Source organism: Rousettus aegyptiacus, unplaced genomic scaffold (assembly GCF_014176215.1).
Source record: "Rousettus aegyptiacus isolate mRouAeg1 unplaced genomic scaffold, mRouAeg1.p scaffold_m13_p_4, whole genome shotgun sequence".
In the NCBI taxonomy this organism is placed as follows: Eukaryota; Metazoa; Chordata; class Mammalia; order Chiroptera; family Pteropodidae; genus Rousettus; species Rousettus aegyptiacus.
Genome location: NW_023416307.1, coordinates 30,173,995 through 30,318,173, shown reverse-complemented (window position 1 = coordinate 30,318,173; position 144,179 = coordinate 30,173,995). Strand labels below are relative to the sequence as shown.

The following is a 144,179-nucleotide window of genomic DNA, read 5'->3' as shown; positions in this document are numbered from 1 at the left end:
CCTTTACATAGATCTAGACATAAATTCCCTAAAGAATATCAAGAGTTACTGAAAGATGTTTTCTAAGAAACTTAGCTGCCTCCTTTCTTTTCTTCCTGTAAAGGATCTTTAATGACAGCATTATCTTAAATAAACAAAGAAGTTCCTGACTGCTCCAACTTCTCTCAGATTCCAATGGAAATGCCCTGTGGATTTCACTCTCCAGCTTAACACCACTATGATGTCATAGGGTTTATCATAACACATGTTATGTGATTTATCATGCTCTCTGGGCAATGCAAAAATTTAGCTGCATTTTCATCAAAATGGCAAATTAATACTTTGTAACAGAAGTAGTTGGTCTGGTGGCTAGATTACATCATGTCCCCAGTCTGAATCTCTGTTTTAAAATATATTTATCTAAAGAACTTCTAGAAAACTATTCCGTATTTTTTGTTACTGTTGTTATTGTTTTGGTTTGCTTTTTTTTTTTTTTTTTTTTTTTTGAGCAGTGCCTTCATATGTTTAGGTTAGGTTATATGAACAGTAGTGGGCACTGAAAGTTAATGCTTCTGTTTAATTGTTTTTTTTCCTACACTTAAATACAGAGGAGATAAAATTAATACTTTAAAGCAAGAAGCCCCTTTATTTCAAAGTGTTGAAGAAATTAACAGCAAATTAAATTGAAATTTTAATGAAAAATTCTGGTAGGTTTCCCCAGCCTTCCTCATACTTGCTTTCCTAGCCTTTACTGAAGATGCTCTATATGACAATATACAAATAGCAATGAGTTTCACTGATACGGCTTCTTGGAACTAACTAATAAAATAACTTCGAGAAGAGGTCATTCTAAATAGGATTTGAAAAAGGAAGGAAAAAAGAAGCATGATGGTTATAGATCACTATGTAACTACCGAAGGACTTTGGGACCTGTGGTTCACAAGAATCTGCCATTGGCCCCTGGCTCCTGCATACTCACCCGGCAGAGATGGTTGAGGAACTGGAGGGTAAACCCCATTCTTTTCACCACAGGCTGCAAAAACCTGCTCTGAAGTCTTCTCTTTCCCACTGTCCCAGGCCTTTGCTTCCAGAGAAGAACCAAGAGCTGCCCAGGGCTTTCTATGCGTGAGCTCCAGCTCTCCACAGATGTTTGCAAGAGCCGTAGTTGGCTTTTCATTGGTTTCGCTTGACGGCTGGTTGTTGAGAGCTTCGGTTTCAGCGTCTTTTGCATACTCATCCTCTTCGTAGGGAATCGCATGAGTCTGACCTAGGGTTTGTTCTTCCGTTTGACTTTTGGAACTCTCAATATCACTATCTAGAACTTTCTGATTCCCTGCACCTCTCCTGAGACGACGACATTTCTGACCCCAACTCTCTAGAAAGTGCGGACTAGTTGCCGTTAGCATGGGGTTTCCCTGAATGGTTCTCAGGGAGCGTCTGTGCAAATGCATGTCACTGGCAGGGAGCATGCTCCGGCTGTGGCAGGTGGCTGGGCCAGCAGGGACATTGGGGCTGTAGAGGAACGGTAACCCAAGGCCTGCTAGCCCCTTGGGATTCATTTTTTCTAGTCTCCTTTGCTGATAAATGGCATGCATTTCCATTTCCATCCTAAAAAACAAAACAATACATTTTATACAATCCAAGAAAACCTTAGAAATATAATTTTAATGGCATTCTGCCTTCCCTAAGATAGCACCTGTGTTTCCTATGAGTCTTCACACTACTTACCTGAAGTTTTTTTGGGGGGAAACACAAATTCCCAATAAACCACCAGGAAGGAGAGTTCGGGATAAAATCTGAGGACGAAGGGCATGGTTGACTCTCCCAGGGGAAGTCGAGGCCAGTCTTTAGAGCCTTACCTCTGGCAAATTTAACAAGTTTGCCTGTTAAGTTTCTATACATTTTTATTACAAATTAACAATGCAGCACAGGGGAGTTTCTTGCCAGAGATTAATCATCAAAGAGATTAAAATTCTAGGAAGAGGTTTTTAAACCCTGCAGTACAATTTTAGTGGGACTCCAGAGCCACAATAAGTCAATGCAAATCTCGACCGTTACAAACTAAATTAAGTGGCAGGGGTAGGGTAGGAAGAAGAGGGAGGGCTTGTTTTTGCTTACTTTACTTTACTTTTCTTATTGGTCATCACCTGGACCCTTTAGGGTTCAGTAATAAGAGAATTGACTCTGATTCCTTCTCTCTCCCCACCCTGCCATTAATGCTGGCTTTCCTTTCTCCTGGTTGCTACAACTGAAGGATACTGTTGCATTGACATGGGGTTGTCTGGGCTCTGATGGCATTGTCCGAAGTGGGATTGGCAAGCTTGGCTCCTATTTTGGTCAAAACTGAAGTCATTTAAGACAGAAATGCCAATATGAATTTTGGAGGAATTACAGTGAGGCATTTAGTTGCCAGGCATTGACAAACTATTATGGCCTATAAATTTAGCTTAGCTATGTAATTTCTAATCTTGCTTTTATCCTTAATCAACCTGTACACATGTTTCTATATGTTTCTTTTGTAATATCCCTGAAATTTGTAATTAATCAGAGTACGTGCATATATATATACACACACACATATATGTGTATATACATATATATATATATACACCCTGAATATATATGTGTGTATATATATACACACACATGAATATAACAACATATACAAATATAATAAATGAATGAACATATATATAAAATATATATATATCTATATCTATTTACCTATCTTTCTAAAACAAATGAATAAACAAACAAGTGAATGAATAAGAAATAAATTTTAAAAATACTGTTGTGTTACCTGGCAGTATGCTGCCTTTGAATGATTTCATTCCTTCTGGTCATTGCCTTTATGGATTCAGGTGGTAAAATGCCCCAACCTTAAAAAAGAAAACTGCCATTCCATCCACAAACAAATTAACAACATCTACTTGAAAATAATAATAAAATATAATGATTTAAAAGAGTATCTTTTAAAAACCACCGTTTGAGCATAATGTTGGAAACAACATCAGATCATTGCTGTTTAGCAACTCAAGTGACTTTGGTGATGGCCTGATAACGCTGAATAATTTTTTCCTTAAGTATGGGTTTCATGATTGGTGAGATTTCCTGTCATATTTCAAAAGGAAAAAAATAGAGTGAACTGTGGATCTCTTGATCTCTTTCTTTTGAAGTAAAAGTTCGTAGCTTTTGTTGTTGTTACAAAGAATTTGTTGACCTTCAAGAAAAAAATATAACTAAATGCTTCCTGATGCACTAAAATCCCTGGAAATAAATGCTTGATTTAAGTGGATAAAATATAAAGTCCTCTGTGGGGACATTTTGGTGTGTCTGAGGTAAATGCTTCTTCTAAAACATTTCCAATGGAGTGTGAAGCAATTATATTCTTTGTTAATGTCGACCTTTTAAAACATTTTGAAATAATGGCTGCATCGTCAGAATTTGAGTCTCTATTCTTGCCTTGGTAACCTCGTACTATATTGATTTTTTATTTCTCTACACTCCCAATTCACTTAGGGTCTATACTGGTGCTTTTCAAACCATCTATGGTGAAGGAGCATTTTTTTCTTTCAAAATTTCTAACTCATCATGAACCAATACTCTTAAAAAATAATAAATTATTTTTTTAGAAAATTGAAATGAAAACAAGGACATATACAAGCATAATTTTAAGATATTGGATTGACAGACATAAAATAACCTTGTCAAATTACCATAAATTTTTCTAAGCCCTGATTCTCTATTTATGCATTTATTTGTACAAATATTTCCCAGACCACCACAAGTCCACAGAGCACACTCTAACCATAAGAGATGCACAAATTGTACTTATCATATGTAGTTTTGTTCAATGATAATTTTACAAGTTTATATCTGTTCCCCAACAAGAGTGTAAGTATTATGAAGTCTAGAACTGTTTCTTATACTTACTCTGTACTAAGCCTAGTAGAGCTCATTAAATTATTAAAAGCAACCTATCTTGAAATAAACCATAAGGTATCTTTTTTAAATGAGATTCTTTGTCATTTATAAAATTCAGAGGTTAGATGAGATGATGTCTAAAAATTCTCTTACTCCAAAGCTCTATATTTTTACAGTTCAGTGGCTTCAAGATATTCTCCTTAGATAGCCACCAGGAATGAAATTGCCACCTCATGGCATACTGCCCAAAGATGTAGAGAAAGTCCATATGAGCAGTCCAGTGTACACAGCACAATTCTAACCATTTGGATCTTAGGACCCTCTGAAATCTGGACTCATCAAAACTATTTCAAGTTTCTCTCTCTTTCTTAAATAGGTGACCTCAAACTTAGTGTTAGTCCAGCTGTAATAGTCGCTCCTTACTTAACATCCCAATTTGTGAAATGCACCCTTCTCTTAGTTTCTACTGTACTAACTTACTTAGAAACTTGGTTTCTATAGGAATGAGTCCTACCTTGCCTTTGCTTACTCTTCTGTACCTCAGCCTTGAGGAGGGAGGCTGACCTATATCCCCAGGACAGGTGATCAATCTGCCTGTTTGTATCCAAATATGGCAGCTTCTGGGTTCTTCACTATTAAGAAGGACACTCTGAGTCTCTTATGTTTTTATCTGTTGCCTGTCACCACATATAGATTTATTGGGATCTTGCTGCCAGATGGGGCTTCCATCCAGGATCAGCTGTGGCACCTGTCTTATTTGATCCCTGGGCCACTCCAGTGGGGGTGTCTAATTTCATATTTGGCCCTTGCTCGGATGCCTAATCTCATTGCAGTGGGTCCATACATTGTGATAGCTCAAATCCAGGCAGGCTTGTATCTTCACTGGCCCTGGAATCAATCCGATTTCTTTTTGGGTCAGGCTTTTCACTCACATAGTTCCTATCTATTGAGAGTTGTTGGAATTGGAAAGCAGAAACAAACAGAAACTCATAAATATAGTTTTGGAAGATAAGACGCATCAGTTCGATCTTCGGTATTGTGAGGAAATTCTTACCTGCTAGTCTCTCTGGAGCCCTCACCAGTCATGTTTTCACTGTTTCCACTCTACTGAAATGTCTCTTATCAAAATCACTAATGATCTCCACACAGCTAAATCTAATCGTGTATTCTCAGTCTTCACCTACTTAATCTATGAGTGGCATGCTTGACACAGTTGCTCAGTCTCTCCTTAAAACCCTTTCTTCTCTAGCCTTCTAGGCCTCCCTGCTCCCCTGGGTTTCTTCCCACTGCACTGGTTGCTCCTTTTATTTCTCCCTTGCTTTTTCCTCCTCATCTTCTTGACGCTGTTGATATGTCCCAGGAATCATTCTTTTAACTTCTATCCACACTCACTCTATAGATAATCTCATAAGTCTCATATATGTTGATAACTTCCAAAATTATGTCTCCAGACTGTCTCCAGAAGTCATCTCTGGACTTTAGCTGCCTTCCTGACATCTCTCATTGATCGTCTATTAGGTATCTCAATTGTAATATGAGCAAAACTGAGCCTACGATATCTCTCCTGCCCCGAGAACTGTGTTGCTCTCAATATTCCTCAACTCAGTAAATAGTAACTCCACCTTTCTGATTATTCAGACCAAAATTTTTGATGTCATCTTTAACACTCTACTTTCCTCACAGCTTAGATCTAAACTGTGAGGAAATCCTATTGTTTTTACCTTCAAAATCCAACCACTTCTTATTATTTCTACTGTCACCACCCAGGGCCAATCCATCATAATCATTTGACTATTCCAGTTGTCCATTAACTCCCATCAGTTTACCCCCAGAACTTTGGTCCTATTAAGATAGTTCCCAACACAGCAGCCAGAGTGATCTTGGTAAAATGTAAGTCAGACCATGTCACTTCTCTGTTCAAACTCCTCAAAAGCTTCCCCTTCTTACTCAGAAAAAAAAGATGAGTCCTCATTATGACATGTCAAGTCACATATAAACTTCCCCAAGCCCCTCTAACACTCAGATTTCATCTCCTCATGACCTCATCAGTTCCTTATACATAAGATAAGACAGATTTTCATGTTATTCATCAGTAAATTGGTGGTTGGAAAAGTTAATTTACACTTGGTCACAGTGGTGGAACCATGATTTAAATCTATATAGCAACTGCAGAAATTATAAGCATTAATACTATGCAGTTCTACCTCCAAAATTCAGCAATAAATTTGATGGCAAGCTTTTTGCAGTTGTTTAGTTCACAGTAGCTCCACAGACGAGAGCTATCTACCGCTCATACCTGAGTACACGTGATTTGACAACATGTTCGGCATATTTGCGTTTGGTAGAACAGAGGATCCAAATTGGGAAGGAACACAAAACTGTCTTGGGTCATTTGGAACTACAGTAGAAGGCAATAAATCTCTAGGGGAAAAAGATATAACATAGATAAAATGAGGATGGGATTGTACAAAATTTCCATTGCAAAGCAGTGAGTTTTCTTTATTGCCATATAGGATTCTATTATCTCTTCCTAAAATCAAGTATAGAAGTCCTGCAATGTCTATTGGTTTAAGTAGAAATATGCTAAGAAAAATTAGGAGGAAGGACTCTACTAAGGAAGAATTGACCCAGCTGACAACACAACAGAGAAAGCAGGAAAGTTTTGGTGATGTCTGGAAAAAAAGATCTAATCAAGTCTGTTACTGCTTTCTCGTTTTCCATGGCCAACATACTGTTCTGACCACAACATTATTTTCTTATTTAATAGAGATATTTGGCTTGGGTTTTGCCATCTGGGATCAATGCTTGGCTACCTGGTGGGTAATTGATTTATTTTGCCAAACTTCAGTGATCTCTAGAAGTCCAAGTTTATTGTTTACACTCCGTGAACAGGAATAAATAATGGATTTTACTTTTTCCTCAGAATGTCAAAATATTCTAAAGAGGGTACGATTGGAAATTGCCATAGTGTGCAACCTACATACTGAAAATATTACTTTTATTGAAAAGAAAGAATTGTTCTATTACAAGGAAATCCAGGGTGCCCAATTGTCATGAACTGAATTGTGTCCCCCAAATCCACATGTTGAAGCTTTAACCTATGATGTAACTGGATTTAGAGATAAGGCCTTTAAGGATAATTAAGGTTAAATGAGGTCATAAGGGTGAAGCCCCAATCCAACAAGACTGGTGTCCTTATAAGAAGAGGAAGAGATACTAGGAGTGCACATGCACAACGGAAAAGGCCATGTGAGGACATAGCATGAAGGCAGCTGTCTTCAAGCCAAGGAGAGAGGTCTCACTCCAAACCAACCCTGCTCACACCTTGATCTAGGACTTTCAGCCTCCAGAACTGTGAGAAATAAACTTCTGTTGTTTAAGCCACCTAGTCTGTGGCATTTTGTCATGGCAGCCCTCACAGACTGAACTAATGTCTGTACCTGTACAATACCTGTCACATAGTAAGTGCTCATTCGCTATTTCCTGAGTATGTAAAGCAGATCTCAAAGGAGAAGTAATGGGAAGTGTGTCGAAGGTATGGCCAATAGAGTATCTTGACTTGAATGACTGCACCATACACAGTTCATTGAAATAACAGTAGACAATAAAATAACACTGAGGTTAACATCATTTGAAAACCTAATGACTATCCATGTTCTCCTTTCACCAGAATATTATGTTGGAGGAAAATACCTATCCACAGTAGGAGGATCAAATGGTGAAGGAACCAGTGGGATCCTTCGCTGCCCTGATGCTGTCAGTAAAGGGTTCATGGCCATCGTTGGGTTTATCATCAATACCTCTCGCCACTGATGGAGTTCTAAAAAGAACCAGATAGAGCTATGTTAACAAATAACTACTTTTTGAGAACTATTTGAATTATTTTTAAACACAATGAACACCTATGATATTTTCCCAAAATTTGGAAAGACTAGCTATACCAAGCTTTCAATGCCAAAAACAAACAAACAAATAAAAAACCTCAATCGTAAGCACCCAAATACAATTATAGAGCTCATTTTTATCCATGTGCTCCTGTAATTTGTTGCAGAGTCCACAGGTAATACCATACCACACTATAAGCAATAATAAAATTAAACCAGCCCTGCAAGATTCCAGAAATACCAACTTCCTTTCTTACAACTTATTTTGATTTGTATGTTTCCAGAAGTACAAACGCAGATATTCTCCCATATATTTTTAATTGTTGGAAAAACACTCCTTAGTTGATTAGATTAAAACAACAAAGAAGGGGGAGACTTCTTAATGACTAAAAATTATCTAATTAGAAAGGATACAGGCTGAAAGCATGAGACTGTATTTAATTAGATCAGGTAACTGAATTATATTCAAACACAACTGAAGACTCAACTTTATCTTCAGAACTTAGCAAAAAAAGAGGCCATTGTGAAAGGGATAATATTTTCCTTTACTTTTTTTTTTTGTTAATCATTAATGTTCTTTGAATAATTTAAGTAATACACAAATACTAGTTAACCAGGCCATTTTAGCTTCATCTTTGTCACTTAAAAAAAAAAAAAGAGAGAGAGAGACCTATAACTATGTTTGGAAAAAAATAAAATTAGGAAGAAAACGTTCTGCTTTTCAAAGTGGTGATCTTCCTTTCATTCTTTCTTTCTTCCTTTCTTATGTGTATATTTGATTTAATTTTTAAATAGTTCATACATTTACATAATTCAAAAACTAAAACTACAATGGCATTTAAATAAGCAGTCACTTCTTTAGCTTCTTTTTCAGACCTAAACCTACTGATCAAATTGGAAATTCAAGTCCATGAGTCACCTAATATTTGTTTTTGCCATTCACATATGTGTGTGTGTGCGTGTGTGTGTTTAAAGTTATTTATGTTGATTTATTTTCACTGTATTTCTGTGAAGTTAGTTAATTTCCTCTCTATCAGAGGTCTCAGAGAGTCTAGTGACCCATCAGGATTAGAATAAAAGTATCTGCTAGATGCCTTCCAGCCATGGTGAGAATGCCAACAAGGAACACGGGCTGGGTATAGATCAGACATGGGCTTGCAGTTCCGGCAAAAACATTGCCCTGTGGCTTGAAATCTAGGTCCCTCACATGAGACTTGGTGCACAGCCACTTTCTTCCCCCTAGGCCATTATACACCAGAACGCTGTGGGGCACAACTTGGTGTTCCATTTTGAAACATTACCAAACTGTGATGATTTCTGTCACAAATTGATGGTCAGTGGAAGAAGTTTGAACTTACCTGTGAATGAGTTAAAATCTTTAAAATGATCAAATACAGCATTTGTCTTACATTTTATGTGATAGCTGAGGAGAATCAGAAGGAAGAAGAAGGAAAGGGGGCAAAGAAGAAAGGGAGAGGTGCGGAATCCCTCCAGAGCAAGGATCACCTAGACATTGAACGCCTCCTTCCTCACACATGCCAGCTCAGGGAAATGCCATGGAGACTCGTCACCGAAAGTGGATGAGTCTGTCTTATTTTGGGATCCCCTTAAGCAGGCCTTGAGACAGAGCTTGAGTGCAGGTAGTTTATTTGGGAGGTGATCCCAAGAAGCCCACATGAGGGAGTGGGGAAATGAAATCAGGAAAGGAAAAGCCAACAAGGGATGAGTTCATGTGTGGATTACCATGGTGGGCAACTAGAACTTATCCCTAGGGGGAACCTCTAAGAAACCTTGCAGCACGCTAGTCAGAGATTAGCTATTTACCCATCAATTTCTGTCAGCCTTTGGTGCAAGGCACAAATCTCTCTTGCAACTGGATTATGCCTGAGCTAGACCCAACTCCTGTGGTGCAGGAGATGCAAGCACTTGAGATGGGTAATGACCTCCACAGTTGCAGGTGAACTCAGAAGTGGGTCAAGGGGATATGGGGTGGGACAGTAACAGTGTCTAGTGCTGTTGAGGCAATGTAGTGGTTACCTTCCAGTGTCATTCCACTAGGTAATCGGCACAGATGCCTGTCTTCTGGATTGCCAGGTTCACCAGGAAGAGACATATTTCTATGAGACTCTGTAGGGTCCATTGTCTGCAACAACACAGCAAGATTTTTTTTCACTGCTAATTATGTGTTCAGTGAAATAAGTGCGGAACTCAAAGCTATTGGGCCAATAGAGATGAAGAAATGAAGCATCAGAGATCTCCTTGACCCTTCTACCACACGAAAGCAAAGAGAGAAAATGGCCATCTATGAACCAGGAAGAAGGTCCTCAGCAGACAATGAATCTGCTGGTGGCTTCATCTTGGACTTCCCTGCCTCCAGAATTGTGAGAAATTTCTGTGTTTATGAGTTACTCAGACTATTGTCATCTGTAACAGCAGCCTGAACTGATCAAGATGCCGTTTTTTTCATGTTATGCCTATTATCTCTTGTTTGTCCCAAGTAATATGTGTAGCTTTATATATTTTATACAGTTTATTTTTCAGAGTAGTTTCAGGTTCACAGCAAAACTGAGTAGACAGTACAAAGAGTTGCCATATACTTCTCCCCCACAAATGAATAGCCTTCTCCACTATCAATGTCCTTCACCAAAGTGGTACATTTGTTATAATCAACGAACCTACATTGATACGTCATTATCACCCAAAGTCCAGTTTACCTTAGGGTTCACGCTCAGTATTGTACATTCTATGGGTTTCGACAAATGTGTAATGACACGTATGCACCCTTGTAATATCATACATAACAGTTACACCGCCCTAAACCAAATTATATTTTAAAGCAAATACCATCAGGACACTTTCAAGGAAATATTCTGGGGTTGATTAAACCTTTCTCTTCATCAGCCAGGTAGATAATTGAAGTTCCAAATCTATGTTTCTACAAACACACCATTTTGGGAACATTGAGTCATAGGATCAACCCATGATCACATTTTCTGGGTATTTTCTTCTATTTAAAAAACATTTAGACAAATTGTGAGCCACGGTCACTTTGGTATGGCAGACGAAATGCTCTTGAGTCAAAGTGTAGACTGGGATATCTGTTTTAAACATGGAGCATGTCTGGTAATCTCCGATGCGGGAGTGCACTGATGCTTAGGTTTGCATTCGGGCTGGATTTCCCTGACCCAGGGCTCTAATCCTGGATGCCCAGCACTTTAGGAGGATGAGGACTCCTTAATCTCTGTCTTCAGAGTCTTACCCTCAACAAACCCCTTCAGGCAGCACACAGGCGACTTAGCTAGTGCTAATTCTGTCTCAACTGATTAGGGCAGTAGTAGTAAGACATGAACTTCGTGAACTAAAGCTCTTGCCAAGTCAGCAATATTTACTGAATGCTTGCCTTGTGCATAGTAGCCAGGTGCCAGTTCAATTCTTTTTCAGTCTCTCATTAGCTATACTGTGACCATTCTTTAAACTCAGTGCAATTTGAGTTTGGCCAACCCTGAATTTGAGCATTTATATATGAAATACTTGTTGCATGTATCATGCGTGAATTCTGGGATTATATTCATTAAAAAAATTAATTTTCAAATAACTGCTGTATTTGGTAACTTTTAACATTCAAAAAGTAGATCAGTAGAATTAAGTGTTTCTGCAATTTTGAGAAAAATATAAATTCTTCAATTAAAACTAGGAGATATCCTTAGTGGTTTTTTGTTTAAGGTACAAATCTATCCTCGGCATTTTTATATATTGACTATTCTAGGTGTCCTACATTATTGTGCATTTTGAAAAGCATATTAATGCTAAAGCATAATTCACACTTCCTTAAGCATACTTTAGTTTGCAAAATAATGAATGATAAATCTTTTTTAAAATTAAGAAGGCCAAAATAGCTGCCTCAAAGCATTTCATTATCAAATACTTGTAACAGAAAAATTAGCTATGAGAAAAGAGATCATGCTAGTTTCTCATAGCTATAATTAGAAGTGTGAAAAGTTTATTTTTATATCCAGTAAGACAAAAGATTTTAAAAATTACATGAAATGTTGTATAAAATACAAATTATATTGATATTCAAAATACATTTGTTAATTGAAATAAAGTTTAAGGCAAGACTAGATGAATAAATTGGCATTAAATATTTGACTGTTCTAATTGTAGATACACGTATTTCTTTAGGGGATACTAAAATTATCCAAGTGCTTATTTCAAGTAGAAGAAATAGTTGTATTTCAAATATCTCTAACCCAAATGTGCTTCACGGTCAGTCATAACAGGACAAATGATACTGCTATTTAAAATCTGAGTAGCTGATGTCACCTTCAGCCCCATCCCACATCTTCTGCAAGGCTGCTGCCTATTCCTGGGGATTTCGTCCTTGTAGCACTATGCCTCTGAGATTTTGCTTTTGTGGGGCTCCCACTCCACCCCATGGCTCTGAGTCACGATGCAGCCTGTTTTTCTCACTATCCACATAAAACCACGCATATATGGTGATGTGAGTGTAGCCGACTCTGCTGAGGTCTTGGCCAATTTGGGGGTGGGAGGGTGCTAAAAACAATTTAAAATTGAACATTAGGCTTCTCCATTGTGAAACATTCCTCGGGGCAGTTTTGGCAAGGCAGGCTCTGGCTTATTGTTCTTTTTCTTGACCTTCTTTCAGCTGGTACCCCCAACAACCCCAAACCAAATCTTTCCATTTTGTTTTGCAGTGGCTTGTCTGGACCCCCTCCCAGACTCCGCTCTGAGCCTCTTCTCAATGGGCCTTTGACTCCACGTCTCTCCATACTCCCTCCCATACCCATCTTTGCCAAAGACGGGGGAGAAGTTTAGAAAGTTCTTTTCTACTGGTTTGAATTATGCCACTAACATCCTACTTTAGAAAGTAGCTCAACCTAATTGTGGTTTTAAATAACAATAAGTACTTTTTCTGTTATTTTAGCAGCTTATAAACAAAATGAATTATCACTAGCACTGCCAACAAAGACAGTTAACACAGAAGCACTTGTCAGTGGCTGTAAAATATACTTCACTTTACTAAAGGTCTATGCTTTAGCACTTTTCTAAAAGCATCATTCACAGTGTATACACTAAAAAGTATTGTTGAAGACAGTTCCCTCACTTCTTATTTCTTTTCACTCTAGAAGCTCATTGTCATTAGATCCATCCATTCCTTCTTGAAATGTAAAGTTCTAGGTACATTTGACAATATTATAATACAAAAAGATAAGCCTTTGACACTATTAAGCAAGTAGAAATTATGTAATTTATTTTCTACTTAAATTCAACATCATTTATATACTACTACAATCTGTATACATCACGTTCATCTTCTTCAAAAGATTTGTGAAGGAAAACCTATTACATATAAATTTTTCATAGACTAAAGTAAAATTCTAGCAGTACTCATATTTGAACTGAATTTTAGGTATTTTAGGTAGTTTTAGAGAATGAGTTAAGAAATATTAATGTATTTTAATGATTATCATTGATTGTTGCTCCATTTTTTTTTCTGAAATTTTCTACTCTGACATTTCACAGTCTATACATCGTGGTGATTTTTCTGCAGTAATGGGAAGTCATTAAAATAATAATGTATAGTAAATGTATAGCAGTAATACACAGAGGTAGATATTTATTTGAAGACAATAAAACACTTAACAATAAATTTATATGCAATTTTGAACTCACTTTATCTTTAAAAACTTTCTTTAACTTTTACCTAAAAAAAAAAAAACAACTAAATCAAGGCAGTATTTATTTCTTCATTTGGAATGAGTAGTATATTATTTTTACTCTTTAGTAACTTCAGTCAAATAAGAATTTATTAGCTAACATACTGCTAGTAATGGAGCCAATATAAATTATAAATAAATCATAATCAAAATTTGTTTTTTCAAAGTATACTGTGTTTTATTTTTATATTGTACCCACCAGTGATTTGGGGAGGAATGCTGTTGATGGTATTGATACAAGATTAATTCCTTCTCCGTTTTTTATTAGACCTGTAGATCTCTATCCTTTTTAAGATAAAATTGTCCTTTTGTTTTATTTGTGCAAATGTTTTAATAAAAGTAACTAGCCTCAGTTTGGACTCATCACTATGTAGATTTGTGTACTTACATCTTCTGTGAAGGTGCCTCGGTTTTGGCATTGCTCGTGGAAAAACCATCCAAAGACTTTATGTCCTTCAGTTGTGGAAGCCCCTCTGGCTGCAGGTTGAAAAACACATCTGACAACTGTTTCAGAAACGATCTTAATTAACTTGCTTTGCCTTAAATATAGACTCAGCTAAGCGATTAGTCCTGTTTCATGACAGAAATGCTGCCTTCCAACATCCTCTCCAGATAGACAAAAAGATGTTAAGCCCCAGGAAAGTGCACTGCAGTGTACATAAACCTGTCTCGGAGTTTAGCCTTTAGTTTAATCCTTTCTTAGCCTCTAAGATGCTTTGTGGGCATTCACTTAATGCCGCTCTACAATTTGACACAGGGGAAATGCTATACAAGGAAGTAATAAGCTTTTCTTTGATAGAAATATAATCTATTTTGTATTTCCAACAAGTTTTGAGTGAAACGTTCCTTTTTATAGTAGGAAAAAAACTAAGTTATTTTCCATAGAGCTGCAAAATTAAACAAAAAATGGCAATCTAAGGAAGAAGCATCTGGAATGGACAACTGTACTTTAATTCTCGTAGACAGTGAGAAAACTCTTCATAGTCTATGTGAGAACGACAATCTATATAAAGGAGAAAACATGGAACTTTTAAAGTGTGACCCGTTTTATTTACTAAAGAAATAGAGAATTTTTCACCTTGAAAAAGAATATTGATTTTTTTCTTTGTACTAGTGGAAAGTACAAAATAAAATTCAATATAAAAATTTAAAGTTGCATTACAAGTAATTCTTTAGGCTTCTCATTTGAAGATAATTTTCTCCTTCCGTGACACACATTTTTATCATTGGTTATTGAGGTCATTATAAGAAATATCATATAGAACTTACTGATTTCACTCTAGGGTTATTATCCATAACACAGTGGTCAACAGCATGGGCTTAAATGACTAACAGAAGGAGTTAAGCAAGTCCCTAGCCCACCATTTATGAGCTGTATGATCTAGCTAAATTATTGAACTCCTCTGTGCCCCCATTTCCTCATGTCAGAAAAGCCTCATGGAGTTTTTGAGACGTGAAGGCAACAATGTAAACAAAGCACTGGGATAGTCTCCGCTTTAGCTATTATGTTAGGTAACTACGTTACTTGGGGTCCCGTGTTGCCGATCTGTAGCCTGCAGTACTAGGTAGAAATGAGGTTTCCAGAGAAATTAGGCCAAAACAAAATCTCCAGACTCATGTGACTAGTGAACTTCTTTCTTTGCATTGGCTTGTAGGAAGCTTGGCCCACCTTTAGGCAGGCATTTTAAAACTAGAAATTATCTATGGCTTCAACTTGTTTTTCTTAATATTATTTTTCCTCGATTTCTTTGCTAAACTGACTCTCTTATTGTAGCATATGTATATTTTCAAGATTCTGCTAATAATTATGCATATAGATTTTCATCACTCTGGTAGTCCCCAAATTAGATCAACTTGTGTCTAAAGACTTATATAGACATTGCTAAATGGGAACTTAGAAATATATTGTTTTCATACAAGCAACATCCTAAAGGGTAATTAGGTTCCTGTCCAGCTCATAAGAACCCACCTACCAGAATACAAGCAGTCTTCATTTCCATACAGAGCTACCGTTTATAATTCTTTTCTTCCCTGCTCCAGCGTTTCAGCCAAAATCCATTTGGACTGGTCTGTATTGGGGGTGACTGCCGCTGAATGAGAAAGAAAGGCCACAGCGCTGAGAAGAAGTGGGTTCTCTGAAAGCCATGATTGCCAAAGGAGAGGAACTGGAGGACTCACAGGGCCCTGACTATTTTGGGAATGGTTGAAAGAAGCTCCAAAGGAAGACAGAAATAGGTGAGGATGAGAGACCAGCAATGGTTTGGGGGTTATTTGTTATTCATTCCAGAGTGTCGTAAATTTGCACCCTACATTCAGTACAAAGAGAAGCCTCCTTAGTTTTTTGCACCTGATCTTGTCTCCTTCAAAGGCTCTGCTCTCTGGATAAGTGGTGAGAAACTATGTTTAATCCACTCTGGTAAATTCAACCCTATCCAATAATGTAAAGAATCAGTGTTTCTCAGGTAACAATCTATTCCAAGATTAAATGGTCTCCTTTGGATTTTTTCTTTATCTCCATTTCTACCTTGCAACGGCACGTGAGCTGAGGGGTGGGCAGCTTGCAGTGTCCTTATAGTAGAGGAGTTGGGGAGGGGACCTCGGGGCATTTTGAGAGACCATGTACTGTCCTTAGGCTCTCCTCATGCTGCTTCAGGCTGGGGCCTCTGCTGGCTTCTCATTCCAAAATCATCGCGTGGTCTGCTCACAGGAGGCCCTACCTGAGGCCTCAGCATCTCAGTCTCTGAGGTTTGTCAGTTCATTCCCTGGCTTAGGTGATACTCCATGTAGCCCTTGATCACAGAGTTATTTTTGCCCTGGTGTTGATGACCCACTCTAGCAAGCTTCCTAGACCGAGTCTCTGCTACTCTAATATCACCCAAGGGGATGTAGGCATTTCTTTGTCCTTCTTTCCACACTGCTTAGGGTCACTCAGGAAAGCTAGCTCAGGTTCTCTCTCTGCCTGGCCTTTTGGCAGTCCTAGGTTGTTCCAGGGCCCCTTGCTGAGAAGTCTTCTTCCAGGAAACCACATGAGACATGCATCAAGAGTCTTTCTGTGCTGAGCTTTCCTTCTACTCATCTAATATAGCACCCCTCTCCTGGACTCTAGAATACCCTGGAATCAAAGGATAGGCCACCTTCTTCTTGACTTTCTGGGTCTTTCCTGATGTACAACTGTGAGCAGGTCCTCCCGTCCTGGTCCTGGATATGCTAAGCCATGGGGATGATCTGGAATTAAGTTATTCCTCCTCTCTTCACAAAGTTTAGTTTTAAGGACAAAAGTCTCAACTAAGTAGGTGAAAAAGTGTGGGACTCAAAACCCGTCTACCCCAGCCTCTCTGATGATGAAAGTTCTCAACCCCTTCCTTCCTGTGGCAATAAACCCCATTGCCCCACCTCTGAGCCATCTGAAGAAGAGGCTGCTGCCTTTATATCCTTACAACTTTGTATCAACTCCATCTATTTACATAATATAGTTAGCTTTCGAATTTTGTTTATTACTAACATTCTTGCTGACTTAACATCAATGACTTCTCTGAGTGTGGTTAGGATACACTGAAAAATAAAGATTTCTTTAGAACTATTTTATATCATCATATGTTTTGATAATGACACATTCTAATCCACCATGCACTTGAAATTATTTTCTCCTGTAGTGCTGAGAGCTCTTTTTCTGGAAGATAATCATGTAAATGTAAAAACTGAGTATAATAGAATTTATTCCCAGTACACTTTTTCCATATAAATAAAAGACTTCCAAAGAAAAAATAGGAAATATGCCTTCTTCATCTGTCTTCCTTTTCTTTTCCCAGAATGTAGATGATGATTATTTCATGATCTAAGGAAATTTTAAAAAATTGGGATCTCTAGCTTAATGAAACTGTGACTCATTTCTTAAAAACATGGTAGCATTAAATATATTATTCTGAAATTGTTATGAGCTATTTTATAATGCGTTTAACAATTAACAGAAGACTGTATTTGGTACAAGCTTTGTATGAATTAAAGTATTTGCTTCTGCAAATAATTGAATTGGAAATGACAAACATACATACATTGATTTGCATATATTCATATCTATAAAGTATATTACTGTGTTGTTATAATGGCAATTTCATCTCTTGCTCATATATAATATAGAAGTGAACAATAATTTGTGAATAGTAAGATAAGATAATCAATAGAAGTTTTTGTTTTTTTAGATACTAGTTTTGTCATTTCCCTTATTTTCCTTAATTTAAAAAAGTCTCACTTTCCTTAACATCCACATTCAGAAATAAGATGATTATTTATTATTTTATCACTTAAAATCTTACTAAAATTTAGAAAGCCATGATTCCTAAAAAAAATAATAATACTCAAAAATTATTACCTGTATGGCAGAGTGCTTTTAAAGCACTTTTGATTTTTAGTGCCCATAAAATGCTGAGCGCCATGAGAACTACATGCTGAAGACATGGTTCTTGCTTTTAGTTTATAATTTATGCCTCCTTCTCCTCCTCTTCCTCCTCCTCTTCCCTTCTCCTTCTTTTCCTCCTCCTCCTCCTCCTTCTCCTTCTCCTTCCAAAACGACCCTTGTTTCTTCTATGATTCTCCTGTTCCTCCCTCTTCACTACTGATACTAGTATATGAACTAAGCGTGAAAAATAATTTACAAGGTACAGAAAAGAAAGGAGACTGGTCTAGGCCATGCCACCTTAAATGTGCCCCATCTCATCTGATCTCTGAAGCTAAGCAGAGTTGGGCCTTGTTAGTAGTTGGATGGGAGACCGCCTAGGAATATCAGGTGCTGTACATATTTTTTTAAAAAACGAAGAAAAAAAGTAGACTAGAAATAGGAAGACATGACATTTCATCTTCATTATTTTTATAAAGTATCATTAGAACATTAGAACGATTGCACTTGTCAATTGCTTGTTGATAGTGAAATTTTTTTTTTTTTTTTGGAACCAAAATCATAAGATAGAAACTCCTCCAGGGAATTTAAATCTAGACTACTTGGTCATACCACAAAAACTGCCAAAATTGAACATGTTTTTGTTATGTGGGTATTAAGTATAATAGAATTTTATTCCCCCAGATTATTTGCATTCCTACAAATAACAAAAATATTCCCAACAAAGGATGAACATAGAAAATTGAAACTACAGTTACCACGCACTTATTGCTCTGTAAAATGTTGAACTCTTTTGCTGAGTGTCATTATGATTCATGGGCAACATGTTTTTACTGCCATTAAAACACTTGCAAAATTAAGCTAGAATTACCTAAGCTGACTGCTATTAGTCAAAGCTCCAGCATCTAGTGCCAAAAATAAGTCCCTGTAATGATAGACTTTAACAGTTGTACAAAGCAGGCTTTTAAAGATTGGTTTCTAGAAACCAAATATTATGTGCTGTGACAAAGGGTCTAGCATTAATAGACATCTAGCCCAGACCAGTTAAATGTACAGATTTCCTTTCAACAATGTAACAATGTTTACAGAAGTCGCATAATAACGCTAATGGTAATATCTGTTCTTTATTTGAAGTCTTCTTTTTGGTAAAGATCTTCTGTACCTAAAATCTATACCTAAAATACCTACTTTTTAAAGAAGGCAGTAATAGCATCTGATCAAGTCCTCGAAAAGTGCAACAACTGCATTTCACACATGGTGGAGCATTGATGAAATCAGAAGCGGCCTCAGGTTCCCTCACCCCTTAGTGTATTACTGCTCTGACTGCTGGAGTGAGCAGTATTCTATTTCGAAGCAATCTTAAGTGTTAGTATTTTATACCTAAATAATGAATCACTTTTATGAGTACCACATGGCATAAAATATTTGTTTAAAATTATAGTAAAATACACATAACAAAAAATTTACCACTTCAACCATTTAAATGTATACAGTTCAACAGCAAGTTTATTCACACTGTTGTACAACAAATCTCCAAAACTTTTTTTCTCGCAAAACCGAAACTCCAGACCCATTAAACAAGTGTCCATTCCTCATTTCCAACTCCTGGCAACCGCCATTCTACTTTCTGGTTCCATGATTTCGACTGTTCTGGCACTTCGTGCAAGTGAGATCATAGAGCATTTATTCTTTTGCGAATGGCCTATTTCACTTAGCATAATGTCCTCAAGCTTCGTCCATGTTGTACCATGTCAGAATTTTGTTCCTTTTTAAGGCAGAATAAAATTCCACGGTATGTATAGACGACCTTTGTTTATTCATTCATTCATTCATTCATTGGTAGAGTGGAAAGTGATTGCCAGGGTTTGGGGGTGGGGGGAATAGGGAGAGATTGGTAAAAGGATACAAACTTTCACCTATAAGATGAATAAGGTCTGAAGATATAATATATAACATAGTGACTCTAGTTGATTACACTGTGTTGTATAATTGAAATTTGCTAAGAGAGTAGAACTGAAATATTTTCACCAGACAAACAAATAAACAAACAAAAAAATGAAGGCAAATGTGGGTGATGATGGATATATTAACTTGATGGGGGAACGCATTCATATTGTGTGTGTGTGTGTGTGTGTGTGTATAAAATCACTTCAAGCACTTTAAATACCTTATCATTTTGTTGATTATATCTCAATAAAGCTGAAAAAACATTGTAAATACTGGAAGAATATTTCCTCAACTTTTTGTGCTATTCTCTAAGTAACAGCTTAGAGATGTGACACACTTTCAAAGTTTTCATCGAGATTATCAGCATTTTCTCCATCACCTTCTTAAGTCTATAATCAACAACATCTGTCAAGCTCTAACTCATAGCATTTTCTGATTTCTGATTTTTGTGGTTTCCATACTTCCATCACAACTGATTTCAAGCCACCACCATTCCTGAAGAGACGCACAGCATCGCAGTGTTATACATAGTTTCCACCATTCAAGGGATGCAAATAACCTCAAAGCATAAAAAATAGTAAAATGTCATAAAATAATTAAAAAGTGATGAGTTTTGAGTATGTATTACCTTTATTTTTAATACAACAGATTCAATTATGTGTCTTTATAAGTTGATTTTTATAACGGCATTAACGACCAACTTGAAAAGTTCCAAAAAATGTAAAAATCAGCTCTTGCAAGTTGATACAAGTTGACTTTAGCACATCACTGCTTAGACACTTTTTCTGCCCTCAGTCATCCACACTCTTCCTTCCACAACCCCAACAATGTAAGCAATTTTCTTGGGTTTCTAAAACAGTGTATAACTTAGGCCTTTCTTTAAAACCTTTTGAATAAGTCTCAACTAATCAGTATTCAAAGTCCTTCTAAATCTGGCCCCTGTGCACCTAATCACAGTATTTTCACACCTCATTAACATGAAGCTCGCACTTCCAGTAGAGCTAGACTCCTCATCAGCCTCATCGCCTTCTCTTCACACACACATACATTCTTGACTCTAGGCCCTGCATCCTCTCAGCTTCTCTGGGAAGCCCTCCCCCTTTCTCATCCAAGTTCAGCCCTTCCCTCAGGGACCAGCTCCAATTCCACTCTACAAAACCTTCTCTTGGAACCTCAGTAATTTTCTCTTATCAATTTATTATACTTAACACTTCTACCATAAGATGTACCCCTTAATAAAATGTTATTTTGTACTGATCTTTTATTGTTGTCATATCTTGTTCTTAATTTCCTAATCAGAATTATTGGAAATGTATCTCATTTCCAATTAGAATGTAAGGAAAAGGACTCGTGTTTTATACTTCTTGAGTACCCTCCCTATGTGCATTCATACATTCAAAAATATTTATTGAGCATGTAGTATGTATCAGGGGCTGTGCTGGGCATTAGGGATAAATTTGTAAAAGTCTTTGTAAAGGAACGAGACAGTTTATCTTTGCCTACTTCAACAAGGCACACACTAATTTTAATCTAATTAAAAAATTAGATTTTTAATCTAATGAAAAGTAATTAATTAGATTAAGTTTGTGGGTGAAATACATAAATAGAACTACTGAATTTCAGAGCCAGCAGGGATTTTAGACTAGAGATTCTCGCTGGGGACAATAGTGTCTCTTCAAGGGGTTTTTGGAACGCCGTGAAGGTTTTTAGTTGTTTGCTTGGTTAGAAAATGCTACGGGATCCCTACATGGTTACAGGAATAGAAGACCTCTCAAAGTGTGTAGACAGTCCTGTTCCACAAAGAAGTAATTGCCACACACACAATTTTTAAGTATTTCACTGGGAATTCATAACATAATAAGCAGAACTTAGAATGGAACTTTACATGAAGCACAAAGCTTTCTCTTGTGTGGTTGTTGGCATACACTGCATTTTTTAAATATTCAACTATAAGTTGAGGGAAAATGTCTTTCTTCTGTTCCAAATTTTATTAAGAACAGTTCATTGTTACAGAAAAATCACATATGGACCACATTCATATTATTTGAGTCACAAAATCAACCCATTGTATCATTCTGCTGAAATTCACATTTATCTATACAAGATCTCACAGTATATATGATATACTAATTTAGTCCTGATTTCAAAATGCCAAATATTTTTAAAGTCAAAAATATTTCATTGACTATAAACAACCACACGTTATAAGACTAAATATAATTTAAATATTTTGTTATATAATAAATTAAATAAAGTAATATAAACACATAAAAATTAAATAAAATATTTTCAATGTAGTAAGTACAAGCAGCTGGCTTTTCATACTTCTCTCAGTATACTTGTGCTGGGTTGTTTGCATGTTAAAATACATATGACCTTGCTTTAGATTACTTTCCTTGCTTTTCTCCTTTGTATTACAGGTAGGGCATTAGAATGATTTCTTGGATGTGTGTAGGCAGGTTATATTACCTACGAATTGCCCTTCAGGATGTTAGGGGGTGTTTCAAAAAGTTTGTAATGACAAAGGCCTTTGGGTCTGTGAGGACAACCGCTCTGTGGGACCAAGGGGACCTCAAATCGCTGAGGGTTTTTATCTCTGCTGCAACCCTTGTTTTATTGCTGTGGGGGTTTCACTTGCCCTCCTGCTCTCCTTGAGAGCTTTTGTGCCCCTGGGGCAAGGTCCGCTTCTTTTGAATCTCTGAGCACTGGCACACTGAAGTCAGGTAGTAATGTGTGATGATAACATGGATGTTGGAACAATGGTGACAGCAAAGTGCAATAGAAATGTTGGGCAAATAAAGGGAGAGCTCGAGTTACTTGTCCTTACTATGTAATTTTAATTATACTCATAAGAATGGTATCTGGAAAGGATAAACATGACACAAGGAAATAATGTTTTGGTGTTAAGTATGGTTCTAAGAACTGGAGTTCAGACCCCAGAGGAATTAAGCTAAATTTTAATGACTCCTGTCTTTTACTCCTCATGTCAGTTATTTTTCCTACAGTGGAATGTAGGTTTTAAAATCATCACTCGAAGGAAGGTTCTAAATACCTTATAGTTTTGAGTCAAGGTTTAGAAGATGATGAGAGATGAAATGCTTGAAAACGTTTCTGGGACACGCTGAGAGAGAAACAGGCTGCACTTATCCTCCAGCAAACACACCTCGCCGCAGCCTCCGCGTGCCCTCCCCATCCCCCCCGCGACACGGACAAGCACTTAAACACGTTAGTCACCGTTTTGAGCAAGGACTATTTTGTTTTCATGTCTTTGTAGTCCCCTTCTTAGGCCCCTGATCAAAACTGTAGCTGAAATTCACAAAATATTAATAATCATATATCCCCATTATTAATTAATCCAGCAAAACCAAATCACTCTTGACATAAGAGGGACAAACCCTGGTCAGAGATATGGGCTTCGTGCCACACCCTGAGGCTGTAAACCCAGGTTCTCCAGATCAGAAGAGCAAACATGCTTCAGAGAGGAAATATGCTGCAGCTGGTCACCACACTGATTGGCCAAGGGGCACGACTTCCTCTGGTTCACCCGCATGGGGAGTGCCCGGAGGTAGTCTGGGGCAATCGAGGACCAGTGGAGTGAGCCCCAAACAGCCAGCCAAGAAGAGAAGTTAATTGCAACTACTGGTGTGCCAAATGATTTTTCTGATAGTAATGATGAACTATTTCAGTATAATAGAAAAATAAATACTTTTTCTCTTTTATCCCTAGGGTTAATTCATTACTTTTCTTCTCACTGTATTTGCTATTTTCTATTCACTTGCTGTTGCCCTTCTAAAGACACACTAAGAAAAACAAGGGTGAGATCTTATCTGCCCCATCTATTAGTGCAAAAATGGTATTTCTGTCTCTGCTCCTGCTTCAGAAACCATGGTGACAGCCTTTTGACCTGGGCAGCTGCAGCTAGAGTTTCATCCTTGTTACTCACTGAGGAAGAAGCTGCCCTGTGTCACCACCTCCAACCACAGCTCTGGATCCGAGTCCTTCCAGCAGTGCCTTTTGGGACACGAGTCCACTTCTGTGGATGTTTGTTTTATCGGGTGAACTTGACGAGCTAGACGCATTCTATTGACTTGCTGACGGTGTAAAGAGAAGGTGATTATAAAATGGAATTTTGGAAAATAAGCCTCCATTTTACAAAATGCCAAAGAAACTCAGCAGTTCTGTCCTGGCCTTTAGGAGAAACATGTCAGCATATTTTTTTTCATAGGATAACATTGACATGAAGGTACTAATTTAAGATTAGAGAGAGGGAATTCTTTGCCCATATATGTGTGGCTAAGGCCAAAGGAGTTATCTTTATTCCTTCAGTACAACAGAGCTGTAAGACAAAAGGGCACTTCGGACTTAATTCAATAACAATGATGACGGCTGACATTTATTAAGCACTTACTCTGTATTAAGCCCTATGTTCTGTACTTCTTACACAGTTATTCGTGTATTCATCACAACAGACCAGTGAGACAGTTACTATTATTACTTTCATTTTATAGATGAGGAGGCTAAGGCAAAGATACAATCAAGCTCGCATTGCTAGTTAGAAATGGAATTTGGGATTTGAATCCAAGTCTGCCTGGCTTCAAAAGCTTCTCTCCCACACACATAGCCTTAGGTTTCCACACTGCACTCCAGGTACATGCCACTGGAATTTCTTGGCCTTTTCTTGATTCTTCTGCTCCTGGTCCTATCACCTTAGGTTACTGACTTTCTCTTTCAGCTGAGGTCTCAGCATACAATTATTACTATTATCTGGTGACCTGGGATATAACTCTCCACTCTTAGAAACCACAGGTGACTATAAGTTTCTTAAAGTTCTGTGCTAATGATATTTGGCATTTTTTAACTAAGGAAACATGAGTCCATAACTGCCATCTTTCTGACTCTAATTTTGGAAGCACCACAATTAAGAATGCATCCAGTCTAGCTGAAGTGTACTTTATATATTTGAAAGGGTTAGGCTTTCCTTTGTTTGCTTGTTCTGGGCACAGACTCCACACAGCAGGTGAAGATGTTTCTCATATAGTAAGAGTTAGGATGACACTTCATTTGCACATTGGCCATGGGAAATCCTGAGTATCATAGCAGGCTACTAGAACTCCTATGTATGTGAGAGTCCCTCAGCATCTTGGAAAAACGGGATAGTGAATTTTGAGAAGTTACAAAGTCCTAGAACATCATGATGAAGAATCTTAAACAAAGGCATGATGGAAGCTGCCCTTAATTTAGGAGTTCTGGGGTACCCCTGGAGGAAAGTTAAAGGGCAATAGGAGAGAAATACTCTATCACCTGTCCACATTCTATAGATGAGGAAAATATATCCTAAGTTCCTCCAAAATGAGCAGGCTGCCATTTGAAGGCGTCTCAAAGAATAGCAGGATAAAGCCAGGCCACTGGAAGTTTGGCCCAAAAAGTTGTTTGCTGGCAGGGGAGAAATTTTCCTTTAGTTTTAAGGCTGATCGCAGTGAAAAAAGAGAGTGCTGAGAATTATATTCCAGTGATGGGGAAGTAACAGCCATAAAACCAGGCCACCAAGAGTCAGAACAGGCAACATGAAAAATATCTGTTGAGAAAGCTCCAGGAGCAAGACCAGGAGGGCTGCCTTGGAGCCAACAGGAACTGGAAGAGAACTCGGGGCCTTGTAGCAGTGAATTCCTTGGAAAATTCAGAATCCAAGCTACTGAAATCATCCCCAAGGACAGGGAGGCCTGGAGAAATAAGGATTACACAGTGTTATGGGTTAAATTGCATCCTTTCAGAATTTATATGTTGAGATCCTAATCCCCAGTACCTCAGAATGTGAACTTATATGAAGGTAGGGTCTTTATGGAAATATTCAGGTTAAAATAGGGCATATGAGTAGGTCCTAATCCAATGACTAGAGTCATTACAAAAAAGAAATTGTGGACACAGACATGAACACAGAGAAACATCATGTGAACATGAAGACATAGATATGAGTGATGCGTGCTCCTACAAGCCAAGGTATGATAAAGATTGTCAGCAAACCTCAACATGCTAGGGGAGAGCCATGGACCAGATCCTTCCTCACGGCCCTCTGAAGGAACCAACCCTGATGACACCTTATCTCCGACTTCTAGCCTCCAGAACTGTGAGAAAATAAAATTCTGTTGTTTAAGCCACCCAGTTTGTGATACTTTGTCATGGAAGTCCTTAGTAAACTAATATACATAGTAAAGCCTTCGGAGCACCACGTATTGGAACATTTCAGTTACAGTATCAGGAATTGAAGGGATGGCAACTTCCACTATCAGGATGAGGTTGTGCCCCTTACATTGTGTTCTCTGTCCAGGCCACGTTCTGGTGAATAACTAGAACGGCCCCTCCTAGTGTAAATCTTGTAAAACACTGTATGCACAAATATTTATTTAATGTACAATTGTAGGCAACTACTATATGCCCAGCAACCTTAAGATTTAAAACACTTGACAAATAAAATTGAATTAAACAGTCAGCTCCTTTAAAAAAGATTTTAATGAACAGAACATCTCCAGCGTTGCTGGCCAGGCTGGTCCTCTAGAAGTCAGGTGGGGTGGAGAGGAGAACTGACTTAGCACAGCGAGGTGTAAAACGAGGTTTCATTTGTGCCACCAACTGTTCATGGCTCCTGGATGGAATACTCAACTGAGAGCACTAATCCCTACGGGGTTTCCCTTTCTAGAGTGGAAACTCCGTGTGAAACAGTGATCGGGATAATCGTGGCCTCTTTCGTGGCTTTTTCTTCGAGTCGAGGTTAGAGCAGAGATTCATCAGTCCATTCAATCTAATTTTGTTGGATTCCACCGGAGCATTTGAAATTCTTGTTTTTAGAGAACTTTTTCTCTGATGAGTGGTTTAGGAATACAAAGGAGGACGGTGGTTGGACATAAGCCTTTACGAATCTCTTTATTGTGGGTAATTGCAAACATACACTACAGGAGACGCATTAGAACATTAAATCTGAACGTGCCACTTATGCAGCTGCAACAATTACAACCTCGTGCCTATTCTTGTTTCATCTTCACCTTCTGCTTCTCCTTCCTCACACTGGATTATACGGAAGCAAAGGCCAGCTGTGATACCATCTCGTCCACGAATATTTCAGTTTATATCTTTAAAAGAGAAAGATCTTTTAAAAAGTTACTATGAAACTGTGGCCATGCCTAAAACATTAACAATTCTAAATATCATGTATGGTCCAGTCAGTGTTCAAGTTTCCCTGACTGTATCATAATTTTTTAAAAAATTTGTTTGGAGAAGGAAAAGAAAGAAAGAAAGAAAGAGAGAGAGAGAGAGAGAGAGAGAGAGAGAGAGAGAGAGAGAGAGAAAGAAAGAAAGAAAGAAAGAAAGAAGAAAGAAAGAAAGAAAGAAAGAAAGAAGAAAGAAAGAAAGAAAGAAAGAAAGAATATGACTTCATGTAATATCATCAAAAGTAAATTAAAAATAAAAAGTTTGTTTTAGAATCCAAAACACATCCAAATATTACATTTGCTTTATGTGCCTTGAGTTTCTGTTAAGCTACAGGTTCTCCCCCTTCTTTTTCCTATATTTAATATTCCTATTAAATATTTATTTAATAACACGGGTTATCTTTCCTGTCTCATCTCCCACAGTCTGGTTTTGCTTATTGCATTCCCCTGGTGTTGTTAACATGTTCCACAGGCCTCCGCATTTTCTAAATACGAGACTTAGATGCTCGATCTGATTCAGGATTGATATTTTGGCAAGACCACTTTATATAAAGATGGGTGTTCGATCTTCGTCCAGAAGGCACATCATGTTCACTTCCCCTTCTTTTTGTGATGTGAGTGGTTATTGATAGTCATGACCTAGATCTTATTTCATTTGAGATTTGCCAAATAACGACATTTGAATTTATTATTCCTTGAGTGTGAAGGTACAGCTCACACAGAGAAGGCAAGTACATTGCTTAACTCATTTTAGAATATTTGGTTAATTGACATCCTCCAAGGGTGACTAATGAATTTATTTTTAAAATATCATTATGAACTCATGACTTTTACTTTATTTTATTTTTATTTTTCCCCCTCTTTAATTCCCCCGCCCCCACATACACTTCCACCCCTGACCTATGGATGTTGCAATTTCCCCTTCAGAACTGGATCTCGAAAGGTGGGGTGTCTCCTCCCACACGCTCCCTGGCTATGTGCACCTGGGGCCTGGCGCCCCCCGGGGTATTGTCCAAGGCTCCACCTGGGGCGTGAACCCAGGACCTTCTGGGTGCAAAGCAGATGTGCTAATCACTACACTATGGAGCCACACCCTGAACTCATGACTTTTAAATTTATTTATTTTATATGTCTTAATCCATTGCTTGTGTTAACGCTCAAATGGTCACATCATTGACTGTTTGGAGCTGTTTCAAGTTGATTCTCGAGGCTTAGACATAAGCTTTTTAACTGCTCTTGGGAAAAAGGTCATAAAGACCCTTCCAGAACTTTCATGCATAGAGCAGTGGTGTCAAAACTCTTTTGATTATAAATTCCCATTAGAAAATGTATTCCCTCATGACTCCCCTCAATGTGTTTACTTATAAATTATACACTATGTACATGATAAAACGTCTCCAAATAGAAATTTTAAATGATGAGATAAAGCTGAAATAAACAACGTTTTAAAAATGATAGCCACCTAGGAAGTCACTGGGTATAGCTCTCTTAACTAACAGCAGAGTGGAGAAGAATCCCAGCAGCAGCAGAGAGCTCCATGTTTGCCTGGGGAGAAGCCAGACATCTTAACAGAGACCAGGCCGTTGGCCTCTGGCACCGGGGCCTGCAGAGCTCAGCCGTGTTTCCTGCCAAGAGTTTGGTCAGGAGCACAGCCGAGATTCCTAAAGTGTCCTGGCACTCTGCCAGGCTCTTCAACAACCAAGTCTGGAGAGTAGGCCTGAGGTGGTAACGCTCAAAAGAGGAGAAGGGCAGGTGAGAGTAATACATGTGAAAACAACCATACCATTGTTCTTTTGAGAAGGAAAAATATAAAGTTAGAAAAGGTGACTTTCTTTAAAAAGGGAATCAGCTTTAATTTAAAAGAATTGATAAAGCAAGTTACTGTAAAAGTACTTTTTCATTGCTTTTCTATGCTGATAAATGAAGCCAAAGAATAAACAAATATTTATGACTGCAGCTGCTAAACGAATGACTTAAGTAAACTGGTTGAGACAAACTCTCGAGACTCAAGGAAAGATTTTGCTCCATCACCAGTGGCAGGTTTCCTCTGTTATATTTTTATGATAGTCAGTTTAAAATGTAAGGAACCTTGCTGCCAAATTGTTTTGCTCGCTATCTAAATTGCAAAGCTTCGTGTTTGTCAATAACTCTGAAACATGTTTAGAAAATTGTGAAACATCAGAAAGAAAGGCTGGTGTTGAAAGGAATGGTGGTTTATGCAAGAAATCTGTTGTTATCTCTTTAGTATGTCTGAACAGAAAATCAACTCTGACATTTCCACCAAAAAACCCACAATCTTTTATTCTCAAAAATAATTTAAAAAGTTAGAACAGCATTTGACTTTCAAAAAAGGGTGGTCACAATTCCCTGCTTCTTTTTTGTAAAATGTTTAAAACCAAATATGAATAAAATACAAATTTCTTTTCTGACAGTTTCTAAATTTAAGAGTGAAATTTTGATCATGGTTTGCAATTGTAGCAAAGAAAGTTAAGAGTTGCAAGGACCTGAGAGATTAAGATAATCTTCAAGGTGGACTAGAAATTTCTAAATTGTTTGTCATCTGAGATTTCAATCTGAGGTAGTCACTCCAGTGAGTTAAGGACTTCTGACCCTTGCAGAGTGCAAATATGCCTGGGAAATGAAACATCACTGCGTTGCTAACATTTTGTGTGAATGAGTTGTGTTTTCCTATTGATTAGAGGGACCCACGGAGAGATCCTTTGCAACTTGTGGGTGATAGCCTCTTCAAATTATGAAAAACTTTTTTCACCTGCTGATTTTTCTTCTACGCGAGTATGTAAGCCCTGTTTCATAACGCCACCTGTAATGACTGAAAAATTAAATTTCACCAATTTTAGGATCTAATTCTAGAGATTTATCCCAAAAGTTCAGTTCTCAAACCTGGAAATGAAAGGCTGGAGCTGAGATCTGAAGAGCCATTTTTATTACAATCATCTTCACCTGAAATGAGGGCTGGCTAGCTCTTCAATCACGTGTTATTAACCCACATAATATTGTACTGCTGCATTGATAAAATACCTTGGGATTTTAAATGATTTTTCTACAAATGTCGCCATCACCAGTCTATCCAAAAAAGACAAAAATAGATTGTATCACCATGGAAAAATCTCCCATTCCCTATGGTCTCCCAGCTGGGTTAAGTTCTTAGAGGCCCCTTGGGCCTTGAAAGGAGGACAGGGCTCTCACTGTTATGTAAACAAGTAAAAACAATTCCGAATTATAAAATACTTGTAGAGAATCCAGCAAAGATTTATATTTCCTATAATGCTACTTCACTTTTTTTTTCAAATACAATTTTTTTAAAAGAGGTTTTTTTGGTGCATCTTTCTTGTTGATCAGTTTGTGTCTGTCTGGTCTTCCCCTTTGCTCACCTAGTCCCCATATATTTTTGTCACAAAAGACAACTTGCTATTGAGAGTTGGCTCAGTGCCAGGATTTTAGTCCCCTGAGAACAGGCTCACCAGTTAATAAACAAGTTATTAGTAAGCATTTGCTAATGCCCGGCACTGTGCACAGAACTATGAGACTTATGAGTATGAAGAGGTATTTCATTCAAGTAGTTTATAATTTGGTAGAGAAAGATGAGTTACATAAAAAAAAAAAAAAAACAAAAAAAAAAAACGAGGCAGCAATTGAACATCAGTTGTTGGGCAACAAAGATCTGGAATTGATGATGTGAGAAGCACTTTGGGAAGAAATTACACTAAAAAGTTAAACTTTTGGGTTCCACTTTTATTACTTAATTTTACTTTATATTTTGAATAAATAATATATTCCCAAGGATCAAAATGCCAAAGATCTTCCTTTCTCCCCTTGCCTTCAACTCCAACTTCCCTCGACAATGTCAATCAATTGTGTATTTTGTGGCTGTTCGGTGTATTTTTTCAGAGGTATTTTATGCATGTATTAGTAAATGTGAACAGGTATTTCCTCCCCAGGAATGACCAGTGGTAGCTCCCCAGTGCCTTGACACATAGAGCTGTGATATGGCAGAGCTATTAAAAGCTGAGGCTCTGGAACCTGTGTTTTATCTTGGCTCTGTCACTTTATAACAGTGTGACCCTGGGCAAAAGACACCGAGGCAGTTTCCTGACCTCTAAAATGGAGAAAAATATAAGTACATGATCTTAAGGTTGTTGTGAGAATTAATAAGCTGAAATATATTAAATGCTTAGAACAGTGCCTGGTCTATAGGGTGTAATATAATACATGTTAGCTATTACTATTTTCACTTAATATATCTTAGAGATTTTCCATATCAGCTCAGAGGACTCATTTATTTATTTACAAATGCCAAATATTCCATTGAGAAATGTACGATATTGTGCTTTTCCTTGAATAATAAATAATAATATTTAGAAAATGTTAATGTGAGTTACTCTAGCAAATTATCAAACTTAAGAGTGGTCTTAGGACCCCTGAATCTGCACCTGGTGTCAAAAGCAAGAATTGTCTCTTGTGTGAACTGTTTCTTCTAACTTCTCGGTTGGCTAGACTCTCACAGGTATAAATGCACATCTGTATGTCCTGAAAAAATCCCTAACAGCTCAGCTTTACTGCCTGAAGTCCATCAATCCTGGCCTATCCTGATTAAGTGCAGCCTGGGATATTTCTCCCAACATTTGGTCAGGAGAAATCACGTCAAAATGAATATTAAGAGCAGTTTGGAGAAAGAAGATATATACACACATAAAAATGTACATTGAATTATTTGTCATTAGAATAAATAAAGAACTGATTATATAAATTATGATATTTCATGCACTGAATATTATTTTAAAACTCAGATAGACATATATGTGCTAATATAAAAAGATCTCCAAAACAGTTTATTAAATTATGAAGGTGTCAGACAGGACACAAAAACATCTGGTGTGGAATGGGATTCTGATATTAATCCAAGTGCTGAACTTCCTAGAAGACATAAAATGTCCGGAATCCCAGGTACGATTATGACCCGGGGAAGACTTGAAAGTCAGACTGAGATAACTAGACCGAGGGGAAGCCACCACTGGGCTAAGTTCCCAGCCTTCAACCTCTCCCCTCACCACTTTGGCAGCCTCCTCCCCAAACCCATTGATGCTCTCTCTCCTCCATCACTGTTGCTGATCTTGTTCCCCTCCTCCCTCCCTCAGATTCTCCCTAGAGAAGCCCAGGACTAGGAAGGAGATCCATACTCCACTTCCTGAGTCTTGCCATCCCCCAAGCATTGCCAACCCCCACATATTCCAAAGACAGTGCCTACGTGACCACTTATATGGAGCTTTCTTCCTCTGAAATTCTTTTATTGCCTAATCACTAATTCTGTATTTGAACATGCATCATGGCCATGAGTTTTGGTAATATTTGGGGGTTTACTCCTTGTTTTCTCAACTGAAAGATCATGTCCTTGAGGATAAGAGCCATGAATTGTACTTCTGTGCACCTATCAATACCTGCTAAAGGAATTGTAGGTAACGGACAGTGAATAAACATGTGGTTGATGGTTGACGCAGGAGGCCCCATTCCGCAAAGCTCCTAGGGCAGCTAATTTCAAGGCAAATGAACGAGAGCAACAGTATACCCATGGTCCTTGTGTAACAAAGGGACTAAATCTGCTTGTCCTCATTAAGGCAATGAATAGATGATGAGCCAGCTTCGGTAAGCAAATTCTGCTATTGACCTAAAGTTCATTTTCACAGGGCCATTTCTGGTAAAGCCCTGAGCTTAGGACTGCCAAGATAAGAATGCACATTAATCAGTAGAGAACATGACAATAAAAGTGAAATTGGAAAAATGTGCCGTAGAGCAAAGAATACAATGTACTTGCTTTAGGAAGTAAAACTCAAGTAACTTATAGAATAATCAATAATTTTCCCTAACCCAACGGTAATATTTGGGTCAGTTTCTTGGGTAGGAGGCTGCAGCAGACTGATGTTTGCAGTTCTCCTCTCATTCCTGGATCATCTTTTTGAATATAGGTGGCCTTGTGACTTGCTTTGGCCAACAAAATGTGGAAATTATGTGTATCACTCCTAAGCAGAAGAGTTTAAGAGCTGATGGCCAGTTCTCCGAGCTATCTTCCCTTGCTGTAACAATCACAGGAGCAGGTACTCAGATGGTGATGCAACAAAATTGGAACAGAAAGATGGAGTGCATCCACTCCAACTATATTCACTGGACACCAACCATGTGCAAAGCACTGCTAGACACTGGGAATATGCTAGTACACAAGGTAAAATCTTTGCTCTTGTGGACTTGTCTTGTCTGCAGGGCAGACATCTGTTTTTAAGTTATTTAAATCAGTAATGCTGGCTGTGACTCATATTATGAAGAGAGGTAGAACATGTCAAGGGACACATAACATGGACATCCTGAGGTCTGAGATTTGATGGGAGGGTTGATTTAAGAACAAGTAGGAGTTACCAGTTAAAGAATGTTCCAGGCTGGGGTTCTAGGGCAGAGAAGGGTGGAGTCACTGTGAAGAAGAAAAGCCAGCATGGATGGACAAGAGAAAGTGGGGGAACAGTCCATCAGGCCTGTGAAACATGCAGAAACCACATTGTATGGGCTTTGTGGACTTTGTTAAAGATTTGGATTCCTTATTCTAAAACTTATTTGTGTGTTCTTAAACAATTAATGGTCAAGTATCACCTGCCTATCATACTTTTCTTTACCCCAGTAGCCCTCGTGGACTGGTACTGGGCTCCTCCTTGTTGGGAGAGACTTAAGGCTGTTGAGAGATGGCACATACCCCCGTCATGAGTGGCGTCTCCCACTCCCCAAGTGCTACCACCACCTTCTGTCGTCCCAGGGTATCAAGAAGGGTTCTTCAGCAGAGCCCAGGATCTGCTCTAGTTAGATTGGTAGAAAGGGACTTGTTATAGGTATTTAATCACTTATGGAACTAGGAGAAATGATTCTAAGTTGTGTTTCCAGGAAGAACTCAAAGCCAGTACACTTAATTAGGCCGCCAAGAATGCTGCTGCCTTGTCACAATGAGGACTCTGCCTGTTGAAACTGGAAGCAACTGCCACAGCAGCTGGCTCAAAACCACACACAACAGGAAATTGGCTGTCACATGACCTGTCCCTTTCCCCATGTACTTCAGCTGCTAATTCAAGGCTCTCCAAATGCGAGAGATCAGCAGAACCTAAATCACATCCAGAACCCAGCTTCAAGGAAGGCTGGGAAAAGTCATTTTAACTTTGTGGTCTCTTGCAGTAGGGAAAACTCACTGGAAAAGGGTTGAAAAAGATTTTGAGAGTATAATTTACAGTGTTCATCACAGAGCATATAAGGAGAATCAAAGCTAAGTGAGATCCCTGTTTTTAAAAGTCTGTTCTCACTTCAGCTCTTTAGAACCCTATACTTATCCAGCGCCACTCTCCTTGTCTTCCTATTGTCTTTTCCTCTATCAAGAATAAAACCACTGTAAGCAAAATAAGTCTAGATTATCATTATGTATTTATACCCACAAAGAGGACAACTTGGCATGGATTTAATTATAATTTAGACATATCATGGCAGTCAATGTTTTATTTCATTATGCCTTTATTTATTGGCATGCCAACCTAACCACAGAAAACGTGAAGTCCCTGGCAGTCCTTCACTGATTTCTTGTATTGTTAGGAAAAATAAAAATTAGCTGCATAGGAAAAAAAAAAAAAGATCTACTTTCATAAGTAGCTTGCAGTGATGCAGTAAGAATAATGAAACAGAGAAGGAAAGGTATTTCTTCTTACGCATACAAGCTCTTAGAAGTTTCTCTGTCTTCTCAAAGGCTCTTCTCCCTGCTGCTAAGTTAGCTTTTTGGAATCACTACCCTTTTAGGCCTTTCACTTTGCAGCTAGAGTGAGTCTCTCTCCCTTTTCTACCTCTCGTGTGCCCTGTTCTTACTTAACTAATTATACTAGCAATGTGCTCAAATTATTAATTTAATAGTCCGTCTCTCCTACTGGTCAATGTGTTCTTCAGAGGGCAAAAGACTGCAAGAAATTGCCTCATTAATTATAGTGCATCCACACAAAGAAGTGCTATGCTGTAGTCAAAGAGAATAAGGAATCATCACGCATCAGAGGTGTGAAACTCAAAGACACAGTGAGAGACTACTTTACACCCAGAAGGTAAGTGTAGCCAAGAAGTCAGATAACAAATGTTGGCAAGAATATGGAGAAATCAAAACCCTCATACATTACTGGTGGAATTATAAAATGGTATGGCTACTGTGAACAACAATCTGGCAGTTCCTCAAAAAATTAAACATAAATGATCCAGCAATTCCACTCCTAGGTATATAGCCAAGAGGATTGAAAACATTTGTCCATTCAAAACTTGTACAAGAATGTTCGTAGCAGCACTATTTTTAATAGCTAGCTAAAAGGTGGTGATTGTATTGAATCCATAGATCAGTTTGAGGAATACTGCCCAATCTAAACATGTTAGGTCTTCTGGTCCAGGAATATGGGATGTCTTTCCATTTATTTAGATGTTCTGTATTGCTTTCGACAATGTTTTATAGTTTTCAAAGTATAAGTTTTATACTTCTTTTATTAAATTTATTCTGAAGTGTTTTATTCTTTTGATGCTACTATAAATGGAATTGTTCTCCTAATTTCATTTTTGGATTGTTCATTGTTAGTGTATAGAATTTCCATTGATTTTTGTATATTGATCCTACAAATTTGAAAAACTTGTTTAAGACTTCTAATGGTTTCTAATTATTGCTGCAGTTTAAAATTTGCTTTCTGATGTACTTATTATTAATTCATCCATAAATTCTGGCAGAGCTTCAAAACTCTCTCCAATATGGCCAAATAAATAAATTATTCCTCCCCTGTCTTCTTATTTTTTTCCACTGAAATATTCCTCTTAAAGTTCTCTTTTTTTTAACTCTAATGAACTGGTTGACCCTAGACCTGGTGTTTCACCGTCATTCTAGGATTTCCCTTTGTAATCTTCTTGGGATTCTTCTTCATTTCTGAATCCCATGTTTGTCTTTATCACAGCTAACTTCTTCATTTTCATGGAGTCCATCATCCATTGGCTTCCTGAGAAAGTGTACATGAGAGAGAAATTTTGGAGACTTAATTTGTTTAAAAAGATCTAACCCTTACAATACAATTTGCTTGGGAATATAGAATTCTAGATAGGAAATAACTCCTTGTAGAATTTTGAAGGCACTACCCTAGTCTTATAGCTTTTAAAGTTGATGTTGAGTCCAAAGCCATTTTGAGTCCTCATCTTTTTTATGTACCTACTTTTTTTTTCTCTGTAGCAGCTTTTAGAATCTTCTATTTGTCCTCAGTGTTTTGATATAGGTCTTTTTTTCTTCATTCTTTTGATGGCTACTCAGGAGGCTATTTCATTGTAAAAGCTCATGCCTTTCATTTCTAGGAAATTTTCTTATATAATCCTTTGACAACTTCTTTGCTTTTTTTTTTTTTCCTATTCTCTTTCTGGAGAATAGTCTATTATTGGTAGTTTTTGTTGTAACTATTTTTTGTTATTTCTGTAATATAGAGACTATACTATGTTATACTATCATTGCTATTTCTTTTTAATAGTTTCATTATTTAATAATTACATTATTATCATTATTTAATAATATCAGAGCACAAAACCATTAAATACTTGATCTCCCTTAAATATATTAGTTATTCCTAGTTCCACAGGTTAACATATATTCAGTGATCAACATCAGCCAGTCCTTATACTGATGTTTCTTCAATTACTTTGTCATCTGAAGATCATTCTTTAAATTAAAATTTCCCAAGAAGAGTTCATGATAACAATATTTCCTGAGTTCTTGAATGTTCATAATAGTTATGCCTGCATAGTTCAGTTTGGCTAACTATAGATTCCTTGGTTCATTTTTTTTTTTTGAGTATTTTAAATATGTTATTCCATAACCTGGAAAAAGTAATAAACTGTTGCTGAAAATTCAATGATGGTCTGATTACTTTCCCTTAAAAATGACTTGGTCTTTCTTTTCTATCTCTTTAAAGCTCATTAGTTTTACTAGAGTATGCCTTGGCGTTATCCATTCCAGACAGATTTTCCGAGGTATGCCATTTAAACATACCATGTGCCATTTAAATATGTAGGTTTAAATCTTCTTATTTATCAGAAATAGCTTCATAAATGAAAGGGTTTAGTATTTGCTTTGGTTTCTTCTTTAGGGAATTCCCTTAAACAAATGTTGGTTTGTCTTTTCCTGTCTTTTATTTGCAACTCTCATTTTCTCCCTAATCCCTTTTATGTCATAGGGCAATTTTTAAAGATCTACAAATTTTTTGATACTTTCTCTCAAAGGGTGGAACCTCATTTCCTTCGCCTTGAGTGTTGGCTGGACGTACTCACCTCTAATGAATAAAGTATGGTGGAATGGACAGTGTGTGACCAGGTCATCACAGCTTTCTCCTAGCTCTTGCTCAGGAATCATGTGCTCTGGCAAGTCAACAGCCACTTTATAAGAATATGTTAAGCGGCCCTATGAAGAGGCCCATGTGGGGTGCCTGAGGAAAGGAGGGTGGGCCAAGACCACTTTCCTACCGTGACAGCTTGTCTATTGTTATTATAGAAAGTTAAACGAAATTGCCTTGTGCTTTTTGAAACTACCTTTTCTGCTTGTTTTTCCACTTTATCTGGATCTGCTCTTGATAGTATCTCTGTGCTGCTCAATTTACATTCTACCACCAGCAGATTCTCCTCTGTGAGGAACTTCGTCCTGGAAAGGAGATCCAATTAGTCAGTTCTGAGATTTATAGAGCCTAGACTGTCTCACACGATACAAACTTTCTTTTATCTTCACCCTTAAAACCCCTTTCCAGCTCTGGCACTGTTCCCCCATAAAAAGCTTAGCTAGCTTTCTGTACTAAGTGGGGACATTTAGATTTTGGGTTAAGTACCTTTGGTAGTTTGACTATAAGTTTGCTGGCATTCAGTATCACCCGAAGACCCTTTACTTGGTTTCTGCTTTTTCCAGCCCACTTGCTAATGCCATGTGGATCTCGTTGCTGTCAGTTAATCAGCTCTTTGTATTTCAGAGTTCACAGGATACCTTATTATTTTTATAGTAGATAACTGTGATTTGTTGTGGAGATGATTACTGTTGGAGGGTTCAGTAGATTAAAAACTACACTATCGCCATTAAAATCTTGCACAGAAACTATCACATTTTTAATTTCTGGAAGTTCTTTTGTTTTCTAGATTTTCACTTTCTTACATCTTCTGGTTCTTGGTCTATGGAACCTTCATCATCTCTTAACTCTCTAAGTATAATAGTGATTTTAAGAATTCTTCTCCCTACATCGTCCTTATTTTCTTTGTTATTTTTATTTTTTATTTTTTAGGCAAGGCAACCCTTGGCTGACCTCACAGATTGCAAGGACCTTGTCAGCTTACGATCCCTTATTTTTTTATTTTTTACACCTATGGCACCTGGTTTTTCTAGGTGGTCTCCCATTCAAGTACTAACCAGGCCCTACCCTGCTTAGCAGATGAGGTCAGGCTTATTCCTGGTGAAATGGCTGTAGACTTATTTTCTTCGAATTCCCTTTTTTCTCCTTATTTTTGCATCTCATTTTCATGTCAGTGCCTTTCCTCAACTACCTTGAGGTCTTTGGCCCTCCAAGCATTTATAGAATTAGGCATTATATTGGGTGCTCTGTGTATGTACGTAAGACTTAACCAGTGGGCGGGCTTCTCTGCAATTGCTTGGGCAGAGACAGATTCATTTAGTTGATGGACTCTCAACATTCAATGTGATCTGTAGGTCTTTCCTCTTGGGCTGGTTAGTTTCCCCCGATAGGTGTCCTCCCAAATACCTTTGTTAGGTCAGGGAAGGGAGTGATTAAGCTTAGCGGCCATTGTGTTCTTAGAAAAACCTAAGGGGAAAAAAGGGAGGGGGTCTGATGGTTCAATATATAGACTTTACTTCACCTCCCTTTCCAAAAAGCTCTCAAAACATGACCAGTGTCTAAACACGACTAGATTCTTTATGTTTAAACCTGTCCTGAAAAGAAACTTTTATCTTTTGCCAGGGTGGGGAAGAGGCAGTCTCCTGGCTGCCATGGCATGAAAAATGGAATTTAATAGTTTAACTTCTTACAAATTTTTAACTAATCATCCTGTTTTCAGCTCCACCCATACCCACCTTCTCCTTCAGAGCTTCCTGGTACAATTACTGGTTTAATCACTGAGACTTTGGGGATTCTGAAGTTTGAAGAATTTGTTCCCCAACCATTGCAGGTACTTTACTGTAAAGTCAGTTAAACTCATCCTCATGCTCTCTAGATTCCAAAATTATGTTGCTATCTATCCAGTTCTTCTTATCTTTACAGACTTATGAAGTATTTTTTAAAATCCCTTAATTGTTGTTTAAGTAAGTTCAAAAGGAGTGGACATGTTTACTTCTGTTATTCTTTTAATAAATTCCTTTTTTGCTTAAATTACTGAGAATAACAGTATGAACTGAAATGCTAGAAATATATCTACAATAATGCATTTTTAAGACAAGAGTTCTGGACAGGACTGAATCAAGCCCATCACACACAGGGCTCAAGACATTCACACCACCAGAACGTGTTAGAATTGCGTGACTGAATTAAGTTTTTTTATTACCTAGGATTTTTATTTTATATTTATTAAAACTTATTTAAACAAATTTAGGCATGGATTTTTTTTTTAAGTCATACTTGTGTTTACGTAAGAAAGAAAATAAAAGCAGAAACTGATTAAGTATTCCCAAAACTTTTTTACATTTAGAGTCCCAGTCTTCTGAATCACTTATAAACATTTAATTGTGGTTTTAAAAGGCATATAAAATTTATCATTTTAACCATTTTTAAGTATACAGCTCAGTAGTGTTAAGTACATTCCCATTGTTTTGGAACTTTCTCATTAGGCAAAACTGAAACTGTGTCCCCATTAAATGACCACTCCCCCCACTTACCCCTCTCCACAACCCCAGCAGCTGCCATTCTACACTCTGTTTCTATTCATTTGATTTCTTTAGATACCTCGTATAAATGGAATCATATAGTATTTCTCTTTTTGTGACTGGCTTATTTCACTTAGTTTAATGTCCTCAGGGTTCATTTATGTAGCATGTGCCAGGACTTCCTTCCTTTTTAATGAAGTTTCGTGGAGGAAAGAAAAATGCATTTCCCTTTCACATGCAACACTGAAGATATGATTCACTCTGAAACATTGGATCAAAATTTTAAGGCCTTTGCAAGCATTTCTTAAAAATTTTAAGTATGTGCTATGCCCTAACCCAAGGATGGAAAAGAAAGGAAAGATATTCCTCACTTTGCAAAAACAGATAAATAAATGCTGCTTAAGTGCAAGAGAAATAACAGATCTAGTATGTATTATTATCCTTGGTATTTCATGACAAATAACCTTGCCTACCGATAATACATTAGATATCAAAAGTAACTACTCAATTAATGTCGATAAGCTGAATTGAAATGCTAGCCATTAGTTTTCCCAAAGGGCTCTTAAGTGATCCTAGGAAAAGAGACAAAACCTCAGTTTTTAGCTATTGTAGTCTGGTTGTTAGGTTGAGATGTGCAAATTCCCCCAAATTCAGTTTTTAGGGTTTATATTCACAAAGTTAAACCCAGTGCAGAGATGAGGGGAAAATAAAAGGTTCGCGTAGGCCAATCTTAAGGCTTGAATTGGTATGGCAAGCCTGAGTCCTTGTCGAAATTGGTATATAAAGAGGACTTTCCCAAACGCATTTTGAAAATAAATGTTTTTTTAAGTGTGAGCATGGTGACCTACTACTTAAACTACTGAACGTTAAGAAACACGCCAATGCTTTCGCCTCTTGCTCTCACATCTGCCTTCCTCACGCCTGCTCCTTTTCTGACTCCCTGTGAGCCTTTCAGCCGCTCTCTACTCTTGTGCTTCTCTCCTTTCTGCTTCCCCAGTTCACCCGCTGTTCTCTTGCTTCCTCTGTTCCCTTGAGTCCTGTGCAGTTTCTTGTCTTCCTGGCAGCCTGGCCTTCCCATTCTGCCATGCAGTGGACTCATCTGCACAGAGAACCCGGTGGTGCCTCACAAACTGGGTGGGGTTTCACTCGGGTAAATTACCACATCCTGGAGCACCATCCAGCAGTGTTTTCTTAAGACTTGGAAGCTGGAGTCAGGGCTTTCAGTAAGGGAAAAGTGAAACCATTTACTGGTATGGCTCTGTGTAAATCTCCAAAAGGTGAAAATGAGTGAAAATGACCATGGAGGTAAGTCTTGGGTAAGGGCAAAAAGAGAAGGGCCTGTGGGGTGATGGTAGAATCAGGATGCAGCAGCCAGGGCTGCAGGTTGTGGCCAGATTTATCTTTCTTTCTTTACCTCCTAACTCACGGAGGTTCTGGTCAGCTCTGAAGCTGTGGTCTGGGGAAACTATCCGTTTCTACTGCTGTCTCTTCCTGGGTCAACCTGGGCTGAACCCTGCTCTATTTGAAAAGAAAATTTTAAAGAAAAACGTGATGCCCATTTGTGACTTGTAAAATAGTATTCCAGGTGTATGGAACATTCATTCCATCCCCTCGGCACGAAGGTGGGTTCTGTGCGGTAGTTTTTAGGAGACTCTATGCAAAATGTTCCTTGAGCCATTTTGGAAAAAAATTATTACAGAAAGCCCTACTTTCTAGGATGGAAATCATGAACATTTTAATTTCAAGAACACCTCTCGGGCCCTGGCCCGAGGACAGGATCTAAATTCTATTAACCAAATCTGAAGTTCCATTTTCAGTCTTATTCCTTTAGTTTAAGTCTTTCACCTGCCCTTAAAATGCAAGCAGATCCCAGGAAGGAAAACAGAGTGACCCTCATGAATCTTTAGCCTTAAATCACACCAAGCCCTCCCCTAACCTCCATCCTGCTCTACGTCCCTTGCTCCAGGCAAACCAGAATTAATTCCTGGAGCTAACTAAGCTCTTCATGCCTGGAAACTTTTGAGCCCGCTGGCTGTTTCTCTCTCTCTCTCTCTCTCACTAACTCCCTGTTCTTCAAAACCCAAGCAATGTCTCTCACTGCTCAAAGTCTGTTCTCTGAGGCAGGCTTTGTCCAACTGTGGGTTCCCTGACGACTTGAGTCTCTCCTCCCTGATAGCTCTTATCCCTGTGTAATCATTGGTATACAGGTCCATCTTTCTACAGGTTAAGACATGAGCTGTATCTTGCTCTTCAATTAATCTCTTGCATCTAGAATAATATCTTGCCCATGGTAGGTTCTGTTTAGGGAACTAATGAATTCTTTACTGCTAATGCTTTTTTAGTGGGGCGGTGGTGCAGAGCTGGTATAGAGAAAGTTAAAATATCCAGAGAAAAGGAAGCAATATAGAAAGAGGAGGCTGGGGTCACTGAAGGCAGACTCCTCCAGGGGACAGTTTTGCAAAGATCCAGACAGCTGGAGGCACACTTTTTACTACCTCTCTTAGAAGGTAACTAACTCTAATTGACCACTGAAATTTAAAATGTATTGGCACATTTAATGCACTTGCCAAAGTAGTGTTTAATTACCTGTATCTCACATAGTATAATAGGGCAAAGTTAAAAACTCAAATTTACTTTGGATTTGCATCTGTTGCCACCTGTTGTTTCCCGGATCCTGGGTTACATCATTCTTATTTTTATGTTAAACATTATCAGCAATAAAAAAAAACAGAAGGAAAAAGGGAAGTTCTGATTTCACCCAGGCTTGACAGAGTCTTCTTTTCTTCTCAGAAATCCTAGAAAACAGAAAACAACAGGAAGATGTCCTATTGAGACAGACCCCCTTCAACCTGACCATGAGTCAAACGAGGAAGAAAAGTTCTTCGGATGGAGAAGAAACTAAACCCCAGACTTCATTCATCAACAAATTCCTCAGGGGCTCAAAACTCAGGTCATCCAAAGCTGAAAGCAAAAGCGAGAATAATGACCTAAAGACAAGTGATGTCCAACACAGTGATGAGACACGGAACACTGCCACCTCAGACACGGGTAAACTTCTGACTGCTATTATTTATTTTTTAGAATAATGTTTTCTCCTAAAGAGATCATTGGGTTAAACTAAACCGAATAGGAGTCTCTGTTCTAAACATTTACTATGTTACTTAAATACTTTAAATAATTTGCTAATTTTACTTTTAAAATATCAAAAGTACTATACGACTATAAAAAGATGCAGAGGAAAGACCTAATTTCTTTTTCATTCTAACACAAATGATCATTTCTTCAAGGTTTTCAGTCTTTTGTTCATATACATGCATTTATGTTCAGTCAGCCTCAACAACCATTGATCGAGTGACTTCTTATGTGCTTGCCACTGTATTTTGTAAGTGTTCCATGAAAAACAGGATTTTATGTAAACAAAGAATCAAATGCAAATACAATTTCAGTGTTGATAAGTGATATGAAGAAAAGGAAAGCAGAGTTACGTAGAGAATGATGGGATAGAGGTGCTATTTTAGATGGGATTAGAGGAAAGAAGCCTCTCATTTGGTGGCACTGGGGCAGAGATCTGAATAAAGTCAGCCATGTAGAATGAACGAATAAAGCCAGCCACATAGCTAGCTACTTGTGGGAACAGCTTTCCAGGCAAAGGGAACTGTAAATGCAAAGACCCAAAGTGAGACTGAGCCGGGAGTATTTGAGGGGAAGCCAAGAGGTCCGGGATGCTGAGGCAGGATGAGATGCGGAGAGGGAGACGAGTCGGAGAGGTGGCTGCGGGCCAGAACAGGCGTCTTTTGCACAGTTATAATAGCTTCCAAATCCCTCTTGCGTTCCCATGGAGCAGTGATCTTATTTCTGGAACATACCATTTTACTGCTCAATTCCCACATTCCTTCATGATGTCTCTATGCAAAATTTTAACAGTTGCACAACAATCCATTACATGCATGTGCCATAATTACTTAATTAGTTTCTTTTTTTTTATTTTTTTGCCCTTCAGTGAATATTTTTGGCTTTCCCACTCCCTTAATTCCCTGCTTCATGGAATTTCAGCTATTGTTTTAGTATAAATTCCCAGAACAAAGATTACAAGTTCAAGAGTTATGAAAATAAACATTGCCAAATCTCTCTCCAAAGTTATGTGTCACATACAATGCCATTAATTTATTATTAGTTGGATTAAATGTATTTTTAAGACATTTTAAACTTTTTACGCAAACAGACAAAAGTAAAGAGGATAGTATAAGGCATCTCCATGATCACATCTCTCTAACAATTATCAACCCATGGCCAATCTTGTTTCATTTATACCTACCCTCATTTCCACCAGATTATTTGCATTAAGTATCACAAATAATTTCATATTTCCTGAAAGTAGATTAAATGTATTTTAAATATATTTTTATAAATAGGAAGTTAAAGTATACCTTGAAAGGAATACAATCTCTATCAGAAAAGTTTCGATATTCGTTTTAAAGTATGATTTAGAGATTCAGGAATGTGGTTAATGACTTCTTGTAACCATGATTAAATTAATGGTGCAAGCCCAGGCAGCTGGTTACCCCTTTAGGGCAATGCTGGCCACTCCAGCCACTGGTGGCTTCTCTATTTCCATGTCCCCCAAAATACAATGTGGCCCTGGTGTCATGTTAGTTCTGCCTCTCCATGGCCCTCAGACCTGGTCTCTCCTCTCCGATGCTATTCTGATTCTCATTGTCAATTGCCTGGGCCACTGCGACAACTTCCTGACTGGTTTCTCTGCTTCCAGCCTTGATCTCTTGCCAGCCTGTCCTCCATACTGCCGCCAGATATTCTTTCTAAACCACAGGTATGATGGCACCTCTTACCTACTCGAAATTCTTTACTGAGTCCCTCTTGCTTTGAAGAGAAAGTCTACACTCCCAAGCATGGTCTTCAAGGTGTTCACGATCAGTTGGATATTTCTTCATGACCTTTGCCTTCCCCCAACCTCAAGTTTATCCTCTACTCCTAACATTCTGATTTACTTGTAGTTTCCTAAACTGGCTGTATTCCCTGAGTGGTTCCCTATGCCTAGAAAAACCTTTCCTTGTGCCGTATCCTTCCTCTGCACCCCTCCCCGGTTTATCCCTCCCTCACATCCTCGCACCAGGCTTGACTCCCACTCCTCCTTTAGGGTGCAGTTCGGGTACCACTTTCTCTTGGAAGCTTGCCAAGTCGTATCCACTGGACTGGAGGTACATATTGTCACTTCCATGTGCTACCATGCACCCTATGCACGCCTCCACCATTGCATTTCTCCTCCGTATTGGGACAGTGGCTTTCTTGTCGGTCTCCTCCACTAGACAGGTAGCTCCATGGAAACAGGAGCTCGTTATCTTTGGTCCCTGTACAGCGCCATCCATGTTAAAAACACCTAAGAATGTTTTATGAAAGCTTTGAGATTCTCAATCATAAGCAGCAGAAACCAACCCTTATAGATTTAAGTTGGAAAACAACTTAATGAGAAGATACCGTTTGGCTCACAGAATTGCCTGGACAAGCAAGGACTTTGTTCAGAGGTAATGCAGCTAGGAAAAGGCCCGAAGCTCTCCCTAAAACTGCTCATGTGTGATCTCGAAGCACCATCCCTTTCACCTCAGCCAACCTGTAGCAGCTCTGACTCACCGGTTTTATATATCGAGCTGTGACATAAGATATTCTTCAAAGAAAGGGCTTCACAGATTTAAAAAAATGAAATACATGGTCTGTGAAGAGATGTTCAGGGGTCTCACAAGTTGATACTCATGTTTATATATAGATATTTTGATAAAGATTTATCATGTGTATTTATTTTGATAATTGCAGAACCATAAAGCTAATGTTCATTCATTCACTCATTCATTCATTTATTTATTCAATTATTTGTTCATTCAACAAATATTTACCAAGTACGGCTTATATAAAAGGCACTGCAGAGTTCCATCTTCCTAGGAGGCCCCAGTAAATTTAAGTTGCTATAAAGGAACTGAACAAAAATTATAGTCTCCATTTTATAGATGTATAAACCAAGGCTCAGAGAGGTTAAGTGACTTGCTCACCAGATGGACCCATGATTTCAGCCAGATCTTCCAAAATGTACTGTCCTGGACTTGCCAGTCATATCACATATGACAGAGCATCCAAGTACGATGTGGTCCAAGAAGAGATTTCTGAATCTGTCAATTGATAAGTCATTGTTGATGACCTTTGAGAAACAATTCATTTGGATAGGTGATTGTGGCAACCAGAATACAGAGGGTTAATTGGTAAATGTGATGAAGAAGTGGAGGGAGCAAATACAAACCACCCTTCCCAAATATTTAACAGTAAAGAAAATGATTGATGAAGCAGTGGCTTGAGGAGAAAACAGAAAAAGGAGATTTGATGGGACTAGAACTTGAGCACGACTGTAGGCTGAGACTATAGAGATAAAAAAAAAAAATCTTGAAAACAAGAGAGAAAGCAATAAGATACTACGCAGAAAAATATTTTAAACACAAAAATTTAAAAACACACATAAGGGGCTTTGGAGCAAACCGTTCTGGGTTCAAATTCTGATTCTGCTACTTAGTAACTAACAGTCTCTCTGAGCCTCGCTTTCCAAATCTATGAACTAGTGTAATTGTGTCTCCCTTTATTAAGTTTACACAAAATGTTCTGTACTCGCTGGCATGTAAGAGGCAGTCCCTCCCCATCTCCCATCCACAACCCCCCTCTGCTCCACCCAAAACTAAAGTTGCCAGATAAAATGAGTGCAACAACATTTGAGATATACTTTTACTAAATGATTCCTTGCTTACCTTAAGTTTACATCTAATGAGACACATTGTTTTTGTTTTTTCTAAATCTGGCAACCCTACCCCAAATAAAATATCTTGTGTCCAACATACTGTGATAAAAACTGAAGGCCCCCGTGAAGATGTAAAATGGTGGATGGTGCTGCCTCCTGCTGGTGGAATGTGGCAATACGAACAATTCCCAGCAAAGATGTCCACTTTACAGGTGGTTTTCTTAAAAACAGCAAATCACGAGACACTCTGTGAAGGAGAGGTGGATCTTTCATTATATCGCTAATATTTTAGTTTAAATTTATTACTACTGTAATCATATATCTTTTAATTTTCACTGGTACCAATAAATATGTATATATATTTTTTTAGCCACGTAGTTTTATACTTAGGTTTTTGTCAGGGTTACTAAAATATTACTGCGCATTCATAACTTATGCTTTCCTATTGAATTCCAGCATATTCTTTGTATTTGTTTTAAACTGTACATCTTCACTTATAAAACTTCTTTAAAGTTACTGGCAGTACATCCATATTTATTTTTCCTTGCAAAAATATGTGTTTTATATGCATCTTAAAATGCTGGCACATACAGTAAGTGAAGCACTGGTACAAAATAGGTGCTCGATAAAATCATAGTTTTGTATTATTTTAGTGATATCATGTTAGTATAGTGTTTGTGATCACAGAGGAACTTGGTGATGGTGTCATATAAGTAGTCTGTAATAGTTAGAAGAACAAATGAAGCTTTCCGAATGTATTCTCCAGCAGGAGTTGAGAACATACAAAAGCAGGCCCAGCCACTGCTCTCTCAGGATTTGTGGATTGAATGAATGGTCAATGGAACGAGCAGCAAGCGTTTCACTCTCTCCCCCGTAGCTCATTGGTGGCGATTGCAACGTTCCCCCTTCTTCACTTGTTTGGTTGCGAGGCAAATGCCTGTACTTTTCCAGAGAAGTTGCATTCACTAGAGCTGTCTGTGCTAACAAGTTTACCTTTTCGTCAGGAACACAACTGGGTCCACAGGATGAGAAGACTGGGTCGTGCCATGAAAGAAAAGCCACCTTAGGCTTGTTTGTAAAGAAAGGACCAGACAGAGTGGTCAGTGTGGAGCACCTGGAGGCAGGATCAGAGGTTTCCGTCCTTGGTAAATGCTCCTCCATTTGTTGAGGTTTCACAAGGGACCCCCAGCTCAGGGTCATTGTCAGTCTTTTTACTTGTTTTATTGTGATCATTCTGCTGTCATTAACAGAAAATTCATCTTTATTCTTATAATCTAGCTAAGCCTCTTACTTCAGGAATGGAATTGGAATCTAGCTTGGAGAAAAATGAGACGTTTCTGCAGAAGCTGGGTGAAAAAGCTGTCGACAAGTGTCTAGACCTGAATAACTGCAGGTTATCAACAGCGGATGTGAGGGAAATGGGTCTGTATGCAGTTGACTTCGCACAGAAGAACATGGGGCCTTTAGATTGAGATGAGCAGGCAAATCACACTCATTACTCACGTGGTAACCCAAAGTGTGCAGGGTGGCTCCAGACAACCCCAAAACAGCAGCTGCATCGCTATTGTTTTTTAACGAGTTAATTCATCCTTTCTCCACCTTCGAAGATTTGAGCTGAGTTTAGGAGGAAGTTCCATTTGTTTGTTTTTCCTGAGCAATTTTACCTCCCCCCTGATTGTCTCTTGCTCCCTGAAAAACTTCTGCTCTTGCATGTGATATGAACTCATGAAACTCAGCCGTAAAACAGAAGCTTCTTGGGAATTTAAAGGGATATTTTGTTATTTAGTTATCTGTAGAATGAAAATATAACTACCAGCAATTATTACTTACACCTTTCGTCCACAAAAGTATCTACGCTTTTTACACGTAAGCAGGAGTTTGATTGTAAAGGACCCCTTGCCCACGCCACCACTGCTACCTTTGGTGCCCTCTTTTTCTCATATGCCTTAAATCAAGACTTTAATCAAATTAGATGTGTCTATCAAGAGAGAGGTATCAAAAGAACTGCATTTCGAATGAGGGGTCCTTGACTTTTAATTAAAATCCCCACCATTATATTTTAGACAGTTCTCAGAGTGATCTCTAACCATGCCTGCGCTTCTCAAATGCCTGCATCAGAATCACCTGCTGAGCCTGTGGGAATGCAGGCACTTGAGTCCAACACCCACTGAATCTGCAGCTCTGAGAATGGGCCCCAGGAACCCTGGCCTTCTCCCTGTCCACCCCCTTTCTTAATGAGGTCAATAGATTCATAATTTATAAAGTTAGGATCATGGTGAATGCAAGTGAAAAGAAAACAATTTTTGTCTCGTAAGCATGGCATCAGAATTTTGAAAGGACAGGAGTTGCTGTGCCTGTAACTATAGAAGCTCAGTGTGCTGTTTCTGACTGCTGCCAGCCTTTCAACATTCAAGACATATTTAAAAGCAAAGATGCTTTACTCCTATGTTGGCTTTTCTGCTCTTACATCTTGTTGCTTCAGGAGATAATGATGGCCTCTGAGGATCTTTTTTGCAGAGAGTAACTTCGCTTTTAATGAGTAATGGCAGACTCAGAGAGGGTTTCAGTCACACTTCGTGCCTGTCTAAATCTTCATATGTTAGTCCATTTAAGTATAATGCAGCTTTTTAAAGTGGTGATACCCAGGTAAGCAAGATAAAAAAGAAAAGGTAACAGGCACCTTCAATCTCAGCAATCCTGGCCCACAGAGCAATCCCTGGACCATCAGCCTGTGGATTCAATAGGTTGCAGGGTGACCGAAGTCAGAGGGTTTTGCAGAATAAAGACTAGCATACACATTGCAGTGACAGTGGCAGTAACACTAGAATTACCATTCACATTTCAATGACGGAAGCCCTATGAAATCTTATGGAGATAACCCTGTGTTTTCAGAATGCAGTTATTTGGCAGAAATAGAAAATGCCCCAAGAAACAGGAAATGTAAATGTCACAATCTCCCCAATTGCAAGGCTGAGAGATCCTGCTTTGCTGGAAGTCCACATGCCCACACCCGCTCTGTTCTCTTGCAGAGGAAAGCTATATCTTATGCAAAAAGCCAATTAATCTTATTTACCACGCATCACAAATTACATATGAAAATCTATATTTTCTTTTGTTCATGTCTAGTTGCTTTGCTGCCGTCTCTCCCAGACTTGGAAAAACTGGATATTTCCTGGAATGATTTCATAGGTGGAACTCTCCATTCAATCACCGAGCAAATGCATGTTGTCAGCAAGTTAAAAAGCCTGAGGCTGGGTAGTTGCAGACTTACTGCTGATGATGTTCGAGCACTGGGTATGATGAATGTATCTTATGTAAGACTCACTTAAAACACATTTGCAGCCCAACCCTCAAGTAAACTATCTGGGTCACCACCTCCTCCAGTGCTCGTGAATGAGAGTGCTGTACATGATGCAATGCAGTGTTGAGCACTGGTATAATTTCTAAAGAGCGGTGTAAGCTGTACCTAACATTGTACTAAGCCCTGGGGTAGAGAGGGAACAGGGCTGACCAGGTAACTGCTGTCATGGAGATTAAATGGAGGAGATTGGAAATTTTGCTCACTCTGTTACCTCATCTGTAAAAGAGAGGAGATGGGGTAGATACTAATTCTTTTCCAATTCCAAAATAATCTCTTCTATTTTTCTACTCCCATTTAAAAAAATTGATCAAAACAAGATTTTTCAACTAAAAGAAATGGTTTAAATATAAGTAGGACCTCATTTTAGTTAGTTTATATGCTGAACATAGAATAATATCTATAGGATAAAATCTGTAATGCTAACCCAAATGCTTTACTAAAATGCTCGCTAGTTTTAGATATCATTAGTACTTTTTTATTCTTCTTTTGGTCTAATGTTTCTTATTTTGATGATGTATTTTGATCATTTACATCTCTGCAGGGATTTCTGTAAAAACAACACAATTCATGCCAATTGTCTTCTTTGTGATCCCTCCATTGAAAATGGGGGCCTGCTGATGACCTCTGGCCCACCCTCCTGATAGCTGAGAAAAATAATTATATGTATTTCAAAACTGGCCAGATCCTGGTTCAAATCCTAGTCCCACTTCTAACTAGCTTTGTGACCATGGACAAATTATTTAAACTTTCTGAGCTTTGGTTTTCTTACCTCTGAAATAGGGGTAATATCTACCTCAAAAAATTGTCGTGAGGGTTAAATAATTTCTGTAACACATCTACTACATATCTGGCACATAATAGGTGCTCAGTAATTAAGAGTTCCTCCTTTCCCTCTTCCCTCAATCCAAAATTACCTTTATGTGGTTTTACATGAGCAATTTAGCTCCACCGATTGGAAGCTGGTTATTGTGTACAGGAGTCACAAATGTAACATACTGTTACTCAGGAGTGAAAACAAAATGTAGTTCCTTTATTTTTTTTTGATTCACCTAATCTTCATGATCTTCTATCCTTGAGAGAGCAGGAAATGGAATTTATGCCCTGAGACCCACTCCAAGCTTATCTGCTCTGATGTCATGTGACTTTTTGCCTCTTCCAGAGTCTTTTGCCTCTCTTCTCCCATCAGAAGAGGCTTTCCTTTTCCTTAACGGCAGATGGGGTATAGGAGGAATACTGGTATACTGATAAGAGGACATAAATCAGGAGGCATTTCCATGTTATTACACTCATTACATTTGCATAGTGCGAGATGGCAAATGCATAGTACTCCAGTACCATGAGCATTGAAAACATAGCTAATCAATCGTATGCTCATTCTTCCTGATCCTGGAAGATGCTTTAGGGCCATAGAAAGCCACCCCCAATTGACTGGCAATTACACACAAAATAACACCCGTGCTGGAAGAATGTGCATTTCAACATGGGGCTCCTGAGCAGCTAAACCCTTAATCCATACAATGAATAACCAATGGCAGAAGTCCAAGCCCAGGAGCAGACAGCAGAAGAAAAGCTTTGACTGTGCAGCTCTCTTGCTTGGTGTTAAGACTGCATGGTGAGAAAGCACATTTTCTGTGTGCGGCTCCCCATCCTGTTCTCCTCAAGGCAGAGAAAATCGCTCCTAAAGCTGATCTCCCACTTCACGTACCCCATTGTACCCCAGCCTCCACTCTATAGCCTGTGGTTGCTTCCGTGTGTGAGATGGTTTCAGAAATGTCAAGTTTCACCCCATTATCACTGCACCCTCCTCTACCTGCAAAGGCTTCAGGGCCATTATGAGCTGCTAGGGCCTGATGCTCTATTATTAATTCTTCTGTGTAGTGGTCAGTTGTATGTGGCATTTAGAAGTCAAAGAAGCTTTACCCCTATGGGGCCCAGGGCCTGGCTTTGCCTCACTTCTACCTCTAGCCAAGCTTCTCAGCAATGCTGCTACTGTAGAGGGTAGATGAGAGAAAGATGGACTAGTCAAACGTTTACCACCACAAAAACTCAGTAAAACCACTCTACTGTCAGGTGGAGTTTTTTACAAAAATTTTTGCCTATAAGCATGGCTCCAGACCTTTGGAGGGACCAGATATACTGTGCCTGTAAACATGAGAGTTTCTGGCAGGAAATGAATCCTTTTCTTCTCTCTGTTCCTTGGCACCTAACCAGCACCTGGCCAACCTTTGATACTCTGTAAGTAATGTTAGGACTGATTTTGAAACAAATTACCTGCTTTGCAGACTAGTGATCAATCTTTGGACCATTTTGTAACAGGAGAAGCACTTAAAGCATTGCCTGAGCTTGAAGAGCTGAATTTGTCCTGGAACAGTAAAGTGGGAGGAAACCTGCCTCTCATGCTCCAGAAGTTCCAAGAAGGGAGCAAGATACAAACGCTGGAGCTCGTGGATTGTGCTCTCACATCAGAAGATGGGGTGTTTATGGGTAAGCGTTTTGGAAGGGTCCTTTCCAGAAAAAAAAAAAAAAAATGAGACGCCCACGATTGGATAGCTTGGGAGTCAAAGCTGGCTGTGTTTTACCCTGAATTGAAAGAGGGGCTCATTCCATCCTGGGTCACATGACCGCCAGGCTGAGCTCTCTGCCTGCCTGCCCTGGCTTGCAGACCCTGCATTTGTACTGAGTTGCTCTTTTTGTTTGGATTCCCTTCCTTCTAGGTCAGTTGCTGCCAATGCTGCAAAATCTGGAAGTACTTGATCTTTCCATTAACAGAAATATTGGTGGCAGTCTAAACAGTATTGCTCAGGGATTAAAATGTACTTCAAATCTGAAAGTACTGAAGTTACATTCATGTGGATTATCACAAAAGAGTGTCAAAGGATTGGGTGAGTTAGCAATGGCTGAAGCTTATATACCTATACACATATGTATGTTTATACATAATTTCATTTTAAAATTATATATACAATTTTCTTTTATACTTAATATTTTAAACTGTTAGGAAATACAACACAATATAAACAGTAGTTTTGTTGGAGAGCAAGATTATGGGTAATTTATATCTTTACGTGTTATTTATTTTCTTTTACAATGAGCATATACTTTCATGATTACAAAAATAACCTTTTTAAATGGCTGAATCTGAAAAGGCCAGGATATTTTAAATTTGAGGTAGATACTAGGTAAAATGAAAGTTTCTGTGCTATTAAAAATCTCTGTTTTTTCTTACTTTTGAAAATGTCGGTATCATTTTTTGGTCAGTAGTGGGAAAGAACTGGTACTGATAAAAAGAATGGCTTCGTTGGCATCTGCAGTTAAAACTTATTTTTCTATATATAGAGCATGCACGGTAAAGTAGACTATGTAATGAAATTGTGTTTTTCCCTTCGACTTACAGAGCCTGTAATATCCTCCTCATTGGCAGTTTGAGTAAGTCTAGAATTCTATGAAACTGCCAAAGCTCAAATATAGCAAGAGAACCATTAGGGGCAGGATTCCGACCAAATCCATCATGTGTTTGAAGCCATGTCGGGTCCAAAGAAGGCTAGCTGGTGGGAAGTCTACGCTTATTCCTCCGCCCTGGCTTTTGTCACTATGGAGTGATCTCTTATTCTCCCTTCTGCACACCTACCCCCTCCCCTGCTCCACACTGTCCTACCATCTTGTGATATGTCAGAATGGGATTTTTACTTTCTTTGTAGGTGCCGCTTTTAGATCCTTGGGTGAGCTGAGGAAACTCGACCTTTCCTGCAACAAGGAGCTAGGTGGCGGTTTTGAAGACTCACTAGCTCAGCTGGCCACGCTGGGGCGTCTGGAGGTCCTCGATGTTCACCAGTGCTCGCTAACAACAGGCGACGTGTTATCACTGAGTAAGTGTGTGCTGTGGAGCCAAGGAGGACTTCTGGAGCCTTGGCACGTGTCTGGAACCTTGGCAACGTTGAGACGCACCCTTAAACTTACTGTGTATGAAATCGCTGGGAGGATCAAACCATAAAAATCCTGAGAGTGCCCCAATATGGTATTTGGCGTGTAGTAAGTGCCCAGTAAAAGTTGGTGAACCTAAATTCCTCCTACACACGTCTGTAAATGACAAATGTGGCCCCTGAAAGAGAAAATTTTAAACTTATGCTGGTGTTCAGAAACGCCTCTGTTAGTGTCACTGGTTATTACAAACAGGGAAGTAGAGAGGAAGCCAGCATAGTATAACAGCAGGATTAGCCTCCCTTATCTAGATTCACAGCCACCAACGTGGGTGAATGGCCCTGAAAAGCTAACGATTATTTAATAACTTATAGCAAATTGCCTTGTTCTCCTTCTGTGTAATTTTGAAAAAGTGGAAATGAAAATACATCCTGTTGATGCATTATGTAGTAAATACATAATACCTTATGTTATCAAATAATTAGATATTCTTTTATCTGCTCATTCTAGATAGCTCCAAAGAAATGGAATTATAGATCATTTGCCAGTAACTACTGATTAATCATCTAATTATACTAGGCACCAGGCCATGGGCTTAGGAAAATTCACCGCAAAGAAGCTTCACTTTGATATTTATTAAACCAATAAACATCCAAATTACATGGTGAAATACGAAGTGCTGAGAGGGTTAGAATAGGAAGAAACTGTTACATCTCTTGGGACCACAAGTGCCTGCCTTCCTTTCCTTCCCTCCACCTTTCCTTCTCTGGTCCTCTTTCCCACAAACCTTTGTACCTCAGATGTTCCAGGCTCCGATGCACACTCTGGGCCGAAGCAGTCCCTACGTACAGAGCTCACCTTCAGTGAGGGAGGACAGAAGACACACACATACACAAACAAAGACATCACACGGCGGGTGCTATGAGAAAAATAGGATAGGGCGATGTGGGAGTGATCAGAGCGTTACTGTGGCTTAGGTGGCCCTGGCAGGCTCGAAGCAGGTGAGCCGGCCCCACAGAGACCTCAGGGTATTGCATTTCCCACACTGGAGAGGGCGAGGGCAAAGGCCTGGAGGCAGGAAAAGCAGCCGAATGGCGATGAAGCAGGGGCGACTTCATGGCACAAGGGCCATCAGGACCTCACTCCAGTGCTGTCACCTACAGATGTCTGAGCGCTCGATTCACTGCTTTCCTGGTACTTACGTTCTGAGAAAAGAATTGTAATGTTGAACATGAACTGAGCAGTTCATGTGTGCCAGGCACTGTACCAAATACTTGACATTTACTAATGTATCTTCCTAATGACCCTGTGAAGTAGAATTGTTATTACTACTGAGAAAACTGAGGTTCAGAAAAGTAACTTATCCAAAATCACAGTTCTTTAGTAACAACGCCAGGAATAGAACCCAGTTCTGTCTCCAAAGTCTTTACTTATGACTTCTAGCCTGGAGAGAGGCTTAGCTGCATTCTGTAAAGAGTGGCTCGTTTGGGTGGTGTGTAAGGGTGTGTGTGTGAGGGCAGGCCGGCCTCAGACGACTGAGAGCTGGGCTTGCCAGTCAAGAAGACTGTTGGAAGCAAATGCCCAGAAGAATTTGTGAGATGTTGCCTAAAGCATGTCACTTGCTATTTTAACAGCCCAGGTTATCCCTTTACTCTCGAGTCTTCAGGAATTGGATTTGTCTGGCAACAAAAACGTGGGCAGCTCTTCGGAAAACCTACTCAGCAGACTTCGCTTTTTACCAGTGCTGAAGTCGTTACTAATCAACAGCTGTGCTTTGGAAAGGGAGACGCTCACCGCCCTTGGTAAGAGGGTCCCCGGAGGCCAGTACGGTCATACCTGGGAGGGCGGTGTCTCTCTTCCCCTACAAGTGACTTTGATTCCAAGCTCGCCCACAGGCAGAGAGAGGTGTAAAATACTGGTTTGTCTTCTTTTCAGGAAATATGTTTTCTTAAAAGTGACCTTCTGAAGGGCAACTCTGGTGGTCCATATCCATAGTAACATGTAATTTCAATGAGGCACCGATATGAATCCCTGTCTCATGGGAAAAGTCAGGCAATTACTAGTGTGCGAGCCTCGCCGACTGCCTGGCATCTACTTCCCAACAGGGTTTGCTGTCTTCTCAGAAATCTGGCCCTGCCTGAAGGTCATGGATACAGCCCAGCCTACATCAAGGGTCTACTGAATCTGACATTTCTGCCTATTTGGAGGCAAGAGCCTTGCCGGCAAGTAAAGAGGAAACATTTTGAGGCAAGGGATTTTGCCGTATTTCCCCAAATACACTACTACCCAGCACCAAGGCAACCAGCGCTTCGGGCACATGCTGCCTGGCAGGGGCCCCAGTGTCACGTTGCGATCCACTAGAAGGACTTGCAGACCTCAGCATTTGGTTGTACTCACTGCTGAGATTTATTACAATGAAAGGATATAAAGCTATAAAGCAAAATCAGCAAAGGGAAAGGTGCATGGGGTACTGTCAGGGGGAAACCTGGCATGAGTTTCCAAGAGTCCTTTCCCAGTAGAAGTACATGGGACACGCTCCATTCCTCCATCAAGCTGTGGTGACACACATGAAATATTGTCTACTGGGGAGGCTTGCCTGAACCTTCAAGACCAGGATCTTTATTGGGAGATGGTCACGCAGGCTCCCTTTGCATAGCACATACCAAAACTGCAGACTCCCAGAGGGAAAGCTGGCATTCAGCATAAACCACGTTATCTGTACAAAGATACCATGGGCACAGCAAACCACTCTTATCAGTCGAGGAGTGGTGGGAACACTTCCAAATTCCGATTTCCCAGATGTTGGCTAAGGGCCAACCTTGCAAGTAGGCCTTTCTAGGGAGAGCACAGTCTCACGCCTGGTAGGTTAACTCCTTTTTGCACACATGCACAAGACCAGAGTGGTTGGATTCTGATGCTCCCTGGATTACGATGAAAACAGTCCTCCTCTCTCTGACCTCCCAAGTGTTATGTCAGTTGATACTTCCTTAAAAATGAATTGTATTTGGACCAGACAAAGGCTATTATTAATAAAATTAATATCTTCTATAATAAGTAGCTATTAATACCTATTAGTAGAAATTAATATAATTTACCCCAAATTCTAAAAACTCTATATTTAGGGTATTGTGCCTATTTAGGGTATTCTTGTGCCCAGTTTTTTGTTCAGCCCACATAGACTTTGTCCCGACGATGCACTGCTCCCAGCTTTGCTCATCTCATTGCCCATGTGTCTGGATGAGAAAAAGGAGCAGGTATGTACCTTTCAGATCTGGAGTTCTTAACGGAGACCATGGATCGTCCCCAGGTCAGAGAGTCAGTCCATAGTCAGCCTTGGGGAACGGAGCTGTGAACTCCCTAGAATTGGCTGCAATTATTTTATTAGGAGACTGTGTGGTACATTTTCTGGCTCCAAAGCACCTGGAATCAGACTGCTTGAAATCAAATCCTGGCTCTAGTTCTTGTGACCTGTGGTACTGATCACCTCTGTGCTTTAGTTTTTTTAATTCATAAAATGTGAAATAAAATAATTGCATCCTTTCTCATAGGGTTGTAAGAATTAAATGGATTAATGCATGTAAAGTTCATTAAAGGTGCCTGGCACATAGTAGATACTCATAATAAATGTTAGTTAATATTATTATGGGGACAGAGTCTATAAATTCCATTTAAAAAATAAATTGGATCTTAGCACTACCTAATGGCTGCCTATAACACCTCTGGTTAAATCCAAATTCCTTCATGTTATCAAAAAGGCCCAGGTGACCTGGCCCCAGTACGTCTCAGCCACTCTATCCCTCGCTCCCTGAACCCAGCCTCAGTTGGCTTCTTTTAGTTTCTTCTTATCATCGAGCTGTCTCCGAACACTAGGCCTTCCTGTTTCCTGGATTTTCTACCTCCCATTCTTTCCTGGGGAGCTCTACTTCAGGTATCAGTGTAAACATCCCTTTCTAAAACATTAAAGGCCCCTGTATCTTCTTTATATTTTTTATCAACATTTATAATTATGTACTTATTTAGTGTGGTTTTTTATTTTCCCCAGATTATAACCATCTTGAGGGCAGAGATTGCATTTATTCTTAAGTACCCAAAGCACATTTTAGGTATTTCTATGTATTAAGTAAGTAAGTCGATAAATGGATAGATGGATAGATGATAGATAGGTAGATAGGTAGTTAGGTAGGTAGATAGGTAGGTAGATAGACATTAACTTCTAAAAGTGGTCTATAATCCTTAAAATGGTTAAGTAAATGCATACACACAACGCATTCCATTGATCAGACTAATGCTCAGTTAGAAAGATTCTGCAAAAAGTAAATTTGGGGACAACACAATGTTTCATAGATATGCTTCTAGTTGGAAAATGTTGAATAATTTTTTAGAAAATTTTGTTTTTAATTTTGTATCTTCTGTCATCAGAAGATACTGATCTTTCCAAGTACAATCAATGGATCATAATCAAGTAGATATTACACTAAATTACATCATCTAACATAAATCTATCATTTGATTTGAATTAAAAAGTAAATCAAGTAAATATATATTTATATCACTTTTATAAGGAAAAAAAATTCATTTCTTATTGACAAGTCTCTGTACCATATGACTTGGAGGGGTTTTCTTATTAGACATTTAAAATATATATATATTTTCCCTTTGAACATATTTTATTTTTTAGAAAAAGAGATTTTTTTAAAGTGTAATTAACTACTATATCTTGTTCTGGTTAATTTTAATGTTAGGGGAAACTGAGAATTAAGCAGAAAAATCTTTTATTTTCCTTTTAAAAATCTTTCCAAAATACATTATTTCTTTCCCTTGTCTCTGTAACTGCATTTAAGGAAACACAAATACATTTTGGTGTTTCCGAGTCAAGGGAGGCTTGGCCCTGTCTCTGGATTTCAGCAGTGACTGTACAGTGGAATCCGTAAAACTGGGATTCACCTCAGGACCACTTACTAGCTGTCCAAACTCTTTGCCTCTTTCCCCTTCTTAAATGTGAAGGAAAGAAACCCCACTTGATAGTTTAATTCCACTTAATCAAGTTTTATTTTCTAAGGTTTATAACATTTTTCCTGAATACAAACAGACAATATAAATATCAGGCAGGAGAGCTGGGTCTCTAAAACTTTCTGAATCTGTTATGTTAATATGTTACTCTAGCCTAGGTTCCCCAAGTTCAAGGCTTAGGACCCCTAAGGAACACTAAATGGTTGCTATTCTTGTTGCTGTCATTTTAGCTGAAGCTTCCATTCACCTCTCTGCTCTGGAAGTGTTCAGCCTTTCCTGGAATAAATGTGTTGGTGGCAACATGAAGCTGCTTCTGGAAACTCTGAAGCTTTCGACATCCCTTAAAGTGCTGAGGCTGAGCAGCTGTTCCCTAGTGACAGAAGACCTGGCTCTCCTGGGTTTGTATCTACGGGTTCCGCAGGAGTCCTGCCGCACAGAGTTCAGTGTGGCTGCCTGGCAAACTCAGAGGGAGGGAGGTGGAGAAGGCCTGGGGCTAAGCCCTCAGCTCAGCTTCCCTTCTCCTGACATCAGCTTAGAAGAGATCTGGTTAAAACTAAGAAGGGCAATGCTAAAGCCAAAAAGACAGTAGAGGGCATTTAAGAAAGAAGATAGACGGAGATGTGGTGGTGGGAGATTCTTGCAGGGTGCTCAGCTCCACACCCGCCCATACCTGAGGGTCTTCAGTGTTCTCATTAGCAAACTCAGGCATTTACATTCTACCTTTGCAAATTCTGCCCTATCCACATGGTACCTGCACTATTAACTTTTCCTTTACACTGACTCTAACTTAAATGCTTTTGTTTCAACAGGAAACTGATAATCACCATAACTGAAATACAGGTATCATTTCTCATAGACATTATTAGACTGTTGCCAGCTGAAGGCTTTGAGTAGAGGTTCATTCTCTCTTTATTAGAAAAATGAGATGAGAGAGATTAAAGGCATTCTATAGCACCAATCTGACACTTTCTCCATGTCAGTTTAGAAAAACGGAAAGAGAATTGAATAAACAATAACTTACTTAACACAAATGTCCCCTAAAAGCACCTCTATGTGTCCACTTCTTGTCTGAGTTCTCCATTCAGGATATCACAGGGCCGAAATTAAGGTGTCCACTGGGATGACTTCTCATCTGGAGGCTCTGGGCATGAATCTACTTTCAAGCTTATTCTTGGTAGTGAAATTCGGTTCCTTGCAGCTGTAGGACTGAGGTTCCCATTCTCTTGCTAGCTCCTGATTGGGAGCTGCTCTCAGCTACCAGAAGCTGCCCACATTCCTCTCTACCTGGCCCTGCGTGTTCAAGCAACAGAGTGTCAGTGCTTCTCATACTTCAAATCTTTCTGACTTTTTCTGTGACTACCTTCCCCTTCTGCTACCATCTGAAGAAATTTCTGTACTTTTAAAGGGCTTGTGTGATTATGCTAACCCTACTTGGCTAATCTGTGTTTCTTAAAATCAATTGCACTATGGAACGTAACCTAATCATGGGAGTAAAATCTATCATATTCACAGCCCTGGGGATCAGGGTGGGAATCTTGGGATCACGTTAGAATTCTCTCACAAGAGGTTTATCAAAGTTATCGATCTTCACAAAAGTTCAGCTTTTGGTTTTTTTTTTTTTTTTCCTGAATTGGACAACTTTAAACACATATGTTATTTCATTTAAAGTCTCTAATTAAAATTTGCTGCTTCGATTGTTTTTTTTTTTTTGTATGAATCAAATTTTATTAGGTATAGCTTCAGCCATTACATGTTTTCTCTTAATATTTACTACCAGGTTTTTTCCTCAGGTCAAATTTATACTTTTACATTTTTTTCAAGCGTATTTTTTTCCTTCCTTCCATTTTTAGTCAATAATAAGGATTACTATGTTTGGTTTTAACCACTGTCACTTTTGTATTACTTTGATTATTTCTAACAAACATTCTTAATTTGTTAATTATTCATAGCTTGTTTTATTATTTTATAAATAATAGCGTTAATTTTTTTCATATAGTAAACTACAAAAATAGTACTTCCAGGGCCTATGATTTGGTTACCCAGAGTTTTAAAAATATAATGAGTATAAAATAGTAAAATGTAACAAATAGATGATTGGAAAATTCAAACAATATAGCAAAAGTAAAACAGTGTCTGAGGTTTGCTTTAAAATATTTTTTTTAAAAATGGAGGGGAGGGGATTAGATGAGCCAAGATTGGCATAATGAAAATAAACTGTTGACGCTAATGATGGGGACGTGGGGTTCACTTTCCTAATCTGTCAACTTTTTGTATGTTTGAAAATTTCCATAACAGAAAATGTTCTAAAGCGAAAAAGTATGCACACTGTCTTTAACACTTAGTGAGGTCTTAAGAATGTGAGTAACATAGTGAGACAGAAAGATGGAAAGGAAGAAATGCAATCGACATGGACATCTAGACAATGAGTGCGGCTGCCGGGCACGTGTCCTGCTAAGCTCTCAAGTGCACTGTGGAATCAAACTTGTTGCAAGTGAAAGTGACGGAAGTGCAGCGTCCCGCTTGCTCTAGAAGCCATGATGTGTGAGAAATGACTGAAAGACCAAGGCCCATTTAATCCTAAAGGGGGGAAATTTGAGGGGACCCGTTGTCCAGCACTGCGGGGCTGGCACGAGGCCGGAGCTGAGGTGTCCAGCAGGCTTAGGCAGGCAATAGGAGAAAGTCACCAGCAGGCAGATCAGGGCCCAAAGGAAGGGCTTCCTCCTGCTGAAAGCTGATTCACTCTGTTGGGGTATTCTGAAAGGGCACTTCGGGCAGACTCAGGCTGGTCACCTTAGAGAAGCTATGAAAGTGATTCTTCTCTGATCATTGATCTGGATGGAGGTTGAATCAGGAGACCTTCGAGGTCCCTTGCAACTCTGAGATTTTACGCTAGTATCTCAGCTTTGTAATCCATTCCGATTTTTGACTGAAAAGGAAAGCAGGTGCTGTTCGCCTTGGCTGTCTCCCCTACTTCCTCTTACAGAAGTTATTGTCTCTTATCTTTATTGTTATTATTTATTAAGTCTCATCATAGGTAGGACTGTGTGATATGTGCTGTTCAAAAGGAAAATTGTTCTGTGTATTAGAGGACTCCCAGTTGAATTAGAAATTATCCAGGTATACTTTTCACATGGAAAGGACTCGATTAAATCATTGTTGACTGAAGAATGACAGAATGAATGAGCAATGAACAACTGAACAGCATTACATAGCAAGAAGATTATTAGTCCTCAGTTAAAGCCGAAGATCCTCACTCTTTACATTTAGTTAGGGGAGGTCTGCAGGAAGGGCTGGGACCCCAGTGAAGTAAAGAGCAGAAGCTTGACAAAAAAAAAGATGTCCTTTGGGCTGAGATCTGGAAAGGAAAAAAAAAATCTATTTGTAGCTGTACAGGGATGTGCAGAGAGGAAATTTGTTACTGGAGTAATTTCAGATGCCCTGAATAAAGCTGCTAGCTAATAACCAATCATTACTCATTATCAATATTGTCATTACTAAGCCTGGAGCTATTGTGTTATATCATTGGAAATGGGAAACAGCCGTGGCAGACAGTATTCTTATATTTTAGCACTTAGAGTGATTTTTTTTTTTCAGCATCGGTGATACAGACAGGTCATCTGACCAAGCTGCAGAAGCTTGACCTGAGCTATAATGACAGCATCTGTGATGAGGGATGGGCCATCTTCTGCCAAAATGTGTGTCTCCTCAAAGAGTTAACTGAGTTGGATATCAGCCTTCGGCCATCAACTTTTCGAGATTGCGGACAATGGTTCAGACACCTGTTATGTGCCATGACCAAACTCCCCAAGATCACTGAGATAGGAATGAAAAGATGGATCCTCTCAGCTTCACAGGAGAAAGAGCTAGAACACTTCGACCAACATCAAAGCAGCAGCATTCACTTTGATCATGGTGGTTTTCAGTAAGCTGATTTCCCAAGGTCACATATGTGATTCAATTTATATAACATTCTTGAAATAACAAAACTAGAGATGGACAATAGCTTAGGGATTAGGGGTTGGTGGTAGGTGTGACTAAAAGGAGTAGCATAGTGAAGACTCGCAGTGACAGAGCAATTCTGTATCTCGATTGTGGTGGAGGCCACATAGAACTACACGTGAGAAGACAAAACTGCACTGACCTACACACGCACACGCGAATGAGTGTATCTACGTACAGCTGATGGAATCTGAATGACTTCTGTTGATGGCGCTAATGTAGATGTTCTGGTTTTGTTTTTGCAGTTATGCAAGATGTCAACACTAAAGGAGGGTAAAGGGTGCATGAACCTCTCTGTACATTTCTTTGGAACTTCCTCCAAATATATAATTATTTCAAAATTAAAAGTTTTTAAAGCAGACAGGATAGTATAAAGGACCTCCATGTATTTAGCATATGTTTCTCTAATTATCAACTTATGGACAATCTTGTTTCAGTTGGATCCCCCACATTTACCTCTCCCTGGTATTATTCTAAAACCATTCGTAGGCATCATATCATTTTATCCATAAATATTTCCAGAAAATAATCTTTATTTTTATACTTAACCATAATTCTACAAATAATTTTTGTGTGGTAGGCATCTAATTTCTTTATATTTTGCCTTCTTAATCCATCAGGGTTCATTACCTCAAGCCATTAATTTGTAGAATTATTTCTTCTTTCCCTTTGCAGGCTTTTCTTTTACATCCTTCTTTCCTTTCTTATCTTTTGGAGAATTCTTTCCTTTCTTTCGTAATTTTAGCAGTTCCTCATATCTTCCAAGTCCTTTCCGTACCATTATTCCACGCCACCATGCCTGAATCTGAAAAGGAGACAAACCCAAGCAGTGTCACTACGGACTGGAATGGTCACGTCTCTTGGTTCTGGCATGCAGTTTTAAAGATGTGGAGAACAGAACGTGATTAGAACTCAACCTTATTTTCTCTCTTTCTCAATTGGCAAGTCATCCAGGCAAATTTTAAAGAAAATATTTAGTGCTTTTATGCACCAGGCACTGTTAATAGACCTTTGAGAAACAGCACTTAAATACCAATGTCACTGACTTTGTAGAGCTCACATTCCAGTGAGAGGAAGAAACAATAAACAGATGAATGTGTAACTTGACAGTTGTGTTAAGTGCCCTGGAGATGGCAATAAGGGGAATCGGGAGTGTCTCTACTCTGCCTTCTTGCTTTTTACTGGATTTTCTGTGCTCCTACCTACAGCCGACCCTCACTTTTTCGCTCACTTGATCCTGTTTCTTCCCACCTACTCAGGAACATCCCTCCTCTATTAGTAGGCTATCTGAACCTCTAGTTTCCAGAATTGTGAGAAAATTAATTTCTGTTGTTTAAGGCCCCAGGCTGTAGTATGCTGCTAGGGCAGCCTGAGCTAACTAAGGCAGTCCTTTTTCCAGCGAGGCCTGCCTTGACCATCTCATTTAAATTGACACCCCTACCACAAACACACACTTCCAGCAACTTTATTTCCTCTTAGTTGGAACTTTTTCCCAGTGCCAGTTATCGCTTTCTAACATAGTATAGAATTTGTTTTATAGTTTATGTTTTTATTCCCATCACACTAGAATTTAAGCAATACGAGGAGATACTTGTCTCTTGTTCACTGATCTCTTTGCAGTGCCTAGAAGAGTGCCTGGCACATAGTAGAAACTTAATAAGTATTTGTCGAATTAATGAATAAATGAGGTAGGTGGGGATATGCTGTTTTATATAATGTAGATCAAGGGCAAGTATGAAGATATTTGAGCAGAGACTGAACCAAGTGTGGGTGGAGTCTTGTTCATATCTGGGGGAAGTATCTCTGGGCAGAGGGAGGAGTGGGTTTTAGGACCTTAAAGCTGGAGCATGCTTGGGGAAAAACATCAAGGATCCTGTTTGTGACTCAAGTAAAGTGAAAATGGGAAATGTGCGATGTGATGTGAAAGCAGCAGACTGTAGGGTGATCATTTTCCAGGGGAACAACGTTGCCCTCTAGAGGTATTCTGGAAATTTACAGGGCTTTTTGTTGTCTTCAACCCAGTGGCATGCACCCTGGTCCACAAAGGCTTTCCAAAAGTATGCAGGCTTGGATAGTTTGGAGGCAATCCATTTCCATGTACAGCCCTTCCTAAAATGTATCTGCCTAGGAACACAGCTGCTGACTCCTCCGACACCTTCCCCTTCATAAATGCCCCTCTGGCACACCTCTTATCCAACTGACTGTGGCTAAACGTGTGCTGCCCTGGACTCCAAAAACCTGTGGAACACCAAAAAAGGGGACAATTCTAAATATTTTTGATGTTGACTCTGAGAACAAGGTAACTAGTCCTTTTGCCTTCTAAGTCTTTGTCTTTGAGAAAATTGAAAGAAGGCCAGTTGATTTGTCCTCTAAGAGCCTTCTAACTGATTGGGGAATGGGGGGGTTATAAATCTGAGAAAAATTTAAGAGTTGTGTCCCTCTCATTTGTATTTTCCCAAAATCCTATAGGTCAAATAATTAAATATCAAAATTTGTAATAGATTGTATGTTGTTTTGGTCGATTTTATAATACTAATAACTGTAATATAACTAATAAAATATAACAATCCAGAGCATTAAAAATGCTGTGGTCACAGAAAAAAAATTAATTTTAAAATCTAGCATATACAAATATTCTTGTCTAGAAGTATGAAAGCTGAACTATAAGTGACTTAAATTATACATATATGTATAAAATATTAAGATCAGTTCTGAGGGTAAAATGAAAATAGATGTTCAAGAAAAAGACAAAATTTCTGCCTATAAAATAAGAGCTTATTCAAATATTTTGTAAATTAATGTTGATTTAGACATCAAATCAGAGTGGTATTTAGATTCCATTGGATGAATTTAAAATATTGATCTCACAGCTCGATTTGAGGAAGTCAATATTTAAAATTCACTAGAAAGTAAATTCTTTGCAATGATTTAAACTTTGTGGTAAAAAAATTTTAAATGTCAATTTAAATATATGTAAGAGGGTACATGGTCTTTCAAAATACTTTTTGAAAGTATCCAAAAGGTATTTTCATTTTTACAGTGTAGTCATTCTTGAGTATATAGATATTAAAATAAATATTTCAATATAAATTACTTTTCTTTTTCCTTTATGTTGCAGCTCAGGCATTATTTTGATTTATTAAAAGTATGTGTTTGGGGTAGATTATATTATGAGTTTAATTTCAGAAGAACAAAGGAGGCATCACATCATATTTATCATAAAAGAGAGGGCATTGCGTCTGATACAGTCGAGGAGCATTGATAGTGGGTCTTGCAACAAAGACTACCTCTTAGTCCAGAGAAAATGGAGAATCATTGATTTCAGCAGAGAAATAACTGATCGACTTATGTTTTGATAGCACCAGTTTGACTGCTGAATAGAAGGTACATTGTATGGGAAGCAGGCGTGGATGTAGAGACACTGGTTAGAAGACTTAATGTAGTCATCTGGGTGTGAGATTATGGGGGCTTGAGCCAGTCAATTAAAGAAGAACGAATATTGATTGAAGTGGACACGTTCCAGGTCTGTTGAGGGTATCCTCGTTTCTCCACGGGCTGGCAGGCAAGGAGGAGAGGAACAGGGCTCTTAGGCTTTTGATACTAGTTAGTGGCAGAGCAGAAATCTGGTCTCTAGACCTCTACTCCATAAATGCTTTCATTTCTAATTTTCAGCTTTATCTTACTGACTTTGTTAATATCAGCTTTTTACTCCAGTGAATAGTCCAAGAATTTTGGATCATCTTAGGATTTGAAGTTTTGGTTCCTTTTGCCTATTTGTTGGCTTCTTATATAACAAAGAGATAAACATAAAAAACAAAAATGCTAGGATGATGTTCAAAAACTCTCTCACCTAGCCCTGAGGATATAAAAGTAAATAAGGGTCTCCCAAGGAGGACAAGGTATAGATGTGTAAAGTGAAACCCCACTGGGTAATCTGTAGTGTGTTTAACACTAACCTTTGTCCAAAGCAACTCTAAATACATCATCCAGAATTTCTGCTGATTTTACCTTTGTTGCCATGAATTTCATTTTTTTTTTCTCCTTCAGATATGCCAGTATAGCTTCTTTGCCTTCGATGCACACTTCTATTGTGGGTTCTTCCATGGGATTGTCCATCAGTGTCAGAACCTTTAAATTTACTAGATGATCTAAATTCTCTGGAAGATGGGTGAGCAAGTTGTCCTCAAGCAGTAATTCCTTCAAAACTGAAACAATTTTTTTTAGATGATAGATTTATCTTAAAAACAGGCACAATTAAAATGTGCGATCTTTAGCCCAATCACTTTGAAATGTTTGTTTCCTACAGTGCCATGTCACAAAAGACATCAGATTTAATGAGGCGAACCCAAGTTCTCTTCTTTACGACAACTCAAAATTCTTGGTGCTAGTGTAAATAAGTATTAGAGATGGGAAAATAGTAAACACTAAAAAATTTTTGAGAATGTTTCATTCCTCCAGGGACCAAGGGCGGGAGGCGCCCATCCCCAGTCTTCGAATATCTTGTGGGCAGGCAACAGCTTCCACTATATTCCTTCATCTCCCTTTCATTAAAGAAGAATAGTCATGGTTTGAAAATATATCTATAAACCTGAAGATTCACCATACTGTGGCAAAAAAAAAAAAAAAAAAAAAAATTCTGGTTCCAATAGGAGCTCAGAAAAAACTTAAGTGAATGGATGTATTGATGGATGTACAAATAAAAAAAATAATTTAGCCTAGTGGAAAATGTTCGAATGCTAAAATAGGAATCATGTGTGACTTCATGTCAATGACGAAAGCCTCCCCACTTGCTAATTTCACCACTCTGGTAGAAATATGTTTCCTTTTATTCAAGTGACTTAGTGACCTAATAAAAATTTACTGCAGGACCCCCAACTCCAAATTCTGGCATGTAGTAGATATTCAGTAAATTACTGGTGGTGGTGTATGCCTATATGGATGAATTAGTACTTGCTATTTATTCTTCAATTCCCAATAAATATAAGTGCCTTCGTGAGGCTCTTAGCTGTACTAGTCAGGTATCTGGCCTGACTAGTACATATCACTAGTGAGTCCTACAAGGAGATAATGGGGTAGGTCCAAGCTCTCTAAACACGAAAATTGGCCTTTGTAAAGCAGGGAAGTCTTTGTCATCGGAAATGCTGGATTCAAACTCTTCTAGGTTGCAGATCTACTAAGATTCCTCACCTTGTGCTTGGCAGATGGCATCTGGGAGTTGCTTAAGCAGATTGTGGCGGCAATCAAGAATCTCCAGGTTAGGCATTGATCCTAATGATACTGGCAGATATTCCAGATGGTTATTCTCTATATACAGCTCTTTAAGACTCTGACATAACACAAGAATATACCATAATAATTCTTACATTGCTAAATGAATTATAACAACTAAAATCACCTGTGAGTTCCCATGCTCTTTCAATGAGGGTTATTATGCATTAGAATAAAGGGAGAAAAAAAAACATTTAAAGGACATAATCAAAAATAAAATTATTTTCGAGTTAAACCGTTGTTATGTGATTCTCATTTATGTGAGGAAAAGAGAACATGGGAATCCAATGTTTGTTTCATGAGGACTTTATGGAAAAATAATTTGGATCATTTAACTACACATATCATTTGCTCCCCTTTGCATAGCTAACTGTTGCCATAGAAGCGCAGTTTCCTCAAATGTCAATCCAACATTGCCCAAGTAAAAGTAGCCAAAATGTACAGATAATGGGTTAACTCTTTTCAAATTTACTGGGCAAAAACTTGTTTACATTTCACCCTAAGATTAGAGTATGTCATGACGTGTACAAGGCACAAGATGAACAAGTTCTATTAACATAGGGCAAAGGAATGGAGAATTAGGAAGAGGAACCTTGTGTTACATGCAAGAAGTGTCTGTGCCGTACATACCACTGCTCAGTTCCATGACTAGGTGTTATGTAGTGGCTCATACCTACTTTATCCGTATTAAGAGTGCAGTATCAAGAACACGAAAAAAAAATAACAATTCTTTAAGGATGCATATAAATAAAAACACACTGGTATGGCTACTTTGAATGAAGTTATTTTGTTGCTTTGCTAGAATTTAAGACAGTGATGTGGACCCAACTTCAGTGAACCGGGTGCAACAGTGAAAAAAACCATGGTTTGCCTTCCAACCGTGCAGGGAGGGAGATCATATGTCCTATCAAAAATACAGGCTCCCGGTCATGTCACCTGTATGATAACTTAGACTTCAAAATAGTACAATTTTCAGAAGCTGCTTATAAAAAGTGGAAACTAAATGGAAAGCAGTATGGCTAGTTTCTGCAAATAAAACATGCCAAATGATGCAGGAGAAAGGAGTAGGGCTTGACATATCCGATAGCAATCACAATAAAGTGTTCTTTGGGTATAAATTTGGAGGTTGTTCAGGAGGACAGTAAAAGCCTCAAAATGTAACAATGACTGTTTGTTTGGAGCTGGAAATCTACTGTGCTTGATGCCACATGCAGCCTGTGGGGGACACTGCCAAGTTTTCCCAACATCAGTCAACTTATGGAATCAGTAGGCATGTACTTCTTTGCCTGCTTATTTGGGGAAGCTTACCTGTAGTTTCCCAATGTGTTCTGGCACATAAGTGAGCTTGGCTCCCTGATCTTGTCCAATGTATAATTTCTCTAAAGACTCTAAAGAAAGGATTTCTTCCGGAAATGAAAGGAACTGATTCCCAGTTAGTCCAAGCATCTTCAGTTTTGAAAGTGAGTCGAAGTCTGAAGGTAACTAGAAGAATTTCAAAAAGATGAGTTTCAGGTCAAGATTAGTTTTAACAGTTAAAAAAATAAACCGGCTTTTAGTTTTGAGGTAAATCGTTAAACAAAAAGTAGAGAAATTTAGCAGTTCCTACTGATGACAAGTTTGCATGTATGTCTGCATATATAATATTTATACTTGTAGATCTCAAAAGACTGGAGTTGCACTTTTCCCTTGAGACTCTCTGCTCTTCACTTTTATGCACTGCTTTAAATTAGGGCATTTTAGAAAACTTTTTAAAAACTAAGTTTATTGGGGTAACATTGGTTAATACAATTGTATAATTTTCAGGTGTACATTATCATTTGACATCTGTATATTCTTCTGTATGTTTACCACCAAAGTCCAGTTTCCTTCAGCTACCATATATTTGATCCCTTTTACTGCATCTATTTCCCCCCACTCCCCACACCCCTTATCCTCTGGTAACCACTAATCTATAGTCCATGTCCATGTCTTGTTCATTTGTTGCTTTTAGGTTTATATCCCACATATAAGTGATAGCATGTGATTTTCAACTTTTTCTGTCTGGCTTATTTCGCTTAGCATGATTATCTCAAGCTCCATTCATGTTGTCGCAAATGGCAGTATTTCATCTATTTTATAGCTGAGGAATATTTCATTGTATATATGTACCACAGCTTCTTTAGCCAATCATCTATCGTAGGACACTTCGGTTGCTTCCATGTCCTGGCCACTGCGAATAATGCTGCTATGAACATTAGTGTGTAAATATCTTTTCAGATATAGGTTTTCAAGTCTTTGGGAAAAATACCCAGTAGAAGGATTGCTGGATCATATGGAATATCAATTCTTAGTTTTTTGAGGACCCTCCATACTGTTTTCCATAGTGGCTGTACCAATTTGCAGTCCCACCAACAGTGTATGAGGGTTCCTTTTTCTCCACATCCTCTCCAACATTTGTTATTATTTGTCCTGTTGATTATAGCTATTCTAACAGATGTGAGATAGTATCTCATTGTGGTTTTGATTTACATTTCCCTAATAGCTAGCAAAGTTGAGCATCTTTTAAAATATTTGTTGGCCATTTGTATGTCCTCTAGGGAGAAGTGTCTGTTCAGGTCTTCTGCCCATTTTTTGATTGGATCATTTGTTTTTTTTTTGTTGTTATTGAGTTGTATGAGTTCTTTGTATTAAATTGGGGCATTTTTTTTTTACCTACTTTACTGCAAATTTTTGAACTATAGTGCAGCAAATGCTTGATGCTACTGAAAGAAAAAAGACTGAAGTTATTCGTGTAATGTTGCAATATAATATTCATAATTATTCAGTTATTAGAACTGATAAATTTAGTGACATGGCCTCTCACCTAAAAGGCTTTAACTCAGCAATTTTGAAACTTCAGTTGAAACCTCAGTTGGAAGCAAACAATGAAGACTATTATATCTTGTCCTATTTCACCTCCAGTGAAAGGCTCATTTTACAGACTCCCAGACTTTCGAGTTGGAGAGCCTCTATTCTAACCCTCTAATATGGTGGTAGAATATGTTCCATAGCTAGCTATCCAGCCCACAGTTAAACATTGTGTCCTAGAATGAAAAGCTCATTACCTTGGATGGAGATCTCTAATCATCACATTTCGTTCTTTTGTCAAGCCAAAATCTGTGTCACTATTATGTCCACCTATTGGTCTTTCTGGCTCTCTGGAACCACATGGAAAAATCTCATTCTTAAAATGTGTGACACAATCACCTATTGATTATGTTATAGAGATGCCTATTTTCTTGTAGAAAAAAAAAAAAAAGCCCAGCTATATAGCTCAACAGCTTAACCCACTTTGAACCACTGTTCCTTTATCTGGCTTTATTCCTGAGAAATTCTTTCTCACAGTTCCCTGCTTTAGCCCTTGGGCTTTCCTCCCACTCTTTCCCTAATCTGTTACTCTACTTTTCATTAGAATGGTCGTAGTTCATTTTAGCTAAGACCTCTCTATAGAAGTGTGAAATAAATAATTGGTGAATAGGTCAAAAGCAAGCTCACTGTAGGGATAACCTATCAGCAAAAGTCCCACACACCTGGACTCCTCCATAAGACATTTTTTCTTTTATTGTGCAGGGTGAGGGCTCATTTTCCTAAAAATGCTATAAAATGTTTACAGTTTTGTTTATTTATTTACTTTTTAAAAAAATCAGAACAAGTCAATCTCTAGAGAAACTAATGTTTTAAGTTTTCCTTGGCTTTTTCAAAATTCTTCAGCAGGCACGTAGATCCCTTTAACACAAAACATTTGTCTTCAGTGCAGTATAAAATAATGGAAAAAGATTTTTCAATCTAACCTCTTCAATAAAACCTAGTAATTGCACTCTTATTGCTGTTTACTTAGCTCAAAGGTTTAGCTTTTTTTTTTCCCCCCAAGGCATATGGAATATTTAAAGGTTCTCCCCCCAGGATATTCAAGATCCAGTAATTAATCCCATCATAGTCATATCGAAGTATAGTGGAAATAAATCTGTATGTACAGAAAACCTACAGAGCATCAAATGAGGACAATTATTGCTGACACTGTAACTAAACTAAAGCCATTTTAAGTTAGGTTTTTTCCCCTTAATAGAAGTGTACCGTAAAAATAAAATCCATTTACATACAGGCTGAAAGCTATTTTTGTATTTATCTACCCTAGGCAAGAAAAAGCTACTGGTCAGTCTTCAAAAGCCAGAAACCTATCAGGTAAATCTTTGAGGGGAGAGAGATAAGGAGCTAGTTTAAAGGCCATGTGTGTCATTAAGGAGAGAAAGGCACTGGGAGGTTACAGGAGAGATTAGCATAAGAGGAAATTGAGAAGGGAAGACAAAAAAAATACTAACCTAAGAACTGAAGAATAGGTAATGATACACAGAGATTTTCATATTCAGTATAATATTTAACATGTCCACATTTATTGCAATGCAGTTGACTCGTGATAAAACTTGGTATTGGATGAGGTTTATCTTTGTTAATGAGCCATCTGTGTGTGATTCCCTCCCTCTACCCTGATTTCTTAAAATGTTTTATAGGAAAGGATGAGGTATCATTCATGACTCAATAGGAATTAAGTCAATGTGTTATTCTTCCCTTTATACTTTGAGACTTTCACTCCAAATGTGGAAGGACGGACTTTGTCCACTGTAAAAGGAATTTCTTACGTCAGTGGTAGAATAGGTGGAATAGTTGAGGGGATGGGTGGAAAGCTTCTCATGGAATGTCTGAAATCCTCCAAGGCTGGTTGCTATCTAAGTAGAAAGTAAATCCTAGAATGTCTTCTTAAATCTTACAGCTACCATCAAAACATTTACTTCCTGGAAAGCAGTTTTAAAATTCTGTGGCAATTAAGAAAACAAAATATCCCATCCCAAGGTTCTAGAAATTGAAAATCAAGTAAAAGATTAAAAAATAATAAATATCTTCTGGCCTAGGATTTTTATAATGTATGGTGAACACATGAGACTGGTGTCCACAATCAGGAAAGACAGACCTATTTGGTTATAGGTGTTGATATCCAAATCTTTTTCCCTCCTTACAGTTTTCTCTTACTTAACAGAAATTTGTTCTTTTGAATTTCCAAATATTAAAATATAATAAATGTATGTGTACCCCATTGCCCAAATGTTTTGTTACTAAAATGAAATGCTGCAATTAAAGTTGAGTTTCTTTACAATGCCCTCCTTATTTTCTTGAGTACCACCCTCTTCCCAGAGGCAGCCATTATTAGGCATTTAATGATTTTTTTTCCAGTTCATATTTTTACGTTTATACCTAAATATCCATAAAACATGTGTTGTTGTATATATATATATTTTGTGAGTGATCAAAAATTTATAAATGGCACCATAGAGTTCTGCAATTTGGTGTTTTATTTTTTAATAAACAACACAATTTTGAGATTTATCCTTATTGGCCATATAGCTCCAAGTCACTTAAATTATTGTATAGTATTCCATTTTGCAACTATACCACAGTTTGCTCTCTCCTCTACCGACTGACGTTTAGACCGTCTCCCATACTTCATCATCACCAACAACGCTATGATGAACATTTCTGAACATGCCAGCCCACACACATGAGACAAAGTATCTAGGGATAAAGCTGTTATTTGCAGTTTCTCATGAATAGAACATTAAGGCCTAAGGTTTTATGTGTCAGAAAAATCTGCTGTTAGGAGGTGGTCTTTGTTAAGAGTATAACCCTGGAGCCCAGCAGCTCTGGGTAGGAGATCTTGGCTCCATCACTTAGAAGTATGTGGCCTACACAAGTTGGTTAAGTTCCCTGTGCCTAGTTTTCCTCATATGTCATTGAGGATTATTTTACCCACGTCAAAAAGTCGTGAGGATTAAATGAGATAATCCATGTAAAACACTTTGCCCAGCGACTGGAACATATATATTATAAACATTAGTTACTGTTTATGATTATGATTGTTACTTGGGGGGGGGGAGGGAGGGGAGGGGAATGACGTCAATGATCACCTTGTTGGATATATTTGTTAACCTGAATTTTCACCCATAAAGTCGGTTTGAATTTTCTGATGTTTGAACACAGAACCACAACAATTTAGGGGAGGAAGGGCCTGTGATCTGAGCACAGCGACAGCCAGGAAGGAAATCAGTACCTGCCATATTTTATTATCATCCAACGCCAGGATTTCCAGGTTCTTCAGCATACATATCTGCAAAGGACAGTTTTCCAGATGGTTCTGGCTGAGATCGAGGAAGCGCAGGTTGACCAGCCGCTTGAACGAGCGCCGCAGCACTCGCAGGCCGGTGTTGCGCAGGTAAAGCAGATGCAGCGAGGTCCACTTGCAGATCAGGCGCGGCACCTTCTCCAAAGGGTTCCCGCTTAGCCCAAGCTCTGTCATCTCCGAGAGCTCCTCCAGGGTGCGGGGGATAGAGTGGAGGCGGTTGTAGGACAAATCCAGCACCGACAGTTTGCTACACTGGCACAGCGATTCGGGTAGAAAGTATAGGCTGTTATGAGCCACATAGAGCTTCTGCAGCCTCGGCAGGGACCCAATCTCTTCTGGGATGACCGTTAATTTGTTCTCATCCAGGTCAATGATCTCCAGGTTGTAGAGAACACAGAGCTCAGGCGGGAAATTTTCAAGTTGGTTTTGCTTCAGGTAGATCTCCCTAAGTTTGGTCTGGTTCACAATTTCCTTGGGCAGAGATTTCAGGTGATTTCCGGCCAGCCCAAGCAGCTCGAGATGGTGAAGGAGTTTAAAGATTTCGACGGGGACCTCACTCAGGTTGACGTGGTAGAGGCGGAGCTCGCGCAGGGTGCGGATGCAACTGAGGACCCGAAGGGAAGAGGAGTGGAGGGGGTTGTCGCTCAGGTCCAGGCCCTCCAGGTTGCTCAGTTTCCCCATCTCGGGGCACAGCTCGCTCAGCTTGTTCTTATTCAGATAGAGGATTTTGACATTCTTTAAATGCTGAATATCCTGGGGTATTTCTTCGATCTGGTTATTTTCCAGATGTACTTCTTCTAATTCTTTTAATTCTAAGATCTCTAATGGAATGGTAGTCAAGTTCTGATTAGAAGCATCAATGAAAAATGTTCTATCAAAGATATGCTGTGGATCGCTTTTCTGATGTATTTTAAATGAATATTCTGATTTTATGGTGTCATTTGACATTCTTTTGATGGAAAATTCAAATATTCAAAATCTGAAATATCATGAAAGAAGACAAAAAATTAGTTTACCTACCACCAGACGCGATATCCTTAAAAGAGAGTAAATTAAAATTTAGTTGATTAACTTGAGTGCTTGACGTTATGACACAACATAAAATATGTTTTTATGTTTCATGCTAGAAGAATTAAAACATAGACTCCTTTTTCTCCTAATAGGTTGGCTAATATATGTAAAAAAGATTACCTAATTTCAGTTTTTAAAGATGCCTATCTTGATTCTACTTCTAAGTAGAATGTAGAAAGTCTCAAAAAAGATCATTGCTCTTACCATAAACACTGAGGAAGCACTAGGAAAAATAGTATTTTAAAATATTGTATTTTTCTTAAAGCCACCAGAGTTTTGAGTACAAAGAAGGACAAGAGAATTAAATTTGAGGCCAATGGGGAATTTCATGTCTAGTGGCATTTTTGAGTTTGGCAAGCCTTCCAAAGTCACAGGCAAAGGGCCTTCTGGAACAAGGAGAAATCAGCCAAACTTTTAACAGACGTGTATGAACTGGTATAGTGGATTAGAATTTGGAGGAGCTTCAAATTCAGAGTCAGTTCAACACCACTAGCAAGTTGTCTCCCTTAAGACTGGGGCGACTCAGTGGCTTTAGGGAAGGTTATAGACTGGACTAAAAAGCAGAGAGACACCCTGTCCTCTTCTGGTCTTAGATCCCTAAGCCTGGCTGGGGGTGGGGGGGTCCGGGGGACTTACAACCCTAAGCAAGACATTTGAAATTGCAAGGAATTGAAATGAACTAATGCTGCAATCCAGAAAGTTTTTTAAATTTTCATTTATTTATTTAAAATAATTTTTTATTTTTCAATTTTAGATGACCTACAATATTATATTAGTTTCAGGTATACAACATAGCAATTCGATATTTATATAACTTAAGAAGTGATCACTCTGGTAAATCTAGTACCCATCTGACACCATACATAGTTATTACAATATTATTGACTATGTCCCCTATGCTGTACTTTACACCCTCATGACTATTTTGTAACTACCAACTAATCCAGAAAGAATTTAAATGGAGAGATAAGTCATGTCCATGGATTAGAACACTCAACAATGTTAAGATATTAATACTCTCCAAATTAATCTATTGTTTCAATGCAATCCCATTCAAAATCTCAGCAAGCTTTTCTTAAATTCTTTTTTTGTAGAAGTTAACAAGCTGCTCCTAAAATTTACATGAAAATTCAAAAGGCCTAGAATTGCAAAAAACCATCTTGAATAATAACAAAATTGGCAAACACTGTTAGCACAATTTCTTGTTAGTGGATTGCTGGCCTGGACTTACCTCCTGGGGTAGCATGAGGGAGAGAGAATTCAGACATTTTGTTTTTACCTTTGAACTGTGTTCATAAACAACCTGGTTTCACACTGAGGGTCTCTGGCTGGCTCCGGAGTCCTCTCTACAGGGCTCTTGACATACTTCTCTTTGGTCTATAGCAACCCAAACAACGCTTCTTCCTACCTTCCTCGTCTTCTCTCTCCCATGTCTAAGTACCAAATCCTTATCACGTTACTCTATATAACTACCTCTGGGTTCTCTTCCCTTCTCATCCCCAAGTCCAGCCTTAGCTCAGGCCTTACTATCTCTCCTGGGTTACTGCAACTGCTTTCAGACCTCATCTGTCCTAGGTAGTGTCAAATTCACTCTCCATCAGCTGCTCCGGATCTGAGGGCTCCCAGTGCCCTACCTATAACAGCTGTGTTTCTCAGAGGTTGTACAGGACTCCACGTGGATCTGGCCCTGCCTGTCTGCCCCTCCCTCCCCCCCCCCCCGCCCCTCTCTGTACTCACCTGGGCAGCCCCAAGTACCTGTGTGTCTCCAGAACGCACCAAGTAATTCTGCCCTCTGGCAGGTTTACTCAGACAAGTTCAGGATGTTACCTCCTTAAAGAAGCCCGGTATGATGCCCCCAGCCCCTACACAAGACTGATCTCCATGAACTTTTATGCTCCTTTAGTTATCCATGTGGGGTGCTACCATCTACTTCTGCACGTGGCTCCCACAGGTGTGTGCGCACTTTTGGGGAGTGAATTGTGTCATAATCGTTTTTGAATTCCTGGGCCCCGCCCAGCAGCAGTGCCCCTAACCCTGGAAAAATACCTGCAAAAAATCCGGGCGCCCATCCTCAGTGTGTCTTTAACCTTGGACTAGGTGATCTGGAACCAGAGATGGTAACTAACGAACCTCCATAGCATACGCAGTTACCACCTGCCCAGTCAAGCCTCAGGGCCCGAGTCAGTAATGGCAAGGGATCCCGCAGCCAGCTGGATGCAGTCAGTGCTCAGCGTCCCGCGGTCCGTCTGCGCCCCAGCGCGGTACGCCCGAGACGCAACGTATGCGCGCGGTCGTCATGACAACGCCACCGCGCGGCCCGCGGGGTTTGAGAATCATGTGGGGCAGTCCCGAAGGTGCCATCCCGGCCAAGTCCGGGTACCCCGCTCCCGCCGCCACTCCGAGCCCCGCTTCGGCCTGGGCTCTGGCCGACAATAGCGGTAAGAGACAGAGTGTCCTTCGGCGCCGACCTGGCCTGAAAGAAACGCTGAAGGGGTGCTGGGGCCAGAGCTGTGGGGTTGCTATAGCTGATTCCTCCCAGCAGGCTGCAGGCCCAGCGAGGCGCGACTGGAGGGTGTCCTGGGAACCCCAGCTGCGGCCGGAACTATAGGGTTCCCCCAAACACGGGTTGGAGAGCCCCAAGGCCCCATAGAGTGTCTTTCTTTCGTTCCATAGGTTGTCCAGAAGGAAGGTGTATCTTTCGCTTTGCTCTTAACGATCTCCGGGAAGGTTGCCTGGGTGGTCTTCTCGGGCCCTTTTTGTGGAAATTCCAGAGAGCCGGGCCCAGGTGGGCAAGAGGGAGGGTCTTGAGATAGTTCTGACTGTGCATCTTAGGCCACATCCATTTTAAGTATTTGTAGCAAAGTAAGCACAGCCTGCACGCCCTTCTCGCTCCACCCTTTTCCATTTCGAATGGTTGTTTTAAAGCATGGGCTAGTAGATATGGAACTGTGCTACGAGCCTTCCGTCTGCCCACTGCACCGGTGAGATGGGCATTGTTATGCTCTGACTTTAACATAAAGAGGAAATTTAACCTCTGAAAATTTAAGTAACGTTTTCACAGTCACACAGCCTATGCTGGACACCCAAGCCTGACTCGCTCTTGACCGTTGGATTTCCCGGTCAATACTTGGCTGTTCCAGTGTAGGACGACATAGGAAACCACCTGCAAAATGAACCGGTACTCTAGAAATTATAAAACGTGCTGCTAGGTGAAAATTATTTGGAATTCAAGGCTTAGACGTGGGTGAAAAGTGAAATTTGGGTTAGATTCTTGACATGTTCCTACATATCTGTTTTTTTCCTAGTTTTTGCTTTACAGTTTGAAGACTGATTTATTATTTTTCTTCTACAGTAGAGGAAACAAATTATTGGTACCATAGAATCCCGAAACAATATATAGGTGAATTTTAGAAGAGCAAATAACGGAAATATGTAGCAGAGATTTTTAAATACTGTAAAGCCATGGCCAGGTAATTAAAGAAATATTCTTGTAATTTAAGATTCCTTCATTCACAAAAACATAAGTTGTAAGTCTGATACATTGCTTCATGGCCTGGGTGTGGTGCAGCCAGCTGAAGGCAGGCAGGCATTGAACCTCAGATCCTCAGGGCAATCCTCCGATTTTTAATATCAAGGAAGGTAGTAAGCCAGAAGGGAGCAAAGAAGCCTGGTGGGAGCCCAGCTCCAACAAGTAAATCTGTTTGCGGATCTATTTGCCTTGTTTCCTGTCCAGGAGGCTAAAGTAGCATTTTCTAGACTGCAGTCCATATGAACCATGGTTACATATGTCTGGGAAGTAGAGCATTATTATCTTCCCCTCTAGGCTCAACAATTTGAAGAGTCTTTGTGCACCCGAGAGTTTTAAATGTCCTAAGAAGTGTTGTAGGTAGGGGTCTGTTTAGCTTTGCTTAATTCATCACTTCTCAAACTTATCTGACAGTAAAACTCATTTTATTTAGAATATCTTTGATCACGTCATAGAAGATTGAGAAAAATTGTGCTAAAATATTGTTTAAATGCATGAAAATTTCCTAAAATAAGTGAAGGATTTTTTATGTACATCCATTTACAAGACAGATTATGCTGACATTAAAATGTTTTAGAGACCATAATGACTAGAGAAAACTGCTTACAGTATGTTAATTGAAAACAAAAAGGATATAGAACTCCGTTGAAATGTTCAAATTTTGTTTAAGAATACATATGAAAGAAAAACAATAGGAAGGAAGTATTCCCAGACCTCCACTGTGGTGGTTTTATGGCAGTGGGATTGCTGATGAATGTTTATTTTCTTTTTAATATTGAAACTTCCAAGTTCTCTGGAATAAGTGTGAGTTATTATTTTTAAAGCTTATTTTAACAAACTTTTCATTTTTAATATAAATATTCTTCATCTTAAGATCTTGTTTTGCAAAATTTGTTTAGCAAACGCTTTAGTTCATATAGTGCAGAATCCACTAGGAAAGAGGACATCTTTGAGATGTAGAGACAGAGAAGCTGGCTCCTGAAAACACCAGCCTGGATGAGTAGTGCGATCTCTGAGCACAGATTTTTAAAGAGACATACACAAAAAGTAGGGCAGAAAACAGACAGTAGTAGGTAGCTTTCATCCCTAGAAAGCCTGGGCCTTGAAAAAAAAAAAAAAAGATGCTTTTAAAGTAATATCCAAAACAGTAACAGTAAGACCATAAAGGAAAGCTGTATGTGTAACTTAGGAAGGAGCTCTCAACTCCTGCTTTGTGTCTCTCTTCTTTATGAACAGGGAAAAATCACCTTTAGAAGGAGAAACTAGAAGCGGGGTAGGTAAAGAGCTTCTATGAGCCAGGCCTCAGCTTAGTATTAAGAAGAACCAACAGAGCTATATTCAAAGATGCCATCACCTTGCATGGTGTAGAGGGTATGCCAGAAGCCTGAGGGACTTGGTGATTTTTCAGATCTCTTTTGTATTTAGATTCTTTGATAGAACTGTCTTTATTTGAAGCCATCATAAGAAATCTTGAGTCAGCTCAACCCAACATGACCGAATGGAAAGAAGCTTTGGAGTGATTTTGATTTTGTACTCTGCCCTTATTAACTGCATAAGTTTGGACAATATATTTTAATTTCTCTGACATGGTTTTCCTTAGCTAACAGTCCTGTTATGGAGGTCAGTTGCCCTCCAATCTATTAAAATATGTCACTTCCAAGTTAGTGTCTGCCTTCCCTCAGTGGGTGCTTCTATGGCCCTAATTCTCCAAACAGAATTTTTATTCTCTCCCATTCCTTACTTCTGTTTTCCTCTTTGTTCTTAATTTTGTCTCCTTTTCTTCTCTACCTTTGACTCTATACACATACATTCATACCTTTGAAAGAAGTGTAATTTTGGGAGGGGTGGGGGGAAGCACCTGGGATAATTTATATGTAATGAAGGGTAATGGTAATGTATTTATTTTTCAAAAGCTCCAGAACCTGTTGGCAGTCTCCAGAAACGTTATAAGAATCTATGTATGGAAAAGTCCCGGAAAATTAATCCTTTTATATTGCATATACTCCAAGGAGTAGATGAAGAAATTGAAAAGGGGTAAGGAAGGCAAATACTTGATTATATCAGTAATATTCACCGATATTCCATCTGTGTGAGAATCTTGGAATACTGAGTAATTTCAACACCGTTTGCAAATGCTTGGTAAAACAGACATACCTTTTGATTCAGAGAAGTAGATGATTGACACTGTTAGGAGGTCTTGGAGGTAGTGGTACTTTTAGTATATTGGGAAGAGCACTAGATCAGCAGCCTCCAAATCTGGACTCCAGATTTGTCCTTAACTCCTGTGAGCTGAGTTTATTTATACAAATCATTGATGTCTTCAGTATCATTATCTATCAGGTGGGGATACTTTTTGTATGTGAGAAATTAGATTATACAGCCTATATTAAAGTATTTTACAAAATCTGGAATATTCAGTAGTTTTAAGTTACTTGGTTTAAATGCATATTGTGGTACATCTTGGTTCTGGTAAATGCTATCCATGATGTTACTATTTACACATGAAGAAAAAATTACTTTTATTTCTTTACTGGGTTTCTTATTTATATTTTAATAGATTGGAAGGAATCACATTAAACATTGCTGGCAACAATCACTTAATACCAGTGGAAAGAGTAACAGGAGAAGATTTTTGGATTCTTTCCAAAGTTTTAGAGAAGAATCCATATATTAATGGTATGTATCCTTAAGAATCATTACTCCTGTTTTCATTTTCCTGATTTTCACTATTCATCATAAAGAATATCAGCTTCTATTTGTCTGTGTTCTTTAGGTTTGGATGTTAGATATAACTTCATAAGTGATGTTGGCGCATACTATGCTGCAAAACTGCTTCAGGTATTATTTTACTACAAAATGTTATAGGTTTTTTTTTCTCCCAGGAGCCAATTAAGAACCAGTCATTTCTTTGGACTGTGCAGGGTTTGAGCATGCCAAGCCCTTTTGGGGACACCTAGCTGAAATGCTGAATTATGGTTGCATTTTATTTAAAAAAAGACAATGTGGTCCACCTTATTTTGTGTACTTAAAAAAACCTCGTTTCATCCTCAGAAGATGGGCAAATATATGTTTGTATTTTCAGTTAAAATGTTTAAAGCGGCATATATCATTTTTAAAATTTCTCCCTTACACTGGCTATTTAATTTCCTACTTGTCCCAGTCTCATCTGCTAAAAGTGCCTCTAATTACCTTAAAATGATCTTAAAATTCTCATATTTATGAAATGGTGCACAATGTAAAGGCAGAATGAAGATTAAAAATGAAGTAACCATGTTATTCTCAGTAAGCAGAAATAAAAATGCTGCAGAAATCGTGATCAAAATGTTAGTTCTGTTGACAGTGAAACCACCTATTGTCATACACACAAACATTAGTTTTGCAAAAGGTCAAGGGTCCTGACTCTATGCCAAGTTTATAACACTTGAAATATACTGAAAACTCATTTGTGCATCTTGTCTCAGTAGAGCTGGTAACCAGAACTACTGAGTCATCATTTACAGACTTGTATACTGCCATTAAATACATAAAGCACATCCATACTTTGAGTCATTGGTCAAAACTGAAGATAGTCTTTTTCTTTAGTTTAGGTTGCAATTATATTTGTTTAATGAGAATAGCAATCTTTTTCTCTAGTGGTAATTTCTTTTGTGAGACTTTTAGATTTTCTGGTTTATAAAGGACTTTTTTTTTTTTTTTGGAAGTAAACATTTTAAAGCAGCTCATATATTAGTTGATTGATTTCTAATAATACATGTGTAATAGCTTCTTTTTTCTTGTTATAGAAACAATATAGTCTAATTTACTTAAACCTTATGTTTAATGATATTGGGCCTGAAGGAGGAGAATTGATTGCTAAAGTACTACATGTAAGTATTTATATATAATACCTTCAACTAATATTGTATTTTGGAATTTTAACTTCTGATAGCTTGGAATCAATAGAATCAAAGGTTAATGTGAGGTTATATTTTAATATTGTGGGAATGTATATTTTTATTATACTTCAGTTTATTAAAATATGGACATGACATGAGCATTTTTAAACATTTTTTAAAAAAAGTTTTATTAAGCTATAATTCAGTGTTGGTTCCATAGAGTAGTGATTAGCACGTCTGCTTTACACGCAGAAGGTCCTGGGTTTGAGCCCCAGCAGAGCCACAGCCCATGCCTGGGGTGTGTCCTATGAGCGTGTGGAAGGAGATGCCCCACCCTTTAGATTTAGAGGTCCATTTCTTAAAGGGAGATGGCAACAACCCTAGGTCAGGGGTGTAAGTGGCGGGGGGGAAGGGGAGATTAAAAAATTTTTTAAAAAGATATAATCCACATACATAAAATTTACCCTTTTAAAGTGCTCAATGTTTTTTTTTTTTTTAGTATAGTCGAAGAGTTATGCAACCATCACCACTATCACTGCTTTTAGAACATTTTCATCTTAAAACATCCTATACCTATTAGCAAACCCTCTCCATGCTTTTCTCCCCCACTACCCAGTCACTAATCTGCTTTCCATTTATAGAGTGCTCATTCTAGACATTTCATATAAATGGAATAATGATTGTATGGGTATATCACATTTCAGTCATCTGTTAATGGATATTTGGGTTTCTACTTTTTGTCTCTAATGAATAATGCTGCTATGAATATTTGCACACGTTTTTGTGTGTATGTTTTTAATTTTCTAGGGCATATACGTAGGAGTGGAATAGCTAGATCATTTGGTAACTCTTTTTAATAATTTAAGGAACTGCCAAAGTATTTTCCAAAGGGGCTGTATCTTTTTACATTTTAACCAATATGAGTGTTTCAGTTTCTCCCCATCTGTACCAGCATGTTGTTGTGTTTTTGACAGAGCAGCTGGGATTGTGAGAGGAATTGCTTTAAATTCTTAAATCAATTTACAAGTATTGCCATCTTAATGATATTGTTTTCTGATCCATAAACATGGATGCGTTTCCATGTATTTAGGTCTTCATTCTTTCAATGATGCTTTGTAGTTTTTGATATACAAGTATTGCCCTTTTTAAAAAATTATTTGTTTTATTCTTTTTGATGCTATTATAAATGAAATTTTCTTAATTTCATTTTTGGGTTCATTGCTAGTGTATAGAAATATAATTGATTTTTATATATTAATCTTGTGTCCTGTAGTTTTATTGACCTCATTTATTATTTTTAACAGCTTTTTTTTTTTTGGTAGATTCTTTAGGATTTGTCACATGAAAGATTGTGTCATATACAAACAGAGATAGTTTTACTTCTTTTCCAATCTGAATGCCATTTTTTTTTTGGTTTCTTTTTCTTGTCTAATTGCCCTGTCTAGAACCGGCAGTACAATGTTGAATAGAAGTGGTTAGTAGACATCCTTACCTTCTTTCCGCTCTTAGGGGAGTTTGAATTAGCTTTAAAGATAATTATTTGACTTTACATGTCCTTATATTTATTCATTAGGAAAATGAAATGTCTGTAATTTTGTGAAAGATTTATTCAAATAGTGGAATAAGAGAAGGAATTAAACTTTGAAAACATCTTAGAAATATCTCCTTAAAAGTAACATGGGAAATGTGAAATGACTGGTTAACGGGTACAGGGTCACCTTTGGGTGATGAAAATGTTCTAGAACTAAAGATGATGGCTGCACAACATTGTGACCATACTAAAAGTTAGTAAATTGCACACTTTAAAATGGTTAATTTTGTGTTATGTGAATTTCACCTCAATAAAAAAGAAATGGTATAATTTTCTTAGAAGGTAAATTTATAGATTTTCTAATTAAAGGAAAGTTTATTAAAAATCTGCTTCATTTACTGGTCATTGTTTGGGCATTTGTTTCCTGGGCATTCTTTCTACTAAACTATTAAACTAGATACTTATGGTAAATTGAATGTTGCCTTTAAGGAATATATCCTATTCTATCTCCATGAAAAATTGATGAGTCTGCAAATAGTTTAGTTGCCCAATTCACATAATCTAAAGATGTGGATTAAAAACATAACCAAATTTTGATTCTTTTCCTTTTCAGAAGAATACAACTCTGAAATACCTAAGAATGACTGGAAACAAGATTGAAAATAAGGGTGGGATGTTTTTTGCTACAATGCTACAAATTAATTCATCCTTAGAGAAGTTAGATCTGGGTGATTGTGATCTGGTGAGTAAATAGGTTATGAGACAATCACCCAGATGTTGCATCATTCTCCTTGGAAACCAGCACAGAGAATTGTTAGAGACCAGTTAAATGAAAGTCTTATGAATGATTACACTTGCCCCTCATGTCTAATGTCAGAGAAAAAAAAAAATTTAACCTTGGCATAACAGTGCATACAGTTAATAAAATCAGATTGTAGTAAATACTACTATAGAGTACCCAGCATAATAAAAATCTTCTATCATCTGTAACCCTTCTTAACCCATAAAGGATTAAAAAAAAAAAATTGTGTTCATTTTAATTAAATACTACTTCATTAGCATAATATAAATGTTTTACTTTCAAAAACATTTTGGAGTAAGTATAGCATAAAAAATTAAAATGATGATGCAAAAAGCTGCTCTGGGCTTTCATCTGGCCTGATAGTGAGAAATGTGTGTTTGTTTTTTTTGTTTTTGTTTTTTTTTTTTTGCATATCTTCAAATCCCAGGCTTCATTTTCTCTAACATACTTTTAAACCTTGAGGCCATTTGGGAACCTGTTGTACAGACGAATGCAAAACACTGGGACATGCAAACAATAAGATGAGCCAGGAGGCTTTTGGAGGGTAACAGGTTTTAAGGCTTCAAAAAGTAGTAGATCCAGCCAGAATAGTTCTGGAAATGTATATTGTCTACACATACCAGTCATAATTCTAGATTCTCCTTAGAATCTAGGAGTATGTCAAATATGGTCTCTGCCCTTATAAAGCTTGAATTTAGTTAGGAAAATTGTCAGTAAACAGAGAAAAGTGCTTTGAAGATGGCCAAGTACTCTGATAATGAGAAGGTAATTTGCATGATAAGATAGTTGCCTAAGACTTAGGGAAATAACATTTAGGAGCCATGGAGAGTCCACAGCAGAACATTCAAGGCAAGGGGTCCAGTTTACACAGACTCTAAGATAGTGCTTCTCCAAGTGTGGTATTGGTACCATTACTGATACAGATTGAAGTAATTTTTATACTAATGTATATATTTTGCAGATGCTAATCATTTCAAGGGATTATGATTTTCCATTTATGCCAGTGATATAAAGTTTTAAAATAAAGTGAAGAAGTGAGTTGATTAAATGGAAAAGTATTAGGTAAATAGTAAAATTGATATTCAGAAATGGCAAAAATCACGAGGGAGGTACATGAATAATGATATATCGAATCTGGTGGGTTTTAAGAATTGAAAAGCCAGAGTGGCTGGCAAGAGGGAATTAAGAGTGCCTCACAGTGAAGCAGAGAGGTCTGAAGAGGCAAGATCCAGCAGGGTTGTGTAGAGTGTGGGTGTGTGTCATGGGCCAAGGGAAGAGGGATTTTGTTACAAATGCGAATCACGGAGAGGCCTTAAGTTGAGGGGTGATATGATCTGATTGGCACTTTTAAAAGATCATTCTGATTTCTCTGTGGAGAATTAGAGAGTGGCAAAAGGAATCCCACTGACTTTTTAGGAAATTACTGCAGCAGTCTTCGTGGGTGATGAGGACAGGGTGGGGCGATGGGCATAGAAATGGACTAATTTGAGACATCTTTTGGAGGCAGAATCTGTAAGAATTACCGATCAACCGTATGGGAGGGAAAGAGGACTTGTGGAGTGAGAGAAGACACAGGTTTCCGGGATAACAGCTTGGGTATATGTGATGGTGCCCATCACTGAGGTGGGGGAGGATCGGACCCTTCCAATAGGTAGAGAGGGAATCCCATGGGAGCTGTGAGAAATGTGATTAGAAACCCTTTCCCACAATACACACTAAATGTAGAAGTATGAATATAAAGAAATGCTGGCACAAGGGCAAGTTTTCTCAGTAGAATAAAGTCCTAGTTGGGATCCACATGTGTGTCTATATCTGAGGTCTGCACCATATGGAACCTTGAGGGCCTAGGAGAAAACCTAGAGGCAAACGCCCTAGGAAATGGAAACTTTAAGAAACTCCCTATGCATGTTGTACACAGATATTAGGGCAAGTAGAAAAGCACACAATAACAATTCATTTCTGGATTTGATCAATTACAATTCAAATAGCAGGAAATGCTTAAACTTTTTAAAAACACAATTTTGATTTATTAGTTTCCAGATGACTGATTTTGAAATATTTATTTAGGAATGTTAATTTATATACTTTGTCAGTTTCCTGAATGAATTTATTTGTTTTTAGGGAATGCAAAGTGTGATCGCATTTGCTACAGTCCTGACTCAAAACCAAACAATTAAAGGCATAAACCTAAACCGACCTATACTGTACGGTAAAGAGGTATGTATTCAACAGTGATATTACCTCATGTGAATAACTGAAGGTATTACTTACTGAATGTCGAGGTTCATGAATGCATCATATTTTTAGAATTGTAAACTACTGTTTACATAGAAAAACTTTTAAAGGAAAATTATTCTCAATAAGTTTTATAACAATATGATTTTAGATGTTGCTTGCTTCTTAAGCAGTAAACTTTTTTTTTCCTCATGAATTCAAACTCTCATTGAGTAAACCCTGTGAGGGACAAAGTAGTTATAGTAAAAGCATAAATAATTAAAGTTTTGAAGGCTGGATTACAAACCTGATGTGAACTGTTTTGTTGTTTTTGTTATACTGATGTGACAACCATTATTACATCGTTGAAATGGTTTTTACTTTTAAGGATGCTTTTTACTCCTTAACATTCTTTCTGGTGGCTTTACTCTTCTAAGTTGTGAAAAGCTAGGGAATAAGAACTCATTTTGTTACTGATCTAAACAAAAATAACTACTAAAAAAAGGTTCAAAGTACTTTATATAGAGTCTTTAAATTATCTGACAGTTCCCCATTATGAGTAATTGAGAATTAACCATATTTTAAAAATTTTTCATATTCTTTATTTTTTGCATTCTTTGCTTACATAGATCTCTCCCTTCGAATTATCTCTGCACTTTTCTGTACCAAAATTTTTAGAAGTCTACATTATGTTAATTGCTTCATGTCCATAAACCTAATCTGTTCAAAACACCGAGAATCCTCAGATACAAGAACCCTAGTTTAAAGACCCGCAAAGTATCTGGCTCAAATAAGCATTCAGTGAATTGCTCATTCGTGATTTACTCACTTAATAAACACTTGAATGCAACCCTAAACCAGGCAATGCTGGGTGCTAGAGATAATTAAAAATAAAGCACATGGCCCTTGTCTTCAAGGAATTTTCAGCTCATATTAAGGGAGAACAAGTATGGAGGGTGACATGCTCAGGGTGTCTTGGGAGCATAAGGAAGGATACTGAAATCAATGCAGGGGACAAGAGGTGGCTGGAAAGGCTCTTAGAGTGAGGACAGAAGATTTGAAGGCTAACAAAAATTTTCTAGATTGAAGCGCTGAGGAAACAAGGATGTTAAACTACATGAAATCACATTAGCAGCACAATTTTTCTTTTAAATATGTTAAATGCTGTCATTATTCCTAGATCTATCTAAGAAGTTATTAAAAAGCCCAGGGTTCTTCTTTCTGAGGCCTAGGCCCTTGCTCTCAGCCCTCTGCTTCTGGGCTGTCAGCTAAATTCTAGCTTGCTTTCTCTTCCTCTCTAAGGCAGCTCCCTCCCTATTTCCTCTTAAATGGCTGTGGAGTAGAAAATCCTCTTTTTCATACTTCGCCATTTCCAAATGTGAACCTGCAAAATTATTCCCTTTCAGGGTTTTACTGTTCATTTCTAGGGAGCTTGGACAAGTATCGATGCTAAGTGCCACCCTAGGCAAATAAGGCACAAACTCTGAATGAAGCTTAAAAAAAAACACCATTTATTATTTCTGAAACTAGTTCTCTCCATTAATAAGGGTGGTCCCTCTTTCCTCTTGACCTAAAAATGTAATCAGTATAAAACACAAATATGTATTGAGAATGCCCTGTTACAGGCACCACGCAGAGCAACACCAGACTCCCTAAAGGATCAGTTTGCATTTGTTAAGATCGTAGATTACTTTCCCTTTCCCTTTCAGTCTATATTTTCATTGTCAAAGCAATAATTTAAATCAGATACAGGATTATAGGATATAGACTAATACATGCTTTGTAGTATTCCACGGGACACTTATTTTGTGCCAGGTACTTTTTGTTAATTGTGAGGGAAGTATTTCACCTATTTCACAGAAAAGGTATAACTGAGACTCAGATGAAATAATTTGCCCAAAGTCATACAGCTAGTAAAAGGCAAAGCTAGCATTTGGATAATTTTATTATAAAGCTTATGTACTACCTGCTATTGTTATGTGGTTTTACTAAACTTTTATTAAAATTTTTCTCAGAGTTCTTTATCGTAATTAAAGCGTATACAGTTATCCGTGTTTGTGATCAGCAATAGGACCAAAAAATACTTTGGCCCACTCATTAAGACACATTTTGATTTTGTTAAAAATTTAAAGTGCTTGGTGTTCAGATCCTCATTGAGATTATATACTTTTTGCTTGAAAGCAGCTAGATTTTGAATTAAAAAAAAAAAAAGGCTTCCAATGACCAGAAAACAAGAGTAAAACATATTTAGAAATTTGAGATTATAAAGGGAGGAATCGAATATATCACAAGGTTAAAATGAGTGTATTTTAAAAATATAATTGAGATTGGAAAATGTCTTTGTATTTTGTCTAAACAGAGCAAAGTCCAGGAACATGATGGGTGCAAAAGGGTTTAGAGACTCTTAAGAGGACAACAGTCAGGGAGTTTATATGCTCAATATATAATGGGACTGATTCCCCCCATCCCCTTCTGGAAGGATTTTTTTTTAATGATTAATATGATTTTTTAACTACCCTCTTTTCATCACCTAATCACTGCATTTTATAAGTGCCTGCTGCCTGTTTCTAACACAGTAAAGGTATCATTTGTGGTAAAGGTAAAATTTTTATGGCAAAAAATATTTTTTAAAAGCCAGGCCAAACAAATGCAAACTGTAGACTAACAGTTTTAGCTGATATAATCTTTTTTTAAAAGCTAATTTAAATAACTTAGCAAATGTTTCAAATGTACTGCTTCAAAATTTTATTTTAGAAAAGATTTTATCTATTCGTAGGAAGAGTCCACAGTTCATCTGGGCCACATGTTAAAAGAAAATCAATGCCTTGTTGAACTACACATGTGTAAGCATGATATAAGAAATGGTGGTTTAAAACACCTATGTGAGGCACTGTATCTGAACAAAAGCCTACGTTACCTTGATGTCAGCTGGTAAGTGATAATTTATGCATTAAATAATTCAGAAGTTAAGTCATAGGAATAATCTATGTAAATATTCACGGTACATACGGTATTTTGTTAGATACTAATTACAAAGATTAGAAAATGGAACCACTGTGGTCAACTTTTTATCCTAAGCCTTAGAATTTATTTAGTTCATGCTGATACTAATCTCCTAATAACTTGAGTGAGCAATTTAATTACGTAAACCAGAAATGGAAGCAGTTTTATGGCAAATTTTCATTAACTTTTTTGGAAATTGAGTAATTAAAATAAATCTTCACTAAAATAGAAATTACTGTTTATTATTGCTTAACAGTTTTTAAGCATGTTATCTGTGTGAATAAAATCATAAATTCATATTTTCAAATATAACTACATGTTTCCTTTCCCAGCAATAAAATAACTCGTGATGGAATGGTGTTTTTGGCTGATGTACTGAAAAGCAATACTACTCTGGAAGTAATAGATCTTTCTTTTAACAGAATAGAAAATACAGGAGCAAAGTATCTCAGTGAAACTCTTGCTTCACACAACAGGAGTCTTAAAGCGTTAGTATGGTTTTATATTTAATCAAAATAACTGAAAAATTTAAATCTTTAGAATACTAACCTCAAATCCCTTAACTCTTTTAAGATTTATGATGAAATATGAAAACTGTTTCTAAACTGACAGTGTTACGTTTACAGTAAATATTTCAGTTTCTTGTTTTTTTAAAAGTAATCTTTTAAAAATTGATTAATTCTTATTGATTGCTTAAGATTAAAGAGAAAATTGTTATTGCTTATATTCATCCTGAATTCTAACAAGAATCAATCATTCAGTATGGTCGACTTAAAAATAAGAATGAATCAAAGAAAATATTACTTGGATGACTTTACGTTGAAAGTATATCTGTAACCCACCCCCAAAAATTTACTGAATAACATAAAACAGACCATTGATTTCCAAAATGTAGGTAGCTCTACTAGGTACATCAAGCATACAATTAGAAAGCTAAGTTTCTTGGATATGACGATTAAACATTTAAGAATAACACTAATACTTAACATAATAAATGTTTGTAATAAATGAGGTTGCTCACTTAAGCGTTCTCTTTGTCAAAGTATTGGTTGTCAGGGTTATTACTTTTTGTTTTTCTATAGGTTGTCAGTAGTCAGCAACAACATAAAGGGAGAAGGACTTGTTGCACTTTCGCAATCCTTAAAAATAAATCCCACATTCTCTAATATATACATTTGGGGAAACAAATTTGATGAGGCTACATGTGTGGTAAGTTCTTTTTTTCACTGAAGGGAGTTTCTGGAGTCTTCTCTATAACATCAGACATTCTTTACAATTATTTATATTATTTACAAGTGCCTTAGGAAATGACTACAAAGTATAGTTAAACACTACAGTTTTGATAATTTTTAACATAAGTTCTAAAAATTAGCTGCTGGAAAGTTTTGTGGTTGAAATAGCAAAAGATGTCAAATACTACCAGTATAAAGATCACACACGAGAAGCTGAGTAAATTTAGAACTAATGATGACAAGCTAAAGCAGAAAGCAACTACTTTTAAATCTTTTACTGTCTAAATTTTTGCCTTTCTCTCTAATCGTATCCTTACTGACAAACCAGTTTAACTGTTTCTTTGACACTGTTAACACACATACCAAGGATCCATGAGATATAAATAAATTTCTACAATGAAGACAGTTAGGCAGCCAGCCAAGCTAGCATCAAATACTGTGGAGACTGTCTCTCTTAGCCTAACTCTGTAGGTTAGCTTCAGAGGGGTCAGGCACTCCATACAGTTGTATGCCAAAATCTGTGATTGTTTACTTTTCTGAGAAATGGGACCCTGGCTATCATCGGATTTTCAAGGGCGGCATATACAGTAGCTCTCCTACCTTATTTAAGAACTTCTTTGGGACTTGAAAATTTTGACCATGTAAACTTCTAACCACAAAATTGGTTAATATAGAGAATTGTTAACTTGGGAGGTCAAAAAAAAGTGAGAAATATATATTAGAAATAAGTTTTACAAGATTATAATTTCATGGTGTGAAATGAATAAAAACCTAACCATAAATTCATCAGTGTTTTTCAGAATTAAACTGTAAATTAGCACAGATAATTTGTTTTAGCACTGTGAAATGAATAAACTGCTTTCTTAATGATAATAGTTTTCCTTTTCTTAAAACTCTTAGGCATATTCAGATTTATTTCAAATGGGCCATCTAAAACCAGAAAATACAGATGTGGAGCCATTTGTGGTGGATGGACATGTGTATCTTGCAGAAGTCTCCAATGGCCTTAAAAAACACTATTACTGGACACCAACTTATGGAGCTTTCTACCACTCAGCTAATGCTGGTTTTAATCTTGTACAAGTAGGTCAACATCTATGAAAAAAAAATTCTAAAATAATTTTCATGTACTTCTTATATTCACAGAGATGAATATTTTATTGCCTATTACTTTACTTTCATAAGTTAGAACAAGTTATTTTTGTCAAATGTGTAAAGATTATATTAAACTGTATCACTGTCCATTATGAAAAACTGACCAGTGTATTTTTTAAAATAAATTTTACAAAATAGAGGCTAAAATTTTAATTTTGGAGAAAGAAATCAAGGAACTAAAGTAATTTTATTTTTATAAAGAAAATATAACCAAGTAGTAAAATAGCATACATGGAAAGGTCATTATCGGTATGCTAACTGAAAGTTGTCATGAAGTAGTAAAAAGGTTTCAGGTGCCAGATTCCTGGGGAATTTCAAAGGGTTTAGAGGTTGAAAAAGTATGTCATTTTTAGGTGTTACAAACGAGTGTTGATATACTCTCACAAATACAGGAAAAAATATATAAATATCTATATATACAAATACATATAAAAGTATACTTTTCAAACAAGTCAGTGCTGCCAGTGAACTTTTAAAGTTCTCTCTTGGAGGATGCCATTAATATTTTAATGATTTGATGACAAATAATAACTGTTACCTGTGGTCACTCTTGTTTTCAAATTAAGATTCCTATGAAGAGGCAATTTAAAAAACTATGATCCTTTTGATTATAGACCTATATTCAGAAATTTATGAATCCACACATTCCAAAAAAAGACTGCTTAATCTCAATTATTTATGACTGCTCAAGCCAGGCAAAGTGTGCAAAAAAAAAAAAAAGTGAACAGTTTTAAAGAGGTACTTTAAAAATTAAGCTAAGGTTCTGCAGTCTAAAATACCATCTATTTTTAAATAATGAGAAAAGTAAAGGTGGTGGTCAACTTTACAGTTGTTTAAGTACTGACTTTACTTAAAGCACTGTGAATTCCTCAAATCATCGTCGTATTTACAATTTAACATTAAGAAAAAATACCTGCCTGTGCCCATTCCTTTAGTAAACGATTAAGATAAATATTCCTTACTCAATACTTCATTATTTTTAAGTTTAACAGGTCTTTCCTTACATTCAGCACTTAATACCACTTTTCCATACTCCCTGGGGAAAAGGGAAGGGAAGGGGGACGAAGAAGGTATGGTGGTGGTTAATAAAATGGGATGAATATTTGAATAAATTGTATAAGGCATTATTTTCATTTAATGTTATAGTCACTGAGCCAGAAAAGACCTAAATGCCTTACCAAATCCATTCTCATGCTTTCAGATGACTGTGAATCATTAAGGACAGACAGATGGTTGTTATCGGGTTGAGTCTGTGCCATAAAACAAAATCTTAAAACATCTGGAATTGGTTGAAATAAACATAGTTCATACTAATAACAAAATGTGTGAAATGGATTTCAAGGTTTTTAAAAGATAAATATTGTTTATATGTTAAAATCACAATCTGGGAATGGAATTAGAATGACCTTCCACTGATGCAAAAAACTTACCGAAGATCTGCTGTCAACAAATGTTTACAATGGAATCAACAAAACTGTAGAGACCACAGAATTCTACAAGTGACTCTGTGTATCCTGTCACTAGCTATTGATTTTACTAGCTATTGATTTTACTCTTCATTATTAGGTTTTATCAAACCTTATGTGGACATGCTTTTCTCCACGTTTCAAATCTTATTTTCTTTTCATTTTAAGATCTCTCCTCCGAAGATATAAAACACTACTTGTTTTTTTTACAGTTCTTTTGCATTCCTATATGCTGACTATATCTAGAACTAAATACCTAAAAAGCTGTTATGTCCCAGAAAAGTGTCTCTGTAATACTAAAAATGCAATAGGAACTGAATTAAAATTTTTAATCAAATTTGAAAAACTGCAAAATTCAATGGATGGAATAAAACAATGCTATAGAAAAAAAATTTTTTAACTGTCATTTGGGAAACATTAAGCTGAGGAAATGCTACTCTTAGCAATTCAAGATCCAATAAACTCATGCTTGAATAATAGTATGACAAACTTCTTACACTTGAACTTTTGTCCAGAGTGAAGAGTTTTAACTACAGTTGCTAAATCAGCACTTATGTGTGGAGCATCAGAATCACCAGGGACCAATGTTAAAAATACAGATTCTTGAGCATCAGGTCTACTGAATCAAAAATTCATAGTCTGGGGAATCTGCATTTTTATAATCCGGGTCACCTTTAATCTCATTAAAGTTTAAGAACCAATCCTCTGGTTTTCTCAGTCTTTAAATTTTTAGTTCTATATATATATATATATATATAGAACTAAAAATATATATATATTTTAAACGCCTACAGCACCTGGTATTCCTAGGTGATCTCCCATCAAAGTACTAACCAGGCCTGACCCTGCTTAGCTTTCAAGATCAGACAAGATTGGGCACTTTCAGGGTGGCATGGCTGTAGACACATATACTTCTTTTAAATGGAAGTATAGCAATCATACAGGAAAGTATACAAATCTTAAGTGAACGGCTAGATGAATTATCACAAAGCTACCCACCTGTTAACCATGACCCCAACCGCAGTCAATGCCACACGCTTCCCAGAAGCTACTCCAACCCTCTTCCAATAGACAACTATCCTAACTTCTAGAACACCAGAGTAGTTTTGACGATTTTCATTTTATATAAATAGAATCATGTTTTACATGACTTTTTTTGCTCAAGGTTTTATTACTGATTCATGTATGCTGTTTTATGTAGCAAGTAGTTCATCTTTTATTGCTCTGAAATATTCCATAATATGCTGGGTAGTAGGAGTCTACAGCATTCTTGAAAGATAGCCTCTCAGGCTAGAACATGGTAATATCAAAGTAAACCTTAATAGTTCAGTTTGCTTTTCCAGGCTACTTTATGTTCCTGTGTGTATGGAAGGGACCCACAAGTTCCCACATTCTTGACCAAGAGAAGACTCAGAAGGTAGCTCTAATCAGGAAGCAAGTAGGTTTAACTCGAGCCTACAGTAGGTTGGCATGTACTAAACCTGCAACTTGACTTACATTGGACTGCTTGAGACAGATTTGCAAGCTCCGAGTTCTCTATATCTAAGAGAACCAAGCTGACGCCAGTTCAGCCAAGTACTAGGTCTGAGCAGGCTAGGAAAACCCTGATCACGTACTTTACAAGCTGTTGTCTAATGCATTAGAAGCCAATAGGATGCCCAGGGAATGGAAGAGGTAAAGACACTGACTTCCCTGCTGTCATTAGGTCATATAAGCCCCCTCTTCCATGTATCCGGACACCATTTTAGAGAGAAGACAAAGGGCAGAAATGACAGTAATATTCCAAGACTTCCCACTGGTGGTAGCTCAACAGGAAGAGTATGTAAGTTCTGTAGGAAAACTACTTCCTCTGCACTGTGAACTGTAATGAGTAAATCTGCAACCATGTTTCTTTCCATTTTCCTCTTAGCAGTCATTCTCTAAAATCCAGTGCAAAAATAGCCTTGTATTACAGTGCTGCAGATCATATGCTCATTTTTACGTTTCAAATTTGAAAGCAAAAAAGCAAGAAATAAAGGGATTTATACTGTTTAGATATTTGAGAAAATGTTTGTACCACAATGCTTTTCAAACTAGTGTTCATTATGTCTTATCTACTACTCAAACCATGTTCACCTGGTTTCTACTTTCAATTACCCAACTCAGTGTTGTCTTTGGTATCCTATTTCTCTGTAACCATGTTTCTTTTGCTAATTCTTTAAATGCATTTCCCCCAAGATTTTGTCTTTTTGTTCTTCTGTACCACCTCCCAGGGCTGCCTTAATCATTTCTATCACAATAATTACTAGCCTTATGCTGCAAGATCTGTATCTCTAGTTTTAACCTCTCCTGGGTTTCAGGCCTGTTTTCAATTGCTGCTAGATATTTTCACATGAATATCTACCAGTCAAATTCAGTACATCCGATATAAAGTTTTCCCTTCCATAAACCTCCTCATCTTCTCTCATCAGTTAATGGCATCACCATCTCAATCACTAGGGATCAAAACTTAGACGTCTAAGTTGGGGCTAACAGACTCAAGCCTATTTAAGAAAAACAGGATTTACTGGCAAGGTTTAACAGGCAAAACATCACTGGCATCCAGGGACAAGGAAATGAAGCATAGTTGTCCCACCTCAAGAATGGAATTGCAAAGCTAGAAACCCAGGCCATTTCTCTCTCACAGGGCCTCAGTTTGGTTCTGTAAACCTATTTCATCTTGCTTTGCCCTACAGATCAGCTTTCTCTGCTTATTCATAATTTCCTTTAGACTTTGGCTTACTTCACTGACTCTGGATCAGTTCTAATGATCTTTTCATTTATGTGTATACATAATCATCTCAGAATTTCATAGTTCAAATTCTTGAGAAAGTAACTAGCTCGATTTGGCCTAAGAATTTTTTCTCTCAGGTAAGGTTGGTTCAGTCTGCTGTAGTCCTGTGTATGGAATCACGTGTTACAAATGTGGCTAATCTCTGCCGTTCAGCAGTCAACTGTGATTGGCTGTGTGTAAGCGTGGGTTATAAATCTGCTATGTAATCTTATTCCTTCAGCACAGACTAAGGGTAGAGGGCTATTTCGAGTAAGATGGTATACAGAGCAGGACATGTCTTGGACTTCTATCCTGCCCCATTTCATATTTACTCTCCATTCTGCCTATTTAAGTCAGCTGTGTGCAAATTGCTCCTATCAGCCATCTCCCTGTTTACCTATCCAGGGAGGGGAAATGGCCCCTTCTCTGTCCATTCAACTGTTCAGAATTTCCTTTCCCACCTTCTTCCTATACAATGCTTGACATTCTGGCTTATTTTAGTGCTAGTTATGTTCAGATTTATATTTCCATTTGACTGTAAACTTAAGGGTGGAGTTTATTTTATTTATCTTTGTAGCTGTGTGTGCTCTGATTTCACTAACTTTATAGCATTTGAAATATGGGCCAGGTATTTTAATCCAAATCTCTGTTCACTTCCATGGTATTTATTTTAGTATAGCCTTCTTGAAATTGAATATCCTATTTCTGGGGGTAGGGGTAGATAATTACTATATTTGCATGATAATTATCTAATTTCTTAAATACACCAAGTTTCTCTTGAGTGAATGGGGGAAGAGGTTGCAGAGAACAGAATAGACCATATTACTGTTTTCAGTTATAAATGCTCCAATAACTAAATATCAATATTGTTCATAAATAATGAGTAAAAATGCAGAATTTACAGAAATTGCTTTAGAACATAATCTTTTTACTTGATGGTATTTCTACCTAAAGATGTAAAATCTCTGAGTAAAAGACATAAAGTTATATTGAGAGCTTCGTTTATAAATGCTTCCCAAAAGAAGAACATTAAGAAATGTTTAGGATAATAGTTCTCAATGTGTGGTACACATTAAAATCATCCATGGGGCTTTGACAGTATATACATGTCCCAGAGACTGTCTGATTCAGTAGGCCTAAGGTGGGGGTGAAGCTTGGATATCATTATTCTAGAAATATGTTTCTGATATGCATCAAATGTTAGAACTACTCTCCTTGGATATTTTTTAAAATGAGTACATGTATGTTGTCTTTATATGTTTCAACTACTCATTTGCACAATTTCTGTAGGACTGAAATATAAAAAAGTGATAAACTACTGTTGCAATAGAACTGATAGAACTTTTTCTTTTGAAAAAAATAAAACAATTTTCTAATATTTGTCTATCGAAATCATCCTATGAAATTAAAAATAAATACCATTTAAAAACAGCAAAAATTATTTATATATAATCTAATGTTTCTTTTTAAAAAGTCTAATCTCCACCAATACAGTAGGAAAAATCTAATACAAATATAAAACAAAATTTAGAAAATAATTTGTTTTTCAGTAAGATCTTCGGCATCCTAAAAACTTAAAAAAAAACTCAGTAATATAAATAAATAAGAATAAACCTTTCTCAAAACACTGCATTGTAACAAACACATTTAGGTTTAACTACAATGATAATTATCTGTCAGAATAATACCAGATACAACTAAAATATATGCATATTATGATAAAGAACAGGATGGCTTTATATGAAGAATCACAAGACAAGATATTCATTCTTTAATCTTTCTTTACCTGTCATTCTGGAAGAGCACCGAGCCATGCAAATTTAAAATAAAATTATTTTACTTAAGAAGCAGGTAATGTGGTGAAGAAAAGGACAATAAATCATCCTTAGGCACACCAATAATACTAAAAATAATAAATCTGAAGGCTAATCTATGCAAAGGGCAAGATGTTAGTTACTACCATATTAGAGAAAATTTGATAACTACTACCCTCAGAATTAAGACATTACTGTAGCGTTTTTAAAAAGAAATTTTGTTCATTAGATGCTTGGATTAATGAAGATGTGAATTAAATATAACCTCTCCATTTCATCAGACTTCTTATAGAGGCTGAGTCTTAATTTTCTTTAATTTCTTCATATTCCAATAAATTCCTATTGAATTTAAGCCAGAATAGATTAGTTGAACATTTTATAACTTCATAAACTGTATTTAACCCAGCATATTAATACACATGCATAATTAGATTTCTTAAACATTATAACTGATGGACATATATATTATAAGGCAATATTTCAAACTCTATTAAATTAAGTCAATTCCACTGGTGGCAATTTATTGTGAAAATGCTGAGTATGCTGTGAAATGGTGACGATTTCTACAATTTACAAAAATTAAGTAGTTTTATTATGTCCTCTAGTTGGTTCCTATGACTAGGACCCCAGAGAAAACACAATTAAAGAAATCAATACCAATAGAAAATACATTAATTTTATTACAGATATAGTTTAAAACTAAAAATAAGCCACAACTAATGCATGGCAGATATAAGATAATGTCACCATGGTATTTGATCAGCAGTATAGGAACTGACTTTGTGGAAATGATAATTTAATATCCAAAAATCAGGCAGTAAAATATATGTGGAAATAGTGGGATGGGAAATAATTGGTAAATATCAGAACAATACTGAATTTTTTATGTTCATAAGGAAAAGGACTATTGTGAAACTATGACAACCAAATGTGGTTTAATTAAAAAAAATTTTTAACTCACAACTTATAGAAAACACAAATATAAAGTGTTTAATAAACTGGCTTTCTGATAACTCAAATGTTAACTTGTAATTGAAGTTAATTTCTTAAATCTATGTAATATAATGTATCAAATTCAGAAGTCAAGTGATTTATGGTATGAATATTTAGAAAATTCTTTTTAGAATTTAATATTTAAAAAGTGCCTAACAGTTTGAGAGGCTTATCAAAATTTTTAGAAACTCAGTATATTTTCCTCCTCTTCAGTAAGCTATTTAATAGGTTCAGAAACCTATTAAAATATAACCTGAATCAAATTTTGAAAATGTCTTTTAACAAAATAAAACACCAACTATTTAAATTCATTTAAATAAATTTGTAGTCATGAAAATGTAGTCTCAGATAAATTGAATCAAAAGTACTGATCAATGGGTTTCTCCAGAATACTGAGTGAACAAAAATTTATAGTTATTTAGCTTTTAAGAGAAACACTTCTTTTTATTTTATAGAAAAGTTATCTCCAATGGAATACATTAATAGAGAAATAGCACAATTCTTATTCAGTACCTGAATTTTCTTGGGTGGATATATGAAATTTGATTTTTTCCCTCATAGTATTGGTCTATGGAACTTAGTAACAGCAACACTCTTGAGCTGATACCATCATGGATTTTGCTTAAATTTTGAGGGAAAGCAAAATTTTAAATCTCACCATGTCAAAACTGAATCATATAAACCGAAAGACTCCACTTCAATAAATGAAAGGCAATTCTAAAATGCAAAATAAAAATGGAATTAAGGCAGCTCTAAAAGAAAATGAAATTTAACCACCCAAAATAGTGCTAGTATCGTATAATCCATTCCATAAAAAGCTGTATCATCTATATAAAAGCCCAAAATCAAAACAGGCATTGCACAGTTATAATGCACCATCAAGTGCTTTTACTTCAGTGAACGAAAATAACAGTCACGACTCAAATGGTAATTTAAGATGAACATCTGCACCTTACCAGAGATGTTTATGTTTACTACCAGAGAAGTCTTAGCAATTCCATATTCCTCACAAAGTCAATATAATTGTTGTAAAAAAATCAACTGTGGTTCTGAATACCCATTTACAGTTGACCTCAACAATGTATCTGATGTAGGAGATTGATTATCTGTGACAGGCAGAAGCATGTGCTGGTCCTCAGTCCCAAGTGGAAGAGCTAGTGGTAAAGTCATATCAGAAGGCTTCACGTCCAAAGTTTCTGATAAAGGGCTTTTTTGTATGGAATCTTGTTCACTCAAGGGATGATCCTCTATACTAGAATCTAGAATTTTATCTGCCCCTGAAATAAAAGGGGAAAAAATGTATACTATCCTTAAAAACAAAACAAAAACGTTGAGGTAGAATCTTACTATTCCCAGAACTTGCATTCCAACCACCACACCTTTATCCACGCTGTTTCTCTTTTGATGATCTGCCCTTCATTATCTATACAAATCCAACATGGGCCTCAACACTAGGTTTCAGCACCAAATCCATTTAAAAAACAGACTTAATGATTCTAGACCAGACTGAGCTGTTTCTTATCTATTTTATCACTCATTTGTCAATCTCATATACTGCCTTGTGACATTTCTCTTATTGTTTTTTAACACTTAGGTATGCCTTGAATGCTCAACTAGACTGGAAATTCCTTGAGTAAATATCAAGTTATTCTTCTCTAATTTCTTCAAAGTACTTAATAGTGCTATGCACTTAATAAATTACCTATTTGTTCATTGACTGTATTAATGAGTTTTTCATACTATTCTGAAAGCTCGAGTTCAGAGGTATAGCCCCTTCAATTTTTAGAGGTAAGGAATTCTATTCTACTCAAGGGGATAATTACCATACATTTTGCCTTCAAATTTTCCACTAGCTTTACCATGTTCCTGACACTTCAAAGTAGTGAGATGATTTCACAATCTCACTATCCTCATTAGACCAAACCGCATATTTGCTTTAAAAAAAAATCTGGTCTTGCAGACTACTCTTCTGTTCAACCATCCAAGAATATAAGCTGTGCTTTCTAGTCCTAGTGACTCTCTTCAGCTATGTTCTTTCTGCCTGGAATGAACAGTTCCTTTCTCATCTCCACACTCTGAACTCTTCTCTGTCCTGCAAGTTCCCTGGGATTAAGCCTCTGTGTCTCTATTTAGCCCATGTTTTGTCTTATAATCATAGTTATTTATTTATATTTCTAGCCTCCCATACCAGATTGGAAATTCTTTGAGGATTAGGACAATGCTTTGCTCGACTTTATTACCCTACAGTATGTGTACTTTAGAGATATTAAATATTTGTTGAATTAATGATTTAATGCAGTTTTCGAATGTTACTAAATCCTTATGTTTGTTTACTATTAAGACTATCATCTCTACACACTGAAGAAGCCTAGTATTTTGTTTCTAATCATGACAGAAGAAAATGGTAAGCACAGGGAAACTTTTTCAAAGATTCATTTTAAGCAAAAGACTATTTCTATTTTTATATACTAAAACAACTTGGGGCCGCCCGCTTCCCCATTTCCTCTTATATATTTCTGGATTAGTGTTCATGATGCCCCTTTCTTCATATAACTACAGTTAAACTCTAGGCAACCTAGACTCTAGTATGGGGAATAATGATATATAATTTGCTTATATAATCCTTCCTTTTTGAAATTGTTCATAAATCAGATTTCTAAAGGAGAAAATATTTTCAGTATTATTAATTAGGTCAATATGAAAAGAAATTCAGAGTGAACTCATGTGAAAATTATACAGCTACCATCCTCATATGTGCATATCTAGTTTTCCAAAAAATCTACTTTAAACTGCTATTATGTACGACTCAACATTTTAAGAAACAGCACCACTTAGGAGAGTACTAAATTTTTTAAGAAACATAAGAATTTACCAGAATGGACTTTTGTTTTGTGCTTCTTTAAATTTTTAATATCTGTGTAAGAATTTCCACATAATTCGCAGATAAATGGTCTTTCTCCTGAAAAACAAGTTTAAAAGTTTAAAACCTCAATATTTTAAAAGCCAAGACAAAAATATATTGATATTTTATGAACACAATGCAAACATTACTATATTGTTTAAATATTGTTTCAAATTACTACTGTAATTACTTGGTTCTAATACAGCGAAATGAAAACTTATACACGCAGGCACTCTTATATAAAGCAACCCCATTTCAGGGAAAACTGAGCATTTTTCATTAACATAAATATTTTAAACTAAAAAAAATAACTTATTCCTTTATTTCTATCAGACATTTAGTGAGTGCCAATTATATGTCAAGCCCTGGCTAAGAGATACAGCTAGGGGGGAAAAAAGGGATAATTATGGTTTCTGCTCTCAGGTAGCTTACGAATTAGAAAATCCTTAAAAAATACTGACAATAAAATGCTACGAAATTATAATTCTTTTGAGATAAGAACTGTTCTTTATCATGCAAACTGAAGAGTATGGGAAAACAGAAGTTGCCAATAAATTTCTTAAATGTCTCCTAGGTGCTCACACTATTTTAGATAGGAATTACGAGGAATAATTTTTAAAAAGAAAAAGTCACAACAGCACATTTTCAAAGTGATATTTTCCTTTAAATTTTTTTTTACATTTAATAATTTCTTCATACTACTTATAAACTACCTTTTATAATAAACTTGCCAATATTAAAATTTATTCCTAAAATTTGCATATTGAACACTGTTTTAATAAGAAAATCTGATATTCTTATTTTCTATTCCTTTTCATGTCTTCATATATCTGTGCAATTTAATCCATCATTTAAGAAACTATTATCTGGAATACTTTGTATAAAATATATATAATTCAAGTTGATATTTATACTTTAAAATATTGCTAGGTAAGAGTATGTATGACTAGATACCATATAGCCCGTAATGGTTTAAAAATCAAGGTTTACATAAAAAGAAATTAGAGAGAACAAAAAATAATACGTTCTCCCTAAACACAGACCTGTATGGGATCGAAAGTGTTTGTTGAGCTCTCCTGAGGAAATAAAACTTTTCCCACAAATACCACATATGTATGGTTTTTCACCTAGATGGAAAATAAAAAATAGCGAAGTGGTGTACTATACCAATATAATATTTATCAATTACAATAACCTAAAGTAAGCTGTTCTAAAATATTAAATTGAAACCTCTTTACATTGTATTTTAGAGGTATTTTCAGTGTGACCCAACTTAAATGAATAGTAATCATTTTACACTGATGCTTTTCATATAATAAACCTTTATTTCTCTAAATGTCCTTGTAATGAATTTAAGTTGAGCAAGAAGTTGATTTTTATATGATTAGAAACATGTAAATCAATGAACCCATATTTCAATTTTTGCTATCTACTATATTATTAAAGAGGAATAAGATCATTTAGAAAAGATCTATTAAAAATGTACCCTACAAAAATGAAAATCTTTATAAACAAGAGAATGTTTCAAAACTGGTAATTTGAAGTATCTGTTTAATCTGCAAATCTTAGAATATCTGTATGAAAAGTCCTACAAAGTTATAAAATCAATGTTCTACCCAAATCAACCCCCACCCCTTAATTTCACTCTACAGTTTTATTGAAGGGAAATAAAACTTCAAGAGGCTAAGTTTTTCTAAGGTGACAAAATATGTCTCAAGTTTATATATTGTCAAAATTATCTGATTTTAGTGTATATATTATATGATAAAAGTCACCCACCATGTATTATTCTACATTTTCATATCTAATATTTATCTGAAAATCATAAACATAAAAAGCTTTAAAAAGCACAAACACAAAACTACAAAGTCTGTAATCTACTTTTTTGTAAATTCTCAACTTCCTCCTTTCTTTTTACAGCTTTCCTTATTTTAAGCAGTCTCTCCATGTCAAATTCTTACCTGTGTGTTTTCGAGAATGAGTGATAAGAGAACTAGAGACAGCAAATGCCTTTCCGCAAGTATCACACACATAAGGCTTTTCTCCAGTATGCCTACGAACATGATAGGTCAGTGTGCTGGCTTGGGCAAATCGCTGTCCACACCTATCACAGACATATGGCTTCTCTCCACTATGCTTCCTATTAGTAAAAAAATACAAAGTTAGATGCTGGTAAGTGAAATGATTTGGAGATCTATATAACATTTTTCATACAATATTTAATTTCATTTCACCTTAACAGACCAGAATATGTATTTAAAACCAAGTTTCAACATATACTGTGAAAAATAAATGTTGTGGTTGTTATCAAAACATTAGTTCTAAGACCAGTTCAAAGAGTTCTGCCATCTTTATATAGTTGCAAATGTGCCCCTAATACTGCCGTCATTTTTGCTTGTACATTCACTCACTCTTCAAAACTCTTTCCTCAAAACTCCAGCACCTCCTTACCCATCCTCACTCTTAGCTATGCCCCTGCTTACTGTTTCACTGAGAAAAATTTAAGCTATCAGAAAATTCCTACCACAACTCTCCACCTAAGGACATCTCTACCTGTAAATTTTCTTTCCTCCTTGTTAACTCTGAAGGTGACAGCTGATCTAAAACCAGTTACTCCTATTTGTATACTTAAGATTCTATCCCCCTTCCCTGCTCTATATCGCTCCTACAATAACCTCCATCCTACATCATCCATTTTTCCCACCCCACTGGACTGTAGCATATAAATAATTGATACATCTCCACCTAAAAAAAAAAAAAAAAAAAGACAAAAACCTTGACCTCACTTGTTCTTCCATTTCATTCTTTCTCTAATCTCTTCTCTACTAGCCCATGCTAAACACTGCTTTTGTCAAGGGCAGTGCTGAACTCTCACTTTGCTAAATCCAATTCTCAATCTTCATCTATCATCAGAATCTGACACAGCTGATCGTTCCCTTCTGGAATCATTTCCTTCACATGGATTCTGGGGCAGCCCACTCTTCTGGTTTTTCTCCTGTACTGGCTGCTCCTTTCTAATCACCTCTGCTGGTTCCTGCCCACTTCCTAGAACTCTTCATGACTTGTCTTTTGATCTCTTTTCTATCCACATTAGTTTTCTCGGTGACACCATCCAGTGTTCTGGTTTTAAATATTATCTACATGTTGATGACTTCCAAATTAATATCTTTAGTACAAAATAGTCCCCTCAACTCCAGACTAAGATAACCACCAGCTCTCTATTGTATATCTTCATTCAGATGTCTAATAGCCATCTCAAATTTAACATGTTCAGAACTCTATTCCAACAACTCCTGTACTTTTACTTAAACTGCTCTATCCACAATTTTTTCCCATTTCGGTCAATGGTAATTCTAACTTTTCAGGTGGTCAGGCTCAAAACTTTAAAATCCTCTTTGATTCTACTTTCTTTTATACCCCACACCAATCTGCAATCAATTCTGTTTGTCCTACATTAAAAAATATGTCCAACGTCTGACTACTAATCTTTTCTACTGCTACCACTCTGGCTGAACCAACATCACTCTCACTTGGGTTTTATCTAGAGCTTTCTAACTGGTAACTTTGCTTCCATTCTTGTAATCCTATAATCTTTTCCTAATATAGTAGAGTGATCCTCTTAAAAAGTAAACAAGATCACATCACTTATTTCTTAATCTCAAGCATCAAAGCTTTATAATGGCCTATAAAACCATCTGGATGCCTCATCACCACTCATCTTACTTGCCTTACATATTCTTCTCAAGCTGCCACGGCTTATGGTTCCTTGACTGTGCTAAAATATATATTGTATGGTGGAACCATAAGAGAATTCTACTGTCCTAAATTCTAATAGTTTATCCATAAGACTGTAGTCATTGATAGACTCCAAGATCAAACAACTCGTTTTTGTTTTTTACCTTGCATGTATCTTGAGATTGCTAGAAGTTGCAAATTGTAAATTGCATACATCACATTTATAGGGCTTTTCCTCACCATGATGCATGCGACTATGGAAGACTAGCTGGCATTTCTGAGCAAATCCTTTATCACATAATTCACATTTGTATGGCTTCTCACCTAAAAATGGCAAATAAAATTTATGTTTAGAAAGAAAAATTGTTTTAGTTGTTTGCACCACATGAGCTTTCAGGAGTTCTCACAGTACTGGTTTTCGTATTCAGAAAATGTTAATTCCTAGAAGTAAAAATGCAAATAAGTTCTCTTCTTCCAGAATTACTAATTGAAAACACAGGTAGAGTTAAAATTAAAAAAAAAATTAGTGTTTCTGAGTTCGTAAGAGGGAAGGTGAGCAATGAGAGAAATACAAATTGCATCTTAAGAAGTAATAATCTAAGTGTACCAGTAAAGGTAAATGTAGAAGTTGAGGACAGAATATGTGTAACATGTTTAGAGGCTGACAAAGTCTAGGAAGCAGGTGGTGAGATGTGTTGGCAAAATCTCAGAATTGGCCTGAGTTGTAATAACTTTTCTCTTCATCAGTTTTAATATCTTTTTAATATCTTTGTCTCTGTTAAATACTTAACTGGAAACCAAATTTATGCTTATTTTCACTATGAGGGAAAATGATATAAAGAGCTCAGTCTCAGGACTTCAGAGTATCAGTTACAATAAAATAGCCATTAAATACTTGGTCACAGTTACAAAGAAATTTTCAACAGTCTAACATGCTAAATATTTTTATAAATTTTTATATACTTTATATATCAAATTTTGGTCACAGTCAATATTGTATATTAATATTCTCCATAAAGTGTTTTAGTCACAGCATAAAAATTTTGTCTCCCACAAACAAGTCTTACCTGTATGAGTTCTTACATGTGTTTTCAGCTGGTTACACTGGGTAAACGCTTTTCCACACAAGTGGCAAACATAAGGTTTGACTCCTTTATGTATTCTCATGTGCCTTCTCAAGCTGCTGGCTTCTGAAAACACTTTCCCACATGTGTTACACATTGGCTTGGCCTTGGAATACCTCTGATCCAGCTCTTCCCCAGAGCTTTCCAGCTCATAAGAGTTCTTGACACTGGCTATATTAGACATAGAGTGTTCTTTCAGAGCACAGTTTGGCTGTGATTTTCCACGTTTCCGTTTCACTGTAACAGTTTGCACAATATCTTGTGCTGGAAAAGTATTTTCCACAACTGATGTCAACTCAAGTTCTGAATTATCATTTCTTTGTGCAACCTGTTCTATTACAGGTGTAGATAACTTATTTGTATCAAGGAATAATTCAACAGATGCATTCTCTAAAATGTCACTGGGATATTGCACTGTTTTATTCTGCCCTGTTTTCTGGGAGTTGAAGGCCTTCTTCTTCTTTTTCGCTTGAGACGACTTCTTTACTAAAGCCCCTTGTTTAGGATTTGTCTGAACTAAATCTGTAGACACTTCTGATTTCTCCCGACTGTTATAATCTCGTAGAGTAAGAAGACAAGTCTGTTGATTCAATTCAATGTTTCCAGTAATACTAGATATCTCTGTAGAGGAGGGATTAGCAATAAAAGCAAAATCTTCCATCTTTATTTTACATTTAGTGACCACCTCTTCCACTTTGAGATAGTCAGCAGCCTGATGAATTTCTTTAACATTCCAACTGTAAGAAAACAAGGCTAAATGACAATATTCTGATCAAAGAAAAACTTTCTGAAACAGAGCTGGACATTTATTTCAATATCTTTTAAAGATCTACTGAAGGAGAATGATGAAAAAGGTATAACTAAGAAATTATTCACTCAGTAATGTTTAGGCAAATACATCGTTTTACAGAACTTAAAAAGATGAAAATTACTGAATAGCTACCTATGTAGTGCAGAAAAATAAAATGTTAAAATTTCTACCTGTTTTAGGGGACAGAGAATACAGCATAGGGAATACAGTATTGTAATGGCTATATGTAGAGCAAGATGGGTGGTAGAAAGTTCTCAGGGGGATTGTGTCATAAACTACACAAATGTATAAACAATGTACTGTATACCTGAAACTAATATAAAAAAAATAGTATCTAATTTTACCATAAAAAAATTGTTTAAAAAAACACCTGGAAAACAAAAGTACCTGTTAGCAACTTATTGCTTCCTCTGATTCATCCTGAGGCCTCTTCAGATAGCAAATCAGCTTTTCTGGATTGGCAACAAGAATCTAAAAAAATTGTTTATTATCTCCCTCTGTGAGGAACTTTAATGGTGCTTCTCAAACCTTCCTATGCATGTGAATCATCAAGGGATCTTGTTAAATGTAGATTCAGTAGGTCTGTGGTGGGGCCTCAGGGTCTGCATTTCTAACACACTCCTTGGTGATGCCAATACTGCTGGTCCATCACCACCCTTGGAGGAACAAGGTTTTAGAATGTGCTAAGCTCTCTCTTGTGACCATCCTACTTTGTGAGTGTGGTATCAACTCAAGTTGGAGAGTGTGTCATATTAGGATTATATAGAAAAACTTGTCACCTTGTTCAACATTCCAGTCAATATTTACTGAGCATTTACTATATGTGGTACTAAGAGGGATATTAAGAAATATCAAACATTCCCTGCCCTCCAAAAGTTTACAATGTAATGAAAGGGTGTTTGATTACTCTAGCACTGGCTCTGACAATACTAGCTGAATTAATAAGGGGTAAGTTAGTACTTTTGGGTACTTCATTTATCTCAGCTGTAAAATCAGAGCTGAGATATGACCCTTTTAATTATTTGAGGACACACACATACACGTCCCTCAAGTAACCTCCCTACTTACCATTTTCCCCAATTATTATTTGATTCTCTAGGCAAAAAATATCTTCTCCCTATTTATAATATGTATGAACCAGAAAAGGGTTTTACTCATAGCTACTAATATAAATGTAACATAAGTTTAAAAAGGAGTAAAATCTGACATGAAATTAAAAATAACTAGTGTCATGAACCTCTCAGGTCATTGAAAGTATATGTACTACAGTACCTACATTAACTACCTATTTTCTCATCATCTAATTAAACTGCTTTCCCTCAAGTACCACCTGTATGTTTCCTCTTTTTAAATTTAGCATTACAATGGCTTTAAAAAATGTCTTTTATTATACACATAATCATTTTTCAGCTGATTATAGATTAGATTTATAGGCTAGTTTGGAAACCTAATGATCAGTTTAAGGAACATTTTATTCTCTGAGAAACACTGTCTTAAGTTCCTAAACATATGACAAATAAATTTTTGGAACATAATTTGCTCCCCTAGATTAAAAATAAATTACTTGCAAAGATATAGCACCAACAACCAAGGTATAATCTTATTCATCTTTTATATAAAATGTTTTTTCCATGTATAAAGAACTGTAGCTCTCTAAAAACATTGTTTTTTCTTAAGCATTTTTATTGCTTTTGCTACATAATCTAGTATTAAATCACAATAAATGAGACCACTAGAATGAGAGCCAAATGATCACTTTTTATACTTAGGTCTCAAATTACAATTGTGCTTAGTGCTCCATAAAATGAACCACCAGATAACAAGATCGAGGAGTCTTTTTTTTTTTTTAAATGCCTATAGCACCTGGTATTGCTAGGTGGTCTCCCATCCAAGTACTAACCAGGCCTGACCCTGCTTAGCTTCTGAGATCAGAGGAGACTGGGCACGTTCAGGGTGGCATGGCCATAGACTCAAGGAGTCTTTAAGACCAATATAAACACACTAATTGTTCAGTACTAAAACAGTAATTCACGCAATTTATCTATCTATTTCACAGACCGCCTATTATCTCAGTTACAGTTAAGAAAACCAATCAGCATGTTTGTCAATAACTTATTTGCATTTGTTTACAAGCATGAAGTTACAGTGCTTGGAAAAACTTGATTTCAACTTTTAAAGTAATTTAATTACAAATGGCAGGTATATGGCTAAATGCTTTATGAGTAGTTCAATTAATGCTCAGGACATGCCTATAACATGTAATATAATCCCCATTTTACATACGAATGAAAAATCAGAGGTCCAAAGAAATTAAGTAACTTTTCCAAGATCATAGTGTTGGGACTAAAAGTTTGACCAAGGTAATCTGGCTCCTGAGTCCACTTAACTCTCTATTATTCTGTCTTTGTAATCACTAAATTACAAAGACTTTCTCTTTTGGTGTAAGTCTTCTCTTACATTTGCCACTGGACTCAAACAGTTGGCTCCCAGGAAAGATATGTTCAAAAAAGATTGAGTAAAACATCTGGCTCTTCTTCGCATTGGTTCTTTGCATGAAAGCTCAAAGTAAGATGCTCTTCAGTGTGTTCAGATCAACTCGAGGTTTTCCCAACAAAGATAATTGAGAAAGGGAAAACACTAAATTGAAGAGCAACCAAAATTCACTAGTTTTGTGGCTTTTATATTATATTTTGTGGCTTTTATATTTTTAATCAGAGGAACTATTCAAAAAATGTCAATAATTTTTGTGAGATTAATCTATAACACTGCTCTGTTCCTTTTTAATGTTCCTTTTTAATCAACTGATTGATTTAAAGATTTCATTACACCATTTAAAAAATAATTCCAAAACTGCATGTTTTCTTTTCAAAAGTATTAAGGAACATCATGATTCTAGCTTTTTGAAGTATATTTCCATGACAAGCTGCAATGTAAACGAAAGGGAAGGATGTTGCTTAATGTGCGTGTCCATGTATCTACAGAAATGATCTGGAAAAGAATGCTTATCAAAGTGTTAATAATGGTTACCAGTGGGTGGCAGAATTTCAGTTTCCTTTATGTTTTTTTCTAATTTTTCTCCAAGAAATGTGGAATTAATGGGGAGGAGAGTAGAGGAAAAAAAGGAAACTAATGTTCATTGGGAAATGGGCCTTTGAGTAAATTCTAATCTTCACACTAACACAAAAGGAGTTATTACCGTCTCATTTTTACAGATGGGGAAAGTGAGGCCGAAGCTGCATCTTGCTCAAAGAGACACTGACAGAAAAGATTTAATTCTAAAGCCCATAATCTTTTTATGTCAGAACATTATAATCTATTGTTATTCACACTCTTTAAGATGAAAGAAGATAAGAGTAATTTGACTGGATTCGCTTTCCTTTTATGTGCTCCACCTTTCCCCCCAAAAACAGTAAGTGCATTGGTATTAACTCAATTATATGGTTCATTATGTACGAGAGACACACAGTGCCTGTATTATCAAATTCCTCAGAATCTATTTCTTATTCGTGCAGTGAAAGCAGTAAGCATCTGAGAAAAAACATTCTAGCATCTTGGATCTGATTTAAGCATTAATATTGATATCTTTACAGAGATATCAAGAGTTATTGCCATTTACACTCCAATGACATCATTTTCCTGAACCACAATCAGGAAGAAGTCTTGAACATTTCTACTTACAGTTGGAAACGGGAGCACTATTAAATGAACACAGAGGTTCTTTCTCCATGTACACTCTCTCACCCCAAACACCTTAAGAAGTGGGTAGAAAGTGAGGGACAGAGAAGACCAGAGGAACATAAAGACCAGAAAGCAAGGGGAAACTGAAATTCACTTAAAATTCATTGTTACATAACTGAAATCACAGGCTTTGTTTCAGTAGGTAAATCAAATGTGTCAGAAACAAGGCTTTAATATAATCCGTGCCTTTTATACTTAAAAATGCAGGCTGCTCATCCCAAATTGGTGATACTGATTTTTCTTTAAACAAACAAAAAAACCCCAGAAAACAATACTGTGCAAGTCAAGACTCCAAGATCAGGGACTGAATACAAAAAAATGTAAATCTACTCTTGCTCTAAAGACTACTGATTAGCTTTTTATAAGTGTAAATAAAATGCGTACTTTACCTGTCAAGATTTAAAGTTCCTGTGTATATAAACTCCAACAGTTTCTTAAATCCATCAGCCTTCACCTGACTCTGATCAAGAAAGACATTGTTCTCAGAAGTGCTTCTGTAGATCGCACCAAAATATTCACTAAACGAAGCAAGCACATTCCTATGAGCTTTAAACTGGAAATCACCAATCACTATGGTGCAGTCACAGAGAAAACCTGCTTCCCGTTGTTTGTTCAGTCTCTCTAAAAGGTGCTCACAGTGATGCGAATACTGCATTTTGATATCGAAATGGAATTTTACCCTTGTTCTAAAAACAAACAAACAAACAAAAATAGGTCAGCAATTCTAAGTTTTCACCCAAGCAATTGGTAAAGGGAGAAAGAACACACGACATAACATAAACAAGAACAAAGTCGGTTCTCATTTTATCGCCCCTCCCAAATTTTTGTCAAAAGGATATGTTTAAAAATTCTGAAGGAAAAAGTATCTATCTTTGTTTCATTTAGGGCAATTAAGACAATCCTTTGGACGCGTCAAGAAATTGCGATGAGTAAAAGCAGTTTCACAAGCTGAAAAAAGCAACGCAAAAATTCACGCCTTTGCACCAGTTGAACCTTCAGACTTTCAAGCTCGGTAGGCATACACACGTTAAAATATTAGCCATTAAGAAATGATTCTTTAGGACGGATGGGGATAAGACACGGTGCGAGTTATTTAAAACTGCTCCAAAATCACCGAAACCTGTTAGCTTCCGCGGTGCACAGTTGCTTCAAAACGCGAGGCGCGAATGAGCGGGGCCAAAGGTGTCAAAGGTTCCATCCCTCGCCCCGAAGAGGCCACACCCCCTCACATCTCACTTCTCCACTCGAGGTGGCATCAGAAAGTGATGACCACAGCCGGTCTCTCCTGGCTTCCGCCGCGCTGCCCTTCGCCCAGCTCCCACTGCCCGGAATTCCCACAACAGAGGTTGTGGCCAAGGCCAACGACGGGGGCTGCCGCGCCCAGGCTTTCCATGTTAACACCTTCACCCCAACCTGAGAGCGAACTCCGAGGGGCCTGCCTCACAATGGCCCAGGGTCTGGAGAGAGCGGGGACAGCGGGCTGGGGGGCGAAGACAGAACTCACCTATAGCAACCCAACGGGGAACACAATTTTTCACTCTCTCTCCGCCATCTTCGGAGGACGTCACCACGCCACGCTCCGCCTCTCCCTCTCTCTCTCTCTCTCTCTCTCTTTTTCCTCCACGGAGGCGTCACATCCGCCTCTGGGCGTCCCGTGGCAACACAGGAAGCTCTAGGACCGTGGAGGTCCAACACCTGCATGGGCTGAACCAACTGGCTCAAAGAGACTACACTTGCCAGCATGCCTGGGCTCCGCTGAAAAAGCGAGCGTCAAAGATGCGAGACCTGAGGGTTCGCTCACAGCGTCCCGCCTATCTTCCTTATTCCCGGCATTCTGGCCGCCCGACAGTCGGCGTCTCGCGCTCGGCCCGCATTCTGGGGCGAGGTCGGGAAGAGCTGCACCGTAAGGCCTCTTTGCTAGAACCAAATTGTGCACTGCATGCTGGGGCTTGTAGTTGCTTGTCTTCTCCCAGCATCCTCCCCTTCTTCGGGGCCCCACGAGTGGGAACGGCTGCTTTGTGTACTGGGGCTCTCGGCCGTGGGGGAATTTTTGAGTTGAGACTGATCATCCTTTTCAGTTAACGTGCCCGAAAGCCCTTGGGACCCTCCGAGTTTTGTTTGCATCAACCAACTATACCCCGGTTTCCGGGATACCCTTACCTGGTGACAGATGTCTGATGCACCAAAGCGCGGCAAAGTTGTAGGACACACTGGGCATGCGCAACATGGGAGAAAAGTGAGCTTTATACCGGAAACGGTTCAGAGTCAGCTAAAAATTTTTGTACAATTATTTATATCGAATTCAGATTTTGTACGGTCAAGGAAAGGGATACCAGTTTGCATAATATACAAAAGGCTCAGGAACAATAAGTTAAGTCGTATTATGTTAGGGTGGATTCTTCCCTATCGCGCGCGTACACAAATCTTAGAAAACCAAAACGTCAACATTTTTTATTGTTGAAAGTTGTGTCAGGACCAAATTTACTCGCGCCTTTCTTTTTTAAGCACAATCTCAACTTGAATTTATTAATTTCTTCTCTCCTGAGATTTTTTTCCCAACGAGATTCTGTTTGCTCTTTTTATAACTTATTTCTGTATGAACTTAAAAAAATTTAAGTCGATCACTTGCACATGGCAAGCCGTCAATAAAAACATTTGGTGAATGAATAACACCCAAACTTACTTGAATATCCCAAGGTTCCGAAAGTTATTTTGAAGGTTACGTAAATAACACCCAAACTTAGTTTAATTTCTCGAGTCTGCAAGTCATTATAAATATTTTCTTTTAAAAAGCAGAGTAGTTTCAGGATTTGGGGGAGCTAGGTATTAAAAATAAGAAAACTAACTTGTTTCCGCCCGGTTTCGAACCGGGGACCTTTCGCGTGTTAGGCGAACGTGATAACCACTACACTACGGAAACCTAGCTGCCACACAACCTTTAGAAAATTATAGATATATATGTCGTAACACGATTTCCATCCATTTTTATTTAGTGTTAATGTAATTTTTAACAGAGAGAAGAAAAAGCCAGAGTAATCACATGTTCAATTGAACAATGCTACTATTTCAAAAGTTGAAATTTGCGTGCACTTTTTTCCAAAGCTCCTTAGGTACTGCTGTAGAAACCAGGCATCCAGTAGTTGTCCTTCCTTTGAGTATACTTTCTTCAATAAGAAAAAAGTGTTTGATTACATATCAATAAGAAAAAAGTGTTTGATTACATATCTTTTTTGCTGCTGAGTCTCAAGCGAGTCCCCGGGCTTCAGCGGCCCTGGAAGGGCTGGCAGTTCGCGGTCCCCAGTGTTCCTGCTCCTGTGCGGAAGCACAGCAACCAAACCCCAACGCTGTGATTTAGTCAGCGAGAAAGCAACTCTTCCGGCCCCTGGTGGAGGGACGTGTAAATAGCTTTAGAATTTCCTCCCCAGCTTTTGTAGACTAACCAGAGGTTCTAATTTATGTACTTATTTTAAAATCCTCTACAAGATGCATTAAATTGAGGGGCTGAAAATATTACATTCCAAAATGCACTTTTTGGCAGGCAAGGTAGTTAAATTTTTCTAAGCCTTAACTTTATAAGACTTAAGGAATATCACTTTTCCTGCAAAGCAGACACATCCTTAGGTCTAAAAGTCAAGAATTTGGGGGGAATGAGAATGAGCTTCCATATTACCCCAGGAGATAATCTGATGAGATGCTAAAATAAATGAATAGTGAATTCTCCACTTTGGTTTTGAGTACATTTTCTTTAGAAACCACAGGAAAGAAATACAACAAAGAATTGCCCAAAACATAGCAACAATAATAAAAAAAATTAAAACCCACTTTAAATCCTAGCATTCTTTTCTGCTTTTTTTCAGACGTTAATGAGGGTTTCAAGAGCACTGACCGTGCCTCCCTTCCTGGGACAACTTCACTCTGTCAAATCTCTCCACCTTTTCCCAGTTTGAAGGGCATCGTCGGGAGCTTTCTGCAGGCCCCTGGACATACAGCTATTCATCAGAATTCAAGCAATGGCTTTGGGAAATAAATCTGTTTTTATAGCTCATCTAAGTATTAGAGAAAGCCACTTGGGACAAGTTGAATTTGCATCTTTGGGGAGTCAAGCTGGGTTTTCCTGATAATGGTATTCCGAGATTCCAGGGAAGGGGGTGGGAGGTGACCCAGGCCCGGTGAGACTCAATGGCGGTACTTTAGAGCGCGCTGTGTCTCTCGAGAGTCAATGGGCCCTGCGTTGTCCCGGCTCCCGGTCCTCACCAGCCGGCCTTAGGCCAAGTGGCCACACGCGGGCCTTTGTGACGCGGCGTTCCAGCCGTCAGCCCCCCGCGCATCACTGGAGCCTTGTAAGACCGCCCAGGGCTGCGCAGCGCACTTTCTGCCCTACTGGCGCGGCTCGCGGCTGCGGGAGCGGCCGGGCGACCAGAGGCGGCGGTAGCATGAGCTACCACCAGCTACCAGTGGTGATTGACAACGGCTCGGGAGTGATCAAGGCGGGCCTGGCTGGGTCCCGGGAGCCTCAGTTTGTCTACCCGCACATTATCGGACGGGCCAAAGGCAAGAGCTACGCCGCGGAAGCCGCGCTGGAGCTGCGTGTGGGAGACGAAGCACAGCCCCGAAGAAGCTCGCTGTCCATCAGGTACCTCCTACTTGTGACAGTAAGCACGCCAGTGGAAGGGAAGGAGGGAGAGCCCGAATGAGGGGCTCAAGGGTAAGAGAAAAGGTAAGGAAGCCAGGAAAGTCCCAGCCAGCTGGCGTAGTTGCATTATTGCAAATGCAGGGAGGGCCAGTCTCCGAGGGTGCCAAACATCTAATGAGTGAATATTACTTGCTCTCTGTATCTATATAAATGTATTCAAATGTATAAAGTTATCCTTCAGAAAATACATGTTTAAGGGTTACTGTGTTACTTAATTTATGGTACCTTTGCCATGGGTAATTTTCTTCAATTAATTGATATTAAAACTAAACTATTATTGAAGATTTCCCCCCCTCTCAATTTTTTGTCATAAAGGGTCTTCTAAAGAAGTGGGGGTCTACGGCCAATGCATCCTGAACACGCTGGATCTAGTCTGATCTTGGAAGCTAAGCAGGATTGGGTCTGGTTAGAACTTGGAAGGGAGAAACTGGGGAAGGCCAGGTGCTATAGGTGAATAAAATAAAAATAAAAATAAAGAAGTGTGGGGAGTGTAAGGAGTAGGGGTGAAAAGTACCAAACATTGCAAAGGAAAGGAGCTGTGCTAACTTTTGGTGGCAGTTACCTTCTCTGAGAGGCTTTGGCAGTCACTTCCCATTAAAAGATACTGGTAATAAATATGAGAATTAACCCAGTTTGAAGGGTCGAAACTGGAAAAATTAAAGTCGTCATTTATATTATTGCTCTTCCTACAGCTACCCAGTGGAGCGTGGTCTTGTTACTTCCTGGGGGGACACGGAGATCACGTGGAAGCATATCTATGACCATAATCTGAAGCTAAAGCCTTGTGATGGCCCAGTCTTGATTACGGAGCCAGCACTGAACCCACTGGCCAATCGACAACAGATCACTGAAGTGTTTTTTGAGCAGCTGGGCGTTCCTGCCTTCTATATGTCCATCCAGGGTGTGCTGGCTCTCTTTGCTGCTGGCTTCACAACTGGCTTTGTGATGAATTCAGGCGCCGGGGTTACCCAGTGTGTGCCCATCTTCGAAGGTTACTGTCTGCCTCATGGTGTTCAGCAGTTAAATCTGGCAGGCCTTGACCTCACCAACTACCTCATGAAGCTGTTGAAGGACCATGGCATCATGTTGCTTAGTGCTGAAGACAGAAAAATTGTTGTTGATATTAAGGAAACTTCTTGTTATGTGGCAATGAACTATGAAGAGGAAAGGGCCAAGAAACCTGCTAGTATAGAGAGAGTTTACCAACTACCCGATGGGAAGATAATTAAGCTCCATAACCAGCTCTTTCAATGTCCAGAGGCCCTCTTCAGTCCATCTCTCATGAACCTTGAGACTCCTGGCATTGATAAGATGTGCTTCAGCAGCATAATGAAATGTGATACAGATCTGAGGAATTCCTTTTTCTCCAATATTGTCCTTGCTGGGGGATCAACCTTGTTCCCTGGTTTAGAAAAGCGGCTAGTTAAAGATATAGCAAAGGTGGTGCCTGCCAATACCTCTGTGCAAGTGATAGCTCCCCCAGAAAGGAAAATATCAGTGTGGATGGGAGGGTCTATTCTTGCATCCCTGTCTGCCTTCCAGGACATGTGGATCACTGCTGCAGAATTTAAAGAAGTTGGACCCAACATAGTACACCAAAGATGCTTCTGAATACAGATAAAATGGTTAGGAAAAAAACGTTTTGAGTATGTGGGACAGAAAACTTTGGATATTATGTTTCTGGGCATACAAAATGTTTCAATTAATTATTGGACGATTATTGTAATGTCCATGTCTGTTGCATTTCTATAATGGGGTAAAATAATGGTGATCAGTCAGACAGATGTTTATTGAGTAGGACCAAATTAAATGCTAGAGGAAACATTATTGACTTTGGAGATCTTACATTTTCCTTGGAGAGAAAGCAATTTGTGGTACAACATAAAATGTGCCAAATGAGTGATACATATTTAAGTTTGATGACATTTAAGGAAAGAAGATTACTATGAGGAAAGATTTCATAGCAGAGGTATGCCATTATGGATGGGGTGCCATTAGGATGGGTAGGGAGAGGAAGAAGAGAGCAGATATCCAGAAAAGCATAATAGAAGTGAACAAGGGGCTAGAGACAAAAATGAACGAAGTGTATTCAATGCTTGTTCAATACAATGGTTTTGTTAAAACATAGAGCTCATGTGGAGTAGACTAAGAGCAATAAGTGGGGAGGTCAATTAAGGCCAAGGGATGGAAGTGTTTATGTTAAATGTCCTATTGGCAAAGGGGAACAATTAAAGATTTAAAAGCAGGAGCTACAAGGAAATTAAGATGAATGAATATGGTGGTATTTTGGAGGATAAACTGCACTAGGAAGGCCCTGAAAATTTGGTATTCAGTGAAAAAGTTACTAGTTTAGATAAAAGTAGTTAAGTCTTATACTTAAGATTATAGGCAACAGGAATTAAAAAGAAGAAATTATGAAAAACTGGCAAGTCTTTGTGCCTACTTAGACAGGTATGAAGGAGAAAGAAGGGTCTGAAATGATCTTTGTAGCCAAAAGAATGATGGCAGTATTTATTTAGTATCTGTTCTATGTAAACCACTGTACTGTGATGAGTGCTAAATCAGGAGAAAGATCCTGTCCCAAGGAAGCCAGCAGTCTAGTATAAGAGGTGAAACTCATATCTTAATTACAATAACACAAGGTAGAAAGTGATTTAGTGTCCTAAGAGAGGTATAAAATCCTCTGGGGGCTCACAGAAGGGAAAATACCTTGAGGGCTCAAGGAAGACTATCTGGTAGATTTGGCTTTGGAGCTTGGCTTGAGGGACGGCTGGAATTTAAACATAATGGAGTGCCCCTCTCTCTGAATTTAGGGACAGCGTATGTGGGTTTAGGTCCAGGCCCTGCCACCTACCAGCTGCATGACTTAAGAAAATTGTTTAAACATCTTTAAGATCAAGTTCTTCAACCATGAAGTGGCGTTGCTATTCCCTTTGTCACAAAGTCATTGTGAGGTTCAAAGGAGATGTCCCTAACGGCACTCTTTTACTTATAGAATTCGAAAATTTATCCATCCAGCTCAGATGCTGCTGCTTCCATGGAATCTAAATTGATTGTGTCCTCCAGCACATATTACTTATACTTCTATTGACCATTTAATTTATGCAGCCTGATTGTTTGGTTTGCTTGTCTGTCTTCCTCACTAGATATGGCCTTAGAAGACAGTTATTGAGGACTTTCCCTTTCCATCTCTGTTCCATTCCCTGATGCCTTCCATAGTGCACTCCTAGTAGGTATTTAGATATAGCAAATTCACCAGAAGTACATTCCTGGCAGAAGGAATGTTAGGGCAAAGGTTCCAAGGTGTAAAAAGGATGTGCTTGTACAGGTAGCAGTAACTCCATTTGGCCTTGTGTTTGTGAAGAAGTTCATTTCATTCCTTGGCATGCGTCTCCCATTTTAGTGATTGTAAGCAAGACTAGTTTAGATAAGATATAGAGGGCAGTTTGAACAATTGATGCTGCACTAAATTAATTCACAAGCATTGTAGAGAGATTGATCATTTTATAATTCTTAAAGTGTTACAGAACTCAAGGGGTTCACCTTTTGGAGTGCTCCATTTAAGAGGTGGAGGTAAGTTGTCCTGACGTAGTTTTATTTACTTGTAGCAAGTAAAGGCTTTGTCACCTTAAACAGAGGGTTAGCCATTGCTTATATATACATCATTTGGTCAATTACATGTCTCTTTCTGAAGTTGGCTGGTTGAATTCTTGTCAAGCTCATCCTGTTTACAGCTGCCTCTGCAAAACAATATGTTACATTTTAACATTTTGCAAGAATATCATTTAATAAGAACACCCTTCCCAAAACAAGAAACCACCTGGATCTTGAGACCCTTGTTCTAAAGAAAGTGTTCTTTTTTTCCTAAAAGAACACAGGGCTAATTATAAATTTATCTAATTTAAACTTCAACATCCCAGAAAGATGGACAAGTATTATTCCTATTTTACAAACTGATATTTAAACAGGTTAACAGATTGAAGTTTAAAGTGATCCCAAAATAGTTTGCTAGATTAGGTGGGCACACAATCCTTAATCCTGGTCTCAGGTAGATAACCCAACAAACAGCCTGGAATATTCTGTACTCCAGCCTATAACATGAGGTCATAGATGATCCTTTTCAGGTAATTGTAGGGATAGGGAATAAAATGTGAAAATTCCATTTATATTTTCCCTGCCCTTACAATCTGAACACCCTCCCCGTCAAACCCAATAATTCACTTTTCTCTTAGATTGAGGCGCCAGTACAACTCCACAGCGTTCACCCAAATGAACCTGAATTCAACGATTATATGTAAAACATCATACACCAGCCATTACTTAAAAAAAGAAAGCTATTTATGGTAGGTCGTTCCTTTTGTTTGTTTGTTTTAAGTCAGGACTGCGTGGAAAATCTATTTTCGTAAAGTTCTCTAACAAATAACGACTATCAGTGTTGCTAATCATTGTTCTGCGCCCCGGCCTTAAAGTTTTTCCGTGAACTCCATTTTTTTCAAATGTAATCAAGTACACCGCGCCTGCGCTATGGCAGATAGAAAACGTGAGGGATTCTGGAGCACAAATTAGTTTTCACCTTTAAAGTACTCCAGAAAAAAACACTCAAAGCTTCTTTTAAAGCAACGTGGGGTATGGGCGGTGACTGACCTCATGGCCGGAAATAGAACAATATATATGGTTTGTTTTTTTTTTTTTGGCGAGGTTCAATCTCGCGAGAGCTGGGTAAGGCGGGACTCGGCAAATCCGCGCGGGCAGCGCCCGCTCCTTTATAAGGAGATGCGGCCGGTGCGCGCTGGTCTGGGTTAGGTGATGGCCTTCCTTTTTTCTAACCCTATCTGAGAAGGGCGTAGGCGCCGTGCTTTTGCTCCCCGCTCGCTGTTTTTCTCGCTGGCTTTCAGCGCGCGGAAAAGCCTCGGCCTACCGCCGTACATCGTCCGATTTAGAGCAAACAAAAAATGTCAGCGACTGGCCAAGTCACCCTTCCCAGGAACCTGTGGAATTCGCCCGCCCGGCCCCCGCGCCCCGCCTAAAGGCCGCGGTCGGCCCGGGGCTTCTCCGGAGGTTCCCAATGCCGCCGCGAAGAGTTGGGCTCTGTTAGCCGCGGGTTCCTTGGGGGCTAAGGGCGAGGCTGTGGCCACAGGGAGAGAAACGGAGCGGGTTCCCGCGTGCGGTGCACTTCCCTGAGCTGTGGGACTTGCATCCGGGACTGGGCTCAAACATACACAGCTTGCTGTGGAGCTGCGGGGAGGTGAGGGGTGGAAGGCGCAGTCTGCATTACCCCTGGAAGGGAGTTGCAGTTTTCTGCGCCTGTCTCCCTTCAATGTCAGTGGTTGGCCTGTGGACCTCCAAAGCTGCAGATTGGAGCTGGGTGCGTGCACGTGGCCGAAGGACACGTGAAGGCATCTGCCCAAATTAATGGACAGTGAGCCGAGTAGCCAGCCAGCGGGTCCTGTGTGTGGCTTTTATCCGAATCATCTCTGGTTTTGTTGCCCTTTATCACTATGAGCGTAGTTCCTGCCCTGAAGATTTTATTGAGGTTTTTGCCTCTCCCAAAGTAGATCATGACTAGTCTCCTCAATCGAGTGTGAAAGAGCCGAGGTAGATGTGTGTGTGTGTGTGAGAGAGATAACTAAACATGTAAGTATTCATAAACTAAAAGATCTAGTAATTTCTCAAAATTTCTCAGAGGTGCTTTCCTTCTTTGCTTCTACCTTTGGATGCAAATTATTAAGTTGCATCAGACAAGTTTGCAAGGAAATACATACCCCAACCCCCATCCCCCAAAGAATTGGGTCTGGTTTCCTCTCAAAAGAAAATGAACTGATGGCTCACTAAATACAACCCACAGGCCATTCTGTCTGCTCGTCTCCCAAATCTAACTCTAGGCCTATGTATGGATAAATCCCAAATCAGTACCTTCACATCCTTAAGGCAGTTATTCTGGGGACAATTGAGAGTAAACCAGGGGCCTGCATTATAAAGGCAAATTATTGGGCTAATACCCAGCCTGAATCATTGCTGGTAATGTTCTCACTAAGAAGGTAAAATAATTTTCCCCAGTCAGCATGGTTTCGTGGAAAGAACACAGAGTGAATAACTGAAGTTCTAGTTCTGATTTTAAGGTTCTTCACGTAATTCAGCTAGCTTCACTAAGCTTCCTTTTTTTTTTTTTTACTCAGAAGGTGATTTGAGTTCTCTTGAATACCATCGTTCTCTGAACTACAAATACAAATAGATGTCTTTTGTTCCTGCTCCATCTAGTGGTTCTTTTGCTTCTTCACATTTACAGAGTTTGTGGTAGGGCCTGAAGCAAAGGATGGCCATCTACTTGGAATACTTTTCTCTTCACATTTTAAAAAAGAATATAGTGACTTAATGTTATTTAAAAATAAGCCCACAGCTGTTGTCTAGTTCTTATATTTGAATTTTTCTCACTGTCTTAGAAACATTACAGGAAAATTCTTAGTGTTATAAACAATTTGAGGTTTTGGCAAAATTATTCTCATTATATAATTTTGGAGTAAGGAGTCATCAAAGTCACTCAATGAGAATTTACACAAAAACCTTTTGCAAATAAAGAATTATGGCAAGTGTCACTTCTTATTGCCACGAGATTTAAATCCCTCTAGTAGATGACACTGTTGCTTAGAGAGGGGTTAAATGACTTGGCTACGTTAATTAGCAGAGATGAGACCAGCAACAAGGCCTCCTAACTTCAAGTCCATTGTTTACTGTTTGGCACCTTAATGCTGTTTTGGTTTGAAAGATGACTAACAACACTATTATTTTATGGTTTAAAATGAAATAACATCCTTAATGATTACTTGCCTATGAGCTTAGTTTTGATCCCCCACCCATCCCTTCTTCCTTCTTTGAGGTGCTCTTGTGCTTCACTATTTGTGTTTCACTATTTTACGAGGACAGTTGATCCTTGTTATTTGTGGTAGTTATGTTCTATAAAGTCACAATAAACACTGAATTATGGAACACTGAACCATTTCTCCTAGGGGAAATACAGAATTAGGTTCCTGCGAGCTTCTGGTCACAAAATTTTCATCAACTGATCAATGCATAATCTTGTTTTATTTGTGTTCCTGTCTAAAGATACCTTACTAATATATATTATTGATTCATTAACATTGAACTCTTGTCCAACAGCACTATGGCTTATGCCTGTACAAAGCTTATCTAACACTATTGTCTCTGTAAGGCATATCACAGCCTTCTTGCACCAGACATCACTTCAGCACTATGCTTGGAGGTCATTTTAAACAGCAAAATGATCAACAAAAAACACAAAAGTACAAAGGTCATTAAATAGATAACCAAAAGGCCACTTGTTTACAGTGTTCTTTTTGAACAAGAAGGTAGAATGTTACCTTGTCTGACCTTAGCTGAGAACCTTCATATCAGGTGACTTAAATTTTTCACTGCTCTGCACATGTCCATAAATGACTGTGAAAACATTACAGGTATTGATTTTAGGATTGCAAATAAATTTTAGTGAGTAGATGAATTCACAAATATGAAATCCATGAATTCTGAGGATCTATTGTACTTCAAGGTCTATGTGACACCTATACCTGAGAGAGTCTATAGGTGTACACATGGTCCCTGAAGTACTTGGGGCTTCTTTCATACCTTTCATATTATTTAAACAAGTGATTTGCAAGAAACTGTAATGGGAGAAGGAGTATATGAAGTTTGAAAATAACCATATTTGTCCCATTTACTTATTTTGCATTATTTATGTTGAATTTCACATGAAGGAAGATGGGAGAATTTTATGCTCAGGAAGGAAGCCATAGCATTAAAAATATTGACAATGTAGATTTTATTTTGTTTTTAGAGTGAGAGACTTCTTTTCCAAAGTGCTGAGTTGGCTGTAGTTCTTGACTCCGAAGATGAAGGGAGTTTTAATTCAGCTTGTCCTGGTTCTGCAGTAAAAAATTCTGCATGAGTGTAAAATAAAGAATTTGGCTGGCCTCTGTTCCTGAGTCCTGAGAAGCAGGACTTTCCCGAGTGATAGGGGTATCTTTCTTATTCATGGTGGGCCCCTCAAACTACACCTAATAGTTTATGAAATGACTCATGATGGGGCTGGTCACACCAGAAAGACCAAACATGAAATTATCGCCTGACTCACTGGGAGGGGAGAGAGGCCAAAGACAGTTATGTGATTCAACCAATGATTCAATCGATCATGTCAATGTAATGAAGCCCCAATAAAAACTCTGGATTTACTGAAGCTTGGATAAGCTGGTTGACAATACTCTGTATTGTCACATATCAATTGTGTTGGGAGGATAATGTGTCACTGACACAGGAGAGAACAATGGAAGCTTCACATTTGGGACCTTCCCAGAGCTCACTCTATGCATCTTTCCCTCTGGCTGGCTCTGACATGAATACTTTTGTGATAATAAAACGGTAATCATCAGAAATACTCCTGAGTTCTGTGAATCATAGTAAATATCAAACCTGAGCAGGTAGTGAGAACCTCTGAATTTGTAGCCAGCTGGTCAGAAGCAAGGGTGGCCTGGGAACTCCTGAAATTATTGTGGCCAGTGTCTGAAGTAAGGGCAGTCTTGTGGAGGACTGTGCCCTCAACCTGTGAAGTTTGATCTAACTTGGTTTGTTGGTGTCAGAAGTCATTGCAATGGGCCAATCAAAAACTTTTTGAGATAAAATCTATCCCATTATAGGCTACTAATTTATGACCTTTGGCCTGAGCAAATTCAATGATACCAAAAGTCAGATATGCCTTACTTAGCGGCGTGGGAGTTTGGTCATCCCGCCAGCTCAAGGGCTACCCAAGATAATTGTATTTGAGAAGAGGCTATTCTGTTGAAAAATAGGTCCCTAGAAATACCACTAAAGACAGAAATTTCAAAATTAAATTTTAATGATATTCTGAAATAGTAGTGTTACTCCTTCCCCACAGATAGAGCCTAGGAAATTTGGTCCAGTGGTTCTGCGTGAGGGTTCAGCCTGTCTTTCAATGCCCATTCTGTCAGATCCTGGTGGGCCTGTGAGGAGGCTTCTACCATCACTTTGGGGAACTGAGGCCACTTCCCCCCTATCCTTCCTCTATCCTACTTTAGATCTCCCCTCCTAGAAAGTCATCAAAGTGTGCAGTATCTTTATTTGTGTTGCCTCAATTTTCATTTCTTCCTTGAGAGAAAAAGGGAACAGGGAGAAATGGGAATGAGGGTATCCTTGTGAGAAAGCACTCAGCCTGTGTTCTCACTTACCTGGGGACTCTAGTGTTAAGTCACCCAACTTCAGATTTCACATCTGTCAGTTGGATATACTAAGACTTACCTGGAAGGGTGTTATTAAAGAGAGAAGAGGTAGGTCTTATTCTCTCACTCTGTAAGAAATGCTTTTACAGCACTCTAATGGGAGTATTGTGGCTACTCTAGCAGGAAAAATTTTGATTTCTGTTGAGTCTATAGGTGAGGGATGTGTGGATAAGGATGGAAATGCTAATGGTTTATGAGTTTTTCCTATAACATTAATTATGAACTTGGTGCACATCTGTACTGAGACATGTTATTCTAGGTGTTTACTATTTCCTATTTTGTCTTGAGGGCTGTAGGTTTTTACCTTGGTAATATTTATGTGTGTGCCATAGTGATCTATATTAGAAATGTTAAAATGCATAATTATAGCTATTAAAAGCAATTTCAGGAAGACCATCAGAAGAAAATCATCAATGAAGAAATAAAAATATTGACTTTTTATATCAATTCTTGAATGAGAAAATTGTAGCTAAAATGAAACACATTTACACATATTATTAATGTAAGAAATATCCAAATCTGTAGAGCACTTTACTGATTTTATTTGAACCAAAATGATGACAATTGTTGGGAAGCAAAATCTCAACAGATTAAGAAAATACTGCAGAGAATGACAGTTTTGCAGCTTATTTTGTACATTAGAATCAACGGAGGAGACATAAGGAGGGTTACATGAAATTTATTGGTGGTATATTAAAGGGGCGAGAAAAAGCAAAGTGGGAAATCTCTGGGATTGGATAAAAAGTAAAATGGAGGGACGCATGCTTTTTTTTTTACATTGGCGGGTACAGGAGAGTTAATAATTAACATTTACAGCACATAAAGATGATATGGGGGGGACAAGATAACCATGAGGGGTTCTGTAGTCTTGTACCTTGGTGCAGTGGGTTGTGCCCTGAGGGGTCTGGAAAAAAGGAATTACTCTAATATTCCAAGGGTAGGTTTTCTTAGATGCAAAAAGACAATAGACAGGCTTACATGAGGTAAAGATTGACCTTAGTCAAGAAAGCTACAGGCCCAGGATGTGACTCCCCACCATGACCTGCTTTCAGTTAGGAATCTTTAGGTTCAGACCATTTTATGTGGTTAATTTTAGTTTCTGAGTTTGTAGGGCCCATCATACGAGTCTTCCCTGAGCTTGTCAGGTTTAGTATGTGGCCCATTTTTTGTCCACAGTATTATTTCCAGAAAATAGCTATATTCGCTCGCAATCCTTTTTTTTTTTTTTTTTTTTGAATGCAAGTAGCTTACTAAAGTGAACCAAGTGACTTATTTTCAACCTTGGAAAAAAACTCAATTAAAGCTGCAACTGAATTGTAATGGCACCAAAGAGTTCAACTTGACCTCATATGCCGATGATAATCATCTTTCAAGTGTACAAACAAGGAAGAGTAGTTATCAAAGAATGAGAAATGCATTTGTTCAAAGACCATTTAATGGTTCGTGAAAGCTCACCAGAAGTGTATAAACACCTAACACAATGCTATTTTTAGGCTTAACATGTTCAAAGACTTGGGGGGCAATTAAAAAGTATCTTTGAAGTTGTGGGTATTCATCATAATATCTAATAATGCTGACTTTCCAGAGCCCCTCTCCAAGGAGGGCAAAGCAATTTATCTGACTTATTTTCATGACATCCTTGTGAGATAAGGCAACTACCATTATCTGCCTTTTGCAAATGGAGAAACTGAAACACTGGGAGGTAAAATCACTTGAGGAAGGTCAGTAGCGGGCCCTAGAATTTAAACACACACATTAAAGATTTTAACTCCCATTTTACTTTAACTACAGTAAGCTAAAAGAATTAAAAATGAGAATCTCATATTTTTTCTTTTTAAGTTAAAGCATAATTAATGGTTAATGAATTGTTCCTTGTCTGCCTTGTAAGGAAAACTGTCTAAAATCAGGCTTTTCACAATAACTAGAATCTTATTACACTGAAAGCTGTGACACTCATTTAAAAACATTTACTAAATGCCTAGTCTGTAACACGTTGCACTGTTCAGAATATTGAGATTTCAAAGGTGGAAAACATATTCTTCAGCCTTAAAGGTCTTCCTGGAGAGGATTATATAAGCAGATTAGATATTGCAGTTCAGTGTTATTTAAATTTAACTAAATTCTTAATTTAATCCCTCTCACCAATTTCTTCCTTACTTTTCCATCTCTGTTAAGTGCCACTACCATATACCCAATTGCTCAAACCAGTAATCTGGGCATCATCCTTTATTCACTTTCCACTCACGCTACCATATTATCAGGTCTATCTTGAAAACATACCCTGAAGCCTTTCATCTCCATTGCCACCACCCTAATTCAGTTCTCCGTCTCCTGCAAAGACCTTCTGACTGGTCTCTCTGCTTATCTTGTCCCCTACTCACTATCAAATCATTCCTCACAATGTAGCCTGAGTGATCTTATTAAAATGCAAACTGAATAATGTGTCTTCTGCATATAACTCTTCAATGGTTTCGCAGTGCCCTTAGACTAAAATACAAAATTCTTATCAAGGTTTTGCACGATCTGGTCCCTGCTTACCTCTCCAACCTCATTTTAACTCTTCTTCTCTTGCATCTGTGCTTCAGCCACATGGCCTCCTTTCAGTCTCCAGAAAGAGTCCTACTGAACTCTTTCTTATCTTAGGTCTTTTGCCTGAATTGATCTGCCCTGGCACCTGCAGTTTTTGGCACCATCTCATCCGCATCTCAACTTAAATACCACCTCCTCAACATTTTCTCTGATTCCATTTTAAAGTAGGTTTCACCTTCTATTACAATATTGTGTTGGTTACCTTTATACCAAGTTTTCCTGATTTGTAATAAATTATTTGCTTATTGTCTGTCTTCACTGGTCTGTAAGGATAGGAGCAGGAATGTAGTCATTTACCTCACTGATATATCCCTAGTGGCCAGTATATAATAGGTGCTCAATAATTATCTGTTGAATGAATGATGAGTGCTGTTGGGACAGAGGACAGACCACCAAATTGTAATTGTTGTTTTACCAGCACAGAGACAAACTTCCAAGTAATAATGCGTTCTAATTTTTTTCAGTTATAAAATTAATGTAACAGTATTACAAACTAAGTTGAGAGGAGAAAACAATCCCATTTCAGTAAAATTCAAGTATCATTTGATATATTTCTTTCCAGCCTCTTTTTACACATATATTTTACATAATCATATTTGTATGTACATTTTACACAATTATTTTTTAAATTCATTTTTTTCACTTAGAAGTAAATCATAAACATTATTTTGTGATATTACAGAGCTGTCAGAACTATTATTTAATATTGCTGCCTAAAGTTTCATTGAATGGATGTACCATAATCTATATAACACTTCACTTACTGATGGATAGTTAAATTGTTTTCAATTTTTCCCCCTGGCTATTGTGAGTAATTATTGTGCACAATATTTGCCATATTTTTGTTTCTTTACTTTGTTACTAAGAGTTCGGGACGAAAGCAGGGGGTTCCAGGACCCCCTGCAGACACCAAACTCCTCAGAAGCTCAAGTCTCTTGTATAAAATGGTGTAGTATTTACATATAACCTATATTTGCATATAACTACAGCAGGGTATGCCTATATATCAGTTATACATAACTGGATTCAGTGGCATGTGGCAAATTCAAATTTTGCTTTTTGGAACTTTCTAGGTTTTTATGTGTGAATATTTTCGATTAACAGTTAGTTGAAGCCAAAGATGTAAAAGTCGCAGATATGGAGGGCCAACTTCAGTTGGTTTGAAGAAATTGTCCAGATTTGTATAGTACTGCTGGGTAATCAACCTATTTTTCTTTCTCTTCTGAAATTTCTTCAAATAAGATTTTTCTTGATCACCCCGTACATCTACTTATCTAGAACACTCGATCTGGCTACAGCTGCAGACCTTGGGTAACTGTGCAGATTGAATCACTGAGTCTTTTCCAGACTCCCTCTAAAATGAAAGGCATGTGGTATGTTCCCTGTCTTATCTTTCCTGATCGTCTTTACCTTGTTTTCACTGCCAATCAGTTTTAGCAAAGCAGGAGGTAAAAATGGCAGGGAGAACAAGAGCGTGAGAGGAAACAGAGAAAGGGGAAAGAGAGAGAGAAAGAATGAGTAAAAAACACTGTGTGAGTCTATTTCTCATTTTGTTTGTGGCTCTAAGTTACAAGGATCAAGAAAATTAATGCAGAGGCTGGATATGGACATAATGGGGGCTTCCACTACATCACACCTTCCTCCTGCATTCAGTTGCAGCCTTGCACTGTAGGTGGGATAGACTGACACTTGCCTATATTTAGAATGGTTCTAATCCCATCTGCTTTGCCATCATGATCAGTTCTGGGTTGTCCAACTGGAACAAGTCTAGCGCTTCAGGTTAATGATTGCGTGAAGTAAGGGTCTCCCTCCTTGGATAGGGATGGCACAGTAAGAAACTAATGTTGCTGCTTTTAGCAACTAAAGGGGAAGCCAGTCTGAGGACAGAGTCAACACATTAAGAAAGGTAGGATCCAGAAAACACGGAGAAAAAGTGGTAGAGATCTTAATGGACTATACTTAAAAGCTTTCTCTACTTCTAGACTTTTCAAATACATATGCTGATAAATTACCTTGATTGTTTAAGCCAGTGGAGCTGAGTTTTTGTTGCTTCCACTCAAAAGTAGCTTAACTGATGCAGGAGGATTGGCATGACTGCACTATGATTGCTATCTTGCCAAGTAATGTATTTTGACGCTGTCCTAGAAGAAGGGTCAAGGTGGCTTCTGTCCTAGAAGGAAATGTTCTGTACAACACAGGAGGCCTGCCTCAGAGACTCCTGGAATCTTCTCTTTTCCCACTTTGTACTCCCAGGCTCTGGACACAATAATAGGTGGCATTGCCATTTCTAAAGAAAGGACTTGCAACTTTTAGATGCTATATTTGCAAGTAAATTTTCTCCTGGAGGTGTTTTGTAACTACCAAATACCATGGAGGGAGTGTGTGGTTATTTATAATATCAAATAACAGAGACACAAGGGCTATAATTCTGGGCATAACCAATCCTGACAACAGCACTATGCTATTCAGGGATATAGGCCCAAAGGCTAGGAGTTGGAACCACACAGTACAATTGAATGTTTATCCATAGAGGTGAAAGACCCTTTTCTTTTGTGTGTGTTTATGTCAGTGTGTAACTTTTGTGGAGGCTGAAAAAAAAGTTATTACTTTTCCTCCCACCTTCTAAGTTCTTCTAGGTGGGCTAATAATCGAATTAACAAAGACAGATTGACAGGAGAAAATCAAATTGTTATATACATGCATGGGGAATTCACATATGCATGAAAATTCCCAAAGACAGTGAGGCAACATTGGGTGTGTAAGGTATTTTTGGACAAAGGAGAAAGTGGGGGAAGATGTATTAGATTTCAGAAGTGAGAATGGATGATTTACAGGTACTTGAGAAAGAGTGGAACATACATGGCAGGCTAATTCTGCTGGGCAACTCAGAAACAATGGGCCACAGTGAGTATGTAGGTAACGGGTGCCTGCCTGATGTCCTCTTATTTACCATACTCAATTCAAATTAGGCTAAGGCAGCATTCTAAGAGTTCCTTCCTGAAGCAGATTGCTCTGTATGAATCTTTTGGGCAAAAAAAGGGGAGAGGGCCAAAGTTTTTTTCTGAGGCTTGTTTCTTAATAAAAAGCTTAAAGTCAATATCCCAGAAATCAGCTTCAGGGTGGCAAAATCTTGGTTCCCTTCACTTTTCAATAATGAAAACTCTCAGTTCTCCTGCCCTTCTCCATCTCCCAATCCCTTTCCTTCCTTTTCCCAGCACTTGCTTTCATCTTATTTCACTGGTTGTTTATTATGGAGAGATTCATAGGAATGATTGTTATAACTGAAATGAGAATATCTGATCTAGTTTAATTTTTGTCTTAAAGTAAATGTTTAAAAAGAGTTAATATTTTTGGATGTTGGATGACTGTCCAACATATCATTCCTGTTCTGTAATAAGTTTTCCTTTGGTATGTATTGCAATAAACTGGCAAAAAATAGCATTGCTGATGATAATGCTTCTGAATGGTTAACTTCCATATCAACAGGTTCCCCTTCTCTATCAGACAGAAGGATGTACCCGTGGGAGCTGTACAAAATTAATGTTTTTCTTCCCACATTCTAAATTCTTCTAGTTGAGCTAATAATCAAATTAACAGAGACAGAGTCACAGGAGAAAACCAAACTGTAATATATATGCATGGGGAATTCACATGGGCATGAAAATTCCCAAAGACAGTGAGACAATGTTGGATATATATGACATTTTGGAAAAAGGAGAAAAAGGTGGGCAATGGGGTCACAGATTTCCGAAGTGAGAATGGGTGATTTATAGGTAGTTTAGGAAGAACAGAACACATTCTTGTTAGGCAATGCAGAAACAATGGGACACAAGTGGCATCTAGCTAACAGGCCCCTGCCAGAAGCCTTCCCGTTTACCATATTCAATTCAAATTAGGCTAAAACACCATCCTAAATGTCCATTCCTGCAGTAGGCCTTTTCCTTTGACTCTCTTAGGCAGGAAGGAGGAGGGTCAAAGATTCTTTCAGAGTATTTTGTTTCTTTATAAACAGCTTAAAATCTATATCCCAAAAAGGCAGCTTTAGGGTGGTATAACTTTGGCCCCGTCATTCCTTAACCAGAAAGATTGTTTTTACCTGTTCATTAATATTATTTTTTTCTACTAGTGCAAGATATAGAATTAAAACAGAGTTACATAGAGAGCTAAAAAGAGGAATAGAGGGAATGCTTTGAATTCACCAGTTCTCAATACTTGTCTCCATGACTCTCTTCATTCTTGCCTTTTCCTAGCACTAACTCTGACCTTGCTTGGTCTTTGTCTCTAAGATTCAGATGCTGATTTTTTAATAGAGCCACAAAGATCTAGCTATATTATTCTATTATATCAGTATTTCCCAAAAGTATTCTGCAGGATATTTGCTTATGTTTTCTATTGATTTATTCATGTGTTCATCCAGTGAACACTTGTGTACTTGCTATGTGTTGGCATTATGCTAGGTGCTAAGAATGTCAGATACTGGGTGACCAAATCCCAGGGTCCCTGGCAGTATACCAGAGAAGACAGACAGTGACAAGTAAACTAAGAAATGCATAATAACTGTCAAAGTAAGAAACGTCTAAATCTGTAGAGAATTCTTATGAGTTTATTTGAGCCAAACTGACAACAGATGCCTGGGAGGAAGATCTCATTGCTTTGGAGAATGACAGTTTTTCAGTTTGTTTTCTGCATTTGAAATTAAAGAGGGAACATAAGGAAGAATACAGGAAGGTGGGAGAAAGCAAGGTAAGGATTGGATTACAGAACAGTTAAGATTAGTTGCTCTTCTGAGGGTGGTTTGAAGGAGGGGTAGGCATTTCAAAGGTGTGTTAATCTAGATGCACAGAAACAATGGACAGAGCTTGCTTAAGGCAAAGATAAACCTAAAAAGTTATATGCCTGAGCATGACCACCCATCATGACCTGCCCAGTTAGTTGATTTATTAGAGCACCCAATTTTCATCCACATGACAGAGTGTGAAGGAAATAAATTGGGCATTGTGCTAGAGTATAATGGGTAGGGGAGAAGAATTTAGGTAGTAAATGGAGGACAGAAGTATATATATTTGGATTATACTTTGTAAATAGTTCTATGGTAGAGATTTTATAAAATGTCTGTGAGAGAGGGGAAGGAGGAGTTGGGCATGATCCCCAGGTTTCTGGCTTGAGCAAATTGGATGAATATAGATAGGATTTAATAATATGAGGAAGAACAGGTTTTGTAGGAAAATCAATGATTCAGTGTTTTTATGCTGATTGAGATGTGAAACATCCAAGTGGTAATATTTTTAGAGCTGCTGTTAAGTCCTGGTTTATATATAGGACAGTCCGTTTTTTTACTTATCGTCCCAGTGTAATTATTAAAATGTTCCCTTTCATTCTCAAAAATCTTTGCTTTATAATATGTTAGTGTGGTCATCCTGTGTCTTGGTAAGAGTAGTTTTATTGGATTGGGGAGGTGTGATATTGTTATTTATAACAAGAAATATGTATTTGGTGTACCTCCCCATTTCTGGCACAGAGCTCCTAAAACCCTTGGCATTTCCTAAGTGATAAAAGAACAAACCCCTTTCAGCCACACCTGGCCTGATGTTAATAAGGTGACTTGGAAAGCACCTAAGGATAGAGGCTGGTTGCTAGGGGAATCAACCTGGCAGTTAAGGCGTTGGAACTTTCAGTACCCCTCACCCCACCATGTGAAGTTAGAGCCTAGTTCATGTGCAAGGATTCCTTCATTCTTCTAAGACTCAAATAACCCTTTGTTGAGTATTTTAAACACAATTATCTTATTTTATTGGTATAAAAACACTGTGCTGTAGCTACTATTATTTGAAAGGGATAAAACTGAGGATGAGGAAGGTCTGTGATCCTCTCCCTTAAGTAATGCTGCCTCTGTACTTGCAGCGTAACCATGCCTCATGTTACTTACTTAGCTTTTCGTCTTTCCACTCTTTGGTGGGTGGAAAGGAGGGGATGAGAGATAGCTGTCACTGTTGGGGCCGAAAGGAGTTCGGTGTCGCCCCAATGGTAGGGGGAGATAGAGGAATAACTATGGCACAGAAGCGTAATTAGCATTTTTCCTCGTTTCTTCCTCAAATAACGCAGTTAAGAATCACAGGTCATTGAGATGTAATAGTTTTATTAAAAATATGTTTTAGAAAGACAAAGAATGCCCCAAGGAGGCACATGGAGAAAGACAAAGTATGCTCTGAAGAGATACCTGGTCCCAGGGCTGTAACCAACACAAAGGGGCCAAAATGGCTACAAAAGGGCAAAAAGGCCACAAAAGGCCACCAAAAAGAAAGAGAACCTAGAAGGACAAAAAGAGGAGCAGAGTGCAGAAAGGCAATAAAAAGACACAGAAGTGAGAATGTCTGCTTTATGTTTCGGCCGTGATGGGTGGTTCCAAAGGCATTCCTAGGTGATTGGCAAGTGAGGTCATTTTGACAGACACCAGCTTGACACTAGGCTGTAACTTTGCCTAGTGTGCATGTGCATGCCCAGAACTCAATCTGTTATAATCAGATTCATGAACTTCCAGGCATAGTCATGATTTTATAATGATGGTATGTATAATGAGGCTGAAGTTATGGGCAGTACTTTCTGCACATGTGTTTATAGCAGCTTTATGGTCTTTGTGCTCTAGGATTTGGGGCAATTTATAGCTAAAACAAGGAGGTGTTTCTGGGAGATCCTTAAGGAAGGTCTTCAAGGGAAGTTTCTATGATTACAGAGCTGGGCCCCTATTCCTTTGTTCTCCTGTCATTCATGTTTGACTAGCTACCTAACATAACCATCTTTTCATTGCACTGAAATTTAGAGTATTAGCTTGAGTGTTTGACCCGATTCTCCCTTTGAGAGCCCTCTCATAGTTTCGATTATAGTGATGTGTATTCTTAATTTAAAAACCAACTCTTATATTTCAACAATTATGAATGTAGCAATGGGAGAATGACTTCACCTGTGAAATCTGGACTGGCCCAGAGAAGTCAGACTTATTGTTCTTAAAAGTAGAAAGAGTCCTGAATTGATAGACTATCTGGGCTTAAATCTCAATTTTGCCATGTAGTTTCTCAGTGACTTTGGACACACTTCCATGATCTTGAGCATGTTTCCTCATCTCAAAATAAGGTTTTTAATATCTGCTCTTTCTAACTCACGAGGACTTGTAAAGATTAGATTAGGCAATACATGAGATAGTACACTGCTATGCAGATTTAAGTATACAACTTCCATATTTTGAGTCACTTCTTTGTGTCCTGAGAATGAGAATAAAGGAAATTCACCTAAACCCATGAAAAGTGGCCTGATCCTGATGTTACAGAAGAATCTTGGGCAAAGTGTAAAGTATACCTTTTAGAATGATCTAAAGAATTTCAGTCAGTTGGAATTCAACTAACCAAAGCCTAGAATTAATCAGGATTCGTTTTTAAATTTTCTGATTCTAAACCTCTAAAAGAAATGTCTTGGATTTATTCTGGGATTAATACATTGTTCTCATCCACCTACATTTTGTGGCCACAAGGGGTAAGTGCGAGGCTGACGGCAGAAGGAAATATGGAGCGAGTAGAGTCCTTGACTACATAGTTGTGCTGCTACTTTGACCTACTCTGGAATCCCTTGCCCTTCGACCTTGTTATATGAGCTTATAAATGTCTTTTTTTGTTTGAGCTTCATTCCAGTGGGTTTAATTTTTATTTGCAACTAAAAGCACCCTAATACATTCACCTCTGCTAATCTTACGTGAGGTAATCTCAATCTTTTATTCTCATCAAAGATAGGCTTTTAAGGCAAGTCTTTGATCTCTCTTCCTGGCTATAACTGATGCTCAAAGGCACAGGGCTTCATAGAAGCAGCACAAAGGCAGAAAACAGAAAAAAGCAATAATATATGTTCTAGAATCAGAAATTCACCCACTCACTTCATCTATTCTGCTGAACTCCTGATAGTTGACTCTAGTTGCCTGGGCCTGTGTATATTTCTGCCCTTTATTGCCTCTGCTGGCCATGCAGGCTAAACCTCTCCTTCTGTTTGACTTTTCCTGCTTGTCTAGACTTCTGCCTAAAGCTGGCCTCACTTAAAGGACTGTGTCTCTCCTCAACATGATATTTTCGAGCTTGAAACCACATATGGAGCATGTGTCATAATAGTTGTTGAATTGATCGAACAAATGTTTTCTCTTTCCCTCAGCTTCTACCCGTGAATCCCTCTCAACACCTGTAGCTTAGAAAATCATCAGCAACTAGAACCTTGCCAGACTAAGAGTATTTTATCAAATTACACATCTCATTTTTTTTTTTTTTTCCTGTGTGAGGTTCGGGACTGGCTTATTCTAGATTCTCATTCAGCTGCCCGGTTATAAACCTTAGTCAGCTCCCTATTCTCCTCTCCCATTTCAGTCTCCATTATACTCTCTGCCCATCTTCATCTAAGTATAAACTGCCCCATCTTCTACATTCTCAATTCTCTTCAGCCCAGCTTATCTTTTCCTTACTCAGTAACAGGCATAATTATACATTTCATACCTAGGAATCTTACCTGTCCTGTAGTCAAGGAAAGCAGGAAATTATCATATTGGTGCTATTCTGATGTCATTGAAAGATTACAGAAATTTACATATGAGAAGAAAATGACATAGACGTGTAGCAGGGTTAATTAATTTACTAAGTCTCAGTTGATAATGACAGTGCCAGATTCAATCTCGTCTATTTGTCTCCAAAGCCTGGGTTGCTAGTCACCATGCTTCTCATTTCTTACCTTCAAAACAGAAATAAAATCATACTTAACTTGAAAGATAAGCCGTATTTAAGTTCTTAAAAAAAAGAAACATATACTTACTCTATGGTCCAGCAATCACACTCCTTGACATTTAGTCCAGAGAAATGAAAACTTATGTTTATATGAAAACCTGTATGTAAGTGTGCACATTAGCTTTATTTTTAATAGTCGAAATCTGGAAACAACCAAAATGTCCTTTAGTGAGTGAATGGTTAAACTAACTGTGGTATACCCATACCATGGAATATTACTCAGCAATAAAAAGGAGCAGACTATTTATACATGTAACAACTTGGATGCACCTCCTGTATTATGCCGAGTGAAATAAGCCAGTCTCACAAGGTCATATACTATATGAATCCATTTACATAATATTCTGTAAATGAAAAAATTATGGAGATTAAGAACAGATTAGTGTTTGCCAGTGCAGATGAAAAAGGGGTTCTATGAAAAGTAACTTCACAGGGTGATCTGATCAAAAATTCCAAACTGGGCAAGTCATGGTGGGTATATAGCTCCAGTTATATAACTTTTAGTAAAAGATTTCATTTGTCTTAACCAAGCTCTATTCATGGTTTCTATGCGTCTAGGTTAACATACCTTTGAAATCATTACCCCTTCTTCTAACCATCCTCAAGAGAGTAAATAATCTTAACTATCCTATAATTGGATCTTGCCTTGCTTTCTCACACCTTCATGTAATCAATTGTCCTTATGTTCTCTCTTAATTTCAAATGCATAAAACCAACTGCAAAACTATTATTCTCCAGAGCAATGAGATCTTGTTCCCTGTCATCTGTTGTCAGTTTGGCTCAAATAAACTCTTATAAAAATTCTCTACAGGTTTGGATGTTTCTTACTTCGACACCCTGATGGTGGAAGGAAGGAGAGGGCGGATGTATCTGTAAAGGGGTAACATGGAGAAGATCTTTGTGAAATAGTTTCATGTCTGTATTACATTGGTGGCTATACAAATCACATTTAATAAAATGACAGAGAACTACATATATACATTGTACCAATGTCATTTTCCCAGTTTTGTTGTTGTGGTATAGCCATGTAAGGTGGTCCCATTAAGGAAAACTGGGTGAGGGAGATATCGGACTGATCCGTACTATATTTGCAACTTCTTGTGAATCTATATTTATTTCAAAATAAAAGTTTAACAAAATAGCCTTATTGCCTCTCATCTCCCTTCATAGTCCCTTTCCCAATCCAGCTCATCACTCAGCCAGACACCAGGTAATATTAGACTCTTCTTACCCCCCCCCACCCCCCCAGCCAAATCTAACCAGTCTTGAAGTCCTATTCATTCCATTCCTGAGTGAACATCTCTCTAGTTGGCTTTCCTCCCATCCTCTCTGCTTCTTCCCTGTGTCAGACCCTCTCATCTGATCTGCAATAGCTCCTTGGCTGGTCTCCTATCCCTTACTTATCTTTACAATGCTGGTGACTTCTTTAAAATACAAATCAGATCCTATTACTTCCTTGCTCAAGAACAGTTGGTGGCTCCATGCTACCAGAAGCTTCATATCGACTCAGTATGGCCAACAAGAGCTTTTAGTTCCTATTCTCCCCTCCCTTTAGGAGCAATAAATCTGCAAGTCCTGGAGGTTCATCTCCTTCCCATTTTTGGTAATTCTTAGTAGATAGCTGGCTTAGCAAGGCAGAGTTAGCACCCCAGAAGAACAAGCTGATAACCAACCCTTTGGCTTCAGAGGCCCTCCCTTTCTATCAAGGCCACTTCTCTGACCAGGGAGCATCCATGGCACAGACATTCCCTGCTCCTTTAGCCACGGGTCATGTGGATCACCTACGCAGGGCCTAAGCTGTGGGATAATGAGAGTTCTGGGGATTGTGGACACTCCACTACTTCTATGCTTGTAAGCTGTTCTCCTATAACCTTTATTTTCTATCCTCCCATCTATACAACACTGGGCATAAATGCCTGGAAATCCTCTGCATGACACTTCCTCACCAGGCTCACCTACTGAGACCAGCTGAGCATGTCACATCCAGCAATAACCTGTGGTTCTCAGAAAGTGTCCCCTCTGCTGGTTCACATGTTATTCAACTTTCTACCACCTATGACATCCTGATCCCTGCCACATCACCCAGGCAGAAACGGATCTGCTCTCTTTCCTTTATACATAGCACCCTTTCAGGGAACTTCTCACATTGTTTTGTAAACCCAGCTGTGAGGCTGCTTCTTTCTCACTCCACCTAGACCAAGCTCTTTGAAAGCCGGGTTATTTTCTCTTTCAGCTTTGTATTTCTGATGCTTGTGAGAGCCTTGCACGTGGCTGGTGTTCAGTATACATTTGCTGAATGAGCAAATAAATTGTGACATGTGGAAGGGTGCCTTATAAACAGTAAATGCTATCCCAGTGTTAGTTATGATGAAAGCACCATAACGAAGCCAGCAAAATAAGCCATAATGGTTGGAACCAGAATTGTTGATATAGCCAAATCAGTTACCAATTTTTGAAAACACTTTCTTCTTACACATACACATACACACATGTACACACCGTACAGAGTGTATACTGTATAATCAGCTTTCGTGATTAGACTGATGACCTGCAGGGATTAAAGGTCTTTTCTTTCTCTTCATAGGTATCCATGTTGGGGGTTTTGCTCTGCACTGTCCGTATGTTCCACTTCATATCTACGTCTGTCTATCGACTGTGAGATAGCTGACAGAAGACATGATGTGGTGTTTGGCTGTCGACAGAGTTAAATAAATATCCTTTAAAAGGGAAAATGCTTTTTTATGTGTGAAAACAACTGAATTTCGACCACCAAATCATTTCCTCCAGCTCAACACCAGCCACCAGAATAAAGACAGGTCATTTCTCACACTGATGGATATGGAGTCACAGAACTGCCTCCCCTTACTTGTAGGAGGGTTTCAATGTGGCTAGATTCTCTGACCCAGATGCACTGCTTTTGTGGTAGCTTTCTGCCTTAAAGGAGTTTTTGCTAAATTTGAGCTTAAGTAGGTATTATTAGAAGCCTGAAGAAAGCTAAGTGTTATCTACCTTATTTTTTCTAAAGAAAATTTATTTATAACTAAATCTAAAGTTAAAAACTGACTTTGTCTTATGTACTTCTAGTGACTTTATTAGAAAACAAAGAAAATAAATTAATTTATATCTTGTTAAATTTTGAAATGAAGGCAAGGTAATTAAAAAGGGATAACTTACTTATATTTCTTCTTCATTGTAGTATGTAAAATGGTCAGCTCATAAAATATAAAACAATGATTTGCTTTTAACCTTTAATCAAAAGTCAGAATAATTACACACAGCAATTTTTCTGATTTTAGGGAAGAAAGTTTTCTGGTTTGTTATATCTTCTCTTTTGTTTTCAAACTATTTTATGAATACTCAACAGCTGATCTGAATAAGTGAAGAGAAATTGACTATTTTCATAAAGCCATTCTTTTCCATTTTGAATTTATGATCTGTCAAAAGCTTAATAAAGCTGAAAACTTTTGGCTTAATCATTTTTATTTTCTGAACAGTAGATGGCAATATATGTTCATCTGTAGCAAAAACCTCAATCACATTAATAACTATAGACTTAGATTTTTTTTTCTTCCACCCTGTAGAGTAAAATCAGTCTATTTAAAATTTAAAATCGAAGACAAAAACAGTTTTATGTCAGTACAATTTTACTTTTAAAATGTTGGTTGAAGGGGTACAAAAGTACATAAGTAGATGAAAACTATACCTTCTTTAACTCCAGAGCCCTAGGAAAGGCTGCCTGCCGACTGTCAGGAACAAAGAACCTAGAGGTAGACAGTCTGAGGCAAGAATGAGAGAGGTTAAGCTAACAATTTTTAGCTAGTTCTGTTAAAATTTATGCTCAGATCTTGTTACATACCCATAGAGGTTTTTGCTTATTTTTTAAAATTCCAAACTGTGGTTTTGCCTGGAAACTTTAAACTTCACACGTTTTTATTTTTGAGAAATAAAATAAGAAATAAAGAAATAAAGCAATGCCAGTTTTGTACCCAAGGCTTATGTTTATTCTTTCCTTTTCAAAGAAGTAAATGGGATGGGGTTTATACTTGGATCCGACTCTCCTTCTGATCCCCCCAACCAGAGCAGTTACTCTTCTTATAAAGTGAATTGCTAGCAGTTGTTTGAAGAAATGTCTCCATGGCTACAAAAATTTCAAAAATTACAGCTGATGGCCTAACAAGGTAGCTGCTCTACAGGTTAAATAGCTTTGTGTGTATGATAAAACAGTAAGTGAGATTTAAAAAAAAAAGGATTAACATGTAGTGGTAAACCCCTTAGCACCTAACATGATCTCTGCCTTTGAAAACGGTAATGTATAGTATTGTGCACTATGATGAGAGAAACATACTGACACCATGCAACCCTCCAGCTTTTACTTTAAGAATTTTCATAACGAGCATCATTTTAATTAAAATCTGTCTTTAAGATGTAACTTTTGGTACTAATTTGATTGCTTATTGGATATAATGGTTTCTTTTGTATTTTAAACAAGTCATCCTTTTGTCAAAATAGTTCTATTGATAATTTGCTCTTTGGAGGACTGTGTGGGAAAACAGCTGTTTTCAGACAAAATTGCTGGGAAGCAGGGCAAGAGTTTGCTACTGTATCACCAAGCATCAAGTCACATAAAAAATATGAAGAAAAAGAAAAGGTGTTGTTATCAAATAGGTCTAGCTCCCATGACATCACACTGATTAAACTTCAAATATTTTCATGGCCCATATTAACACTGGGCCAACATTTCGTTAAAAAAATGACTGTTTCCTTGTTTCTATAGCTGATGATCAGCTTCTCAGAATTAATGTATCTGATTATAGTCCTCTTGGATTCTTTTTTAAAGTAGTTCAATTTAAGTAGCTAGATTTTAAAAATAGGACATGGTTCCGTAGTGTGGCGGTTAGCATGTCTGCTTTACACCCAGAAGGTCCTGGGTTCACACCCCAGTGGAGCCATAGTCCATGGTCTATGGCCATGCTACCCTGAACAAGCCCAATGTCTGATCTTGGAAGCTAAGTAGGGGCGGGCCTGGTTAGTACTTAGATGGCATAAATAATAATAGATAATAAAAAAAGTGTATTTTAAAAATAAATGTTTAGAGATGCCAAGAAGGAATAAGATATAATCTATTTCTAGGTCAGTCTGTGTTGGTGACTGTTGAGTTCAGTAGAAAATTCCTTAGGATTCTAGAGATTTACATTGATACTTGAAGTCTTATTAAAGAACAAGTCCCATGGTAGTCTGTATGTCACTCTCTTTATTTAAGAAGGCTATGGTATGTGTGGTAAACTAAACACAGTTACTGCATAAATAAAATAAACATTCCATGAAGTTTTGATGGGTTTATGGTCAAATGAAGGAAATTATCTTGGCAATTTCTTGGTGGATCTTTTCCATAGAGTATGGCTGTGTTTCTCTCATTATTCCCTATGAGGTGATGGGTTTCACAGTGGAAGCTTACCTATTTTTAGGATCCCTGGACATTTGGCCAGTTTTACTATTTAGAACAGGTTTTTCCTTAGGCAAAGAACCAAATTTCATTATTTCTTTTATCATATTAATATGCCTATAAACTAATGCGCTATAGGCTCTACTATCCTTAGCTGAGGCATATCTACAGAGTATATGTATATCTATGTATTTTCATCATAAGAAGCAGCTTGAATTTCTTTATAACAAATGGAACTCTAATTTATCTTGTTTCACAATAGCCTTTTGCCGTTTACCTGGTTTTATAGTCCCTACTATTAACAAAGGTAAGTGTGAACCTAAGATCAGGCCTTTTGATTGTTAGCTCCCCTACATTAGAATACATTAAAGGTTCAATTTAATGTTATGAATCTGTAGGCAGCTTTGAACAAACAGAGCTTGAGGGTTTTGAGTGTGGTCTGGTAAAGCCTGCTAATTTCTCTTTCTTTCCATTCACTCTTATCTTAAATTCTCCAAGGTGAGACTTTTGTCTGCATGTTTCCAAGAAGGTGATCAATTAGTAACAGAGAGGAATTAAGGCTGATATGATCATTTTGCATCTTAATTTGACTCTTTTAAACAGGCTGCTGGGAAGAAAAAGTACCATTTTCAGGTTTTTGCTCTTTTTTTTTTATTCTAAGTTTTTCCCCATTGTATTTGTCAGGTTATAGATTTAACGTTTTCTTTTCAGTAAGTTATCACAGGTAAACTGGCATTTGATCACTTACCCACATAGCATATGCCAAATTGAATTTTAGGTGAATAATATTTAAGAAATGTTAATTAATAATCTGCTCAGGGCTTGCTCAAGCCACAGGCACCCTTCTCCATTCAGAACAACTATTTCCTGTTAAGGCGTCCCCATCTGATGCCTGCTAAGTGTCATCCCTCCTAAACTTCCTCCTCTAAGTTGTGTTACCCTTCTCCTGTTAGCTCGGGATTCTAAGCCTTCCGGGTCCTGCTTTTAGCTTTCCACCAGCTGTTAAAGAGCTGGGA

At 37.8% G+C, this 144,179-nt stretch overlaps 6 protein-coding genes, 1 non-coding gene and 2 pseudogenes across 14 annotated transcripts in view; 3 read left to right on the top strand and 6 right to left on the bottom strand.

Moving 5' to 3' along the window:
• The window catches only part of SAMD7 (sterile alpha motif domain containing 7), a 15,886-nt gene extending 8,189 nt beyond the window's left edge, over nt 1-7,697 (bottom strand). The window contains exons 1-4 of the mRNA XM_016148115.2: nt 7,597-7,697; nt 6,200-6,324; nt 2,780-2,858; nt 959-1,587 (exon numbers count right to left, since the gene is read on the bottom strand). Coding sequence (XP_016003601.2) covers nt 959-1,587; nt 2,780-2,858; nt 6,200-6,324; nt 7,597-7,697 — 934 coding nt within the window. The remainder of the gene's footprint in view (nt 1-958; nt 1,588-2,779; nt 2,859-6,199; nt 6,325-7,596) is intronic.
• A 33,509-nt stretch (nt 7,698-41,206) lies between these two features.
• LRRC31 (leucine rich repeat containing 31) lies at nt 41,207-63,449 on the top strand. Its single transcript, XM_016148117.2, has 11 exons — nt 41,207-41,315; nt 42,801-43,058; nt 47,805-47,945; nt 48,079-48,222; nt 49,927-50,094; nt 52,478-52,645; nt 52,876-53,043; nt 53,860-54,027; nt 55,714-55,881; nt 59,320-59,487; nt 62,684-63,449. Exons 1-11 carry the CDS (start codon nt 41,294-41,296, stop codon nt 63,013-63,015), a joined length of 1,905 nt encoding a protein of 634 aa, XP_016003603.2. The 5' UTR covers nt 41,207-41,293; the 3' UTR covers nt 63,016-63,449.
• On the bottom strand, nt 60,363-77,933 carry LRRIQ4 (leucine rich repeats and IQ motif containing 4). 4 transcript variants are annotated; one of them, XM_016148119.2, is made up of 7 exons: nt 77,664-77,933; nt 74,475-75,525; nt 69,665-69,838; nt 68,276-68,414; nt 67,097-67,293; nt 63,719-63,893; nt 60,363-62,444 (listed from the first exon to the last, which is right to left on the bottom strand). In XM_016148119.2, the coding sequence occupies exons 2-6, from the start codon at nt 75,492-75,494 to the stop codon at nt 63,741-63,743; spliced, it is 1,683 nt and encodes a 560-aa protein (XP_016003605.1). In that variant the 5' UTR covers nt 75,495-75,525; nt 77,664-77,933; the 3' UTR covers nt 60,363-62,444; nt 63,719-63,740. The 4 variants fall into 4 exon arrangements, with proteins under 4 accessions (XP_016003605.1, XP_036074735.1, XP_036074734.1 ...); XM_036218842.1 differs by lacking the exon at nt 60,363-62,444 and having other exon boundaries at nt 63,625-63,893; nt 77,748-77,933; XM_036218841.1 differs by lacking the exon at nt 60,363-62,444 and having other exon boundaries at nt 63,625-63,893; nt 77,664-77,932.
• Nucleotides 77,919-96,169, top strand: LRRC34 (leucine rich repeat containing 34). 4 transcript variants are annotated; one of them, XM_016148124.2, is made up of 13 exons: nt 77,919-78,055; nt 81,057-81,177; nt 81,701-81,819; nt 81,917-81,981; nt 82,926-83,009; nt 85,163-85,291; nt 87,473-87,568; nt 90,342-90,496; nt 90,901-91,056; nt 91,651-91,777; nt 92,701-92,887; nt 95,765-95,838; nt 96,065-96,169. In XM_016148124.2, the coding sequence occupies exons 1-13, from the start codon at nt 77,953-77,955 to the stop codon at nt 96,167-96,169; spliced, it is 1,521 nt and encodes a 506-aa protein (XP_016003610.2). In that variant the 5' UTR covers nt 77,919-77,952. The 4 variants fall into 4 exon arrangements, with proteins under 4 accessions (XP_016003610.2, XP_016003609.2, XP_036074737.1 ...); XM_016148123.2 differs by lacking the exons at nt 95,765-95,838; nt 96,065-96,169 and having other exon boundaries at nt 92,701-93,102; XM_036218844.1 differs by lacking the exons at nt 95,765-95,838; nt 96,065-96,169 and having other exon boundaries at nt 77,938-78,055; nt 81,893-81,981; nt 92,701-93,102.
• On the bottom strand, nt 95,207-95,325 carry LOC118602301 (annotated as a pseudogene).
• A 2,799-nt stretch (nt 96,170-98,968) lies between the features above and the next one.
• On the bottom strand, nt 98,969-114,100 carry MYNN (myoneurin). Of its 2 annotated transcripts, XM_016148120.2 has the most exons (8): nt 113,834-114,100; nt 112,719-113,015; nt 107,724-108,517; nt 106,821-106,980; nt 104,883-105,061; nt 103,965-104,048; nt 102,892-102,978; nt 98,969-101,296 (listed from the first exon to the last, which is right to left on the bottom strand). In XM_016148120.2, exons 1-8 carry the CDS (start codon nt 114,070-114,072, stop codon nt 101,034-101,036), a joined length of 2,103 nt encoding a protein of 700 aa, XP_016003606.2. In that variant the 5' UTR covers nt 114,073-114,100; the 3' UTR covers nt 98,969-101,033. The 2 variants fall into 2 exon arrangements, with proteins under 2 accessions (XP_016003606.2, XP_016003607.2); XM_016148121.2 differs by lacking the exon at nt 103,965-104,048 and having other exon boundaries at nt 99,596-101,296.
• Nucleotides 110,443-110,561, bottom strand: LOC118601803 (annotated as a pseudogene).
• Nucleotides 114,101-114,120: 20 nt separating the features above from the next.
• Nucleotides 114,121-118,849, top strand: ACTRT3 (actin related protein T3). Its single transcript, XM_016148125.2, has 3 exons — nt 114,121-114,232; nt 116,187-116,962; nt 117,715-118,849. Exons 2-3 carry the CDS (start codon nt 116,763-116,765, stop codon nt 118,631-118,633), a joined length of 1,119 nt encoding a protein of 372 aa, XP_016003611.1. The 5' UTR covers nt 114,121-114,232; nt 116,187-116,762; the 3' UTR covers nt 118,634-118,849.
• On the bottom strand, nt 115,177-115,249 carry TRNAV-AAC. The gene has a single exon. It is a non-coding gene; the product is annotated as a tRNA-Val (tRNA).
• Nucleotides 118,850-144,179: the final 25,330 nt, after the last annotated feature.

What these genes read in the sequence shown, in the direction of transcription:
- ACTRT3 (XM_016148125.2), top strand. Translation starts at nt 116,763, where the DNA reads ATGAGCTACCACCAGCTACCAGTGGTGATTGACAACGGCTCGGGAGTG. An exon ending in AGAAGCTCGCTGTCCATCAG is followed by an intron (nt 116,963 to 117,714) that starts GTACCTCCTACT and finishes CTCTTCCTACAG; the next exon opens with CTACCCAGTGGAGCGTGGTC.
- LRRIQ4 (XM_016148119.2), bottom strand. Translation starts at nt 75,494, where the DNA reads ATGTCAAATGACACCATAAAATCAGAATATTCATTTAAAATACATCAG. An exon ending in ATGATAATAAAATATGGCAG is followed by an intron (nt 69,839 to 74,474) that starts GTACTGATTTCC and finishes AAATTCTTCTAG; the next exon opens with TTACCTTCAGACTTCGACTC. An exon ending in TGCCATCTGCCAAGCACAAG is followed by an intron (nt 67,294 to 68,275) that starts GTGAGGAATCTT and finishes AAATTGTTTCAG; the next exon opens with TTTTGAAGGAATTACTGCTT.
- LRRC31 (XM_016148117.2), top strand. Translation starts at nt 41,294, where the DNA reads ATGAGTGAAAATGACCATGGAG. An exon ending in GAGTGAAAATGACCATGGAG is followed by an intron (nt 41,316 to 42,800) that starts GTAAGTCTTGGG and finishes TTTTCTTCTCAG; the next exon opens with AAATCCTAGAAAACAGAAAA. An exon ending in GGAGACGCTCACCGCCCTTG is followed by an intron (nt 55,882 to 59,319) that starts GTAAGAGGGTCC and finishes CTGTCATTTTAG; the next exon opens with CTGAAGCTTCCATTCACCTC.
- MYNN (XM_016148120.2), bottom strand. Translation starts at nt 114,072, where the DNA reads ATGCTGGCAAGTGTAGTCTCTTTGAGCCAGTTGGTTCAGCCCATGCAG. An exon ending in TCCCCGTTGGGTTGCTATAG is followed by an intron (nt 113,016 to 113,833) that starts GTGAGTTCTGTC and finishes GTTTGTTTTTAG; the next exon opens with AACAAGGGTAAAATTCCATT. An exon ending in AATCTCAAGATACATGCAAG is followed by an intron (nt 105,062 to 106,820) that starts GTAAAAAACAAA and finishes TTTTACTAATAG; the next exon opens with GAAGCATAGTGGAGAGAAGC.
- LRRC34 (XM_016148124.2), top strand. Translation starts at nt 77,953, where the DNA reads ATGTGGGGCAGTCCCGAAGGTGCCATCCCGGCCAAGTCCGGGTACCCC. An exon ending in TTGATGAGGCTACATGTGTG is followed by an intron (nt 91,778 to 92,700) that starts GTAAGTTCTTTT and finishes TAAAACTCTTAG; the next exon opens with GCATATTCAGATTTATTTCA. An exon ending in ACCAAGAGAAGACTCAGAAG is followed by an intron (nt 95,839 to 96,064) that starts GTAGCTCTAATC and finishes CTAATGCATTAG; the next exon opens with AAGCCAATAGGATGCCCAGG.